This window comes from Hemicordylus capensis, chromosome 3, assembly GCF_027244095.1.
Source record: "Hemicordylus capensis ecotype Gifberg chromosome 3, rHemCap1.1.pri, whole genome shotgun sequence".
Classification (NCBI taxonomy): domain Eukaryota; kingdom Metazoa; phylum Chordata; class Lepidosauria; order Squamata; family Cordylidae; genus Hemicordylus; species Hemicordylus capensis.
Window position 1 is genome coordinate 30808131 of NC_069659.1, and position 121896 is coordinate 30930026.

At 42.4% G+C, this 121896-nt stretch overlaps 1 protein-coding gene and 1 long non-coding RNA gene across 4 annotated transcripts; both read right to left on the minus strand.

The window, feature by feature from the left end:
• Positions 1 to 827: 827 nt before the first annotated feature.
• On the minus strand, positions 828 to 3210 carry LOC128352091 (uncharacterized). The gene is made up of 2 exons (XR_008320201.1): positions 3023 to 3210; positions 828 to 1020 (listed from the first exon to the last, which is right to left on the minus strand). It is a non-coding gene; the product is annotated as an uncharacterized LOC128352091 (long non-coding RNA).
• A 7955-nt stretch (positions 3211 to 11165) lies between these two features.
• Positions 11166 to 120488, minus strand: CWF19L2 (CWF19 like cell cycle control factor 2). 3 transcript variants are annotated; one of them, XM_053311520.1, is made up of 18 exons: positions 120340 to 120488; positions 106069 to 106179; positions 104838 to 104945; positions 102859 to 102972; positions 99855 to 99974; positions 97141 to 97225; positions 92865 to 92980; positions 91103 to 91755; positions 82141 to 82237; positions 80459 to 80551; positions 57789 to 57914; positions 53729 to 53866; positions 40165 to 40377; positions 32936 to 33052; positions 21607 to 21624; positions 19930 to 20010; positions 12415 to 12516; positions 11166 to 11791 (listed from the first exon to the last, which is right to left on the minus strand). In XM_053311520.1, the coding sequence occupies exons 1-18, from the start codon at positions 120421 to 120423 to the stop codon at positions 11651 to 11653; spliced, it is 2517 nt and encodes an 838-aa protein (XP_053167495.1). In that variant the 5' UTR covers positions 120424 to 120488; the 3' UTR covers positions 11166 to 11650. The 3 variants fall into 3 exon arrangements, with proteins under 3 accessions (XP_053167495.1, XP_053167494.1, XP_053167496.1); XM_053311519.1 differs by having other exon boundaries at positions 21469 to 21624; XM_053311521.1 differs by having other exon boundaries at positions 21469 to 21624; positions 120324 to 120421.
• Positions 120489 to 121896: the final 1408 nt, after the last annotated feature.

Sequence of the window (121896 nt, forward strand, 5' to 3'; positions counted from 1 at the left end):
GCTTTCCTCATAGGGATGAAAGCAGGGTCAGAGCTTTCCTCCATTTGGAGTCTTGTTAGGGTGGAGTAATCTGAAACAGCCGAATCACTCTGAAAGCAAATTGGTATGATTCAGACAGGGCTGCTTCTTATATCTGAAGCAAAACTTCGAATTGGACTGAGTTGATGTACGGAAGGTCATCTCGTCAGCACATTTTAATGCTCCCAGTCAGAAGTTCTGGAGCAGGCATCCCCAAACTGCGGCCCTCCAGACGTTGCTGAACTACAACTCCCAGCATCCCTAGACACCATTTTTTGTGGCTGCGTATGCTGGAAGTTGTGGTTCAGCAACATCTGGAGGGCCGCAGTTTGGGGATGCCTGTTCTGGAGGGTAGGTTTAAGCAGATGCCTTATGAGGAACAGGTATGCCCATGTGGAGATGGAGCAGTTGAGTCATGATTTATTATTCTGTACTTTTTATCGAGATTCTCGTACATCTTCTAGCTCCTTTATTAAGAAAATTTCCAGGCCATTCAGATGAGTTTTTTGTTTACTTTCTTCTTGCTGACCATGATTCTGACGTTACATAAGATTGATTGATTAAGTGCCGTCAAGTCAGTGTCGACTCTTAGCGACCTCATAGATAGATTCTCTCCAGGATGATCTGTCTTCAACTTGGCCTTTAAGGCAGGGCCAGTGCTACCATTAGGCCAACTAGGCAGCCACCTAGGGAACAGACCTCAGAAGGGCACAGAGTGTAGAGTGTCAATGTGTTAAGAGTGTGAGAAACCAGAATAATGAGTAGAAATATGGGTGGGGGAACCAGTTCATTGTCTTCAACACTAACAATACTGTTAAACTTTTATTAATTATAAATAAAAAATCTACTGAAGATGTACTTAAGGCCTGCAAGAATCTGGAAAAATCATTGATGTATAATGGAAACAAAAATATTGATGCTGAAGATCTGTGTTGTGAACTTATAGCAATAGCTCGAAGACTTCCAAAGTCTGTGCCGCCACAAGGAGTACTTCTCTTCATACTACAACAAAAACAAAATATAGGTGTATTCTCAGATTTCAATAGTTACATTCCCTCTCAAACCAAGTACATATCAAGCATGTTTTTCAATACAGACAGCATTCCTTACACGACATTGAGCTCAGACAGTTGGAAAAGTCTTTTCCAAACTAACTTAACAAAGATAGCTTTTCAAACTAACTTGGCTGTTTAACCCTTAACTTTTAGCTGCTTCATTCTTCTTCCCTGGAGATTGCCTAATCCTCAGCCAGACATAATGCAACATACTCAGCTCAGCATTTTCTTTCACAGGGACATCCACCTGCCCAAAGTCAACCTTGTGTTTCAGCCCTGCTCAGTGTTGCATGGGCTGCATCAGTAGCATTTAGTACTTAGTATGTGTGTCTGCAACAGTTGCTTCCCCAGAAGGAACACTCTGTGCCAAGTGCCAGTTGCCCTGGGACCGCAGAAGTAAAGGGAAGTCATCAGCAAGAGGAACAAGGGCTCCTGGGAGGTTGTGTCCTCTGCCACTGATGAAAAGCACTGACAAGAAGACCAACATGGCTCCAACAATCAATGGTCAGAGATGGTTGCAGGTGGAGAAAGCTTGCTTCCCCCTTCTTGCTGGAAAGAAGTTCCCTAGGGACCACAGGAATGAATAAAGTACCCTCTGGTCTCTTGGCCAGATAACTAAGGACTGCTGGGGTGGGGGAAAAGCCCTGCTGGACAAGAGCAAGGCCCATCCAGTCCTTGTCTGGCCCATTCAGGCATCCTGCCTTGCATAGTGGCCAACCAGGTGCATCTAGGAAGCCCATAAGTGGGGAAAAGAGGTCTACTCCCCCCACCCACTGGTGTTCTCTAGCACCTGGTGTTCAGGGGCATGTGGGGAGGGGATTCTGCTATTTATCTGTTCAAAGTCACTGTGAGGTACATCCAGTCAAGAGACTCTTCAAAACAAAGCAATGTATTGCATCTTTCATCTCACCCTAAATAAAATAATTGCTTTGAATACTCTACCATTTGGCAATATGTGACTGATCAAATCACTAAGTACATAATGGGAAGGTTGTAGACAATAAGATGGTAGGCAGTATAAATACTCAGTATGAAGTAAACAATCTCATACTTCCGCCTTCAAAAATGTTGGAATCCGAGTCCATGGCCTTGACCTTAAACTCAGCAAATGGCAAATGCCCTGAGCTTTCCTGCTGGTCTGCAGATGTGGCCATTCCTGAGGGGAGGCTAAGGAGGCAATGAATGCCTGAAAAGGATGTTGTACCCAAAAAAACCCCAACCCCAAAATTGGCCCCAGTGGCCTAAAATATACTGGCAGACATCCTCACTAAATTACTCCTGAGTAGTCCTATTGAAATTATATTCCTTTAGAGTCCTCTCCTGAGTATTATTGTTGAGTAACTTAGTCTGGATGTCAGCCTCTAAGTCTTTGATGCCCTTCATAGCCCTAAAATCCACTCAAAGGGAATGAGTGAAAGGAAAAGAAGTGCATTATAGTAAGACGTGAGTGCATCACCTGGATTCAAATGTTGATTTCCTCCTAATGACTGAGCATACACAATAGCGATCTGCAATCATTGTTAGCCAGGTGTGTGTGTGTGTGTGTGTGCACAACAGCAGTGTGATTTGTACAGGGTTGTGCTGTCACGGGAGCCACACACAGAGCTGGGAAATTATTTTTTAATGTATATCCCAACTTTTTGCCAACAGCCCCTAAGTGGCTAGCAATCAAACATATTAAAATACAGTAAAAAGTATATGCATATAATTGAAGTTTGGATAACAGATATTCCAAATGTGGCTATTCAATGATTCAGTCCTAGTTAAGTTAAGAGGAGCAAAAGACACTTATCAATGTAATGTCTATAAAATATGATGGGTGTTATATAGGGCTCAAGCACGTGCGTGCACGCACACACACACACACACTGCCCTCCAATCCTTCCTTATATATTAACTTTGAACAGTTAGTTTCTAATGGGAAAAGAGAACATTTGCTTTTCACATACAATTCAGCAGCCAGTTACATCCAGGGTCAAGGACTATTTATTTATTCAGGTGCTGGGTGACCAACTGGGTGTCCTATTTCTGTTTCAGTACTGTCCAAAACATTGCTCCCTTGAGAAATGAAAGATCCAAAAGGAAAAGCTAAAGATCAGAAAGCTCTTGAAACAACAATCAAGAAAACAGGAAGCTTGTTGCAAAATGAAAATTAAAGCAACCCATATCTCATGGGTCTGCTTGTTCTTAAGTCTTCTCTTCTCTCTGCAAAAATCAAAGCAAAAAAAAAACAGTGTTTAAAGAGAGTGGGGAGACCAACATTTGCTTCCATAGTAGGGCCTTTTATGCAATGTAGGCCCTGATGCGTTGCTCTTTCACAATCAGCTGTAAGTAAGGATGGGCATGAAACGTTTCATGCACATCCATGGTGGTGGAAAGCAGCTAGGGATGCACATGAATTGTTTTGGGGCCTCTAATTTGAGGTGCTGAAACAATTTGAGTCCCCCTGGCCAAAATGTTTTGGCAGGGAGAAAGCGGGTGGCCGCGTTAAATGGAAGGAGGCAAGTGTTACCTTCCCCTCCAGTGCTTCCCCACTGCCAACTGCAGCACTGTCACTTCCAAATGGTCGCGCCGTCTCTGCAGATAAGCCATGCCACACCACGGGCTTCCTGCACGGGAACAGGAAGTTCCCTATTCCCAGCATCCTGCGGGCATCGTTGTCACATAAATGGCATCCACAAATGTGCAGACACCATTTACGTGATGGTGTCCGCAGCTCATCTGCAGAGACAGCACAGCCATTTGGAAGCGACATCATTGCAGTGGGTGGCAGAGGAGCAGGTAAGAGCTGCCTCCCTCCATTTAATGTGCCCGCTTGCCCTCAGCTGCACGTTTTGGCCGAGGGAACTCAAATTGTTTCAGCACCTCAAATTAGAGGCACCCAAACAGTTCGTGCAGATCCCTAGCTGCAAGTAGAATTAAAAGTCGTTCTATGCAACTACTGTTTAAACATAGAGCTATATTATCCAGCACTGTGTCCAGACCCCAACCTGAAAGTGGATGACTCAGAGGATGAGGGAGAGCCAGTCGCAACAGAGAGACTCACTTCCGATATCTAATCCCCAGCACCATCGGAGCTAGAGCCATCAGAGCCTGCTTCTCCCATAGCAGTTTCAGATGGCCCACAAGATCTAGTACCGTGTAGGGGGCAGTCAGCCCCTTCCATGGAACCAACTTCACCCCAAGAGAGAAAGGCAGCGCTGAGCCCAGGCTGAGTTTCAACAGGAGAGGCAGAGCATATTGTAGATTGTCATGCAGTGCCTAGGAGAAGGCAGTAGGGGGCATGGGGTCATGGGGGCAAGTTACCTAGGTAACCAGAGCCCAATTCAGACATTATGCTGCAGTTCATACAGATATCTGTACACTCGTACATATGCTTGTGTAAATAACTGTACTGGTGTTCATTTAAAAAGTGAACCTGGAAACAGCCCCTTCAAATGCATAGTACAGATAGGAAGTGCACTTCTGTACCCGCATTCAGCATAACATGTGGATGACTGTACCTGTGTATATTGTACACTTGTTCAAACTATATCTCGAAGGGAGATTTCATAAACTTCCAGTGGAACAGCTCCTTTGTCCCTGTAATAGGGGTGTGCACAAAACCAGTTCAAGCCCAGTTCAGTTCAAGTCCAGACCGGACTCGAACCAAACCGGGCATGTTCGGTATTGTGCCCCCCAAACATCCTCCTGGCTCCTGGTCGGTGGTAGCAGCCATGCAGGGTGGGGGGGGAGTCTCTACCATCTCCCCCTCCCCCCGCCGACCTTCTCCCACTGCAAAAAGGGCCAGTTCAGATCATTGGGCATGCACAGTGGCCTCCAAAATGGACACTACTGGAGGATGGGACAGAATGGCCCCAAAATGAGTTGTACTGGCCCTTTTTAGAGTGGGAGAAGGCTGGTGGGGGGAGGAGGAGATGGCAGAGACACCCCCTCACAGCTGCCACTGAGAGAGAGAGAGAGAGAGAGAGTGCACCCCCAAACTGGCTCTGAGCCAGCTTGGGTCAAGCCAGCTTGACCTCGAGCCGGTGTGCACATCCCTACCCTGTGGTGCTGGCCAAATGGAAGATATTATACACTATGTCTTTTACTGTCCCTTCTATGATGTGATTAGGGGAAAAACATTGAGACAAATCATGGATGAAATCAAGGGCTCGGATATGAAATGTCTGATTTGCCTTCTTGCAAATGCAATCCCATATGTTATCTACCAAGTTGCCACATTTGCCTTGGTTTGCTTTAAACCAACGCAGAAAGAAATTAACATCCATTATGCTTTGTTCCAAACTGTAGTGCTGGTCTCAGCTTAACTAATACGGTATCATTATTTGCTGGATTTCATTGCATACTGGGTTTTGTTTTTAACTTTTTAAAATGTTATTTATCATTTATTTATTTATCATATTTTTATACCACCTGATATGTACATCTCTAGGTGGTGTACAGAATTTTAAATTATGTTTCTGAAGCTGTTGATGAGTGAGAGAAGCTAGAAGAAGAAAGACAGAAAAGAGTGACTAAGAAGAAGAGTGGAAGAAAGCTACCCCCCCCCAAAAAAAGCCGAGAAGATGTGAAGACTTGAGACCTACCTCATGAGACAGTTCCTGTACTGGATCCAGAGCAGCAGAGATCAGCGGTTAGAGTTTGCACAACCTTGGCCCTCCTGCAGCTGCACAACCTTGGCCCTCCTGCAGCTATTGGGCTACAACTCCCATCATCTCAGACTACTTGACACTGTGGCTAGGGATTATGTCCATTGTAGTCAAAACACAGCTGGAGAGCCAAGGTTGTGCAGCCTTGGTTTTAAGTTTTCATGCCTGACTGAAGCTATGGGGGAGTTTTGTGGGACTGTGGGAAGGGGAAGCTCCGAAAGTGGGAGAAACTGAGTATTATATACAAAAGAATATTTGTGTAACCGTCACTGTTAGTTTTGTTGATGTAGTACTAGCTGGGCCGGGCACAGAGCATCTGTGCCTCTAGTTCTCCCCCTTCCTTTCCCCGCTCCCTCTTGGTTTTCCCTCTGTTCACAGTCACCACCACCCCCGCCACCGCCGTTTTCATTCCCCGCCCGCCTGCCCACTGACACTTTCTCCCCCTCGCCCACCCACCGCCGCCGCCGCCACCACCACCACCACCACTGCCCCCCCCCGCCCGCCACCACTTGTTTTATCCTCACTTGCTGTGTGGATAAAAATAAGCATGAACACTGCTCTGAGCTCCTTGGAGGAAAAGCGGGATATAAATGTATTTTAAAAAATGTACTGCTTCCTGATTTATATGACTGGGGAATTTGTGAAGAATTGCTTCTTAATCCACTTCTAATCCCTGTAGTCAGAGGTTAATTATTGGGCATTCTTGCCTCAACAGAAACAGATAAATTAAGAAGCAATTCATTACTACTGCACCAACCACTACAATGAATAGGAAATGGAAGCATAAACTGCAAGGATGAAACTTTTAATTAAAGGCACAGAGGCCCATAAAAACCTCAGGACTGGTCTATACTGGACAGGTCGGCAACTGCATTTTATTTTTAAAAAATCCACAAATCAGGTTGGGGGAGGGGCACACAAGAGGGTAAAATAGAAGACATTGAAATGGGAACAATTTGGCAAAAACGTTAGCTGGTTTCTTTAAAAAAAAATTGAACGAACAAAACATGTGAATTACAGAGCAAAGGGCTAGTTTGGAATAAAAGCTTAGCTCTGTAAGTGATACAGAGATTATTATTTTCAAAATGTGGGGATCAGGCATACTGCTATACTCAAACAACTCAGAATAATTTAAGGAGTACAGTCATCCCTTGCCAACCGTGGGTTTCCCAATCACGGATTTGAATATCCGTGACTGGGAAATTGTGGCAAGTCTTGCCAACTGCAACCTAAGTATCTGTGTTTGGGCGTGATTTTTTGGAAATTTGGGGGGTTGGGGGGGTCATTTCCAGGGCTTAGGGGGTCATTTCCAGGGCTCAGGGGGCAGTTTTTTCTATTTTTAACTTTTTTTCAGTCTTGATGAGACCACGATTCCCCTAACCCCGTTTCCCATTGGTTTTAATGCCTTGTCAACCACGAATTCACCTAGCATGAGGTTTTCCAGGAAGTGAACCTTTGTGGTTGGCAAGGGGTGACTTTATAACTATAACCAGGGGCTATTTTCTCTCTCATTTTCCTTATTGGATGCTTAGAAGGTATAGTGGAAGTTCAAAACCAGGTTGGGGTGGGGGTACTTTTGGACCAGCATGAAGCTGAATAAAGTGATCCAGATAGGACTGAAGATGTAATAACTGATGGTCCTGGTTATTCTAGATGGTGTGCAGCTTGTTCTGGGTGGAGCTGCACTTCCCCTACTCATCTTTTATCAGTTTTGCTGGTTACTAATCTATTTTGTTTCCATTGAAACATGCTGGATCTTGCCCTTTAAGATTTTAAACGGCCTGAAGCCAAGGCCTTTCAAGAATTGCTTCCTCCCCCTTAAAAACTGAAATTAAATTCAGGTTATATCTGTATTTACCTGAAAAGAAGAGGACTCTGAATTTAAGATGACCCCTCAATTTCTATCATCCAAGAACTTGAAAAAAACCTAGACTTGGATTCAAATAAATATAGTAGATAGGGTCTCCATTTATTCCATAGAAATGCATTATTGGTTTGAACACCATTGAAACAGCAAAAAATCTCAATGTAGAAATTCCATCCACTGCTCTCCAGCCCGGAGGCAAGAAATGCCACCGACAAATACATACTGACACCACATACAGGGAAAGGCATTCTCTCTCTGGAGCACACAACATCCAAAGCAGCTTCATCTGACTCATCCTAATATTTGATGAAGGGCTGCAAGTATTTTTGGCATGTTTCAGACACCAAGTGTTAGAAGAATTAGTATGCATTGTACTCTGTGCAGATTACATATGACAAGATGCACAGGTATTGGCTGCATCGCCAAAGAACTGATTACATACAGTGTATAATGAGCTACCAACCAAAGTCCATGGAACTACTGCGAACTTAAGACTGAGTGCCTATCTGCACAGAGACCACGGCTCAGTGATCAAGCACATGATTCTCAGGTGTCCAGTTCAATACCTAGTATTTCCAGTTTAAAGGAACCTCAGATAGCAGGGCTGGGGAAGATCCCGCTATCAAAGACAGGCCCAAAGATTTAGGAGCCAGATTGCTTGCTGTTCCCATGGAAGAATCATCATTCACCCCTAGCAACACCCTCCGCATGAGGGAGTTAGACTTGTTACCCACCTCTGGCAATGCTTCACAGGGGTGTATGCAATCCCTGCCTTGCTTGGTGATGTTATATCTTGCTTGTTCTTCTGGTCGTATCTATCTGGCTTTGGTGAGTGATGGAGCATCACAACCAGGAGGAATGAGCAAGCAAGGTGAGGCCGGTTGCTCTTTCCTCCTCCTGGTCGTATGGATCCATGATTTGCTTGGATCAGACAGACACAGTGAGGAGGAGGAGGAGGAGGAGGAGGAGGAGGAGGAGAAGCAAGCAAGCAAGCAAGGCACAGACAGGTGGCTCCCTCCTTCTGCTGGTTGTGTCTGTCTGGCTCGGATCAAGGCAACGGATCAAGGCAACCAGATGGAGCAATCTGTCCCCATTTTGCTTGCTCACTCTTGACTGCCAGTTCCTTGCCTGGCTCACACTTAAATTTCCAGGTGCCATGTCAAGCTGATGCCTGGGAATTGTCAAGCCTGACCTAAGATCCTAGAGACTGCTTTCAAAGGACTCAGCTTCATGGTCTGACTTCAGTATTCGGCAGCTTCATACATTCCTTGAAAGCCTTTAACAGAGGGCCTTGACAGATGGCATCAAGTCTAAGCATGAGGCCTGCCAAGTGTAAGTTGGAATGGATCTGAACAATTTTGCCTGCATAATGTACTGCAAATTGGTCACAGTGGGCTGCGTATGGCTGCACTTGGCTTTCTTTCATCCAATAAACCTCTACTCCCCGAAACAGTTCTGCAAGAGGACACTGAGCAGACACAATGGTGGAGGAGAAATATAACTTTTTTGCTGTTGTCACTGTCATGGTGTAGGTTCTGACATGACCTCTAGCCTGTGTCCAGTCTGATTCGTTACAAGATTTCTACCATTCATAATCTAGCCATTGGCTTGCCTGATGGCTAACAATACAATGACTCAGTAGCTAATAATCCCTGCTAAGTGGGCAAAGAAGCACTTTTTAAAATGGTACCTAAATATAAGGCACCTCTTATATTGAGCAGGGGGAGAGCATCTACTGCTGGGGCGTGTGTGTGTCTGTGTCTGTGTGTATATAGATTGTGAGCCCTTTGGAGACAAGGAACAATCTTATTCTTTTTTTCTTTTCTTTTAAAAAATGTAAACTGCTTTGAGCACTTTATGTTGAAAATGGCGGGGGGGGGAACCAATCACTTTTCCTCTGTTAAATGGCAGAACTAAAGACCCTGAACAAGTTTAACTTGGGCAGGAGATAGAGCCATAGCTCAGTGGTAGTGCATCTGCTTTCATGTGGAAGATCTAAGGTTCACTCCCTGGCATCTCCAGGTGTGTCTTGGGAAAGACTCCTGCCTGAAACCTTGGAGAGTCACTGCCAGTCAGTGTAGACAATACTGAGCTCTCTCTACCTAATTCCTCACTCTTCTAGATGTCTAGATGAAGCACATGGTTTGTTTGCTTTGTGTTGTTTTTTACATTTTATATCTCGGTCTTCGTCCAAGGAGCCCAGAGCGGTGTACTACATACTTAAGTTTCTCCTCACAACAACCCTGTGAAGTAGATTAGGCTGAGAGAGAAGTGACTGGCCCAGAATCACCCAGCGAGTATCATGGCTGAATGAAGATTTGAACTCGGGTCTCCCCAGTCCTAGTCCTGCACTCTAACCACTACACCACGCTGGCTGTTTGAAGCAGCTAGAGCTCATGTACAGGTGAAACTCGGAAAATTAGAATATCGTGCAAAAGTCCATTAATTTCAGTAATGCAAATTAAAAGGTGAAACTGATATATGAGACAGACGCATTACATGCAAAGCGAGATAAGTCAAGCCTTAATTTGTTATAATTGTGATGATCATGGCGTACAGCTCATGAAAACCCCAAATCCACAATCCCAGAAAATTAGAATATTACATGGAACCAAGAAGACAAGGATTGTAGAATAGAACAATATCGGACCTCTGAAAAGTATACAGTGTACTGTGCTTGATTGGCCAGCAAACTCGCCTGACCTGACCCCATAGAGAATCTATGGGGCATTGCCAAGAGAAGGATGAGAGACATGAGACCAAACAATGCAGAATTGCTGAAGGCCGCTAATGAAGCATCCTGGTCTTCCATAATACCTCATCAGTGCCACAGGCTGATAGCATCCATGCCATGCCGCATTGAGGCAGTAATTGCTGCAAAAGGGGCCCAAACCAAGTACTGAATACATATGCATGCTTATACTTTTGCACGATATTCTAATTTTCCGAGTTTCACCTGTAATATGTGGCTGGCTCCATTCTGAAATCTTTACAGTGACTAAATAAAAAGAAAAACATAAAAGGAACCAGATAGGTTTTGAGCATCCCCTTTTCACAAAGCAGTTTAGAATTTTGCCTAATTAATCTTATACAGGAGAACCCCATTATCCGTGGGGGATTCCGTTCCATGGGTGGGGGGATGGATAGTGAAACCGGGGATAACTGAGCATTACGGCAATGGAAATCGGGGGAGTTAGGTTCCTGAGGCAGCAGGGCAAAAGGGCTGGCAAAAATGGGGTGAAGGGTCTGAGGAAAATGGGGTGAAAAATGGCCTGGAAGTGGGGGAAATTGGGGGGGAGGGGAATGCTCTATCATGCTGTGTCCCCAGCTGTCCAGCAATATCCCTTTTTTTTTTAAAGCATTTTTTTTCTTATTTCACAAAACCAGGCCAGAAAAAGGCTCCCTTACTCAAAAGGGAAGTCCGCAATTAACAAGGTTCTCCTATATTCCTATTTTTGTATAGCATTTAGTCAGGTTACAAAATATGTTTTCCCTTTTATGTTTAAATGCCAGTAAATCTATTTTGTTTTTAATTGCAATACTATGCCTCGGACAGAATGTTCCAAGAAAGAGTTGTACTTTCAACAGGATTTTATTTGAAAGGGTTTTTTTTAAAAAAATGTACACCTTAAGCAGCAAATCTAAGACATTACAAATAAAGAAATAACATGGTGCTGAATTTAAAAACACACCTCACTGAACTAGAATCTCGCAAGACAGAATAGCATTTTACAGAATAGACAAATACAGGAAAATGAATGGAAGAGGTACAAAATAGACTTCTGTACATTCCTCATTAAACAGATTTAAAAGTTAATCTTCATCAAGCATTTAAGTCCACATGGTACCACTGAAATTAATGTGTCTTTCAATACCCAAGTTTCTCATGATGAATTGCCTCCCTTTAGATATAATTTTGCCTCTTAATGGTGTTTACTAGGAATGTTGAAAACACCCAGATTTTCTTTTAACACCAATTCTTCTCTAAAAGGGAATTTTGTATGTCTTGACGGCCCACTGGCACTCGAACTACTGCATGTCACAGCAGGTTACAGTCTTCATTCTTTACTTTTGGTGAAATCAAAGGCTTTCCAGCTCTGGGCAAACTGCAATACCTTCCTCCTCTGGTCTTCAAAGTTTTCTTGGAGGCCTTTTCTCCAGAGCCGAGGCTCCAAGTCCAGCATGCCACCAATTATTTCCTTTAAAAGCAGGACAAGCACAGAAGAATATTACTGCTCTTCATTAACCTGGAAATCCCCCACACCTGTCCAAAACAAAGACTGCAAAGGTGTGTGTGTGGGGGGTAATCATTCTAGCTTTGCATTTTAAGAACAGGTGACTCACCCACTTGAGTACAACAGGAAAACGTACTATGCAAACTACCTCTCTTAAGGGCTGTGTGGGAACATTGAGAGCAAGATACATACACACACACACAGCTACCCACTAAATCCTAGATTTTACTGGGGGTGGGGAGGACATGAGCAATTGGATTAATTCCTAAATCTATCACTGAATCTCTTTAGACTCACAATATTGATTCTGCTAAAACAATTAGTTTCAAGCAAACATTTATCATGACTCCTGCTTTGCATGCTGAACTCCCAGCATCATGCAGAATGGATTAACTCTGCTGCTCAGCCCTTCAGATTAAAAAAAAAAAAAACTTTACTCATGTTGTTAGTTTGTTCTAAAGCATGCAAAAATAAAACTGGCATGCCTATCTCCATTCTGCAATAAAAGGCAAACATAAATTAGCATAGCTCATGGGAAACATCTCATCCGCTGGCTTCTCTGAACAGGAGCTGTATATTTCAATTACCTTGCCAAAATAAAAAGGGAACTTGTGTTGATCTTCAACGACATGAGCAAAGCCTCCTTGCAAACCAAAGTCCACAGCAAAGTAGGGTAAGCCTTTTGGAACCTGGACACGCATGCCAAGGAAAGGAACTCTGTATTAATTATATGCTTCAAAGAAACACATTTAAGGTCCACTCTCCAAAATACTTGAGACTAAATTAGTTATTTGGATCAAGGGTTCCCAACCTGTGGACCCCCAGATGTTGCTGAACTACAACTCCCAGCATCCCCCAGTGACAATAAATTGTAACTGGGAATGATGGGAGTCGTAGTTCAGCAACATCTGGAGGACCACAAGTTGGGAACTCCTGATTTAGATGCTTAGCCTGCCCCAGCCCAGAAGCTTGGGGGAAATAATGCAAAAGTCAAAAGGCCTGTTCAGACCATATTTAGTCTGCTGGCCCTTGCACACAAAATACAGATGTGTGCTGTAAGTGTGCATGTCCATTACCCCTTGGCACATTTCCCTAATATGTGGGGGGGGGGCCAGGGGGGTGTCAGATCAGCAGTTAGTAGTACTTGCAGTGTGTGCAGAGAAGCATTCAGACAAACCACCCCGTTCACATGGTTAAGGAATGGTGGCCCAGCATATTGGGAGGGAGAAAGGTCATGCACACTCATGGCATATGCAGAACCTTGTTGAGTGTGCAAGGGCCAGCAGATGAAGGATCATCCGAAGTGGCCTAACAACAACATGATTTCAACCTGAGTCTCAGAGGCCAGCAACACAAAGAGATGTTACCACAGTTCCAAAAGGGGCTCTGACTCAAGTCTGTGGTGGGAGGGAGTGGGATTCCTGAAGTGGCTCAGTTTGGAAGCAGCTCTTGAGAAGACAAGGCTCAGACCAGAGGAGATTTACTACCCAGGATTTTGTGAACAGGAGCTTGCAAACAGATATGAAAGGAGTTTGTGTGGAGTTTAGTGGAGAAGTGTGAGGGGAGGCAAACAAGTGGTCCCCCTTTAATACAAAGGAGACACCCAGGAGAAAGTGAGTACCTCCCCACTTTTGTAATTTTCTTGGAGAACAGTGCTTAAAACCTTTAATTAGCAGGCAACTGCAGCTAAGAACTATCTTTCAAGTAAACAAGCTCTATATATTCTAAAATATCCAATAAAAAGTTTTGAAAGTAGAATGCCAGCAGGGAAGAGGGTGCTTCCCATTATATTGCATGGAATGTTGTATGTATGACTATCTGCCTGAGGAGCAGAAGTCATGGGTGTTCGATCAGTGCAAAGAGCTCCTGACTCTCAGGGAACAAGTGTTTCCTCCAAGCCAAGGTGGCTGACCTGTAGAAGCTCAGGGAGGCAGAGAGGTATGTGGATGAGACCCTTAGGGATGCGACAGAGGCATCCCACTCCCAGGCTGACAGCTCTTCTGCTGTCATGAAGTTCTCAGGGAAGGAGGACATCAGTCTGAGGAAGAGGGGAATGCTCCCTTAGAAGGAACCCCTTCCTTGGGTGAAGCACCAATATCCTCTCACATAGAGGATACTCCTATGCGGGTTGGGGGCCTCCTAGTAGTGACCGATTCGATTGTTAGGAGGATAGAGAGATGGGTTTGTAACCCGTGTGTAGACCACACAGTGACTTGCCTGCTTGGTGCAAAGGTTGCACACATCACAAAGTATCTAGACAGGCTTTAGGCAGTGCTGGGGAGGAGCCAGCTCTTGTGGTGCACTTCAGCACCAACGATGTAAATGCAGTCAGGAAGTTCGGGAAGCCAAATTTAGGCTGCTAGGTAGCATATTGAAGTCTAGGACCCCCAAGGTAGTGTTCTCTGAAGTGCTACCTGTTCCACATGCAGGGCCAATGAGACAGGGGGAGCTGAGTGTAGGTAAGATGGTGGTGATGGGAGGAGGGGTTTAGATTTGTTAGGCTCTGGTTAACATTTGGGGGCACGCAAAGCCTGTACAAAAGGGATGGGCTCCACTTGAACCAAGACGGAACCAGACTACTGGCGCTTAAAATAAAAAAGGTTGCAGAGAGACTTTTAAAATGATGCCTGCAGGATTGCCAAAAGGAACTGGGTGATAAATAGTTCAGCAAGCAAAATCCCCTAAGGTGTGAGGGTGTGAACTTTTCAGATAAACCAGAAGGAGACAGAATAGAACCAGAAGTAGAGCAGACAGAAAGACATGACCAACTGGTCAAAAAAGTCAAATGGCAGGAAAAGAGAGAGCACACGCCCACGCCAGGTAAAAGATTCGGCATATAGGTATTTATATACGAATGCCAGAAGCCTCTGAGCCAAGATGGGCGAGCAGGAGTCCTTGGTTGCTAATGAAAACAAGGATATAACGGGCATAAAGGAAACGTGGTGAAATGGTGACAGGGAGGTGGGGGATAGGGGGTGGAGGGATAGAATATTAAAGAAGAGATAGAACCCAACAAGCTAGAAAACCTAGAAGGACCGGAGTCCTCCACAGAATCATTATGGGTGACAATACAAGGACTGAAAAGAAATGTGTTACTACACAAGAAAAGCTCCACTGGATCAGGCCCAGCTGGACCAGGCCCAAGGCCCATCATCCTGTTTCACACAGTGGCCCACCAGATGCCTCAAAGAAGCCCACAGGCAAGAGGTGAGGACATGTCCTCTCTCCTGCTGTTGCTCCCCTGCAACTGGTATTTAGAGGCATCTTGTCTCTGAGGCTGGAAGTGGCTGACAGCCATCAGACTAGTAGCCACAGATAGACCTGTCCTCCATGAATTTGTCGAAGCCCCTCTTAAAGCCATCCAAGCTAGTGGCTATCATCACATCTCCTGGCAAAGAATTCCATAGATTAATTATGCGCTGTGTGAAAGATTAATTATGCGCTTGTCAGTCCTAAATTTCCTGGCCTTCAGTTTTATGGGATGATCCTAGTATTGTGAAAGAGGGAGAAAAATTTCTCTCTGTTGCTGTGCACCAAAGGTCACCTGGGCTATAACACTGTCCACTCTCTCTACTCCATGCATAATTTTATACACTTCTATAAGGTCTTCCCATAGAAGCCTCTTTTCCAAATTAAAAAGCCCCAGATGCTGTAGCCAGTTTCTTAATTGGTGAGCAGCCGCCAATAATGTCTCTTTCATACCCTTGCTGAGTTTGTCAGTGTTTGTCTTATGTGGTTTAGATGGTGGCACCAAGCCCCCCAAAAAGGATCAGATACAGCTGTAGAGGCCCCTAACATAAGAGAAAACAGCTGGCAGGACTGATGTTCCTTAAAGTTTATAGATATTCCCCATGTGTTTTGATTAAGAAATTTGTCTCAAGGGAATTTTGGAATCATAGGAAAAGCTCAATACAATGCAAGCTTTTAAAAAAACTTTCTTTTTTGTATTGAGCTGCTTCTCAGATTCCCTTGAGAAAGATTATATAATTGAAAGACACTGGGATCTTTTCTAAATTTTTGCACCAATCTTCTTGACTGTTTTCTTGAATTTGGTTTAGAGGATTCAACAAAAAAGGTAGTTCCAAAAGGCTAAACCTTTGCTATAGTTTGGACATCAAAATGACTTCCCACTTGATGTGAACACCTAAAGTACACAAGGCAAATATATGTCCCTAAACCCTCAAGGACACAAACCAAGGAAGCCTAAATGGTTGGAGTCTCCCTAGCACATGCCCATAGAGTGAAGAGAGATGTGTATCTACACTTCACATTGTGCATGTTTATCCTTGGAAATACCACTGTAAAACTGGAATATCCACAGAACAAACAATAGCCATGCAACGTGTGATACGGCCGAGAAATGTGTTCTGTATTTTCTTTAGTGTCACTCAGCTGGGGGGGGAGGGGCGGAATCAGGCTCTCTGTGAAAAGTTACCATCATCATGCAAGGAAGTTCATGGAACCCTTTAAGGAAGATGAAATTAAAAGTAAACAGTATATAGGGAATGGGGCCGTAGCCCAATAGTAGAGCATTCACTTTGCATTCAGAAGGCTGCAGGTTCAATCCTTGTTATCTCCAGGTAGGGCTGGGAAAGATACCTTGAACAGTTGCTGTCGGTCAGTGTAGACAAAACTGGGCTAGATGGACTCAATATAAGGCAGCTTCCTATCCGTGTTCTTATGTTGTCCAAGCTATGCTCCATATCAAAACCACAGTTTTGCCTTAACTGACACAGGAAACAGGTGCAAACATCACACTACCTTTAATCCATTATGCCTAGGACATGTTTCCAAACTGAATTCAGCAATACCTCTAAGCATTGTGTCCCTGATGAGGTGCAATTGAGGAACATGTGTCTATATTTCAGAGGCATAATAGTTAAGGAATACGCCTAGACTGCTAAGTTAGCGAAGCATGTTAACAATCCCATCCTGATTTATTGTGTGCGTTCAAACTTGCATTTAAAATTTGCTCTGCCAAAAATCATTTTAGTGCCATACTCCCATAACCAATTTAGTGCTATAGATTCAAGAGCAGGGAAATGGAAATACCAAACAGGGGAAAGGGGGAACACAAATTATGTTATGTTAGAAGCACTTAGCCCTGAAATTTAGTTTTGCAGCTATAAAATTAAATGATGCTTTGGTGCGTTGGTTCTGATTGCTTTGAAACACATAGAAATAATGTTCTTTGCTAACATTTCCTTATGCTTTATGACTTAAGTATATGCAAACAAAGTTAAATAAGCCATAGTTAAACACACCCGGTTTGTTCTACAGCAGAAAGCTAAAAGAAAAAAGGTAAAAATGAAAAAATGTTTTGAGGAGGAGAGCACATTAAGAGTGGAAATCTATGCACTAGAGAGCTAGTATGAGCTAGTGTGAACAGAAGAACAGCCCTGCTGGATCAGGCCCAAGGCCCATCTAGTCCAGCATCCTGTATCACACAGTGGCCCACCAGAAAGCACCCATGGATCTAGGCTTTTTTGTCTCCTCTCAGAGCTGAGTAGGCAGACCCCATCATTCGCTAGACAGTGAAAACAAAATCTAAGAGAAAAATGATTTGGGGGGGTACTGAAACAGCATCTGCCTGGAATAAAGATCTTCACCAACCAACAATAAGGAGTGAGAACCAGATAAACAGTAAATACAGTTCCCAGCAGCCCTTATCTCCATAGCAGACCCTGTTTGGATGTGATCTAGAAATGAGGGAATGCCAACAGGTCTAAGCGCTTTCCCACCCCCCTCTCCACCACCATAGCTCTTGTGCAGAGCACAAACTATCTTTGCTGGCTAAACCGAAGACTGCCTGGACTGCAAGCAAAGGCTCCCCCTCACCCAAGCAGCTGAGGTTCTCATATGTGCCCCATATGAGCACATATTAAGTGCCCATGTTAAGTGCAGGCTTTAGACATTTTCATACCTGAGCTAAACCCTGACCAGTTTTGCCCTAGTGGCAGATACCAGTGCCAATGGCTGACATGGAACATAGGTAGCTGCCATAGACCGAGTCAGACCATTGGTCCATCCAACTCAGTATTGTTTGCACAGACTGGCAGCAGCTTCTCCAAGGTGGCAGGCAGGAATCTCTCTCAGCCCTATCTGGAGATGCCAGGGAGCCTTCTGGAACCTTGAAACCTTCTGCATGCAAGCAGGCAGGTGCTCTTCCCAGAGCAGCCCCACCCCATGAGGGGAATCTCTTCCAGTGCTCACACATAAAGGCTGTCCACACAAGCAGCCCTACGCAGGCTTGAGCAGCCTACCTGGGTCGAGCTGCAGGTATGAAGCGCCAGGATTGAGTCCGATCCCGGCACTGCCTCCTTGGGTAGCCCGGGGTTTTTAATTGGCCTTTTACCTGGGTAAAAAGATGCAGGCACTCCCTTTCCCCCCTAGGTCCGGGATCATGTATATGCTTGGATCACAAGCAGCCTGTGCAGACAGAGTCAGGAGCACCTGGTTCTGGCCTGAGGGGAAACCCCTCAACTCCCCCGCACGGTAAATTTAGGGATGTCTGGAGGCCAGGCTGGCATTTTCCCAGCCTCCAGATCTCCACACTGCCCAGAGCAGCGTGGATTGTGTGGGCATGCAAGCCGCGTGCCCCACACATGGATTGGAATCATTGGGGGGAGGTAAACTCAATCTTGCCTCCCCCCCGCCTGCCCGCCGAAAATGGTTGCGAGAATGAACTTAAGAGTCTCCCATTCACATGCAAACCAGGGCAGACCCTGTTTAGCAAAGGGGACAATTCATGCTTGCCACCACAAGACCAGCTCTCCCACTATGCTGTGCAGCCAGAGAGAAACAACCGTGGGTTCCAAGTACACTCCCAGCCTTTAACACTTTCCTAGCAAACAATATAATCCCTGGACACTACTGCTACGTTTCAGTTAATAAAGGCAGAAAGCATTCCTCTTCAGTGGTGCAGAGCAAACGCACAGTCTGGAGCAAAAGCTCCATCCTCAGAAGAAGCGACTTAACGAACAGTGCTCAAGGTTTGACTGCTGCACTAGAGAGACAGATGGGGAAGCCATTTTCACTCCCTGCCCCGCAAATCCTCTTTTCGCATTTAGGAATATGGCTGTGAGGCGACCCTTGTGGACATATCCCTAGATGCTTTCGTGGGGAGGGGAAAGAAGTGAAAAATCGCTTCCCCCTTCCTAGTGTTGCAAGGCAAACCTCATATACTGCTTGTCAAGGCAACTATGACTAGGAGCATAGGGAGCTGCCTTATACCGAGTCAGACCATTGGTCCATCTAGCTCAGTTCTGTCTACTCCGATGGGTGGTGGCTCTCCAGGCTTTTCCAGCAAGCCTTTCCCAGTTCCATCTGGAGAGGCCCAGGGTTGAATGTGTGACCTTCGGCATGCAAAGCACATGCTCCACCACTGAGCTACAGTCATTCCTTCCAAGTCCAGAGCTCTTGCTCCACTATATCGGCTCTTATTGTAAGGCTGTGCAGCATAGGAGGAAAGCTGGCCTGGTGGTAAAAGTAAAGTGTGCTGTTGAGTTGGTGTCGACTCCTGGCGCCCACAGAGCCCTGTGGCTGTCTTTGGTAGAATGCAGGAGGGGTTTTCCATTGCCATCTCCCACGCAGTATGAGATGATGCCTTTCAACATCTTCCGATATCCGATACAGGTGTTTCCCATAGTCTGGGAAACATACCAGCGGGGATTCGAAGCGGCAACCTCTGGCTTGCTAATCAAGTCATTTCCCCACTGCGCCATTAGGTGGCTTAGAATTGTCCCCTTTGCTAAGCAGGGTCCCCCCTCCCCAGGTTTGCAAGGCTGTGCAGCATGTTCAGCCACTACCTTTATAAAAGGTTTTCCCCATCAAACAAACTCCCACCCACCTGAGTTGGCTCACTAGCATCAAATTTGTATTCCTTTTTATTTATAGAGCTCCAATATATCTTACTGATACCAGTTGCACTGCAACTGAATTCCAATCTAATATCTTCTCATCAACTATATTGAATTATCTTTTCCCAGCTTACTGTCCTGTCTTTTAAAATCTCATTCATGGCTCAAAAAAAAAAAAAAAAAACCACCACTCGCATGTACAAAACCTGCTTTGTGCTACAGGGAACAAACTCCAATACGTACAGACTTGCGAACATCTTTTGAAGACAGATCAATCAGCTTCTTATTCATGGACCATTCTTCATCAGACTCCATTATAGCTTTCTGGAAAATTATTGCAACAGTGTATGAAACAGTCTTGGAGTGGCACTAGACGCTATAAAATAGAGCTTCATTTGTAATAAAAAGCTGATCAGAAGGAAGACTATGCAATTTCAATAATGCATATTAATTTCATAATGTAAGAAATTACCTTGGAGACATTGCTACAATTTGTAGAATTCAATTTACATAAATTAAAGCACATTGAAGACTTATTTCATACTAATTTTATTCAGTAGCTTTCACTTTTTATTTTGATAGTTTCAGAACTGCAGTCAAGCCTGACACAACTTACCTTGAAGCGAGAACTTCCGGTTTACAGAATTAAAAAGCCACAGACCCTTAAGAGCTCCAAGAATTCATTAAGCTCCATTAGCCTTTCCCTCCCTTTTTGGCACACATACAACACACGCCATTGTGGCCAGAACCTAAGGGGTATACTCATGGGTCAAATGAGCTGTAACCCAAAATTTGGCTCACTGTGCCATGTGTCCATTTTCATTGTGAAGTGAAATTTCCTGTATCTATCCTTTGGATTTCAGGCACTGCTACTACTAAATTATGTTAACATAAACTACGTTCCCATAAGGCTCAAACATTCATAATCCACACAAGCTCCTACAATATTCTGTTGTGATGAGACACTGAGGGCTGTTTGTATATCACTGCTATCCTACACGGTTCTCTACAGGCAGTGAGATTATGAGGGGCTCTGAGTTGCATGCCTCCTTTCCAATCTGACCCCCACTCCCGCTACACACCTTTCTCATTTTGCCTCACTGCCTGTAAAAGTGAACACAGAAGGGCCAAGAGAAATCATGTGTTAAAATAAACGAGAGCTCGCCCATTCAAGTGTTCCCCTTGAAGTATGGGGAAGCAAGGAGGAGAGCAGGACTTGTGGTAACAAGCATGAACTGCCTCCTTTGCTAAGCAGGGTCTGCTCCGGTTTGCACCTGGATGGGTGTTGTCTGTTGTAAGATCTTCCCCTTAGGGGATGTTGGCCGTTGTTCAGTGGAAGTGAATCTGCATGGAGATGATAAGATACCATGGGAGCCCTCTCCTACTGCTCAGAAAGGATTCCTGCAGTTTCTTACCTTCTCAAAAATGGCAGTGGAAATGAGACCTCTGGTGAGGAGATCTGGGTGTCCTGCGTGCCAAGAGGACTGAGTACACTCACCAGTGGTCAGCTGGCAAGTGGATTTGTAGTTGCCTCCTCCCAGCCCTACCTGGAGATGCCAGAGATTGAACCTGGGACCTTCTGCATACAAAGCAGATGCTCTACCACCGATGCTCTACAGCCCCATCCCCACTTTAACACTTTTACTGGGAAGAAGGAAGGTAAGCTAATGTGAGAAATAAACTTGCTTCATGTCTGGCGTTTCATACACATTTCCCACTTTTGTGGCGGGAAAAACGCTCTTAGAAAATGAACAGAACTCGAAAACTTCATTAATCAATAACCTTGAAGTAGATGGGAGCCATATCCCCCACTTCCTTTGGGAGAGGAATGCATTCATACACCATGTGATATCGCTTCTTGATGCTTAAGTTTGTTTCAAGAAAGACACAATCCAGCTCTTGAGCTTCAAACATCTTTACCAAGGTTTTTCTGAATATCTGCAACAGAGGGAAGGGAGAGAGCCAAATTAACTATGGCTTCCAAAACATAAAATAAACTACATAATGATAATGAAGCTGCATCCATTTCTGCTATCACTGAGAAGCCTTCTATTTGCATAGGCTAATGTCACATTACATTCGATGTAACACATAATGAGCTCGGCACTGGAACATGATGAGTCATTTTAAATATTTATCCCGGTGTCAGATGTTGTCTTGTCTGTCAAATGAAAGGTATCCTGAACTTTCGAAAATCTGAGGGGACCATAAATGGAGGCAGCAGCAATAGGGGGTCTCAGAGTCCATTTTCCCATAAGTTTATACCTTGTCTTGTATTGACTCCAAAGAGCACCCTTCCTTCCAATTACACGATTTATCAAAAAGTGACATTTTCATCAGGCGTGATTGACCTTTAAGTCAGATACTAATATTCCCTTAAAGAAAAGCAATCTTAGCTCTTTCATCTCCATTGTGCAGAGGTTTACCTGACCTGTTACTGTAACAGACTTGACCTGTGGTCACACTCGCCCATTCTCCTCTATAGGATAGAATGTCACAATTGATTACAGAGGAGATCGGTTTATCTCTGGAGTGGCGCCTGGAAGCTGGCTGTTTTAAGACAAACAGATAGGCTGGAAATCACAGTCTAGATTCTCAATAAAATGAGAGATGATGTCGGTATCCTAACTTGAAATGCTGTGATGGGATCTGGTAGAGGGGAGGGAGGCGCCAAAGAGCTTCCTGATCACCTTTGAATGCTATCACATCGCAAATCACATGTTGGAAGCATCTCAAGTCACTAACCATTTGCAAATCATTAGACCCATGGCTTAAAGAGATCACCATTTTATTTTATACCCCATAAGCATCATCAGACTAGTACAGTTAGGGCACGTATTACACTAGGAGCTAACTGCCATGTTAACAGTTCAATACAAAGTTCAATATGTCTGTTTTATAAACACTGGCAATTCCCTACACTAATTCCTATATAACAAAGCAGTACACTCGGATTTCCCAAGCAAATCAAGGCATTTGACAGTGATTGCCTAATTGTAGAAGGTGACCCTTGTCTTAATAGGCCTAACAATTAAGTCCAAAACTCCCACAGGATTGGGAGTAACATGGTTATCCTAGTACCTTGGTTATCCATAGCCCTGCTAACAGGCCAAAGAAGCACCATTCAAAGTGGTGATTCTCTTCATATTAAGCAGGGGGAGAGTAACTGGTCATATTCATCCTCAACACAGCATCCTCCTGTGGCTGTTGCCGGTGTCTACCTAGAGTGTGAGCCCTTTGGGGGCAGGGGACCATTTTCTATGTAAACTGCTTTGCAAACTTTTTGTTGGAAAGTGGTTTATAAATAGCAGCTGTAATACTACCACCACCTTCGGGCAGCATCAAAAGACACACAGCATATCAGGGCATATGGGTCATGCTGGTGCAGCAATACTTTATTTTTTATTTTTTATATTTCTGTAATGTCCAAAACTTATTTGTCTGGGCAAATTACAATTAAAATAATTTAAACATTAAAATAAATTGAAAGTAATAAAACTATAAATCTAATTAACAGTCTGGGTGAATAAATATGTCTTCAGTGCCTTTTAAAAAGTTGCCGGAGATGGGGAGGCTCTTATTTCAACAGAGTAAAAACGGTAAAGTTCTGCCCTTGAGTTGGTGTCGACTCCTGGCAACCACAGAGCTGTGTGGTTTTCTTTGATAGTATATAGGAGGAGTTTACCACTGCTGCCTCCTGCACAGTGTGAAATGATGCCTTTCAGCACCTTCCTATATCGCTGCTGCCCGATATAGGTGTTTCCCATATTCTTGGAAACATACCAGCGGGAATTCGAACCAGCAACCTCTTGCTTGCTAGGCAAGTCATCTCCCCACGAGCGCATTCCAAAGCTCAGGGGCAGCAACGGAAAAGGCCCATCCCCGAGAAACTGCCAGACAGGTTGGCAGCAACCACAGACGAACCGCTCCAGATGATCAATGGGCGGTCATGGGGCTCACGTGAAGAATGTGTTCTTTTAAATGCCCAGGGCCTAAGCTTTTTAGCTCTAGTAATGAAAGTCAAGGAGAAACGTGAAAAAATGGGACTATGACTAAATGTAAAGAAGACTAAACTGATGACAGTGAGCAACCATCCTCAGAATTGATAATCAAGAGACTAAAGTGGTGGATGGCTTCTGCCTTTTAGGATCAATCATCAACAGTGAAGGATCCAGCAGTCAAGAAATACGGCTCAGACTAGCACTTGGTAGGGTTGCAATGAAGGCTTTGGAAAGGATATTTAGATGCCGTGATGTGTCTATACCTACAAAGATTAGAATTGTCCAGGCAATGGTTTTTCCCATGACCCTCTATAGATGGGAAAGCTGGAATCTGAAGACGACAGACAGAAAAAGTAGTGACGCTGTTGGATGGATTCAATTACGACAACAATGAATGCACCACTGAGAGTCCTTAAAGGCCAAGTTGAAGGCACATCATCCTGGAGAGAATCTATGTGGTCACTAAGAGTGGACACCGACTTGACAGCACTTATATGATTTTTAAGGCTATATAGGTAATAACCAGCACCTTCTATTTTGCCCGGAAACCTATCGGCAACAAGTGTAGCTCTTTCAACATAGGATAAATATGGTCTCTCCTAGATGACCCAGAGACCAACCTGGCCGCCACATTCTGTACTAACTACAGTTTCCAGACTACATTCTATATTACAGAATCCTTGTATGTCTGTGAGTCTGTCACTTAACACTCCATCAAAGAAGGTCTCACATTTATCACCAGGGTACTAGTAAGAGCATTTGGTTTTCACAAGATCATTTAGAGGGTGAGACTTTACAGCTAAATAGGTGAATCTCCAAGGTTCTATCAAACAAGCAAAGTTTCTAACAGCCTAAGGTCCAAACTACACATGGCATTAAATGCACTGGTGACCATAGGAACATAGGAAACTGCCATATACTGAGTCAGATCATTGGTCTATCTAGCTCAGTATTGTCTACACAGACTGGTAGTGGCTTCTCCAAGGTTGCAGGCAGGAATCTCTCTCAGCCCTATCTTGCAGAAGCCGGGGAGGGAACCTGAAACCTTCTGCTCTTCCCAAAGTGGCTCCATCCCCTGAGGGGAATATCTTACAGTGCTCACACTTCTAATCTCCCATTCATATGCAACCAGGGTGGATCCTCCTTAACTAAGGGGACAAGTCATGCTTGCTACTATAAGACCAGGTCTCCTCTCCTTAATCATTTCAGGATTGACTGTACTCGTGAGTAGCAGCTGCACAGGGGTGAAATTTGGACTGGGGCTACAGCGTCAAACCCTTTGTGTTTATTTAACTGCATTTACTGATCGAGTATTTAATCATTTGCCTCGGTGCACTTTCCCTGATGAAAATGTAGAACACTTTCCCTAAGCAGGCACTGAAGTGCCACTAAAAGGCACTTAGCTGCTTTAGAGGGGCGATGATTTTCATCATGAAGGTCAAAGGTTTTTTAAACCTATCTGAATACTCTGGTCCCAATCTAAACTGCACCCCCATGTTGCTGCTACTCATGAGTACACACAGGCTTGTCACTACATGCTAACGTGCTTAACATCACGTGTTGCTTTGCCTACATAGCCAAACCACAGAAACATTTTCAAAAACAGAATGTTGTTTCCTATGGCACAAGACAGTGAAAGAGAGCTGGTCTTGTGGTAACAAGCATAAACTGTCCCCTTTGCTAAGCAGGGACTGCCCTGGTTTGCATTTGAATGGGAGTCTCCATGTGAGTGCTCTCTGCTGTAAGATATTCCCTTAGTGGATGGGGTTGCAGCTCAGTGAAAGAGCATCCATTCCATGCAAAAGGTTCTAGGTTCAGTTCCCACCAGTTCCTGGTAGGGCTGGGAAAGACTCCCAGCTTTGAGAGCTGCTGCAAGTCAGCATAGATAGTATTGAGCTAGGTGAACCAATGGCCTGACTTGGTATAAGGCAGCTCCTCATGTTCCTATGGTCCCCTTTCATAAGGATCCCTGTTAGAGTGTTGGATCATATCGAATGTATGTACTTAAGTTTGGGAACCAGGGATAGACTGGGACTTCTGTTGGTGTATCGATCGCCCCACTGTTCAACAGAGTCCCTAACTGAGCTGATGAACTTGGTCTTGGGCTTGGTGTTGGAGTCCCCCAGGCAAGTGATGCAGGGGGACTTCAATGTTCATTTTGGGACCAATTTGTCCGGGGCGGCTCAAGAGTTCATGGTGGCCATGACAACTAGGCCTATCCCAAGTGGTCTCAGAACTGATACACATTGCTGATCACACACCTGATTTGGTCTTTCACTCTTATCAGCATGATGTTTTGTGGGTGGGGACTCCTGAGCTTTCCCCATTGTCATGGACGGACCATCATCTGATTAAGATTGGACTCACAATCACTTCCCATCTTCACAGGATCCCATCTATTAGGATGGTCCGCCCAAGAAGGTTATTGATCCAATAGGATTTCAAGAAGCCTTGGAGGGATCTGGCAATTTTCAAAAAACACTTGAAAACCCATCTTTTCGCCCAGGCTTTCTCAGCTTCCTAAATTTTTAGGTTTTAATTTCTGGTTTATTTTTAAATTGTTAAATTGTTTTTTGTTTTTGTTTTTTACTTGTTTTATGCTATTGTTAACTGCCCAGAGATAAAAGTTTGGGGTGTTGTACAAATTTGACGCATAAATAAATAATAAAAATAAATTTAGTGTTGGCTCTGCCGGTGATCCTGTTGATGCCCTGGTGGAGAATTGGAACAACAAACTCACCCAGGCAATAGATATGATTGCACCTAAGCATCCTCTCCGACCCGGTTCAAAACTGGCCCCTTGGTATATGAAGAACTATGAGGGCTTAAGCGGCGAGGTAGAAGACTGGAGCGCAAGTGGAAAAAGACTCTGCTTGAATCCGACAGATTGCATCATAGAGCTCATTTGAAGACCTATGCTCAGGCAATGTGTGCGGCAAAGAAGCAATTCTTTTTTGCCCATATTGCATCTGCAAGCTCACTTCTGGCGGAGTTGTTCAGGGTTGTGAGAGGGCTAATATGTGCCCCTCCTCCCTTGAATCCAAATCTGGAACCATTGATTACCCACTGTCATGTGTTTAACGAATTCTTTGTGGGGGAAATCTCTCGTATTCAGGCCCACTTAGACTCCATATCCACAATTGCTTCAGTATCTGATGTGGAGGTGTCCAGCAACTTCTCTTATGCGATTAGGCTGGATCAGTTCCAGTTTGTGACTCCTAAGGATATGGACAAGCTGATTGGAACAGCCTGTCCAGTTACCACCGGTTTGTTTGGTGGCAACTCAGAGGCGGGCCTTCTCTGTAGCTGCTCCAAGGCTTTGGAATGCACTCCCAGCAGAAATTCACAATCTTAATTCCTTACTGGACTTCAAGAGAGCCCTTAAAACCCATCTGTTTGGCTTGGCCTTTCAGGGTTTTTAATTAGTTTTAATTGTTTTAATGCTAACCTGGTTTTCAGGGTTTTAATTGTTCTGATAGCTTAATTGTTTTTTAAGATGTTTTTAATTTATTCTATTTTAATTTAATCTATTTTAACAGTTAATTGATTTTAATAGTTTTGTTTTAATGTAAACTGCCCTGAGCCTTTTTGGAAGGGTGGTATAAAAATTGAATGAATGAATGAATAAATAAATAAATAAATAAATAAATAAGCAAGCAAGCAGCGGGACATGCTTGAAAGAACAGGGGCTGAGGGAGCAACTTTTATAGCACTTGAAAAATCAAGATTGCAAAAATTCTTTGGAAATGATATAAAGACAGACCCCATGAAACTTCTGCCTCAGACTTTGCTTTACAGCTCATGCTTTGCCCTGTAATAAAAACACATCTATCTGCCTCAAGATCACTACAAAGCCAAGCAAACGCTGTGAAGGCAGGCGAAGAGTTGTCAACAAAACTACTGGCATCAGGATGTCCAAGTAGCATTGACATTTAAATGCAAATTAAATTGAAACAACCCCCTGGCCAGCATCTTCAAGAATCACACACCAGTAAGCAGAACTATTCATTATGCTGTTCTAGTTGCAGAGACCAAGAATTAATTCAACAGCTGACACATTACTGCCTGTCACTTCCACTAGCTCCCATTCTGCCAATGGTATTTTAGAAGCTTTCAAGCCAAATTAAAATGGATAAATGCTCTTTTGCCACTTATTTTGCCCTAGTAGCTGCCAAAAGTAAGAGCTTCAAGAATGGTCCACACATTTGAACTATAGGCAACCTACATGTTTGTCAAGTGACTGGGATTTATTTAGACCAACTAGAAATTGAAATGCAAATATGTAATTAACTTGCCAAACATTCTTCAAAAGTACTAAAGCATGACTTAATTTTATAACATGACATACTGTAAGACCCCAGTGCTTTCTTTCAGTTAGGTAAAACACACTCAGCAGGACTGTGGTGCCACCATCTTAAATTTTCCTAAATGCAGTTTGGGGCCAGCATGCATGGGCCAAGCACTGTCAGGGACACATCACAGGCCTCTCACTTGATCCTAAGTCAGGGTTCTCAAATGTGGCTGCCTATATGGCCATTATAACTGAGGATTATGGGAGTTGAAGTCCAACAGCATCTGGGCCCACATTTGAGAACCCCTGTCCTAAGCAACACAATGCACTCCCATTTTAAGATGTTGTCTAAGCTTATGTCAAAACAGGGTATGCAAAAATATTTTTTGGATCGCTTGAGCAGGGATTCTCAACGTTGGGTCCCCAAATGTTATTGGGCTTCAACTCCCATAATCCTCAACCAAAGGCCACTGGGGGTTGGGGATTATGGGAGTTGAAGTCCAATAACATCTGGGGAACCCAACACTGAGAATCTGTGCTCTAGAGCATGTCTCCCACCACCACCAATCATTTGACCACTGAATCAATGAAAACTGAAAAGCCAGGCAACAAATGAAACCGCATGGCCCTTAACCTGAGTCTGAAAGAGGTTTGTTTAACAATATCTTCCAACCTATTATGAAAAGGGTGCAACAAAAGAGAGCACATAACATAAAAGCAAAAAACAGACTGTATTAGTCTGTGATCAACACAAAACTTGTTTTTTAAAACTCTGACAGAAGCAGAATAGAAATCTTGCTAGCTATTTATTTAGTCAGATTTGTATGCCACCTTTCATTAAAATAATCTCAATGTGGTTTACAATATATTTATAGCAGGACAAAAAATAATTGAAATAGTACTAATATTAAATTTCAATATTAAAAATATCAATCTATTAAAGTTAAAAGACATTATAAAAGTTGTGTATAGAGATGATGGCTCAGCTATGAAATAAGGAACTTCACCTGTGTTTCAGTGGTGGTAACCTTGAGTTTAATCTTACCCATAATTTTTAATCCTAGAGTTGTAACCAAAGAGCAATGAAACATGGCTGAACCATACACTTTTATATCTTTCAGCCTGAAATAATTAGTGGCAACATTCCCAAATTTATGGCTGCCTGCTTTCATACTGCCTTTTCCATTTTCTTCTCAGCACAATGCTGTAATTTCTGGTGTAAAAGCCACTTTAGAGGTTATTTTAATTTGTTCAGTAAAAAAAATTAACCCCCCCTATTGAAACTTCTCAACCATCTCAAAAACCAAAGTAGAAATCTGGATTAGTTCTGACACCATAAAATCAGAAGAGCCCTACTGGATTAGACCAATAGCTTATGCAGTCCAGCATCCTGTTTCCTATAGTGGCCAACCAGATGTGTCTAGGAAGCCTGCAATCAGGAGAGGAAGGTATAAAACCTTTCCTGTCGTTGCTCCCCGCAACTGGTATTCAGAGGCATTAATCATTACTAGCAGCCATTGACAGACTTGCCCTCCACAAATTTGTCTAATCTCCTTTTAAAGCCATCTAAACCAAATGACTAAACTAATGCCAATGGGTATAGCAACCAGGCTCAGCATGTATAATGAAGATACTGAAGTGGTGTATAGCTTCTGCCTTTTAGGATCGACCATCAACAGTGAAGGATCCAGCAGTCAAGAAATACGCTGCAGACTAGCACTTGGTAGGGTTGCAATGAAGGCTTTGGAAAGGATATTTAGATGCCATGATGTGTCTATACCTACAAAGATTAGAATTGTTCGGAAAAGGGTTTTTCCTGTGACACTCTACAGATGGGAAAGCTGGACTTTGAAGAAGAAAGATAGAAAAAGTATTAACACTTTTGAACCTGGGTGCTGGAGAAGACTTTTGAGGATACCATGGACAGCTAGGAAAACAATCAAATGGATCATAGAACAAATCAAACCAAAATTTTCACTTGAAGCACAAATGACCAGGCTCAAACTATCATACTTTGGACACATTATGCAAAGACCCAGCTCCCTTGAGAAGTCCAGAATGCTGGGAAAAGTTGAAGTAAAGAGAAGAGGACAACCAGCAGCAAGGTCGATTGACTCGATTACGAAAACAATGAATGCACCACTGAGAGACCTTAAAAGTCAAGTTAAGAACATAAGCCTACAGGCAGGAGTTGAGGACATGCCCTCTCTCCTGCTGTTACTCCCCTGCAACTGGTACTCAGAGGCATCCTGCCTCTGAGGCTGGAGGTGGCCTATAGCTCTCCAACTAGTAGCCATTGATAGACCTCTCCTCCATGAAATTATCCAAACCCCTCTTAAAGCCATCCAGGTTGGATGTCACATCTTGTGGCAGAGAATTCCACAAGTTGATTATGCACTGTGTGAAAAAGTATTTCCGTTTGTTGAAGTTCAAGACAGATCATCCTGGAGAGAATCTATCTATCTATGTGATTGCTAAGAGTCAACAATGACACTTAATGAATCAAAACCGAAGGCTACGGCCATATCTTGTGTTAGGTGATGGCCATTAGCTTAGCTGGCTGTAAAAGTCAAAGCTCCAACCCCAGATCATTTTGGTTGACCACCTCAGATCAAATAAGGTTTGCCTCAAAAATCCCTAAGTATAGCATCCTCTCACTACTTGTAAATAGCTGCTTGCCTCATCTACTACTACAAATTTTTATATACCGCTCTTCAACCAAAGTTCTCAAAGCGTTTTACATAGAAATATAAACAATACATAAATACATCATTTCCTGTAGCGAATACCCAGTTCTGACATTAACTTTAAAAAGTGGTTCAATAACCGGTTCAGTTATGCGTCATGCAGAATAAGATCAAATGTGGAATGTAATTCTATCAAATGATTAACCATTTTTCTCAAGCTAAATAGGTATTTTTAAAAACTGCTTATTTTTGAATGTTAGTTTTGCAGGCTCTGGTGGGGGAGCGGGGGACACCTTCTAATCAGGTTTTGAGGGTTGGGTTCAGGTTGGACTCTACTTCCTGAGTTGATCACTTTTTAAGCCTTCTTCTATGTTCCATTAATCTTAATTGATATAATGAAGCTACTATTCACAACCAAAGTCTATGGATCTGTGGTGCATAAAGATGAAACTAGAACCAACTCCTATACATCGTGCCCTAACATGTTAAAAGGAAAAGACACCTCCCTAGAATTTGGTGTGCAAGAGAGAATGTTCAAAGAAAACAAATATGAAAGAGCTCTGAACATTTTCTAAGTGATTATAAAGGCTTTACTTGCATTTTAGTTATTTAGTGGGTGCATAATTGCCCAATCTACTCTGGAGATTTGCTCTTTGCAGCATAGTTTTTGCAGACTTTCCCAGGCATATTTAATAACACTTTCCCATTATAAAAACAAGTATTTCCTCTCATTTCCCAGAGTTTATGCTATATTTAGCTGCTCGCTGAACTTCAGTTGCCTCTACATAAGACCAAATCCTAGAAGGCTCTTGGCATGGATTACTTATAGCTGACTCCATTAATCCTCCCAAATAAACATCATCCTCATATGTAAACCATTCCTATACTGAGTTCAATAAGAATAATATCTTGCTTGACAACTGTATCTTCTACAAATTATAATTAAACAAGCGATCACTGTTGTGGCCCGTTTGCCCAAGCCAAAGGATTTAAATTCTGAAGTGTTTAAAATGTAGTATCATCCACATATTAGTTTCCAGAAGCCTAAAAATACCGAATCAAAGCTTTCTTAGATGAAGAATACTTTAACTCTGTTTAATTTTAATCTGAAATAAATAAAACAAAAACAAAAACAAACATTATTTGTAAACTGCCCCATAACAAGTTGTTCTCTAGGTGGCTCACAACAACACAACAATAAAAAACATTCAATTAAAACACATCACAAAACAAATTACAATATATAACAGAAAATATAAAATACAGTACCAAAGTTATTTCACTTAAAACGTTATCTGTGCAGTAGCAAAGCAATGCTTCCATCAGAAACAATGGAAGTAGCTCTGTGCAACTACCCAGATGGTGTTTTCAATCATTGCACAACTGCCCTGTTGCACAACACCGCCAGGGCTGACTTTCATATAGTGTAGCAGCCTCAGTAGGCCCCTAACACCAGTATACTGCTGTGTGGAATGTCAACCAGTGTTCCCTCTAAGGCATGCGCTCACACATTTTTTGATGTTCGCTCAGTTAATTTTCGATCCCACTCAGGTTTAATCAGGAAGGCTCCATTCTGAATGCATGTGTGCACACAATGCCTTGATACTGCCGCCCAGAACAAAATTGATTCTGCACACAGGTGGAAAAAAAATTAGAGAGAATACTGATGTCAACCTGTGAACATAACTTCGATATCAGGAGTAGGCAACCCTGGCTCTCCAGCTGCTGCTGAACTACAACTCCCATCATCCCCAGCCACAATTTATTGTGGCTGGGGGTGATGGGAGTTGTTAACAACAGCTGGAGAGCCAAGGTTGCCTACTCCTGTTGTATACCATGGATGCCTGCAGAATAGAGTGGTTACCAACCTGGGGGCTGCCTGTTCTGTCTCCATTAGAGGGGATGAGGGTCATGCCTATGTATAAACATACATACAGGGCACATTCCAACCAAAGGTCAAGCACTTTAAGTCCAAGTGATTTCAATGGAAAAGTTAAACAGCTGCTTTTAAAAGTCCCCCATTGAAATCAATGGGGCTTAACATGGGCTGGGTTGCATTTCACAGCATTTACGAATACAACCAATATTTCATATACTGCTTTTCAACCAAAGTTCCCAAAGCGTGTTACATACATTAAAAAAGTAATGTAAGATAGCAGCAACAGCCACTGGAGGGATGCTGTGCTGGGGATGGTTTTAGATTTTATTATAAAGGCAGTTAAGTCCAGAGATACTAACATGGCCCACATCAAATCTGAAATTTTGCCCACCTGAATTTCCTCCCAGATGTCTTCATCGAGAAGAGTAGCTGCAGTATAGTGCTGCATCGGAGCTATCAGGCAATGGCCTTCAGTCAGAGACTGGTAGTTTGGCAATGATAAGTATACCTAAAGAGAAGGGGGGAAATACACAAGGTTTCATCTTCTCGTTGCACTGTTCATTTTTAACATAACTGATGCCAATTTCATTTAATTGATTAATTAATGGAGTGGTTTCTTAATTCCCCAACACCCCTCTCTGAAAACAAGGTAGGGTCAAATTAGATGCGACCATCTGAAGAGACCATGGCAGACCAAGTATCTTTCAGAAGGGTCTGCCCCAATCACAGAGAAAGCAGAAACTGGGATGGGGCCACAGTTTGGTGGCAGAGCATCTGTTTTGCACGCAGAAGGCCCCAGGATCAATCCCTAACATCTCCAGGTAGGGCGGGGAAAGACTCCTGCCTGAAACCTTGGAGAGTCACTGCCAGTCAGGGTAGATAATATTGAGTCTGACTCAGTATAAGACAGCTTTCTCTGTTGTTGCAGAGTCTATGCAGTTCTAAGAGCTAAAGAATAGCATAGGCAAGACTGCCTTCCCTTGGCCACCCACAGCCAGCCCTTCCCATAACCCTTCTCCTATCATCACTTTCCAGCTAAGCTCCAAAACTGGAAGCAAGCCTGGTGAGAAGGAAAATATATCAGGGGGTGAGATGTGTGGAGGGAACAGATCAGCGACAATTTAGCACTCTTTGTCTGTATGCTCCTAGAATTGGACAATCTTAAGAGAGGAGAACTGGTCTTCTGGTAGCAAGCATGACTTGTCCCCTTGGCTAAGCAGGGTCCACCCTGGTTGCATATGAAAGGGAGACTTGATGTGTGAGCACTGTAAGATATTCCCGTTAGGGGATGGAGCCACTCTGGGAAGAGCAGAAGGTTCCAAGTTCCCTCCTTGGCATCTCCAAGATAGGGCTGAGAGAGATTCCTGCCTGCAACCTTGGAGAAGTCTGTGTAGACAATCCTGATCGAGATGGACCTATGGTCTGACTCAGTATATCACAGCTTCCTATTGTTCCTAACCTAAGCCCCACTATGGTCTGTTGTCATCATGTCTACTAGTGTGATTGATTAAGTGCCTTCAAGTCGGTGTAGACTCTTAGAGACCACATAGATAGATTCTCTCCAGAATGATTTGTCTTCAATTTGTCCTTTTTGCTCTCTCATTCCTTGCTGTCATAATCAAGTCCATCCTAGTCTTAGTTAAATTAGTTCTTGCAGTTGTGAGAAGTTTCAATTTATTAAATGGGAGGAAAAATAATATCTAGATTTGCTTGACAGTAACTGTAACTTTGAATAATTATGCTACATACGTTTCATATCATTAGAAGACTACACAGCTTGGAAATTTTTATTTACTTTATAGTTTTTGAAAAACACATCAATATCAACTGCAAGCCCGTTCCTTAGCCCTGGGCCCACCCCACCCCTCCTTCCCTGGTGTTTGAGTTGTAAGGCCTCATAATTCCAATGGATGAATAGATCTTCCCCATGTCGAAACATGTATATTCATCTGGTCTACTTCAACCTTGCTTTCATCTGCAAATTCTGAAAATGATAGCCAGAATTTAAGACAACTCATTGTTGATTGTGTTTTGGTGCTTCAGCTTTAACTTCGTTGACAGCATTTTACTCATCTATCTCTCTCAAAAATTTCTGTTGTAGCAATTACAGTCTGACACACACACACACACACACACACACACACACACTTGAAACATATTTTATTCTACAGTCAGTCGAGGGCCTTTTTAATCTATATAAATGCTATGTCAGATATTTCCAGAGAGGAGCAACCTAATGGGTTTTATTGCATAATGAGAACACCAGAAGTGCTACACTTAGAGCTGCAATTTCATGCAAACCTGATTCAGCCTAGGCTTTATAGTTGCAAAATAATTCAAGGAAATCCTCCTAGGAGCAGTTAGACTTGCCTTTGTATGTAGTTATACTATGCAGTCATAACACTTAAAAATTATAGGCCCAGGTAACCGTTTTCTGTCAGTGTGTGCACACAAAAATCACTGAGGAGTCTGGAACCTGCCTCCCCAAGATTTTCTGCCTTTATTAATGTGCCTCCACACAAAGAGAGCTGAAAACTCTTCTTTTTTAAACAGGTGTTGGGAGCTAAAGTTATCTGTGTTCAAAGGGTGAAAGCAACTGTGCTTAATCTTACTTCTTCATGGCCTCATGTCATGTTCTGTTATACCTTCACTGCTCTTTACAGAACTACACCTCTTCTCCTCTAAGTTCACCACTTCTTACTAAGAATTCCAAGTTCCCCTAAATTAAAATATTGTTGATCAGAATAAAAACACAATGAAAAATGAACAAATATGCATATTTAGTGACACAGTCTCATCATTCAATTGAAGCACTATATATTGGGGGGGGGGATTTGGGGCAGTTGGTTTTTATTGTGGGGGGCAGAGTTCAATCTCACCACACTGACTACAAATATTATTTATTTATAACATTTATAAACCGCCCCCTCCAGAGGCTCTAGGCAGTGTACAACTTTTTAAAAAGACATGAAACCCACAATTCAAACACAGTGCTAAAAACACTATAAAAACAATTCAAAAATAGTCTGTAACAGCAGTGGTTCCCAGACTGGGGGCCCCCAGATGTTACTGAAGTACAACTCCCATCTTCCCAAGCTAACGTGTATTGTCGCTGTGGAGGATGGGAGTTGCAGTTCAGCAACATCCGGAGTACCACCAGTTAGAAACCCCTGTGTTACACGATACCATCCAACCATATAAAGAACCCAACAATCTTATACCGTCATCCCTCGCCAACTGTTACAGTTCCATTCTGGCAAAACCTCGCCATTCTCAGGAGATCGGAGAGGATGAAGAGAGGAGGGGGCTAGATCCTGTCAGCTCCCTGACCTCTCCTGACGAACAACAGCCGTCTCACCCTGCCTGCGCATTCCTATCTTGGCTGAGGTGGTTTGTTTTTGCAGCCCCAGACCTTCTGAAGGAGCGGCTTGGGGCAGCGTGATTGCTGCCCTATTCCACCTGTGCCTTCTATCTGAGTGCTTGACTTGCTCCACCTGTCCCCAAGGATCAGAGATCTCTCATGAGAGGAGAGATTTCTGGAGTCCTTGGCAGCATATATTGAAGGGAGGCACGCTGGCGGCATAGCTGGCGGGCCGCCTGTAGGCGGCCTCCGTAGCAGGCCACCAATGGGGGCCGGCCTTTGGTGTGGGACTGGGGTCTGGGGGGCAGTTATAAGATGGGGTTGGAGGTCTGGGTTGAATGTTGTTAGTCCTTCCTTTTTATTGGGTTGTGCCAGGCCTTTTGTTGTCATGTGTTTGGGCCTTAGAGAGTGCCTTCTTTAGTATAAACCCCATCGCTCGTTGAGGTCATCTGGAGAGGTCCGTCTCCAGTTACCACCGGTACGTCTGGTGACGACTCAGAATTAGGCCTATTTTGTAGCTGCTCCTGGTCTATGGAATGCACTCCTGGCAGATATCCGCAGTTTAGGCTCGCTGTTGGCCTTTAAGAGAGGCCTAAAAACTTATTTGTTTGGCCTGGCCTTCCAAGGCTTGTAAACTGTTGTGGTTTTCTAAAAGTATTTTAATTGGTTTTAAATGGTTTTAATTGTTTTTGAATTGTTTTTATATTGTTTTGAGCACCAAGTTTTCAATTGTGTGTTTTTATGTCTTTTAGAAATTGTTGTACACCACCCAGAGCCTCTGGATGGGGCAGTTTATAAATGTAAGAAATAATAAAAAATAATAATAATTGGCAAATTCACCGTTGGCGAGGCATTAAATCTATGGGAAATGGGGTTAGGGGAACCACAACTGCAAAAAGACCTAAAAAGAAAGAAAAATACAAAAACATTGCTAAAAAAAAATCACAAAAAAATATTGTTATATCGCCAAGAGTCACCAAGAGGAATGAGCATATTAGCATAGGAAGCTGCCATATACTCAGTCAGACCATAGGTCCATCTCGCTCAGTATTGTCTACACAGACTGGCAGTGGCTTCTCCAAGGTTGCAGGCAGGAATCTCTCTCAGCCCTATCTTGGAGATGCCAGGGATGAAACTTGGAACCTAGATGCTCTTCCCAGAGCGGCTCCATCCCCCAAGGGGAATAACTTACAGTGCTCACACATCAAGTCTCCCATTCATATGCAATCAGGGTGGACCCTGCTTAGCTAAGGGGACATATCATGCTTACTACCACAAGACCAGCTCTCCTCTCCAGATCAAATCTCTGGAAAAATTTTGAACCCCCGCCAAAATCACTCAAAGGCATTTTAAATTGGCAAGGGACAGCAAGGGTCACCAAGAGGGATGAGCAGACTGAACCTCTGAACCCTCCAAAATTGTTGGAACCTGCCCCAACTAAAAAAAATAACCCCTCACCAACTACAGATACTCGGGTCACGGTGGGCAAGACCTGTCAAAAACTCGTATTCACATCTACTGAACACCACAGTTTGTAAAACCATGGTTGGCAAAGGATGACTGTATACAGCTGCACCTGATTATCTGCGGGGGTTCCGTTCCCACATATTAACATGGGTAATGAAACCATGAGTCTATGGGATCATGGGGGTTCAGTTCCCAAGTGCCAAAAAAAGAGCAAAAAGCCAAATGAACGTGCCCTACTGGGCCAATGAAGTACCCTACCGTGCTTTGCGCGCCTTTGGGAGTCCAAGGATGCTCCCCGCCCCAAGTACCAGAAATTCCTTGAAAAATTATGTTGTTTTTTTTAAAAAATTAAACAAATGAGCCATAAAATGGCTCCTGCGCTCAAAATGGCGACCGGAAATAACCTCTGAGGTCATTTCCAGCCACCCCCAACCCACAGATACGTGGAGATTGGGAAAAGGAACTGGTCTGCTTGAACCTTGAAGAATTTATAGTACCCAGAAGGTTGGCATTAAGACTTGGGGAGATGCCGCCTTTTGTTGTAAGTACATTTGTATACATAATATATATGTCTATAAAACAAGGTCCACACACTAATAAGGTAGTGATTTGTACATATTTGAGGGACTTACCAGGTAAGCAGGTAAAAAGTACATACATTTGTAAAAAAAATTTTAAAAGGCACCTGCCCAAACACAACCCTGTGAGTTTATGGGACCTATCATATGCTGAAGGAATAGAGATGAATACTAGATAAGCTCATATCATTGACTGCAGAGGGAACTTGCAGTTTCCTGTTGAACACCAAAGACAATAACTCCTGCTTTTGCTGCTCCTTCTTGTTGCAGGGGGTGGTGGAGGGAGAGGGGAATGTCCAATCACATCTATACTAAAACTCTGTATGTCTCCATGGTTTCCTATGGGCAGCTCTCATGACTGCCCAAGAAGAGAGGGGAAAAAGCAGGGTGGAACTATGGAAACTGAGCACATGGTGGGAGTCTAGCAATTAAGCCTATGATCCTACTCAGATTCCATCCCTAGTTTTCCATCCCCAGGTTCACATCCTACTCAGATTCCGTCCCCAGTTTTGAAACGAGGTAGGAAGAAAAATCATCCTACCCAGCTGGAGCGTAGCTCATGATCGAACTCTCAGCCTCCGACCTTTTCACCGACAAGAAATTAAAGATTGGGAGCACGCACAGCTCTTGAATTAGGATCGAAGGCTTCTTCTACCCTAATACAGCCCAAGAAAATGAAAATGATGCCAGGTTTGGGGAGAGTAAATTGGAAGTTGTTGGACAACTCCCAACTCCCATGAGCCCCTGGTGGCGCAGTGGTAAAACTGCCGCCCTGTAACCAGAAGGTTACAAGTTCGATCCTGACCAGGGGCTCAAGGTTGACTCAGCCTTCCATCCTTCCGAGGTCGGTAAAATGAGTACCCAGAATGTTGGGGGCAATATGCTAAAAATCATTGTAAACCGCTTAGAGAGCTCCGGCTATAGAGCGGTATATAAATGTAAGTGCTATTGCTATTGCTATCATCCCCAGCCACAGTTGCCAATAGTTAGGAATTTCAGTCCAACAATAGCTCTAGGGCCAAAGTTGTGCATCCCAGCTGAAGAGTGTTATTTGGTTGAGAGATAGGATAAAATTGTTGGAATAAAATTAAGACAGGAAGAATCTTCTATTTTTTAGCCTACTTTCAAGTAAGCTTACTGGTGGGGGGGGCAGTTTGAGTCAGTGAGAGTGTTTCCCTATCAATTTCATAATGGCTGGACCAATATGAACCAAATTGGCTGTGCTTGTAGGAACACATAGGGAATACCTCAACAGCAGAGTTTGTGGTGATGTCATCCACCCCAATTCAAGATGTTGGATATGTGAATATTTGAGGCACAAGTGGGAATCAATTTGGACCAAATTTGGTACAGTTGTTAGGGACACCTCAAAGGCAGAGTTTATGATGATGTCATCTACCCCAAAGCAAGAAACAGATGTGTGAATGTTTGAGGCGCAAGTGGGCTAACTTGTGCACCACCTAACTGATATGAACTAATTTTGCTACCAGTGTAGGGACACATAGGGATGGCTCAAGGGCATAGTCTGTAATAATGTCATCCACCCCAATTCAAGATGGCAGGCATGTGAACGTTTAAGGCTCAAGTGGGCTAACTTGCGGCAATTATCCATTAAGATTATAGTGAAAGGAAAGTAAACAGATTACTTCTTACCAGAACAACTTGCTTATATTGTTGCCATTACAAATACATTGAACTGAATGACTGTGGTGGGTCAGGCAAGAGAGCTCAAGTATTTACATATGTTCTCTTCAACTAGCCCAGCTTCTATTTAGAAGAAAAAACTACTATCCATAATCTTGCTCTATATCTGAATGACTTTGCTTTGTTTTTGTGAACCTTCTTTGATTTTACAGCTTCCAATTTCAACTTCTCTTTGACCCCTTTTTTCTTATTACTGAACTCTTCTTTGGCCTCCTGATTATTTACCCAACTTACGCAAGCTAAATATTCAGCTCTTGTGTATCTTACTGCAAGGTCATCTGCAAATCTGAAGTACTGAGGAAGATTAACTTGATCTTTCAAGGCAGAGTCATATCATTTTCATCTCACCCTTGAGGAAGTAGCTCTTTCCTCTTAATTGGAAGGGCTAGGAACATTCAAAGACAGTAACTCATGTCATAAAAAGCCATTTTATTTTAATCTCATAAAACTCTGGAATGGAAAGCAGCTCCTGTCTATTTCCTCCCATGTCAAAACAAGCAGCTTTCTTACCTTGTTACCAATTGCAATAATCAGGTGTTTTGGAAGTTCAGGACTACCGAAGCAGTGAGGACATTTCTCCATGCATGCAGCAAACTTTCGATGCTCATGAATTGCCTGTTTCCTCTGCCTTTCCTCCTCTTCTCCACTATGCTCACCCTTTGCTGCCTTGGAAACAAACATGTCGTCCAAAGTGTAGTACTCTCGGTCGGTTTTGTCTGAAAACTGAAGTAAAAGGAAGATTTAGGCTATGCCGTGCAGTGGTTATAATGCAGGACTAGGTTCTGGGAGATGAGATTTCAGATCGTTGCCTAGCCATAAAGTTTATTGGATAACCCTGAGCAAGTCACAGAATCTCAGCCTACTAATTTAGCATTGTTCAATGACAAAATTAATGACAAAATTAACAATAAATGTTTTACTTTTTAATCTTGTTGTAAACCGCCCAGAGACGTGGGTTTTGGGCGGTATAAAAATATGTTAAATAAAATAAATTAAATGGGATAGCACACATACAATGGCTTGAGTTCCTTCAAGGAGGGAAGGAATATAAATGCTATTCATATCAACAAGGAAAAAAAATATTAAAATGAAGTGGCACTTAAATGTATCTTATCTGCTACACATAAGCAAGAGTTTCTTAACACCAAATTAAGATGAGAGTATCTTAATTGCTATACATTAATATTTAGCATCAAATTACAAGGTGCCGCACAACCTGTAGAGGGCATGAGCCCTGCAGAGAAATCTTACAATCTGTTGCATATGTACGTGGGAGTGGGATCACAAGCTGGAAAATGATTAGAGGAGGATGGGGAAGGAGAGAATCAGACTGCAATGTCAGCTAAATGGTTCAGGAAATGTTTTGGAAAAGAAAGAAGGTCCTAAGGTGGGAAACATGAAAGGAAAACACTGGCAAAGAGAGAAAGAGGAAGCCAATTCAAAGCATACAGGGCATCACTACAAGAGAAACAGACAAAAAGAAGAAGTCAGCAAAAGGAAATAACCATAGACTAGCAGAATGTGCAGGATGGAGGGCAGAAGAATAAAGGCAGATTAAAGAGGAACAACAATCTGGGAAAGAGGTCCTCAAAAGGGCCTTGTGGTTGGTGAATTCACAGTAGATGAGCCATTGAAATCAAGGCAAACAGGGAGTTAGGGGAATTATGGCCACAAAAAGACTGTAAAATACAGTTAAAATAGGAAAAAAAATCACCTGAGCCCCATAAATCACCCCGAGCCCCATAAATCACCCCCCGAGCCCTGGCAATTGCAAAAAAAACCCAAATTGCCCCCAAATCTCGGCAAACCATGGATACTCAGGTCATTGTTGGCAAAACCTGCCACAACTTCCCAGCTGTGGATACTTAAAATGGTGATTGGGAAACCCACGGTTGGCAAGAGATGATTGTATAAGATCCAATTCTGGCATCCAAAAACCCCTCTAGTCAATGTACCCCAGTAGGCACGGGGAGGCATCCACATGGAGAACATTACACATGGAAAATACTACCCATGGATATAGCCACAGAGCCCTGGCTGCAGTTGTGATGGCATGTTTTGAAGCTGCCAAAATCATGGCAATCAATTTCAGGCAGTCATTGGCAGCTGAATTCAGTGAGCAACCTGGGTTGTATAACATGGGTTGTTCACCATATAAATATGCCCAGGAACAGTCACATGGAGAAGACAGTGGCTGAAATCCTGACTAATGAAGTCAGGGTCTACTGAGTAGATGTTAGTAGAGTCTACTGAGATGTATTGAGGATCCTCACACAATTCCGCCTGTCCTCTTGCACAAGAGTGCTAAAACCTCCAAGCACTGCCCACACTCCCTAAGTGCTCCGTAAGAGCAAAAACATGTCACCAACCCTCAAGGACACATTTCTGCTATTACTGGGTACTTTTGGAGCATGACCAGCACTCAGAAGTATTAGCATTCTTTCCCAGCAGTGTAAGTAAAAGAGGGAGAGTTGTGCAAGGGTGCCTAATGCATCCCTGCAGAACCTAATGCACACTCTCCATTAATCAGGACATCAGCCTGTGAATGTCTAAATCAGCCTGAACAAAGGAGGAAAAAAGTCAGGAAGTGAGAGAGAGAAAACAAGAAGATGGGTTTAAAAGCACTCTCTGCTACTGGACAGGACAGACAGAATAATTAAGGCTACAATAAATGAGGAAAGAAGGTTTGGAGGAGAGCAAAACCAGCAACCTTGACCAATGTAGAGTTCACTCCCTAGATCTTATTCCAGCAAAAATGAGAGGAACAGAAAATGAAGAAGGGAGGATTGTGATATGTAACCAAGCTTTGACTTTTTGCTCTAGCCATATTTGCCTGAAAAAGTTAAGTATCAACACTTTTACACATCTCCCACCAAGATCCCCAAAAGGTATTCCATTGAGCTTATTCAGAAGGAAACTGTCAAAATCGTATGACAGAAGAGTGATGTGTTGCAATCTGTGATATAATTCAAGATCTCTGACACATTTTCATGTGGTTTCCATAGAAACCCCATAGATGCTGCTTAGAAAGCCCTTTTTTATTGAAAACAGGACAATACAAGCTCCTTTAAAGGAGGAGATTTCACATCTTCCTTACGTCATGCACTGCATCACTTATGAAACGAGTCCACTACATACAGAGTCAGACTCAATCCCTCTGTTGCTTCTCTGGGGTACCCTAAAGTTGGCATTTGCCCATGTCCAGACTACAGTTAGTCCCCTACTAACTGAGCACAGAGGCACCTTTCCAAGTGGTGATTCTCTTTATTTAGCAGGTGGACAGCAACTTCAGTCCTCCAGCTATTGTTGTACTACATCTCCCATCACCCATCACTACTGGCCAATGTGGCTGGGGATGATGAGAGTTGTAGTCCAACAGCAGGTAGAAAGTACAAGTTGTGCAGTCCTGGGCTAGGAACACAGATAATAATAGGAGGAGAAGGAAGGCAGTCACGCTGTATGTGAGGGGAAGTCGCCTGGGAGCCGGAAGTGAGGGTGGGCTGGGCGCGTCGGCGCATCCTCCCTGGCGGAGCTCCTCTCAGTGGCTGCTGGCGGCGGCTCAGGATGGGGGAGCCGCCGGGCGGAGAGGCGCCGGAGGCCGGCTCGGTGCTGTGCCGGCTTCTCGTTCGGGTTTACCATTGGCATCAGCAGTTACCTTTTAAAACGTGAGTCCCTCGGCAACAGGATCTTCCCTTCGCAGAACCACGCACGCGCCCACCCCGTCCTGGAGGCTGCATTGCAGAGGGACAAGGGGCGGCAGGGAGGTATCCTGCCGCCCCAATTACTACAATAAATACGAGCTCTGGAGGGGGGAAAGCGGCGGGAGGGGTAAGTAAACCCTCCCTGCCCTTAAAGCTACCCCCTCCACCCGAACCGAACCGGCCAGGTCCAGACCGGTCCGGAGGCCTTTACAATGGCCTCCGGACCGGTCCGGACCCATCCCTACTTGTTAGCTCCAGCTGCCAGGTTTTGAAAGTAACAGTAAGACTGTCAAGGGTAATTGACAGTGCTATGAGGCCCGATTTCAACCATACGGTGGTAAGAACATAAGAACAGCCCTGCTGGATCAGGCCCAAGGCCCATCTAGTCCAGCATCCTGTTTCACACAGTGGCCCACCAGATGTCGCTGGAAGCCCACAGGCAGGAGTTGAGGGCATGCCCTCTCTCCTGTTGTTACTCCCCTGCAACTGGTACTCAGAGGCATCCTGAGTCATACACAAAGCACCGATTTGTGTAGGCACTCTATGCAGCCATCTTGCTTAAATGCTTTGACACCTGTGCCAATATGCAACATTAGCACACCACTGGCTTGACCACCAGCAGTGGAGATCACTGGCATGCTAACACTACATGCATATGGACAAGCACACATGCTAAAAGCATTTAAATGAGATGGCAACTGTGTGGAACATTTCCATGGGTGGCTTGCCTGTAGCCATAGTCCTCTTTAAATTAGGCCCAAGAGGCTCTTTGGGTTTGGAAAAGAAAGAAAGCCATTTCAGTGGAAATATGCATTTCCTCTCTGCAATGATGGGACAAAAACAAAAGGGGCAATTATCAGCACTATTATCCCTTACCCCAAAGCTGTCTCCTCCATAGCATTACTTCCCCCTCCCACAGCACCCATCCACACACCACTCTACCTAACCCTAACCATTATCGTCATTACCACTGTCATTTGCTGAGGGATTTGCACAAAGGAAAAATACAGTTGGGATGCCTTTGGAAGAACTCCATGTTTAAATCTATAGTTGCATGAAAAGCTGGTGACTGAAAGCTCGCAGTGATTGCGACGCTTGTGGTAAGATAATTTGATGGGAGCCATATAGCCACTTTTCCCTCCAGAGTAGATAAGTAGCTTTTTCTCATATGAAAAGAGGGGTTGGGGGAGTGATTGTGAACAGCACTTTGATTCCACTCAAGCTCCTCGAACAATACTTGTGCTTCCTCTCTATATGTAAAAACAAGCCTCTAAGGATGTCACTCAGGCTTGTATGCTCTTCAGTATTCACAGTAGCTTTGCAAACAATCCTGTAGGGAAATGAATGAGAGTCAAACATTCCAGTGAGAAAAGTTACTTTCAAGAGCAACAATGAAGAGAGAACAAGTTTACACTTCATTGCACTGGGTAGTTCTACCTTATTCACTGGAGTTTACTTTGAGACATCTTTCCATTCCAACTTAACACTGAAAAGCAGATTGAGATCTGTTGGCGAAGTGATGGCCATTGTGAAGACAGTCAACAAGAGACTCAGAAACTAACAGTGAAGGACTTACTGTAGTCAATTACAGATTTCAGCCGTTATCATTGTTTTCTGATGTAGAAGTTGCCACCACCAAAAAGACATGCTACTGTTAAAACTGAAGAGGGCTTCATCACCTCTTTGGCAATGAGAACCACTCCTGTACACAGCAAACACAGGTCCAGTGGCAAACGAGATGATGTCCTGTCACTTCTTTGAATTACTTGTTGGGTCATTAAGAAAATGGAAGTCATTTGGCCAGTACATCACTGAACTGGAAGGAAACCCAGAATCCTCCATTTTAACTCCACACTGAAGGCTGGACCATCTACTACTCGCCAGCCTCTCCCATAAGCATCTCCACAATTTCTTCTTTCCAGAGCACATGTAAATACTAGATGCTGTACATAAAATGAAATAAGACAAAGGCGCCAAAGTTGGGGTGGGGGCAGATGTGTGAAATTAGTTAAGTGCCAGAGTGAAGGGGCCAATGTTTTCTCTTACATTTAGCAGGGAGAGAGAAATTGTCCCAAATCCAACCCCAGTACTGCATCACTCCAGTGCTTATTGTTTCCACTGTGGGCCCTTTGGGGACAGGGGACCATCTTATTTATTACCTACTTATTTTTCTGCATAAATTGCTTGGAACACTTTTGTTGAAAAGCAGCATATAATTCTTCGTAGTGGTAGTTTTTATCAGGCACTTAAATGAAGCCACAGAAGGCACTAAGTGGATTCCACACAGTGCCACAAGCAGAGATGTGGGGCACTATTGGATAGCAGGCTCAGGCATACACAATTATGGCAACCTTTATTTCCTCCAATTTTCACAGCTGAAGATAATGGCTTTTAGGAAAATGGCAACAGAATAGTTATGCAGCTACTATAAATTAGTCTGCCAATGAAAGATGATGATGATCCTAGAGGAAATCATCAACACATAGATGAGGAAGAAAAACCAATATGTAAAATTGGAAATACTAGGGGTTTTGGCTCAAAGTAGACAAAGATATCTCCAATTTTAGAGGAGAAAAGTCAAACACCCCTATTACATAAAATCCTGTAACAACATATGCTTGCGTATTTGCCTCTATTTATTACCAGAGTTTTATAACTAGTTTTCCATTCATCGTCTTTCGTCAGTTGATGCATTTCTTCCTTGCATTCAACCCACTGAACTTTCGTTTTTCCAGTAATAACACAAACGCAATCGTAATTCAAGATGCACCTTATATATGAATGCAAGAAGAGTTACTGCTGCTCTGAAAATCTGCCAGAAAGGAAAAAAGGTGTATAGATTGTATAAACTGGATCAGTGCGATTTTAAATTGCCATGGCAACACTGACATCATCCATTTTAAGTAGCAGCATTTATATTTCAGGAATGTTATGCTCCAAATATATGACAGGAAACTGACAAAATAGAACACCACAAGTATTTGTGAACACAAAAGGCTGAATGGACTGCGAAAATGTAAAGAATATTGTAGACGCACGTAGGGTGTCTAGCCTGCTATTAATGCAAACTGCTAAGAAGATGGGAGCCTTTTCTTCTGGTCTTAATTAATACTGCATTGACAAGGATCCATTATGCAAATTTACTTCTTATCATTTGAATCCAAGTCGGACGATTGACACCTAAGTTTGCCAACTAATTCAAAGATAAATTTGAATGTCTTGCTAACAGTCTTTGCTGATGCAAATAATACTGAACTATTAATCAGTTTATTGAACTGATACTATTTAATTGATGATACAGGGCTGGATTCAAAGAACTTTGAATGGAAGGAGAGTAGCTGCTGGTGCCATTCAAAAAAATGCACTTGCTCAAGAGCTGGTGCCCTGCTACAGTAAGTTGGTTCTAGAGCAGAAGGTAGGTTCTAGAGCACATTTTCTCGTGTAAGCAGATCAGCATCTTTGGGTTTAGTCTCACCTAATAATAATAGCAATAGGACTAACAGCAATCTGAGTCATCGGTGCAATATCTAGTCTCCACCCAACCTAAGGATTGGACTACCGTTGGCTTCTCCCTTCAGCTGAAAGGGTGAAGCCAACAGCAAAGGGAAAAGCTGAAGGGAGAAGCCAACAGCATTCCAACCCTTAGGTTGGGTGGAGACTAACAGTTGGATTCTTCCATATATAACATTTGGATTTTTTTTAAAAAAATGTTCTGATATATTGCTGAATCCAAACACGGTTTTGTTTTCTTTCACTAGTCTGGTGGCTGCAGGCCATCTCCAGCCTCAGAGGCAAGATGGTTCTAAATACCAGTTGTAGGGGAGCAACAGCAAGAGAGAGAACATGTCCTCATCCACCTCTTGATTGTGGGAATCTGGTGGGCTACTGTGTGAAACAGGATGCTGGGCTGGATGGGCTTCGGGCCTGATCCAGCAGGGCTTATGTTCTTATGTTTGCTAAGTGTCAGACATAGCTGGGCAGGACAATCGTGGCGTACACAGATTCCAATCCCAGCTTTTGAACAAGGCAGAAGGAAAAAAACATCCTACCCAGCTGATGCTTCAACAGGCAATCACACTCCCTGCCTGCTATCTTGATTTTTAGTTGCACATAACCAAAAATCAGGAGCATGCACAGTTCCCGAAGCTGCGTAAGATACTTGTCCTACCCAGTTAATGGTCATGTGAACAAGCCTACTAAAAATCTCTCCAGGGTACAAGAGTTGAAGGTTTGTGACAGAAGGAGTGGACTTATTTTTAAAAGGTGGAGAAGCCATGCCCTGGGGCATATTTGGTAGCAACATCATGGTGAAGGGAAGTTCTAAGCAATGCCTCACATCTTGTCTAGACTGTCCCCTGAAATGCAAATCCAGCTCTTCCAAGGGAAGACAAGGGCTGAAATGGAAGAGGCATCTCTCGAAGCCGAGTGAAGAAGGGAAAGAAACTAGTGCAAAGAGTGTGGGGTGTGTATGTGTGTGTATCTTTGTGCACATGCACAGAATGCTCCCTCTCATAACAGGGAATGCTCCCTGCCTTAACAGTGAAATGAATTGATACTTTGCTAGTTCTTATACTAGAGACAATTATACAGTTCCCCAATTCCATCCCATTTGGTTTCCTATTTAACTCCTCTTCCCAATAGTACCTGGCTTTGAATTTTCCGAGTGCATCAAGACCTGCTCTTCTAAAAATCTAATCTCTTTGTTTTGCTACTCTTGCTCCTTCCTTTTCTTAGAATCTATTGTTTTATTATTGCTGTATTCTAAGGTGCCATCCATCTTCTCAAATTCTGTTTCTATTGACCATAAGGCAGATAGAAAACCATGTGTTTGGCAGCCTTGCAAAGAAGTACACTCTAGTTGACTTCCATGCTGAAAGGAAAGACACAGAGGTTGATCTCAGCATAAATTTGCTTCAAGTTCAAAATTGTAAAAAAACAAAACAAAAAAAACAACCGCATATTAAACCTCAGTAGACATCCAACCTCTATTGTATTGCATAGGGACATGAATGTACTATGCACTTACAGTGTTAGGGATCAAAGAGACCCCACAAAATAGTGTTGTAATACTGTAAGCATATTATATGTCTGTAGATGCTTAGACCAGAACCTGTTCCGTGTCTTGTGGTGAAAGACAATAGAGGCTGAACACACAATAGCTTCATTCTATTAGTAATGCCTGCATCACTGTAGAGAGACATATACCCTGTCCTGCCTTGATTTTTTTAAACCTTCCCATAAACAATAGTAAATAAGATGCTGATTTTTAGCCTACTTTCCAGTAGGCTTATGAGATCACCCGGCATTCTGTGTGCCCGTCCGTCCATCTATGTGTTTGTGTTCCCCACTATCAACTTCGCAATATCTGCACCAATATGAATCAAGTCAGATACAGTTGTAAGGATACATAGGGACACCTCAACAGCATAGTTTGTGATGATGCCATCCACCCCAATTCAAGATGGCAGATGCGTAAACTTTTGAGGTGCAAGCAGGCTAAATTGTGAACTGCCTAACCAATTTGAACCAAATGTGGTACAGCTGTAGGGACACATAGGAACGTCCCAAAGGCATAGTTTGCGATGATGTCATCCACCTCAATTCAAGATGGCAGACATGTGAACATTCGAGGCACAACTGAGCTAACTTGTGAACTGCCCAATCAATTTGGACCAAATTTAGTCCAGTTGTAGCATAGTGGAAGGAAAGCAGGCAGATTAGTTCTTACTAGTACAACTTGTTTACTGTTTACCTCCAATGACTGCTGCTAGTGTCTTATGTTTCTTTTTAGATTGTGAGCCCTGTGGGGAGAGGGATCTATCTTATTTCTCTATGTAAACCACTTTGGAAACTTCTGTTGAAAAGCGGTATATAAGTATTTGTTGTTGTTTACTGTGAAGTCAGTGTCATGCTTAACGCCACCCCCAGGTTTTTGAAGCGTTTGGGTAATTCAGGGTACTTGTTATCCCAATACCAGATTGAAACAATACATTTGTAGTCTCTTTGGAGTTCTACATACCCCTAAACTGTTTGCAGACATGCCTGAGAAGTGTGATCAGTTATTCCATTAGGAATCTAGGAAATATCTTATGGGTTCAGCCTCTATCCCCCTTTCTAACAAAGCATTAAGTTCTAGTCTAAGCATCTATGGACAAAAAGCATGCTTACAGTACTTCAAGGGCATTTTGTGGGGTCTCTTTGACCCTTAACACCACAAGTGCATAGTTCTTTCCATTAACATGGAATCCAACAGGGGTTGTTGATATCTCAATACCCATATTAACAAAAAGGGCACTTTTAGACAATATTACAATGTGTGGTGAATGAAGCACCACGGGGCACTGAACCTCATTAAGTTTGATTTTGGCCTGGAAGATGGAGTTGCAGAACACTGATTACAAAGTTTTATTACTTCTTTCCTTCTCAAATGGGGTGCAGTCAATGCCGCTTTCCACTGAGGGTTAAGAATACTCCACAGGATATATTCTTGCTTCTTTTGCAATGTGTGCTATAGGCAGTCCACATTAGAAATTACACTTCAGTATTTTTGTAGGGACTTATTCCCTTGATTTAAAATAATACAGAAACAGCAAAGCCAGTGTTTCACTTTAAAAGATGAATGGAAGTCCTCTGCAGTATTGAAGTGCCACTTTTCGCATACGCTAGGCAGAGTATCATTTTTAGGCTTTCAGCAATTTCAGGAAGATGACATTCATTTCAACGGGTATATTTTTCATTTCTCTCACAAATGAGAGCATGAAAGAGAAAGTCATTATTTGGGTGTCGATTCTGTGCACTTCATTAACAAAACTGACAAAATGGCATTCGCTTCTGTTCTTACTGCAAATATTTAAAATTACTACCTTTCAGTTTTAAGAAGTTTGCCTACAGACTTCACACATATCTGCAAAATATTAATGCATTGCAACGGTTCATTATCATTATATGCACACTGGAATCCAGTGATGTAATAAATGGCATAAAGGACTTGGAGTGGGGAAACCTGGGTGAAACCCCTGCTTAACCATGAAGCTCAAGCCAAGACGACCTTGGGTCAGTCACCACCTTTCACCTCAACCTACCTCATGGGACTGTTGCAAGAATAAAATGAGGGTCTTTTAAGTGTTTTTTAAAAAGGTCAAAATTTGAGTATTTATCTTTCAAAGCTCCTGTCACATATAAATACAGGAGGGCCTCAATATCCATGGATTTGCGTGTCCGCCATTGGGTAAAAGACACCCGACCTCAGCATATGTGAGTGTGGGGGAAGAGGGGAAAAACACATCGACCTTGTGTATCCGCATGTCAGGGGGTGGCTGAAAATGACTGCAGAAGTCACTTCTGGCCACCATTTTGTATTCTGCAGCCACAAAAATAGCTCTTTTATTAAAGAAGAAAAACCCTGGCAATTTTCGGCCAATTTAGGGGCATTCTAGGGGGACTTGGGGGGAGCAGCAAAACATGGTAAGGAGCTTCCCACCCCCACCCCACATTTGTCCTCAAAATTTGGCCAGTTTTTGGCAATTTTTGACAATTTCCCAGACAACCAGGAACCTAACACCCACGATCCCATAGCCCCCAGTGCCTCGATATTCGCGGATTCTGTATCTGTGTTTGCAGCCAGGAATGGAACCCTTGTGAATATCGAGCTCTTCCTGTACTAGAAAGTCAAATGTGAAGTTATTCACCTGTTCATAAATGCCAAAATTGATATTTGAGCCACCTTATGGTACTGCTTCATTCTGAGCAAAGTGGAAGGACTTCATTTTTCTTTCTTGCCAAGAATAAACATATCAGAATCTACCAGCCAATGTTCCCCTTTTCTCCCTGCTTAAAACCTTCAAGACCTAGCCACATGTTACACATACATGTGTGAAACTAAACCCCAATGCCTCTGCCTTCTTTAAAGCAAACATTAAGGAGGAGAGCCGGTCTTGTGGTATTGAGCATAAATTGTCCTTTTTGCTAAGCAGGGCCCACCTTGGTTTGAATTTGGATGTGTGACTACATGTGAGAGCCGTAAGATATCCATGCCCAGATCTAGCACTTCTGTCTTTCACAATTCCAGTTTGTTAGGCTTAATTAAAAAAAAAAAAAAGGCTAACAAACGTCTATTCTATCAATCAGAGGCAGGAATATATGATGTATCTATGGAGTTTAGACAACAAAAAGGAAAGCAGGTATGATTTTAAGCTTATTTTATGCTTTAATGGTACATTACAATAAAAACAAAAGGAGTGTATTTTAAAGAGAAGGAAATCCAGGCCTTGGCAAATTTTCTTTGGCTCTAGGAACAGCCCCAAAAATGGAGGAGCCAGACTGCCTTCTGCTCCATGAGGGCTGGAAGACTCATTGCTCATCCCCAGCAATGCCTTCCACTATATGCGGGCAGATTCTTGCTTGTTCCTTCCTCCTACTGGTTACATGACTCCACTGGTTGCTTGAGCCAGATGGTCTCAAGCCAGGAAGAGGAGGGAGCAACACATCTTGCTTGCTCATTTCTCCTTCTGGTTGCATCTATCCATTGCCTGACTGGGGTAGCATGCTTAAATTTTCAGGTGCCACGGTGAGCTGGCACCAGGGAATTTTCAAGTCTTGCAATAATCTATAACATCTTGAATTTGCATCAACTATTCCTACAAACTATTCTTCCAATTTTCAAGGTTCCAACATACAGTTAACCTTTTCTACCATAATTTTTCTGCTAACTGAACCCCTGTGCATTACAGGATTCTGAGGTCTTGTGGTAGCAAGCATGAATTGTTCCCTTTGCTAAGCAAGGTCTGCCCTGGTTGCATTTGAATGGGAGACTACATATGAGCTCTGTAAGATATTCCCCTTAGGGGATGAAGCTGCTCTGGGAAGGGCATCTGAATGCAGAAGGTTCCAAGTTCCCACCTTGGCATCTCCAAGATAGGGCTGAGAGAGATTCCTGCCTGCAACCTTGGATAAGCTGCTGCCAGTCTGTGTAGACAATACTGAGCTAGATGGACCAATGGTCTGACTTGGTATATGACAGGTTCCTATGAGGCACACTTCAGGGCACACAATCAGTTCACACAAGTTTCTGACCAGATCTGCTGGGCTCACTGTTGCCTGGGGAGAAGAGCTACTCTTGTGGTAGCAAGCATGAATTATCCCATTTGCTAAGCAGGGTCCATCTTGGTTTGCATTGGGATGGGTGACTACATGTAAGCACTGTAAGATATTCCCCTTTGAGGATGGGGCCGTAGCTCAGTGGTAGAGCATCTGCTTGCATACAGATGGTCCCAGTTTCTCTCCCTGGCATCTCCAGGTGGGTCTGGGAGAGACTCCTGCCTGAAACATTGGAGAGCCACTGTCACTCAGTGTGGACAATACTGAGCTAAAAGGACCAATGGTCTGACTCGGTATAACTCTATATTCCTATGCCTTATGTATACTCAGACTGCACCACTGAATGAGTGTACACCAAAGACCGCCATACGGCTGTGCACTACACTGAAAGATCAGCAGCAGTGGGCAAAATGCCTTTCAAAGCAATTGATCCACCATTACTGATCTTTTCATCAAAGAGCCCCTGGATTTCATGGGGTGCCGTTTGAATACCACCACTACAGCCAAATTAACAATGAACACATTTGCTGTTAAGGACTATGGTCATGCAACAAAATAAATAGTAAATTTGAATCACTCATTAACAAAAGGGAGGGAGAAATTCATATGCATCGACATACAAGTGAAATACCCTCATTCATAAAACACCTATATTTGATATAGTAGACAGAGACAATTATTTCTCCCTCTCCCATAATAATAAAGAACCAGGGGTCAGCCCATGAAACTGATTGCCAAGAAATCTAGGACCAACAAATGGAAGCGCTTTTTCCACACAACACATAATCAACTTGTGGAATTCTCTGCCACAAGATGTGGTGACAGCCAACAACCTGGATGGCTTTAAGAGGGGCTTGGATAACTTCATGGAGGAGAGATCTATCAATGGCAACGAGTCTGAGGGCTATAGGCCACCTCCAGCCTCTGAGGCAGGATGCCTCTGAATACCAGTTGCAGGGGAGTAACAACAGGAGAGCGGGCATGCCCTTAACTCCTGCCTGTAGCTTCCAGCAGCATCTGATGGGCCACTGTGTAAAACAGGATGCTGGACTAGATGGGCCTTGGGCCTGATCCAGCAGGGCTGCTCTTATGTTCTTATGAATAAACTGAACTGCTTACCTATTTTTTCTTCTTCAATTAGCCTTAAAATGTTCACATTTTATGCCTTACAACTCCTTAAACACCAAACAGCTCCCCGCCCCCGAAAGTAAGGTCCACCCCACCAACTGGAAATAGTATTTCAGTTTTAATATAAATTCAGACCCAGCAGGACTTACCTTTGATGCCATTCTCATGAAAAGCTTATTTTGATCCTCTGCTGTTCGCATCTTTTCATTTCTGACCAAATCCTTCAGGCTCAGATTATCATCATCCTGAAAATACCGGACTCTTTCCTTATCCATATGAGTAGCAATCTTAAAATGAATAGTAAGTAAATGAATATTAATTTGGCAAGACTGCCAACTGTTTTAAAAAGAATCCTATCTAAAAACTTTATAAAGCAGGCCATCCCAAACCAGAGTCTGAATCTGAGAGAACGCCTGCTTTCTACAAAGTAGCTCCAGACTGAGAGAATTTGTGGTTATGACCTGATTTCTCATTAAATGCCCTTAACACAATGGGCATTTGCAAAAGACTATTCAAAATTATTGGAGAAGGTACTTTAAAAGGCAGGTACTTTTGAAGCCTGTGAGAACAGCACCTGGTAAAAAATTCTGCAAAATAGACAACTAGTATAGCATAAATCTTATTGCTTCAATAGCAATTATACGATCACAGTGCTCAAATAGTATAAATCTTATTGCTCCAGATAAGAGACAAAAGGAAGAGGAAAAAATAGACATCTTCATCAGGCCTGCTGTTAAATTTGTTGACAAAGATGCTCTCCTATCACCATGAACGTGAAAGAAAAGCATCCTGTCAAAGGACAGAAATGGAGAGTAGGCAAAAAACACCATAATTACAGCTGCTGCTAGGATCACCTGGGAGCAATCCATTTCTGACGGTAAACAAACACACCCGCCACCATATTCAGAAGAATAAGAACATATATTTGTAAAGTCAATGGCCAGCATCCAGAGCAGCAGACCATTAGTGCTGCTAATATCCAGCAGCACATATTAGCCCCTGCACTGGTGTATGCAGTGTCCAAAGCATGAGCACTTTTGCACAAGAGCGCAAATAGTTTCTGGAGCTCGCCCGTGGTCCAGAACTGTTTGCTTGGTTTATTTATTTTATTTATTTGCATTTATATACCACCCTATATACAGTAACATCTCAGAGCGATTTACAATTTAAACAAACAGCAACTAAAACTTAAAAATCATATAAAACTGACTAAAATTGCAATTAAAATATCATAAACTAAAAGCCTGATGAAACAGGTGTTTTCAAAAGTTGTTTAAAAACAGGAGATAGGGAGACTCTGGTTTCACTTGGGAGTGTGTTCCAAATGAACACACAACCCTAGAGGACTGGTTTTGGGTCGCCAACAAGCAAGCCAGTGGCAGCGGCAACCGGACCTCCACCGATGATCTTAATAGGTGGTAGTATTCATGAAGAAGGTGGCGCTCTCTTAAATACCCTGGGCCCAAGCCATTCAGGGCTTTATGGGTAATAACCACCACTTTGTATTTTGCCTGGAAACTTTGCAGCCAGTGTAGTTCATTTAAAACAGGAGTAATGTGGTCTCTACAGGTGGCCCTGGACACCAACCTGGCTGCCGCATTCTGCACCAGTTGCAGTTTCCAAACTACATATAAAGGCAGCCCAATGTAGAGTGCATTGCAGTAGTCAAGCCTGGATGCTAACAATATATGCACCACTGTTTTAAGGTTGTTTGTCTCAAGAACTGGTCGTAGGTGGCATATCAGCCAAAGCTAATAAGCTGGCCACAGCTTATCCTGAAATACAGTCATCCCTCGCCAACTGCGGGTTACCCAATTTCAGATTTGAGTATCCCCTACTGGGAAATGTGACCAGTCTCACTAACCATGACCCGAGTATCTGTGATTTGGTGAGATTTTTTGGAAATTTTGGGGATTGGGGGGGCCATTTCCGGGGGTCAGGGGGCCATTTTTTCTATTTTTACTGTATTTTGCGGTCCCTTCGCAACCACGATTCCCCTAAACCACTGTTTTCAATTCATTCCTATTGCTTGTAACCGTGAATTTGCCAAACGCAATGTTTTCCAGGAATGGAACCCTTTCGGTTGCTGAAGGATGGAGCTGGCCACTGCTTAAACCTGAGATATCATGGGGAGGATTGGGTCTAGAAATACTTCCAAGCGATGTACCTGATATTTCAGGAGGGGGGCTTGTAACCCCGTCCAGAACAAGCAGATCTAAACCACTTCGAGTGCCTCCATCTTGTTTGGATTCAACTTCAGTTTGTTATCCCTCACCCAACCCATTACTGATTCCAAGCAAGCCTTTAGAGAACTTAAGCCATTTTCTGACCAAGCTGATACAGAGAAATAGATCTGGGTGTTATCAGCATATTGATAGGAACCTGTACCAAATCTCCCGATGATCTCTCCCAGTTGTTGCATTTAGATGTTAAAAAGCACTGGAGATTTAATTGAGCCCTGTGGGACTCCATATAATAGCTCTTGCTTTGTAGAGCAACAATCTTCAAGTGACACTATAACAATCAAAGGCGCAGGCATACAAAATCTCTCCTCCAGCTGTGATGAGTCCCAGGTAGGCTGCTACCATCCACTTTTTACATGGGATTATTCTGCGAGAGTAAAGTCATCCCTATAGTACGGCTTGAGCAATCTTAGGCCTTCAAGAGCATGTGACTAGGGTAGGACCCAATAAGGAGTGACACTCTTTAACAAAAACAAGGATTTATTAATCATTAGATAAGGAAAACTATAGGGGCATAAACAATTGCTGCTTTCAGTAAAGTAAAACCCTTCCCCAGAAACTACAAGAACCATGCAGTCAGATCCAAGCACTTAAACAGAAATAAATTCCCAATGCATCTAGCTAAACTGGTCCCTACCCTTCCTACTTACTTCCATGTAAAGAACTCTCAGTTGATTTCCAGCCCAAGGCTGTTAGTCTCCCTTTTTCCTAAAGTAGTTGATGATTAGACCTCATTCAGAGGCCACCAGGGAAGAACTGAACTCTAACATACCGCTCCCCTCCTACTCTATAGGCTGTTGTCCAGTAAACCCTACCCCTCACTCTAGATTGAGCCACAGGGATTGGATTCTCTTGGACTTTCTTCCTTATTTGGAGAAGCCTACCCTCCAAGCAGTTACACTGAAGCCTAGTCCTCCCTCAAGCCAGATTATCACTACAGCACCATCTGGAATCTACAGGTGGCCTGCCATCAGATGCACCGATGGCACAACGTTGGTTTTTCAAGCAATAAGTGGCTGCAGTAGTCCTTCGTCTCCAACCAACAGACAAGAGGGGAGAGGCCACAGACAAGGACAAGAGAGACCAACAAACGGCAGGAAAGAGTCTGTGTTGTAAACAGACCTTATCATTTTCTTGATGTTCCAGCAGGTGAGATAACAAACAGAAACTGAAAACAAAGCTCCTCCAACCTTGCTTCCAGTCGTTCCCTCCTCTTTATTAGGGTAGAAACACACTGCTGAGGGTCTAAAAGAGCGCTTCTTTTATTTGAGCTCCTGTGCAAAAGCGCCCATGCTTCAGAAAGAGCGCACAACCGTGCAGAAACGAACACTGTGTGTCACTGAATGGCAGTGGTGCCAGCAGCATGCTGCTCTGGATGTTAGCCAGTGTTTTAGAATTCAGCCTGTTTCCACCACCCCACAGGCTTAGATATCAAATAGAGCCTTAAGTAATTTATAAATCATTCCCAAAGCTATTGCCTTCTATTTCATGGCATTCTAGAAGTAGCCTAGTAGCTACCTTACACAGTATTTAGGAGTACATACACGGAACATTTAGGAACGCTATTCTAATAATATCTGAAATAAGAGTTTACTAGACGACTCCACACAGAGCATCTGTGCGCTCTTTGGGGCCGGCAGTTACCTCTTCCCCCTCACCTTCTGCCCCAGTCTCCACTTCCAGGCCCCGCCACCTCTCCTCCCCACCACCACTTCTGCCCCCCTTCTCCCCCCCGCTGGGCCTTGCCTCCACGGCTGGGCCGGGCCTGCCGCTACCTCTGGCCTCTGCGGCCAGGACTGCCGCTGCCATGGCGACCAATCCTCCTGGGTGCACCTCAGCCAATCAGGCCCGTCCGCCGCCCAGCCTATCAGCTGGGCACTGGGATGCACATTCCAAGGCACACCAAGGAGAATTATATATATAGATAATATAGACAGAGTGGGGGGGGCGGGGGAGACACACGTACCTGTGGTCTTTTCCTTCTTCCTCCTTTTGGCTCCAGAGGTACTCCTGAAGTACTAACAGGCCATGCTCTACCAGTCTTATCAGTTCTGACAAGGATCACATCATGGTCTTCTTGGAAGCCTGATGTCTGTATCAAAGTTCAGAAATACAGCAGAGAACATAATAATAAGGGGAACATTACATCAGATGTAATATGTTTTATAAAAAGTCAGTAACTGCTATTCCAAAAGTGGTGCCTAAAACGATAATAGAAATAAGCTATCCTATTGAAATTGTTCAATGAGGGAATTGCGGAATAAAAGGTACTCCAGTAGTCATATCATATCATCCCCATACTAAGGACTAGGTAACCCGAGTCCAACACATATAGCATCCTTCAGATAGGCCCTGGCCTTCCATAAATACACCGAAGGAAACAGAATACTAACCGTGACTCCCATATAAATCATCACTTGAAATGGTTTCAAGTGGAACGGCAATCACAGTTATAAAACTTGATTAGCATTAACTGTCAGTGCAGATGTATATTCAAAACCATGATTAACACTGACAAAGGAAAGGAAGGGGGAATTTGTTCTGGAGAGGGAGGAGAGAAGAAGCATGCATCTCCAGGGCAGGCTTCTAGCTTTGCAAACCATGGTTTGCCAAGGATTACTACTACTCACGAGCAGCCAAGACCAGGCTAGGGCAGCTAAACCCAGGCTTGGCTGCCCATAGGAACCCGCAGAAGCCGACCTGCTCCTGGCGGTGCCTTGGCAGCAAGCCCACCTCTTCGATGAGGTTAAGGAAGTGAGCGCTCCCTTAGCATTGCTTCCTTGACTGTATGTCAGCACTGGCTGCTTTAAGCTGGTGCTGACACACTGATGGGTGCCTGTCCATCGCTGGGGGGATCCCCACAATACACTGCACATTCACTGGGAGTTCACTGGGATTTCTGGGGGCATCGTTCTGACCCCTGCACAGAACGCATCGTTCTGACCCCTGCACAGAACGCATCGTTCTGACCCCTGCACAGAACGCATCGTTCTGACCCCTGCACTTCCACGCCGCAGGCATACAGCGCTGCTTCTCTGAGAGTGGATTTTGCACTCCCAACAGGAGAACCCGGTCATCTGGGGGGAAGGTAAGTTTACCAAGCCTTCCCCACCGCCTACCAACTGCCCAGTCAAGAGAACAACCTCTACATCTGCACCAGTCCCCGTCATGAGATGTCAAGTGTGAAAAGGCTAAGTTACAGAAAGAGATGCTAAGAGAGAGAGAGAGAGAGCAGAATATACACTTCTTGCTTAGTAATTAGAAAGCAAAAGCTCATTTTATGTTAATTGATTAAATTAGCTCTAATAAAGGGAATGTCATCAAAATGGGGCATATTAAAACAGGCTTTGTCAAGTTTGATAAACACCTATATAAATCTCAATCCAAAGCCATTTTCAGACAAACAATGTGTCTGCCTCACATCTGCTCTCCTTACCAATAATGACAGCTTATCCCTGAAAGCTCTGAGAGAGTAAGAAGGTTCTGCAGATATGAAAGCATCAGGGCTCTAAGGGCTTAATTATATTCTTCAGGAAAGCCTACACAGAAATAATGGATAAAGGGGTAAAGAAGAAAAGTAGGGGAGGATTCCACAGATCCAGATCTACATTCTTTCCTTGTTACATTTTAATCATCAATGATCTTGTACCTCCTTCACTCAGAAGGCTAAGCAGAGATTTTACCTTGGCAAAAATATCTTTATACATCATACTTTCCCCTGCAATCAAGGATCCTAAGCTATCCTCTGAGCCTTTTCCAATAACTAGGACATCTTAAAGAATGTTTCTGCAAACTTTTGAACCCAATAAACTAATCACCATCACCATCTGAAGGAAAAGAAAAATAATATACCAAGTCAAGGGTGGAGGGGGTGAGGAATAATGTTTCTTTACAATGGTAGGTTATTCACATGAAACTCACTTAATGAAGGGCGATAAAATCTAAGTAACCAGGTTGCTATCAGATGTAAACATTTGATGCTTGCAACTAAGAATATGCAGTGCTTTCCAGTCCCTGCTTAATTTCCTTCTTAAGCCTGCTCGTAACAAACATAACGTCTTTATGTTTAGGTAACAAACAAGCATCTTTATTCCCCTGGAAATTTACCCCTGGAAATTCACTACTTGGAAGGCTCCACCAGTGCCAGATTTAGGCACAAACTAAGTAAGCTGCAGGTTAGGGCCTCACATTATGAGAGGCCTCTAAATGTAAACAAAAATGAAATTTCAAGTTTGACATAATAGGTTGAAAAATAAAGGAGAAAGGAAATGTTTTAAATTTTACATGCTATGCAAATACACATAGTGCAGGCTGCATTGTATCTCCAATTTAGTGATGCTGAACTGTGTAACTGCTCTTGCGTTTCTGTACATTAAACATTTTCTGTACATTAAACAATGCCAAGAAAGGAATCATAATGTTTTGGGGGTTCCCCCCCCCATGTAAGGGTGTTTTAATGCAAATAGGCTTAATGTAAGGTTACTGTTTTTATTAGATTATTAGGTTTTCTTGCATCCTTGCCAAGTGTGTGCCAAATATATACAGTATACCATATATACCCAAACAGAAGACGGCTCTGAATGTAAGGCAATGCCTTAAAAGAGAGGTTAAATACAGGTTATACCTGTATTTACCCAAAAGAAAGAGGACTCTAAGATGACTGGGGTGGGGACCTCGTCTTAGATTTGGGTAAATATGGTGCATGCATCATCTTTAGTATTTCTGTTTTCATTCTCCTTTTTGATAGAATTTTTTTAAAAAACTGCTATGGGGCCTTTTAAGCTTGAAATAGCTTAGGGCCTCAGCATGTCATAATCTGGGTCCGGGCTCCACTATTCAAAGGCAAATGAACAGCCAAGCAGGAAAGGTCATGCTCCTCCACTGAGTCCAAGGTTTGCAAATCTCAGCCACAAAGGATCCCTCGTCAGCCAGAGAGTGAAACTTTGGTGTAAAGTGGGCTACTAGGGATTCTGGTTGCATTTAACCATATTTTATGTTGGTACACATGAATGTGAAACCATAATTAACATCAAGAAAGTTGCGGTCTGATGGGAAGGATAATTATTTTTATTATTATTTTATTATTTATTTAATACATATATATACACCGCCCCAAACCAAAGTCTTGGGGTGGTTCACAACTATAAAACAACAATACAAATAAATAAAACATTAAAATCAATTAAAACTCCAAAAGGCACTTAGAACAAAATCAGTTTACAATGTTTAAATTACAAAAGTTAAAAGTCCTGGTTAAAAAGATGAGTCTTCAAAGATCTTTTTAAAATCGCTAGAGATGGGGAGAGTCTTGTGTCAATGGGAAGCACATTTCAAAGTCCCGGAGCGACAAATGAGAAGGCCCTGAGTGGCCACCAAATGACTTGAAGGTAGCCACAGACGGGCCTCCCCTGACGAACACAGTGGACGATGGAGATCATGCAGAAGAAGACGCTCTCTTAAATACCGTGGGCCTACGCTGTTTAGGGCTTTATAGGTTATAACCAGCACTTTGTATTTTGCCCGGAAACCTATTGGCAGCCAGTGTAACTCCTGCAATATAGGAGTAATATGGTCTCTTCAAGATGAGCCGGAGAACAACCTGGCTGTCGTGTTCTGTACTAATTGTAGTTTCTGGACTACGTACAAATGCAGCCCCACATAGAGCGCATTGCAGTAATCAAATCTGGAGGTTACCAGCAGATGTACTACTGTTCTGAGGTCATGAATCTCAAGAAATGGATGCAGCTGGCATATCAACTGAAACTGATAAAAAGCGCTTCTGGCCACTGCCTCAACCTGAGAAACCAGGGAAAGGTGTGAATCCAGAAGCACTCCCAAATTGCGTACCTGTTCCTTCTGAGGAATTGCATACCTGTTCCTTCCATCTAGAACAGGCAGATCAATATCATTTCCTGAGCAACGACCCCACACAACAAGTACCTCCGTCTTGTCTCAATTCAGTCTCAGTTTGTTATCCCTCATCCAGCCCATTACTGCCTCCAGGCAGGCATTCAGGGAAGATATGCCTTCTCCTGATGATGTTGACATGGAGAAATAGATTTGGGTGTCATCAGCGTACTGATAATACTCAGCACTGAATCCTCAGGTGATCTCTCCCAGCAGTTTCATGTAGATGTTTAAAAAGCATTGGAGATAATATGGAGCCCTAAGGGATCCCATATAAAAGCTCAAGTTTTGAAGCGCAACAGTCTCCAATCGACACCATCTGGAATCTGCCCGAGAGATAGGAGCAGAACCAGTGCAAAGCAGTGCCTCCTACCCCCAACTCCCTCAGACACTCCAGAAGGATACTATGGTCGATAGTATCGAAAGCTGCCGAGAAAGCCAAAAAGACCAACAGAGTCACACTTCCTCTGCTCTGTCAAGTCCTAATTGAAGATCATCCATCAGGCCAACCAAGGCAGTCTCCACCCTGTAGCCCACCTGAAAACCAGTTTGAAATGGGTCTAGATAATCAGTTTCTTCCAAGACCGCCAGGAGCTGGGAGGCCACCATTTTCTCAATCCTGAAAGAAGAGATCACTCCCAAAACTGGCTTCTGATTTGCAAGTCACAGTTTGCAGAGATCTCGTGTTACATCAGCACCTGCCCAAACAAATCTAGAATAGCGGACCATTTCAAATAAACATTTAGTCTAAATAAGGGCTGCAGTTCAAAACAAATACTTTCTGGCTCTGTCTTGCATTCTCTAACAATGGAATAGATTGTCACAGCTTCGGTCATCCATATTAATTGTGTGTTGTCCACATCAGTGCTAGCTTATGTAAACAGAGTATCTGATTACTCAAATAACTGATTTATTCAAGTTTTGTGTATATCCCCCTCGGGTCAACTGAATTATTGAGACTGTATGGGAGAGCCTCTCTCACCAATTAATGCACTACTTAAAACCCAGGAAGACAAAATCCAGAGTCTCAAAGGATAGTATGTTGAGACGAACAGAATCCCGGGGAGTTATTTTTGTAGACTCCAGAGAGGAAGACTGTTCCATAATTTAACAGGAGAAAATGAAAGAGTCCTCCCACAATGCACACAGTTTAATTTGAAGAGCAGCCAGTTGACACTGAGCATCTAAGCAAAGGGAGCTGACAGCAAAATGATAACTTGAGGTCATCAACTATTAAACTGGAACTGCTTCTCAATACTTAACAGCTAGAGTAAATGATAAAAATTGCAAGAGTCCCTATATCATAAGGATAAGAGAATAACGATACTCAGAATGAAAGAGACATTCATTTTAAAACATACTGAGTTAATGAGCAGATGCATATTGTATGAATTCAAGATAATGCAAGGATAAACCACAGATTTCCACCACGTGAAATTATATTAATCCAGGCATGGTATCACAAAGGAATTATAAATTATACCTAATGTTTAGATGAAGAAATTAACAGATATTCTTAAGAACTGCATCATCAGAAATAGCACTCACTACTTCCATTCATAGATTTAGGTAAAAGATGTAAAAAGGCAATTTAAAATGAGTGGTTTTTCAATTGCACTGAACTTCCCATGTGAGTGGATCCTCTGGACCCCGGAGATGCTCTCCGGTTGATTAGACAACTTCATGTCTATATTCAGATAATGGCAGGCAAGAGGACTGCATATAGTAGTCAGCTGAGTTGTGGCAAGGCAGTTTACACATATCCAAACCCAGTATTAATCTTATACAGTTTAATAGATATTGCCGCAATAGCACCTCTGCCATCACAAGCTACTTTTCACTTCTTATGAATGACAAGATTTGAAGCAAACATGGTTCAGTGTTAAAACATCATTGTGAATGCTCTATCCCAAACAGCTGGAATCTCTTGAGATAAAATACAGCCACTGAAACTAAATAACCCATCCAAGAAGAGGGGAGAGGAGGAGATGACTCTACAGAACAAGGTTTTAACCCTTTTATAGACCAATAAATTTCATTGCCTCTTTCATTTCTTCCCTAACATTAATAGTTGGTTGCAGCTGCTCAATATACATGGCCTCTTTAATCTTACGCTTTCCTGTATTTCCTTCTGTAGCTGATAAACAAACAAAAATTTTTGTTTGCACAGCTCCTCCTTTATATTTTTCCTTCATATGGAAAGAGGGCAACACAGATGAAGGAAAAATATAACAGAGGAGTTGTGCAACTCCTTTTTGGTTATACAAGGAAATACAGGAAAGCGTAAGATTAAAGAGGCCATGTGTGCAACCAACTGTATGTATACAGCTGCAACCAACTATTCATGTTAGGGAAGAAATGAAAGAGGCAATGAAATTTGACAATGATATTTTAACACTGAAATGCGTTTGCTCAGTTTGTAAAATCTTTGTTTTACCTACGCTTTAAAGAGGTCTTAAAATCATGTCTGGAGTAAGGTAGAATGTGTATATCATCACTACTATATCATCTTCTTATGAATTACGATTTCACAGTAAAGTAGAATAAATTTTTAGGCTACATGTTTATTTTAATTTTAAAATATTTCTATCCCAAACTGCCAAACATGGCCTAAAGGTGGCTTACAAAATCCATAAAACAGCAGCGTAACCAACCATCCAATCAGCTAAAGGCAGTAAACAAGAATCTCTCTCTCTAGATAGAGAGTGTGTGTGTGTGTGATGACTGACAGAATCAAGGCCTAAAATCTAAATGATACAGGGAAATGGGAACAGTTGCTACCCACATAGAGAATTTCACTGGCCTCAGCTGTCATCAGCTAAGCATTCTTTAAAGTATGCACATATTACAAAACCGTGTAATTAATTGAAAGATCACTCCAGATGCATTGGCTGAAAGCCAAATATCTTCATCTGAGAAATATAGCTTAATTACTCATCTTAAACAGTGTAATTATTTTCATGAAAATGTTTTCCTTACGTTTTGGAGACCATTGACTAATGAACCTTAGAACACCAATTACACATACTGTTATACTGATGAGCTTCTTTGATAATGACTTTTCACAATTTCAACATTCCTAATTGTATCATACTGTTTCGGGGACATACAAATTTATGCGTAATTAATGTATACTTTAGATTTTGAATATGGGCTGCAAATGTTGATTTTACAGCTCTCTCATCTTTGTATAGGGTGTGCCTCTTGAGATGAAGGCAAAAGCTGATGATGTCTTTTGGATAATGAACTAACTTGGGGTTGAATGTTTCAATTCCCAAGTTTAATGGAGCACTCTGAGGCATGAGGAACATGCTAATTTTTGAAGGCATGCCCCGTCTTCCACTGTTGTTCCCCAGCAATTGTAAATCAAAGACATACTGCCTCTGAGACTGGAGATAGCATATAAAGCCATTATAATGTTGATAAATGTTTTCCAATTTCACTTTGATTAAACAACTACTAGCAAACTGCATGAATAGGTTTACTCATAAAAATCTAAAATGAGGATGATACGACTGACAAATTTAAACAAAAGTGGATTTTATGTATTCAGTATTGGAAAATCATGGTGCAGGACTGTGTACACAATTGCAAATTATTCTCAATGAAATAAAGTGTGTGTATATATATATATATATATATATATATATATATATATATATATATATATAATACAGAGACAGAGACAGTTTTCAGATTCAAATTTACTAGGATTCAAAGTTTACTATATACTAGCTGGGCCGGGCACAGAGCATCTGCACCTCTAGTGTCTCCCCCGCCTGCCACCCGGCATTTTCTTCGCCACCCGCCTCTACCAGTTTCTCCCCCACTGTGCCGCCATTTTGTTTCCTGCCTCATCTGCAAGCCTGCCCACTGTCACTGCCACTTTCCTCTCCCCCTGCCAGCAACCTGCTTGCTCGCACACATGGCATTAGCTGCAGGTACACCATAGATAGATAGATAGATAGATAGATAGATAGATAGATAGAAGGTAATTATTCAATAAAATGAATGTTTGAATTGAAATCCTACAAATTTAAAGCTGTTCTTTTAGTTCCCTTTTGGAAGCACATTAATAAAAAATTCCATTGCACATGTTTCTTTTCTTCAACTTTTCCTTTAAGTGTAATCTACTCAAAATGACTTTATCTGGTCAACGTTGGGCCTCACCTCAAATTATGATATATTCAACAAAATGATTAAGCAAGATATACTTAAGAATTTATTAGAAATATTTTTTCTGTATATATGTTGTTTTATGTTAGACAGTCGATGTTTATAATTATAAAAAATAAGAGCTGACATACTAAAGAACAATACGCAAAGTAGTCTCATTGAAATTTGGTTCATTAGCAGCAGCAAACTTCCTCAGGAAGTAATAGGGAAAGCAGCATTTTCAGTTAACTTCTAAAAATCACTAAAGAGAGAATCAGGAGGATGGACCAAAGAAGGGAATTCCAGAGGCAAGGAACCATAATCAAAAAGACCTTGTCTTTTGTGGGCATACACTGCACCTTAGATGTTGGGGGCACTCTGAGCAAGGCCTCAAAAGAAGGCGATATTTCATATGACACAGAGGCCTGAAGTTCTAATGATTTGTTCAGGATTCTTAGGTAGATATTAGGAATTATTAGGACAGAAAAAGTATTGATGCTTTTGAACTTTGGTGCTGGAGAAGACTTTTGAGAATACTATGGACAGCCAGGAAAACAAACAAATGGATTATAGAACAAATCAATCCAGAATTTTCACTTGAGGCACAAATGACCAGGCTCAAACTATCATACTTCAGACACATTACGCAAAAACCCAGCTCCCTTGAGAAGTCCATAATCCTGGGAAAAGTTGAAGGAAAGAGAAGAAGAGGACGACCAGCAGCAAGGTGGATGGACTCAATTATGACAGCAATGAATACACCACTGAGAGACCTTAAAGGCCAAGTTGAAGACAGATCATCCTGGAGAGAATCTATGTGGTCGCTAAGAGTCGACACCGACTTAATCAATCAATTAGGAATTGACTGGAAGTGCAGAAAACTTAGTTGCTCCCTGCCTCAAAGGGAGCAGCTGAACAAAGGAATCATCTAAAAAATAATTTGCAACTGGGCCAGAGATTGAGCTACTAATACATTTGACAAACTTCTCAAGGATATTTCTTGTATTTGCAGATTTATTCATGAAAAAGATTCAAGATTTGTCACCTATTAAGAAAACCTCTGGTAAAGTTTGCTCACTAACATTCTACAATGAAGACAACAGCACAGAGCATCTGTGTAAAACACCTGAATAAAAGCCTTTCATTTTATAATGGTACTAGTTACCTGTAGAATGCCTTTTCGCTTTCTTGTGATGTTTTCACCTAGAAACTGTCTGGCAGGCATACAGCTTCATAAAACAATTTATAATTCTTAACTTTATATCTATGAGAAGTCACTTGTCAAATTGCATATTTTGCCTTCCTTATTATGATTGTTGTTATAGTGGCAGACACAGCTAATTTACCATTCTATTTAAACCATGTTTTCTTCCTCTATGCCTCTACATTATTATTAACCTTGTTCGATTTAGGGTATATATTTAACCAAAGTCTCTATTGTGCTGTTTAGATTAAATATGTGTACCTTTGTAAGATGCTTAACTTTTTAATGGTTCCTGTCATTTCCTCTCAACCAGAAAAGAATATTGAACATAAACATAAACCACAAAAATTACTGCATTACTTAGACTAGACCAGAACCTGTGCTTCACTCAACTGTAGTAAATGCCTCTCCCATTGTTAGTTCCTACCATAGCTCAAAGGAAATCATTGGTTGTGTCTAGAAAATTAAATGTCCACTTAATGTTCTAAGGTGACACTGTCCCCAGCAACATGAATATAAATGAATAAACACCCATTATTATGTTTGCTGCATTTGTAGCTTCTAAAAGTAGAAGAGGCCAATGGCTCAACGTGGTCCAGAGGACACATTAAGGCTGGTGTGATGTAACGGGGCTGATTCTCTCAAGCATACATAAAAAGATCAGGAGTATGCGGTAGAAATGTATGCTCCCTCCATCAACAGTTTCTTCTGCCCCTCCCTCTGGAGGGGGAACCCCAGAACCCAGACTATAGGCTAACTGACACGTAACACAGAATTGAGGTTACCCCAGCCCAAGATATGGAAGAAGCCTGAAGCTGGTGTTACACAATCACATATCTTGGTTTGTTGGAAGTAGCAGAGTTTAAGCCTGAGGTATGCTGACCGTCTGGGCCTTCCAGACTCCCCTGTACCACCTCACAGCCATTGGTCCCAATGTCAAAGGGAGCGGGCTCACCCCAAACCAACCAGAGATTAATTAAAAGCATAGGTTCAGACATAATGCACAACTTGGTGGCAGCAGCATTTGGTTTGGCAAATCAGCTTAAAATCTTGGTTACACACCTTGGTTTGAGGTCCAGAGTAAGCCTCAGGTTCTGGTCTTGGTATGGATTCAGTGTTAGAAGTGAGAATTCTAAATGAGCCCCTGGTGGCGCAGTGGTAAAACTGCTGCCCTGTAACCAGAAGGTTACAAGTTCGATCCTGACCAGGGGCTCAAGGTTGACTCAGCCTTCCATCCTTCCGAGGTCGGTAAAATAAGTACCCAGAATGTTGGGGGGCAATATGCTAAATCATTGTAAACCTCTTAGAGAGCTTCCAGCTATAGAGCGGTATATAAATGTAAGTGCTATTGCCAAAGCACTACTCTTAGCACCGCAGTAACCTCTTCTGGCCACTAGAGGCATGATGAGATGTTATTAATCCTATCATCATCACCACCACCACCATCAAGGAAATGAAAACTAAGCATACAAAGAAAAATACATGAAAACAAGAAAAGAATAAACCTGACAAATATAAAACATATGTTGCTAATAAAGAAAAGAATTTAAGAGCTAGTTCTACAAAATGTAAGGCTAGGATTTGTATGATGCAGGCGCAATTTGATTGAGAGAGAAAGATTTATTAAGTTGGACACAAATTATAAGGTTCTCCTTTTTTTAGTGGATGGGAAGCAAATATTTGCTGAAGGCAGAGGTTCTACAAAGCTACACTGCAAACTGCAAAAAGGAGAAACATGAAACTGACTATAGAGGGTGCATTGTTTGTGCCCAGACTTGAGTCCAGCCTGATGTCAGTTAAATATGCGACAGAGAATGGTTATGAGGTGAAATTCAGAGCAAAACACTGTTTTATCACAGATAAAGGTGAGCTATTTATGAAAGGGACTTTGCAAGAAAGTGGCCCATTTGAAGTGGATTGTAGAAATGAAGATGACAAAATTGCAAATAAATGTTCAAATTAAAAATGTGTGAATCTCTGGCAAAGAAGAATGGGACACAGAGATCTCCATAAAATACTTCAACTGGAGAAGGAGAATCTAGCCAGAGGCCAAAATATAAATCACTGTAATGTAGAGTCCAAGTATACATACTGTTGGAGTGTAAGGGTGAAGGGAACTAAACCCAACCTTCCTCAACACAGAGTAAGAGAGAGAGAGCAGCTCATATACAATGATATTTGTGCACCCATGCAGATCAATTGATCAGGAGGAAACAAGCATTTGTTAATTTTCATGGATGATTATTCAAGATATACATTTACTTATTTGATTAGTGAAAAAAACTTGAAAAACTGAAGGAATATGTTGAAAGAGTTTACAATAAGTTTGGAAGGAAGTCTCAAATTCTGAGATCAGACAATGGAGGGGAATATACCGGAAATTAGATAACAGGATATCTGAAAAAGGAGAGCATTGAACATCAAATGACAATGCCGTATACTCCTGAACAAAATGACGTTGCACAAAGAGAGAATCAGAATTTAATAGAAATGGCCAGATGTATGTTGCTGGATGCAGGGTTAAACAGTAAGTTTTGGGGAGAGGCAATTATGACTGCTACTTATTTACAAATTGCCTACTAAAGTTATAAATACAATACCATTTGAACTATGGCACGGAAACAAGCCTAATATGGGGCATATTCAAATTTTTTGTTCAAACAGATATGCCTATGTGCCAAAGTCTAAAAGAACCAAATTCAACTGCAAGTGTGAGGAAGGGGTATTAGTTGGCTATGCACCAGGATGTAAAGAGTACAGAATACTTGATCTTGCCACAGAAATTGTAAAAATGTGTAATGTGGTGTATTTTGATGAAACAGAAAAGCCAAATGCTGATGAAGTTGCAGATATTAAACTGGACTTTCAGATACAGAAGGAGCTGGAACAAGAAAAATCAGAAAAAGGAGTTGATGTAATTATTATGCCAACAGACTATCCAGAGCAAAATGAACACATTAAGGCTCAGTCAGAGACAAGGTGCTCAACAAGAACCAATGAAGGTATTCCAGCAAAAAGACTCTCATATATGACTAGAGAAGAAAATATGCAAGAGCTGAGTACATGGGAGGATATTGATAAAATGCCAGCTGATCAATCTTGCAACTGGAGAAAAGCTGCAGAAGAAGAGATCCAATCTCTACATAAGAATAATACCTTGATACAGAGCTGCCTACAAGAAGAAAGACTGTAGGGCAGAGGCGTAACTAGGGAAAACGGCGCCTGGGGCAAGCACTGAAATGGCGCCCCCCCACCGGGCCTCCCCGCCGCCCCCCCAACATACTACATTATACTTAGGTTTTTCCTCACAAGCGCCCGCCGCCGCTGCTGCGCCAGGCCACTGACTGGCCGCCAGGTGCCAGCAAAGCAAGGGGGGGCGCAGGCGGCGCGGAAGGGACCGCTCGTGGGGAAGGGGACACCAACGCGCTCCCTTGACTGCTGCAGCGCTGCTGCACTGAGCAGGAAACATTTGTATTAACAAAAAATTAAAAATTAAAAAAAAATTGGTCATGGCGGCGCCCCCCACGTGACCAGAAAAGATGGCGCCCGGGGCACGTGCCCCCCCTGCCCCCCCTATAGTTACACCTCAGGGTGCAAACGGGTTTTCAAAGAAGCACGATGCAGAAGGAAATGTCCAAAGATACACAGCAAGACTAGTAACTAAAGGATATTCTCAGAAATATAGTGAGGATTATGATGAAACATTTGCCCCCATAGTAAAACACTCTTTTATAAGAATGCTGTTTTGCACTGCAGCAGTGAGGAATGTGAACATAAGACCATTGAGATGTCAAAACTGCATTTTTACATAGTGAAGTTAAGGGCATTTACATGGAGCAACCACCAGGGTTTGAGGAATCTGGTAAGGAGAGACTTGTTTGTAAGCTCAAAAAGCACATTTATGGTTTAAAGCAAGCAGCAAGAGCCTGGAATACAAAATTAAATCAATTGCTAGTTAAACAAGGGTTTATTCTAGGAAAAGCTGACTCTTGCCTTTATTCAAAGTTTAGAAACTATAGATGAACATATACAAACATATGTAGATGATTTGATTGTTGTGAAAACAAAGAAGATAGTGATGAAATTGTACAGCACTTAAAGAAATAGCAGTAAAACAATTGGGGAACATTTCCTATTATTTTGGAATGCAAACAGAAAGAGAACAAGATGAGGGTTATCTTCTTAATTGGAAGCAAAAGATAAAAGACCGTTTAGAATGCCTGGGTCTTACAGATGCCAAGGAAGTCAGCACTCCAATGGAAGTTTACTTCTTGAAGCAAGATGCAAACAGCAAACTTCTTCCAGACAATGGGCAATATAGGAAAGCAATTCATAAGCTTCTATATATTCCCACAGTAACAAGACCAGATATCACTGTAGCTGTGGGAATTTTAAGCTGGAAAATGAGCACACTCACCAAAAATGACTGGATTGCAGTTAAAAGACTGGGTAGGTACCTAAAAGGTATACTTCATTTAAAACTTACATTGACGGTAAGTAGTAATCATAATAGTAATCCTGCAACCTAGTTATGTGGATGTGGAACTGTTTGAGGACAAAGTTGTGTTTCACAAATGGAGAAAACAAAATCCAGAACAAAGCATATTGAGACCAAATACCATTATGTTCAAGACGTAGAAGAGTCTTATGAAGTTAAAATACTGTCCAACAGAGAACATGATAGCAGATGTGCTCACAAAGCCATTGCCAAGAGGTCATTTTCTTGAGTTGCGAGAGATTGTGGGAGTTGTTTATTGGTGTTCGAGCAATGAGAAGTGTTAGAAGTGAGAATTATAAAGCACTAGTATTTGTAAGCCCGTTTTAATAACGGGCTCTAGTGGGGGGTGGGTGCTGCTTTTGGCCTCACCTTGGGCTGCCAGCGGGCCCAGTCCCCGTCGCAGCCGCCACCAGCGTGGCCAGTCTTCTTAAAGAATTTTCAGCCCGTTAGATTAACGGGCGCTAGGAGGGAAACGGGCCGCCTTCCCTGCTCCGTATTGCTGCTGGGAAACCGAGTGCTGCCGGGCTAAGTCGGGTGTCTGCCTTTGAGCCACTCTCGCCCGCTCCCTTCTCCTTGCGGCCCGGCCCGGCCCAGCCAGGCCTGCTGACTCGCCTCTGCGGTCGGCCCCGCAACCACCAACTGTGGCCACCGCTGCCCTGGGCCCCACTCGCCGCCGCCATCACTTCCCCGTCCAGCATCGCTTCCCCGGCGCCGCCATCGCTTCCCCGGCCGGCTTCCCCTCGCCGCTTCCCGTGACCCAACATGGCCGCCCGCACATGCTCAGAACTGCCGAGAAAGACACAGGCGGCACAGGATCACGCTCAAGCCTTTTATTATAGAGGATTGCTCTTAGCACTGCAGTAACCTCTTCTGACCACTAGAGGCATGATGAGATGTTAATAGGTCTGTCTTGAAAGAAAAATTGTGCCGTCGAGTCGGTGTCGACTCCTGGCAACCACAGAGCCATGTGGTTTTCCTGGTAGAATACAGGAGTGGTTTGCCATTGCCTTCCTCCCATGCCATATGAGATGATGCCTTCACATTGTCAATGAAATGAGCATCCACCTCCAGCACCTTCCTATATCCCTGCTGCCTGATATAGGTCACTACAAATATATATTTACTAAGCACAGTCCAGGAAGCACACTGGCATGGATTCAAACTAACAGCCTCTTGCTCCCTAGGCAAGCTGCTTCCTCACTGTACTACCGAAGCTGATAGGTCTGTCTTAGAGTCAAAAGCATTCAGTTGCTGAAGGCTAGTGCCTGTTGTTCTAGGCATATTGTTCTATGTCTCTCTCAGTATGTGATGTTTCAGTTTCTTAATAAATCGTTGTTTGTTTTTTTAACTCAACCTAGTATCACCAGATAATCTCTTGGGCTGAACTTCTTTACCACCAGAGCATACTCTGCTGTATTTCTCCAAACACCCCTCAACATTCAGTTACTGCCTTTGCAAGTATGTTCCACATTAGGTGTGAACCTGCCCAAAGTTATCAGCTGCCAGGGATTGGGAAACTCTGCCTTACATACCTCCACATGGCCCTATTAAAAATGTATCTTCATGTGCATTTTAACTATAGGGCACTCTGAGAGCCCCATTGACTGAAAAGCAGGATATAGATTAATAAACGCCATCCCTCCTACTTTAACCATGTAAGGAATGTGTTGGCAACAATGTTAACTGCAGTTAAGCTAACTAGGGCTTGAAGTTACTTAATTCTGTCTGTACCACTCTGAAGCAGCATAAAATGACCTACTGTTCTTTAAGTCATTTCCAATCCTGAAGGTAATTTTCAGATACCATTATGTACACTAGAATGCAAAAAGAGAAAAGGATAGGTTTTTCCCCCTATAATCTTTTTATACATACCCACAATTTTACAAAAGTACTGTCAATGGCATAATAAATTCCCTAATCCTCTTAACATCCCAGAGTGAATACTTTCTCAATCGGCTATTGATTCTATTGAGCATTCATATTTCCAAATATACCCAAATATTTTTAATGAATAGGCATGAATAAAAGCTAAAAAATAAAAATTCTGTTCAGGATTCTATTTTCTGGAAAAGCTTTATTTTTGACTTGCATTCAATTAATTCCCTTCTTATGACTTCTATGTCATTATTAAAGAGATGTCTGAAGTTATCACACTGGAGTCAAGAGATTCGTTTTTGTTACTTGCATACCAATTTTAAAAATAGGAAAGATGGCACTACTTAAAACTATAATACATAGAATTTTTACTATCCAATTATAAAAGAATTGTGAATTAACCACCAATTTTCACATTAAAATTCTGGAGTTTCTTGGAAGAAAAGGTAACAGTCAAAATCTACTTTAAGATGGATTTATTTAACTGCCATGATCAACACTTTCCCCCCTTAAAATTATATATAACCAATCAAAACTTTTATCACTGCTTATAAACTTATACAAAAGAATCAAAAATGGCCAAGAGAAGCAACTGCAACCCTAGTTACTGACTGTTAACCTACAATCACCTGCCCTTTAGCTAATTATTCTACAAAACTTTGCATGTTGCAAAACTTCAATATATGTGCCTTTTTGAGAATGTGAAAACTAATTAGTTCACCATAAACAAAAGACGAACTTTAGTATTTTAGTTTTTGATTGCCTATACATTATATTTAGATGCTGCAAAATAGCAGCTTCTACAAGTACACAAGTGTGCTCTCAATTTTCTCTGTCACCAATTAAAATTTGCCCCATTAACATTGACTTTCTGCAATCAATCAACTAAGCTTCACTTCATTAATCTATCAGTTCAACTGATTAAAACTTACAGCCTCACTGTCTAAATATGCCCTCATGTTACCTTCATCCTGATTTGCAGCCTGGTAACCTCCAACACTGTAAACAAGAATAATTTCAGTATATTCTATTTCTTCACACAGATGAATCTACTTTCTATGAGAAAGGGGACCATATCAAGGTTGTTGGTTTTTTGTCAGTCAATGCTGGCACACTAAAGAGGATGCATAGGCTAGAGCACACTGACATCTATCATCATATGCATAGAGGAGATAGCTATTTTAACAACTCCATGTAAACTTAGCTGGCAGTAGAAAATAACTGATCCTATCAAGACGAACCATTCCATAAGCCCTTGTCCTGGGTCCAGTGGACTATCAAATGTGCTAAAACCTAGGTGCCATGACTGCAACACCACACAGATCACGTTATCACACTTGTCCATTTCAGCCACTAACGGTAAGTCAGCCCTCATCTACATTCCTGAAATATGGTCACGACACATCGAAATTCAACTGCAACTGATATGTATCAGAGCACAATGGGCTGACAGATATGCATCAGAGCACAATCCTTTGCTCAGGATGCTGCTACAAATGTGCTGACACAAACTCTCTGTGCATCACTACACTGTCGACAGATTACCATCAGGACCTGTCAAGGACTTGAGGGCTAAACCATGGCCTGGGACTGGGACTTAGCCTAGTGAGCTATGTAGGTCAGGGTTCAATCAGATCTCAGAGGCCTGTTCAGGACCAGAAAGGAACAGCATTATTCAACATCAGCTCCTGTAATCGACTAATAGTAGGAAACCTACAGATTTCTCTATCATATTTTTATACTGCCTGATACGTACATCTCCATGCGGTGTACAAACTTCAACACAGATTAAAATACACAAAACAATAAAAACAGCAGCATAAAACAGACACACAATAAAAACAGTAGCATAAAACAAATTATTAAATTAATTCTGATTAAAAGCTTGTGAGAACAGGCGAGTCTTAAGGGTCTACCTGAAAACAGAAGAGGAGGTGCTCTTATTTCAGCAGGGAGCATATTCCAAAGCCCTGGGGCAGCCACAGAGAAAGCCTGGTCCCAGGTGGTCGCCACCAAACAAGATTGGCTGTGCCTGATATAACTAACTGCACCTTGCCTAACCAACAGAGCAGTTCCTGCTGTAGTTCGGAGCTTGCTGCTCTGTGCCAGCTTTCCCAGCCCCAGTTCCCTCACCTGACCCTGAGGACCCCATCCTGTAGAACACAAACTCTTGGTCTAGATTCAGATATGGCCATCTACAGCACTGGCCTGGCTCTGGAAGGATCAGAGACCCACATGACTTCGGTTTCTGCATCTACAACATTTGGCAGTGATCTTCACTATTTTTCTAGTGGGGGCCACTGTAGCAAAAAACCTTCCGTGTGAGAGCCACTTGCCACTGTGCTGCCCTCTGCACAGTGCTGTGCTTTTCTCAGTGCTGGGAAGACCCTTTAAGAGAGATGGAACCCAATCTTAAGAGTTCTAGGAAAAAAGAACTCCTGGGACAGGCCTGCTCAACTTAGCCTCCCCGCCCCCAGCTGTTTTTGGACCACAACTCCCACAATCCCCAGCCACAGTGGCCAATAGCAAGGGATTATTTATTTATTTCTATGCCGCCCAAAACTCTGGGCGGTTTACAATTAAAAACATCTAAAACATGTAATCCATTAAATGTTTATTAAATTAAATGTTAAACATTAAATCAATTAAATTTTTAATGTAAATTAAATTAAAATCGTTAAAAAGATTAAAAACATTTAAAACCCAGTATTAAAATTATTTAAAACTATAAATCTAATTAAAAGCCTGGGTGAATAAGTGTGTCTTCAGTGCCTTTTAAAACGTTGCCAGAGATGGGGAGGCTCTTATTTCAACAGGGAGAGCATTCCAAAGTCCAGGGGCTGCAATGGAGAAAGCCCGTTCCCGAGTAGCCATAGACCAACATCTGCAGGAGGGCCGAAGGTGAGCAGCCCTGTCCTAGGTCTACGCTTCCCAGGAATCCATGCATGGCTTCCAAGATGGTGCAGGGGTTCTAGAGGACACCGTTTCCCTAAAAGGTGCCTCCCCCCAGCACTGAGTAAAGGCCAGGGGGACTGTGGAGAGTATTCAGCTTGGACAAAGCTTCACACAGGCCCAAAACAGTTAGTTGATGGGAGCCTCCATTGGCCCCAATGCCTTACCATGAATAACACTGGTAAGCCATACCACTTTAGCCATCTTTGCTAGCAAGTCAGATATTTTATTAAAACGAATCTGAAATAATAGATTTGTTACAAGTCATACCAGTTCTGCACAAAAGGCATTTCTGGTCAATATTTTGTGACTTTATGAACATTTTATGTATGTATGTATGTATGTATTTAGATTTATATGTCACCCTACTCCCATAGGACTCAGGGCGTCTTACAAGCAATAATTTTGTGACAGGATCAGCAAACTAAAGGTCTGTGACAGCTTATCATAACGTCTTATAATATCAATAAGAAGTAGTTCACATTAGAAGTCGGCATGAAAAATGCACATTCCAAGAAGGGCCAAGAATAAAGCATGCCAGCAATCCACCAATCTGGCCCCATAAACGTCTTGAGAAAGCAGCAGGATAATTATCAGTTCGTGTCCTCGTTAATTAAAACTGGCATCAGCTAACAATAAGACGACACAACACTAGAGCAGTACTGCAAACAAAATTTGAGGGAAGATGAATGGTAATGCAAAAGCAATTTGCGAGAAGATGCAGAATGCCTGATTGCACAATAAATTGGATTTTCAATGGATTCCATCACACACACTATATACATACTGATAAGGAAGTTAGTAAGAGTTGGGAATTCAAGACAGAAATGATGACAGATGCCTCGTTGAAAATAACAGCAACTCTCTGAACACACCAAACAATAAAATTCACTACATAATATCAAAGTGCCCTTTAAGATCAATAGTTGACTACTACTGTAGTTCTAAAAGGGGCATTTTTTCAGAGTTGGAGATTACAAAAAAGGGCCTATTCTGCTCATTGTACCAAGAGCAGAGTTTAACATGCACCTGGGCATAATTAGATAACGCAGATTCTACATCTATCCACATTATTTCAGATTCTGCATATTTTCACAGTGAAATAGCATCAATCCAGATTCTAGACCACTGGATGGATATAGACTGTTTTAATTTAGTACAAGAGGTATTTGGGACTCCTTCAATTCTACAATTCACGGCATGTGAACACAAGCTGCCACAAATTAAATGGTGTTCATTAGGCCCATCCATGGATCTTCAGAAAAACATCTAAAGAGATTTGTTAGTATTTAGTTTTCAGAGGAAACATTGGGAGGAAAGGCAGCTTCTTCTGAGGAGGACATATGTCCTTCAACACTCAATTATCTTCAGAACCGAGGTGGTTTAAGAATGGATTTTCCATCCTCTCATCCTCTCTTTCCATGAAATGGGGATTGTGAGGCCAATTTATACCAATGTGGTGTAGTGGTTAGAGTGTTGGGCTAGGACTACAGAAACCTGAATTAAAATTCCCCCTCAGACATGAAACTTGCTGGGTATGCCTCTGGGCCAATCACTTAATTCTCAACCTAACCCACATCACAGGGTTGCTTTGAGGATAAACATTATCATGTACATCACTCTAGGCCCCTTGGAGGAAGGGCAGGATATAAACTGTAAAAATAGAATATATTCAGTAGAATCATCCTCAGCTGTACCTTTTTAGGCTGCAAGTGGGGATGGTGGGGAAGGCTACACATTTGAATACTCCTCCATGGGTTGAGCGGATGCAGGCAGTGTGAACTCCTTCCATTTAGAAAGCCAGCAAGTCAGGGACAAGAGTCCAGCTTTCTTCCCATTTTCCCTATTTGCACAAAAGCGTTTTTCTAAGAACACATTCAAGGAAGCAACTGACCCTAGTCAACCACCAATAATCCAGAAAAAGCTTTATTACATGATTAAGCTGAATACATGAACTAATCCCAAGTTCAGAACCAGAGATGTTAGTATAAAAAAATGGACATGGGTCCAAGAACATAAACCTGTATAAGTGCCATAAATCTCTAGGAATCAGAGAGTATCTATGTAGGTACCAGTAGTCAAGAAGAGGTACTACTTCAATTGGGACAGACATATCTAGTTAATCACATTTTTATTAGTTCACCCAAGTGCTGTCCATCCAGCTTTTCCTACACACATTTCTAGATGCCCCTTCAGAGTTCATAGAACTTAAACATTCTCTCCTTATTAACACAAAATAAATTGGGGAATGGGGAGAAAATGTTTGGTTTAAAATAATCTGATAATTAGGTGCGCTTATGCAGATTTACATCATGCCTTCCAACAACAAATTGTTCGTACTTTCACTCACATAACCTGGGCAGGGATTTCTGCATAAATATTATACTGCCAGCCCCACTGGATACAGGCAGAAGTCCGGCTTCCTTGAAAGCAAAATAAATCTTTTCTAACCTTACTGCTCAGAGGTAGAAATACTGCAATTAGGATGATGATTTATGGTTACTAGTCTACACAAAATTTAGGTATGAGACAGAAACACCAGATATCAACATAGTTAGGAGATGTGAATGCAGGAAAACTAATAAAGGTGTCCTGGATTGCCAATTATTTTTTCCCCAAACATCTTGTTACTGACTTCCTGTTTACCCATGGCCGTATCTTCAGCACAGTTTGCTCGCAGTATTTACGCTTCTTAGAAGATTCCAGAGGTTTATAATGCTCACACAAACACATTAACAAAGACAGCTGAAACATACCGACGTACCTTATCAACAGGGTGAAGTATTTTAAAGTTTAATTAACAAACAATTCCTGAAATAAACCAACGCCCAAGATAGCTCAAGTTACAAAATTTTTGATTAAAAGAAACATAGATGGAGCAACAAAAAAGGCAAATGTAAATGTTTAAAATGTGGCTGCATGACAAACAGTGCCTGCTCCTAAAGGATAAAATATAGGTTAGACACAGACTCTAGCAGGGCTGTGTAATGAGCTGACACTCCTGCCTTAGCAATCAGTTGACACCATGATGTAAATTAAAGAGGCAGGCTGCCATCTGTATAACGAGGCAGCATGGTGTAGTGGTTAGAGTGCTGGACTAGGACCGGGGAGACCCGAGTTCAAATCCCCATTCAGTCATGATACTAGCTGGGTGATTCTGGGCCAGTCACTTCTCTCTCAGCCTAACCTACTTCACAGGGTTGTTGTGAGGAGAAACTTAAGTATGTAGTACACTGCTCTGAGCTCCTTGGAGGAAGAGCGGGATATAAAATGTAAAATAATAATAACAATAATAATACTCTAGTCTTCTGACAGGAATCAGTCAGTCAGACACTGCCAGTGTTGTGTAATGGTTAGAGTGTTGGACTAAAACACTTGTTGATTAATAGGTGACAATATCTGTCTGATGACTGCCCCCGTGTATATGGGCCCATATATAGACTCCAAGCGATGTTGTCAAACTCCAGGCACTCCTGAATGACACCAGTTATCTGGGTCCATTTCAGTCTGGCTTAAGAGCTGGGTTTGCTGTAGAGACTGCTTTGGTCGCCTTGATGGATAACCTATGCTGGAAGGAGGACAGAGGGAGAACAACCCTGCTATATGTGACTGCACGTGCCAACATTCATTCTTTTTCACTTCTCTTCCTCCCCATCTCTGTATACATTTAGATTGCAAGCTCCTCACAGCTGGGACCTCTCAGAGTTATGCTGTCATTGCACCATTATATTGGTCATAGTAGCACTAAGACTCCTGAACACAGTAGAAGTGGAGCACACATGCTGATCGTGTCATCCAAACATGCCATAATTTGAAGTATTTGCTGTCCTGAACTGCATCTGAAAGAGTTTTCACAGATTCCCTTCACAGGATAATGTTAGAGCAGGCAGCATGAGTCCTAATTATTTTGTAGGTACTTCCCTGCAAGTGTTAACAACTATATTTTTAAATCTACGTATTTCAGAACGTCCGAGCTCCAGGTGTTGCACATCCGTCACGACTGCTTTTGTGTCAGCATCAAGAATAATAATGTTTGTTTCCTTACCTCCCTCTCAGACTCCCTTGCAGGAATTTGGGCTCCGCTCTCTTTTCGTTTACGTGCTTTGTCAAGCTGGACCTGGAGCTTTGCCGCTAAATCCTTTGAAGAAGAAAAATAATTTAGTTGAATTTGCTTTTTTCCCAGCAGCAGCATTAAATTAAAGTCAGGTTAATGTTTTAAAACATATTCCACATTTCAAAAGTCGCCCTATAAACTTCTAGGCCAAGTTCAGGCAAACATCCAAGCCATTTAGATTATGATGAATGAGCTTCAGTGAATATTGGGCTTGCGTGCTTCCCTCTATGTCAAGGCTGCTCAACTGCAGCCCTCCTGCAGATGTTGGCCTACAACTCCCATAATCCCTGGCTATTGGCCACTGTGACAGGGGATTATGGGAGTTGTAGTCCAAAAACAGATGAGGGGGCCTATGTTGAGCAGGCCTGCTCTTTATGCATAAGGGGGAAAGATTAAATACATCCACTTTAAGTCTGAATAAACCAGCATTTGCCCATTACGTCCAAACTCAAGAAATCATGGCTTATTCTATTCATAGTTAGTTAACAAGCCAGGATCTGAAAACATGGTTTGAAGATGTGCACTCTTCTGGGAACTGCAGTTTATTCAAAAATCAAGTGGAAGCTTTCAGTCTCCTCTCATTGTATGCCAAGCAGGAGAGGGGAAGTGTACAGCCTGTGTCTTCTTCATGATAATCTAAACCATGGTTCAGATGACTATCCAAATCAAGACACAGGATCAATACATTTTAAAAAAAAAAAAACTTAAGGTGCTGTGTGTACTGAAGTCAAATCAGTCTAAAGCAGAGGTGGGCAAACTTGGCCCTCCAGCTGTTGTTGAGGCTGAGGATAATGGGAGTTGTAGTTCAACAACAATTGGAGGGCCATAAACATATCCCTGCTTCTCCCTTGTTGGTGCTGTGGTGTTGCTGGGGGCTCCCCAATTAATATGATGTGGAGTTGTAGTGTAATAGCTCCCTTTTGACAAGATGTGATTGACTGCATCAACCTAGTTCTGAATTCCAATTTTAAATTTTATGACAGAACAATCCTCCTTGGTTATTTACCACATGTCTGGAACCTCTCCTGGGGTAACACATCATGGCTCTCCCGTGCACTACCTGTCGCCAAGCATATTATTTTACAGTGTTGGAAAGATCATTTCAGCCCCTCAGTTTATCAGTGGATAGAAGACCTCTCTAATCTGGCAACGTTTGAACTGACAACTTACCGTTGTATGCTGAAAGAGAACACCCATACCAGGATTTGGAAGGACTACTTAGCATTATTTGCATAATTTCATCTGTTTATTTCAAATCAATAACTTGATTTAATCCCTTCCTCATCCCCTTCTTCTCCCTGCTTTTCTGTTTGTTTGGGGGGGTATTCCTCAAATCCTCACCTTTTTGTTATAATTACTTTGTTAGAACATGAAAATAATTGAATAAAACTGTTAATTAGGGGTAGAAACAAACTGCAGAGATGGGCAGTTTGATGGGCAGAGATGGGCTAATCCTCTAAAGGGATTAGAGGGGCATTTTGGTAAATGGTCTTATTTGATGGTTCTAAGGCTCCCAAACACTCTTGAACAATGATTCATCTTTGGATTAAAGCAATGCAAGTTAAAGCATATACCAGTAAATTAAACACTTTTAGTACACTTGCTGCACATACCTTGTTTCCCATCAATTCTGCTTTCACAATCTTGGCTCCAAGTCTGTTCATTTCCTCTTCACTAAGAATACAAGGACTCTCACCCTCTGAATTAGAGCTGGTCAAACACACACAAGGCATTCAACATTAGCACCACAGGAAAAAGGAAAAGTATAATGAATATATGCACTACTATTAGTGCAAAGTTGGGGACGGGGACTAGGTAAGCTCTTACGAAGTGCTAATTTATTTTCAGTTGATGTTTCTAAACAGTGTTTAAGTGACTTTATTTTTAATCACTTATAATGGTTTCATATAGGTTTTGATTTTTCAGACTGCAGTTAAAGTGGTCTCCACTGGTCACAAACATTATAGGATCAATTTCAGAACCAATAATGTTCACAGAAACTCATTCACAGGCAAAATGCAGCTTACTTTCACCCAAAGTATTCCTTTTAAATATGAACCCAGTAAAGATGAACACCATGCCCACCGGTAGTTTATTTTGGGATTCTTTGATGAGGAAAGAGAATAAACTTTGCTTTTAAAAAAAATCTACTTGATCCATGAGAACAGCACAGACCCACACTCAAACGAAATGACTGGTTCTCCAGTCAAGTTAGGTTTTCTACAAGAGTAGAAAGAACTGCCTCTCAGGAAATAAGGCACCATGTATGCTGATGGAAGAACAATAACATTCGGCAAGTTAAGAGAAATGGCACTCTTGATAGTTCAGTGGCCATTATAGCCTTCGAGATGAAATGAAAAATCTGCTCCCTTATCAAAGACATCACATTTTAAGGGACTGGGAGCCTATCACAGGATCCTGCACTCCTCCTCTGCTCTCATGTGTAGATGTTCACACATTCAGCTCTCCTTAACCATAGTTAAGAAAAGATTATATAGCACCACTGTTAACAGAGGTAAACACTAACTATGGTTAACACTGGTGCTGGCCCTTAACCATGGTTAAAGCAGGGCAGGAGAGACATGGGAAAGGAAGGGTTGAAGGAAGGAAACATGCAAATCTTGTATCTAAGTTAAAGGATGAGCAGCATTACACCAGAACCAATGTAAGGACCCATCCAGACTCTGGCCTGGAAGAGACCTTCTTGCAAGAGGAGCAAGCCAGCTGAGAATCATGGCCCCAATGAAAGCCTTTTGGGTCCAAAAGACCCTGAGCAGCCAGAGCTTGTTGCTGCTGAAGCTCTGCTGTGCCCCCCCCCCACACCCCACAACCTCCTCCCTTGAACTAAGAACCTTCTCTAAAACCTCCTCCATCACCCCTAGGTCCTCAAAAGCAGAGGCGACATTGTGCCAGGGTTAAACTCCAGCACCAGAGGCAAAATGCTCACCTGGCTCTCTGAAATGTTTTATGCTACTTATTTGCTTTTTAATTTTTTACAGAATGTAAGTTGCCCTTAAGGTGGATAAATTTTGTGCGGTGGCTATTAACACCAGACAAGAGCAGATTAAAGCTGTGCATTAGATTATTTTTTATGTAGTGATATCTTAGGTGATTTTAGGATATTAGAATTAGAACTGGATCTTATTAAGTTATTGGGATATTGGCCCCAAAGGTGGTGGTTACTGCGTATTTAAAATGTTATTCACTATGGTTGTCTGCACGTTTGTCATCCGGTCAGTGACCGTAATAATAAAGTCTTCCATCTGACCACTCGGGGCCTCCCTCATAAGAACACAAGACCAGCCCTGCTGGATCAGGCACAAGGCCCATCTAGTCCAGCATCCTGTTTCACACAGTGGCCCACCAGATGCCTCTGGGGAGCCCACAGGCAAGAGGTATGTGCATGCCCTCTCTCCTGCGGCTGCTCCCCTGCAACTGATATTGAGAGGCATCGTGCCTCTGAGGCTGGAGATGGCCCACAGCCACCAGACTAACAGTGATTGATAGATCTGTCCTCCACGAATCTATCCAAGTACCTTTTAAAGCCATCCAAGCTAGTGACCATCACCACATCCCATGGCAAGGAATTCCATAGATTGATTATGAGCTGAGTGAAAAAGTTCTTGTCGGCCCTATATTTCTCAACCTTCAGTTTCATGGGGTGACCTCTGGTTCTAGAGTTGTGAGAGAGGGAGAAAAATTTCTCCCTTTCTACCCTGTCCACTCCATGCATAATTTTATACACTTCAATCTTGTCTCCCCTTAGTCACCTCTTTTCCAAGGTAAAGAGCCCCAGATGCTGTAGCTTGGCCTCATAAAGAAGGTGCTCCAGGCCCCTGATCATTTCAGCTGCCTCTTCTGCACCTTTTCCAGTTCTACAATATCCTTCTTAAGACACGGCGACCAAAGTTGTACAGATACGGTGACCAAAGCTCCTGTGTCCTCCTGGTGGACACACTTGGGAGGAAGAGGAGGCCAACTCAGGTGTCTGCTTTGAATCGAGGCCCGCCATGTTCTAAGAAATGGCAGGGCTCTGGGCTCCGGGCTCCTTCATAACCCTGCCATTTGCAGCCAGCCTTTACTGATTCAACAGTTCATGGAGTGAGCTCTTGACTAGAGCTTCCTTCCTCACTAGACTAAGATATGGCCACCAGCCAATATCTTCCCAAGCTAATGGGAAGGAGGCTTACCTAGTTACTGTTGGAATATAGCTAACGCCAAAGGGGGTATTATAGCAGGTCACTATCTGCTAAATTAGCATGTGTAGACCTCTGTAGCTTCTTCCTAATGCGTTTGTTGTTTCATAATTCCTGTAGACAGAAGTAGAATACCATACGACAGTCTACACGAGTTAGTAGATGATCTAAGCTGGTCTTATGGTAGCCAGCATGAATTATCCCTTTGGGTCTGCCCTGGTTTGCATTTGAATGGGAGACTAAATGGGCTGGATGAGCGAGAATAAACTGAAGCTGAATCCAGATAAGACGGAGGTACTTATTGTGCGGGGTCAGAACTCCAGAGACCATTTTGACCTACCTGTTCAAGATGGGGTCACACTTCCCCAAAAGGAACAGGTTAGCAGTCTGGGAGTACTTCTGGATCCACACCTCCTCCTGGTTTCTCAGGTTGAGGCGGTGGCCAGGGGTGCTTTCTATCAGCTTCGGCTGATACACCAGCTGCGTCCGTTTCTTGAGATCAATGATCTCAAAACAGTGGTATATTTGTTGGTAACCTCCAGACTGGACCTCTGTAATGTGCTCTGCATGGGGCTGCCTTTGTACGTAGTCCAGAAACTTCAGTTGGTTCAGAATGCGGCAGCCAGGTTAGTCTCTGGGTCATCTCGGAGAGACCACATTACACCCTGGCTGATGGAGCTACACTGGCTGACTATTTTTAAAAAACATCTTGAAGACTCATCTCTTCACCCAAGCTTTTATAGCTTTTTAAATTTGGAGGTTTTAATTTTATACTGTTTTTAAATTGTTAAACTGTTTTAACCTTTTATATTTGTTTTAATTGTTTTTATGTCATTGTTAACTGCCCAGAGATGAAAGTTTGGGTGGTATATAAGTTAAATAATAAATAAAATAAAATAAAATAAAATAAAGAGATATTCCTCTTAGGTGATGGGGCTGCTCGGGGAAGAGCACCTGCATGCTTGCATACAGAAGTTCCCAAGTTCCCTCCCTGGCATCCCTGGAGAAGCCACTGCCAGTCTGTTTAGACAATAGTGAGCTAGAAGGACCAAGGGTCTGACTTGGTAGAAGGCAGTTTCCTTTGTTCCTACAGCTATTTAATCCATTCACATTTTCATAAGAGAAAATAGCACATAAAATTAGGATGCATCTGTAATCGGACCTCAACATTAAATTCTACTGAAACTAGATGCCTTGCAGATAAAGGGAAAAATGCTAAGTGTGCTCCTGAGCCCTCTTGTGTTAAGTACTCCAATCAGCAGAGCTCACAGCAGCAGCATTGCCCATTAAATCAAGGAGACGGCAATGCTTGAAATGACATTGGCATCTAAAATATAGGATATTTACTATTGTTAGGGCACTATAACTTTAATAGGAACATAGGAAGCTACCATATACTGAGTCAGACTACAGGTCTAGCTCTGTATTGTCTACCCCAGTGTTTCTCAACCTTTTTGGAGTCAAGGACCGGTAAATTCTTCCTGCAGAGTTTCAAGGACCGCTACATTCTTCATGTGCAGTTTCCCAGACCAGCAGTTAGTAAAGAGGTTTCAAGTTTATCTATTAGTACTATACTACAGGCATGCACAATTCAAATGACCTGGGGGACCAAAACTGACTGTGACTTGGCTTATGGGGGCCAAGGTCAATTTTTAGAGTGCTGATGATTACAGTAACACTTAATATCAATCAATTAATTAAATCAAATTAAAGTGAAATTAATTAAAATGAATTTAATCAAAATTTAACTTTTGAAGTTCTGGCCAAGATTAATTTAAATTAAAATAAAATAAATTGAATTAAAAATTCTAATAAAATAAATACAATGCAATCTGTACAAAATACATAACAATAAAATGCATTGTTCTTCCTTTCCACCTCTGCCAAATCATCACACTTAACACAGAGCACTTCTAAGGAAAAAGATTAGAGAAGTTTTTCTCTTAATTTTTGATAAGAAGATTATACTTTGATCCTTCACCACACAGGCTTTTATAAAAACGAAAGAGAGAAGCAAGAGAGGGAAAGAATAGGGCAGGCTTGGCTTGACACAGAGGGATAGAAAAAGGAAAAGGAGATGGAGCAGGCTTGAAGGGAGAGAGGGAGAGAAAGAGAAATAGCTAGAAAAGAAAGAGATGGAAAGAGAATAGGGAGGTTTGGCTTGAGGGAGAGAGAGAAAGCTGCTCAGATCTTGCAGAAGGAGCTAGGTAAAGAGGCATAGAAAAAGCAAAATTAGGCAGGAGCCTGGGTAGGCAACAAGGGAATTGACAGGCCTAGGAAAGGATGTTTAGCTGAGGGAGCAGTTGAGGAAGGAAGGGTAAAGAAGGCTAGAGAGAAAATGGGTAGATAAGAGAGGTGCATGTGGCAGGGGACTGCAGAGAGACTGGAGTTAACTTATTCATTTGAAATAACAGATTTAATCTTAGGATGCAGACATCTACATTTTCTACAGACAATGCTACATTTTCCTGAGATTTAGCATTCTTGTGAGTTCACCCTCATGAGGTAAAATAAAACGTTGCCACATGTAGAGATTTGTGGGTCCCCCACAAGACATATTAACTTTTGAATATGGAATGTGATTGTGGCACCACCAAATCACCTTATCATTGAAAATGACAGTTAAAAGTCATATTTTGATGACTTCACTACAGCATGTTTTCTTGATAGGACTGGGCAGGAGTGAAATCGATTTAAATGCTATTTATAAAAGCCATTTATACCTTGCCCTGACGAGTTAACACCCTCACCCCACCTGCGAACCTCTGTGTAGTTTTAAAAAAATCTTCTAATTCCAGCCGCTTGCCGCTTTACTTGCCGCTTGTCTTCCCTTGCCGCGAACCTCCGTGCATATATATTTTTAAATTCCGATGCTGAGGGGATGGCTGGGGATGGCTGCTGGGTGTGGGATGAGCCAGTGGTCCTTCTACCTGCCCGCCCCACCCATGCCTGCTTTGAACCTCTGTGCTTAAAAAATTCCTGACATTCCAGCCACCGCGCGGCCGAGGGGACGACTATGGGGGGGGGTGAGCCCATGGTCCTTCCACCCACACACACCCCGGCGGCGGCGGAGGAGGATCCCAGAGCGACGCCGTGGCCTGCCATCCCGCCCGGCGTCGCTTCCCAACTGTGAGGGGTCCCCTGCACGTGTCCCTCACAGTTGGGAAGCGACGCCGGGCGGGATGGCAGGCCACGGCGTCGCTCTGGGATCCTCCGCTGCCGGGGTGTGTGTGGGTGGAAGGACCATGGGCTCACACCCCCCCCCAGCCGTCCCCTCGGCCGCGCGGTGGCTGGAATGTCAGGAATTTTTTAAGCACAGAGGTTCAAAGCAGGCATGGGTGGGGCGGGCGGGTAGAAGGACCATTGGCTCATCCCCCACCCAGCAGCCATCCCCTCAGCATCGGAATTTAAAAATATATATGCACGGAGGTTCGCGGCAAGGGAAGACAAGCGGCAAGTAAAGCGGCAAGCAGCTGGAATTAGAAGATTTTTTTAAAACTACACAGAGGTTCGCAGGTGGGGTGAGGGTGTTAACTCGTCAGGGCAAGGACCGGCACTCAAGTTGCCGCGGACCGGCACCGGTCCGCGGACCGCCGGTTGAGAAACACTGGTCTACCCAGACTGGCAATGGCTTCTCCGAGGTTGCAGGCAGGAAACTCTCTCAGCCCGAAACAGGTGCCCTCATACTAGGGAATTGGAACATTCCCCTTCTCGTAATCAGGTTAGTAAGCCTGTATGTCATTTATGCAATGCTCCTGCATAGGAATAGGGAGGGAAGACGCGACCAAGAGGTTCACACAGATGAGACAGTAAATCTCTTCTGGAAAAGTTTGTATGGTTATGTGCAAAAAGACAAGAGTATCTCTTCTAAACAGCAATGGGACAAATTATGGAAACAGACATTGGAAATTATGGAAATAGACAAATTATGGAAATAGACGTAACCCCCCCCCTCCCCGATTACCTGATGTGCCTTGTAATCCCCCACCCCCGAGTTACAGTACTACCTGCATATACTACATAACCTTGTGGGTTTCCAAATCCTTGTGTGTAAATCTTTGTAGATATATCATGTACAAACAACCACTTTGTATATAATTGTGCTCTGGCAACGTACTGTATGCTTTGGTAGTTTGTTGGTTCAATAAATTAAAAAATCTTGTCCTATCAAAAAAATAAATAAATCTTGTCCTATCTTGGAGCAGCCAGGGAGGGTACCTGAAACTCTCTGCTTTTCCCAGAGTGGCTCCATCCCCTGAGGGGAATATCTTACAGTGCTCACACATCAAGTCTCCCATTCATATGCAACCAGGGCCAACCCTGCTTAGCTAAGGGGACAAGTCATGTTTGCTGCCACAAGACCAGCTCTCCAGCAATCCGCTCTAGCAGGCATGCTTACTGCTCTTAGCAACGTAAGCAAGCCTCTTTGCAATAATTCAATTAAATTATTACAGAATGTATTGCTACATCAAATTTGGATTTATATGACAGCATTTTATGTTGTATCTGCATGCATAAACATACTAAGCTCATGTCTTTTTATTAATTATTATTGTAGAACTTCATATTATACACAAAGATGAAAGAAGCTCTAAAAAGGAAGTCACTACGGGGCTAATTAAGGCTTCCAAATATTTCATTAAAAATTAACACAACTGAATAAATATTTGTCTCTCCGCTTCATGATAAAGAAAGGGTAGTTGGTCAATATGACAAAGTACATGGATTGTGCAAACACATTTTTAGCAGGTCTAAGACTCCGCTGTAATCTCTTCAGGGATCACTTTCGAAAGTCTGTCCTTTTCAATTCCAATTTAACCATATTGGCCCTAGTTAATGGCACTTTAATTGCAGTATGAAGCAAATCAAGCCCCACCACAGTGGCTTTTGTTTTTAATCACACATCTTATTTCAACTATAAAATAACCCCCTCCTCATCTTAGCCTCAAAATGGAAGCTCAGAATACAGAAGGGTCTGCTGGTTAGAATTTCAAAATTATGTCTCTGAAAAAATATACAAGGTCAATACACTTTAGATTCACACCATTTCTGCAATTATCTCAAGGTCAGACACAAGCTTCCCACACACATTAGCAGAAGGGCACTCAATTCACATTCATCCCATTCTCAAGATTTGCTTCCCTTACAGACAGTGCCACAAGGGGACTGCAAATATTACTTCATAGCCGGGAGAATGTGGTTGGTTGAATGAATCCACCCTTCAGTCCTACTCTACCTGAATGTGCATCATCAATGCAGCACAAAAGTATTTCAAGCCTTACAAGCATTTCAGGGAAGTGGTATCATCAACTTTCCATCTATGCAATGCCATTCACCCTGAAGAATCAGAAACACTTTGCTGCACAATAAAGTACATCCCCTTCTTGGGCAAAATGAAATGAGCTAAAAAAGAACCCTGTTTAGCAGTACACAGCAACACTTATTGCCATTCAGGCTGAAAAGTGGAGCACATTGTCTGCATCCAAATGAAACCAACATAGAAAATGAAAGAAGGTGCTACTAGGCTCCACAGGTTTAGACAAAAGTTACTTTTTTATTCCACAAGTTGGGTTTCATGCAAGTTTAAGGAACAGAAACCAAGGCAACAAGGAAGACTAGCAATATAATCATTTTAAATCAAATTATTAGCGGTCCTAGTCTTAGGACCGGAAAGTCCTGAGTTCGAATCCACATTCAACCATGAAATTCACTGGGTGACTCTAGGCCAGTCACGTATCTCTCAGCCTAACCTACCTCACAGGGTTGTTGTGAGGATAAAAATAAGTATGTAGTGCTGAGCTCCTCGTAGGAAGAGCGGGATATAAATGTAAACAATAAATAAACAAATAAGCCTACTAAAACCCTTTACCAATTAGTAAGCTTATTTGTTTATTTATTTAATGTTTGTTTGTTTTATTTAATTGTAAATTGTTTTAAAGTTTTAATTTCTGTTTTAATTTGTTCATGCTGCTGTAAACCGCCCAGAGATGGAGGTTTGGGGTGGTGTACAAATGTAATAAATAAAATACCACTAAGTACAGAGAGGCCCCATACATTAGGACCCAGAGAGAAAGGTTTCTAAATCAATAGGTATTTATTTTTGAAATGACTTGAGCCCCAACAGGAGCACCATTGTCATATTTATTATTATTTATTATTATTTATTAATATTATATTATTGTTATTATTGTTGTTATTATTATTTATAAAATAGGGATTGATTAGCTTTCTCATAAGTTGCACATTAGCTTGGGTGAAGGTAGAAAGCCAGTTGCAAAAGAATGAAGAAATCAACATCCTAAGTAGTATACTAAAAGCTAAATCCCTCAGGCATGCATACATAACCAAGACCTTCCCCCAAAATAAAATTCTTCTATACCCAAAGTGTGTGGATTTACTGTCTGAAAGCTCCTTTTTTTCCAAGCCATCTCCTGCAATCTCTTCCTCTTTCTCCCCACTGGTAACAGCCACTTCCATTTTGAATGCTTTTTCATTTAGGTTTGCTTTTCCATCTCCATCTTGTGGTTGTATTTTGAGCCATGTTGGGATAACTTCCGTATCATCACCAGGTTTTCTGAAACCATGACTCACAGGAGCAGGAGTCACTAATTTGGACGAAGAACTCTGCAGCCTGCTTTCTTGTTCCCCATCTTCATTAGGTTTCAAAAACGTAGCTTTCAAAGGGCTCCAAAAAGGTTTCTCATAATTGCTTCTTTGATAGGAGCCCTTTGCAGTTCCATAAGAAAAGTCTTTTGTTGAAGATTCCTTATTATGATGCCTTGGCACTTTCTCTCCTGTTGGTTTGTCTCTCTTGCGGCTTCTCCATTCTGGGGAATACTCTTTATACCTTTCTTTAGCTTGTTCTTTATATGCACCCTTTTCTACATCACTTTCCTCTTGCTTCTCTTTTCCCTTCCTCACACTGCATTCGGTTTTGGAATATTTATGTTTTTGCCAGCTTCTGCAATCGGATTCTTTTGGGGCTGCAGCTCTCTCAGCCTCTTCTAACCTTGAATGAAATATCTCCACTGACTACAAAAAAAGAAAAGAAAAGCACAAGGCATTTTATTTTTAAGTAGCTAATGAGAAAATGTCATAGTGTCCACATAGATGCGTTTCCTCTATTGGCTGGTTCACATGTCAATATGTAACATTTGCAATCATAAACATATTTATCCAAAAGCCCCACTGATTTTTAACAGGAGATATTCCAAAAGAAAGCTCCACTAATTTATTGATTTCTCATCTTCTGGGGATATTGCGTTACTCTTGGCCAAATGCAAAAACTGTCTCCATTGAAACATAGTACGCAGTACCCAGACTAATTTAGTTATGACCAGGTTCCATTTTAATTAAAGAGATTTAACTTAGACATCATGACTAACGTCTCATTGATTTCAATGATGCTTAGGCATAACTGTTTCCAGAATAATACATTTTTGTGATGCTATGGGGTCCTTTAAGCTTGACATAGTTAAGGCAGAGATAGACAACCTTAGCTCTCCTGCCGTCGTAGAACTACAACTCCAAATTTATTGTGACAGGGGATGATGGGAGCTGTAGTTCAACAACAGCTGGTGAACCGGGGTTGCCTACTCCTGGTTTAGGGCCTCAGCATATCATAATCTGGCCCTGCCTTCCTGTTTATAACATCCCACACCCACCAACAAATGGCAAGCCAATATTCTGATTGGGCTATCTTGCACTGCCTCAGTTACTATATGCACACTGTTGAACTGGAAACAAATCTTCCCCAATATAAACAGTATGCTAGCAAAAATCTGTGTGTATTATTACTTTTAAATATAAGGGGCAGAGATCCAGACTGAGTCTCATTAAAATTGATGGGACTTAAGTTAATAATGATGAACTTGTCTGGTTAGTGCAACAGTGCTTAGTCATAACTAACTTAGTTATGGCTGGGATCTTGCCCAGCTTAATGTCTGTGACTCCTATCCTGGATTACTATTAGATTAATTATTCATCTACCTACTGGAACCATTATATAAATCAAGACCAGACCTCATTAGATATGTTCTACTTAAGATAAGTTTACTTTTGGGGTTTTCTTGGGGAGCAACATTTTTCCATAGTATTGTACCAATGTTATGCTAAGGACTATATTCTCCTTACAATCTTACCCCATATCTTTCAGCTACAATTTCTTCCAAATTCCTTTTCTCTCTCTCAGACTGTTCCTTCATTCTTTGGTAGGATTTCTTCAGCCAGCTTAAGCCACCATCTTCTACTAGTGTGGCTACAAAAAGATTAAATGCAATATTTACATACTACAAACTCAATCATAAACCTCTTACTATTTGCATATGTGGTGCGTCATGCACAGAACATATGTTAGCTCAGCCAGAAATATACTGAACACTAGCACAGTTCTCCAGTTTGAGCTCATGTTCTTACACTTATTTGGAAACACATCCCACCTCTCTTTCCTTTAAAAAACAGTTACTCCTATCTTGGATGTCTGAAATAGAAATTAACAGATTCTCCCAGCTTCATGCCCATCATTATTCTAGCATATTTACTGAACAAACCTAAAAAGGCTGCCATTCAGCATCTGCTGAGAAGAAAATCAGGAAGTTATAAAAAGCTAAAGGGATTGAAGAAATGAAAGTCACCAGCATGGAAACCTGTGTTCATAAAAGACATCCAAAGGTCAGTTCACACTGCATATTTTTAGTTGCACATTGCAAGGACCTTTCAAAATGAATCTTTTTGCACAGCTATTCCTGTCTTCCTGACCCCCACCCCAACGTAGAAGTCAACCCCATGTAGAAGCCACTTCGGCCAATAATCAGGCTGCATTCCATCACATTCCCCTGAATACAGACTTCACAGATATCCAGGAGAACGACTGAATGCCACAATATGATCTTCTCACATTAATACATCATTCAGTTGTGAAAGATCTAATAAACAGAGCATGCATACAGTCTAGGGGGAAATCTGGCATGCCCATGGAAGTCAATGAGACAAGTGAACAGTTAAACCCTACTGACTTCAATGGGACTTTAAAATAATACCTGGATTTCGGTCAATAAGCTGTAAAATCTGAACTCTTTCTACCAATACAATAACGGCTGCTTTGAAACAACACAAAACCCATCCCAATGCAAGTCTTCCCTGCATAGTTTTGATTTTAGTTTATGTGCTTCAACAATCTGACAACTTTTTAAAAGTCTCTGAAGACTTTTTTTTTCACCCAAGCTTTTTAACTGGACTGTGGTTTTAAATTGTTTTAAGGTTTTCCTTTTTTTAATCTGTTTTACGTTGTTATAAACCATTCAGAGACGGAAGTCTGAGGTGGTCTACAGATTTGGAAAACAAACACAATTGATACAAAGCACCAGTCATACAAATAAAGCATTTAGGGTTGAGCTAGATGTGATGCTTATCACAGGACTGCTCCTGAAAACTGTAGCCACCCATGGCAGTCAACAGAGAAGGGGCAAGGAAACTTGCATTATGATGTCTTAACACCAGTAAAGATAAGGCCCTGGGGGCGGTGGTGTTCCTTGAACCAGAGCTTCCAGGAGCCAGATCATAACTCCTGCACCACCAGCACCACTCGATGGTGGTCAGGCTTGTCAAGGAAGCACTCTGTTTCTTTGACAAGCCTGACAGATTAGGCTGTGGATTTGAGCGTGCTGTTTAAGCTGCAATACCAGCCTTCCCAAATATTAGAAAGATAGAAGCTCACCAGGCAGGCCATTGGTCCATCTAGCTCAGTATTGTCTACACTGACTGACAGTAGCTCTTTAAGGTTTGGCAGGAGTCTTGCCCAGCCCTACCTGGAGATGCCAGGGATTGGACCTGGGACCTTCTGCATGCAAAGCAGGTGCTCTGCCACTTGGCTATAGTCCCATCCCAAGGCGGCTATGCTATCAGGCCACAAGTCTATCAAGCCTGACCTCAGAGTTTAGTTCCCAGTGTGAGGACTCTGATTATACTCCTTCTCTCTTGGATCTTGATCACCCTTGAGTTTGATGCTTCCTTTCTTACATTTTTATACTGTTTTTCCACCCAAAGGGTACACAAAGTGCTGCACAAGAAGTACAGTTTAACCCAACATGTTTTAAAAGTATCCTGATACAAGAGCAGCCAGAGAAAGCACTAACATTACAGCAGCGGACTAAAAACCAGCTCAATATCTGGAGAAACACCTGTCTATAAAGAAAAATGTTTTTACTTCTTGGAGAAAGGCTGCTGGACAGAGAGCTTTCTGGGTCTCAATAACCTTAGGAGTTTCATAACCATGGTGCCACCACCAAGAAGGTTCTGTCCCAGGTCACCACGAATCAAACTTCTGACAGTGGCAGAGACCCACACTCCCAGCCACATTGATTTCAATGTTTGGACAGATTCATATGAGGGGAGGTGGTCCTTCTAATAGTCTGATCCGATACAGTTTAGGGCATTAAAGGGCACCTTGAAATGACCTCAGAAATTAAATGGGAGCCAATGAAGATGGTATTGTTAATGATAGTAACAACAACAACAACAAATTTAGCCACCCCATAACCAATTGTTCTCTGGGCAGCTTACAACAGTAAGTAGTAAGTTCTCCTGGTACAGGAAGAGAACTGCTCAGTCCGAGCCCCAACCTCTCAACATTTTGGACTAGCTGTAGTTTCCAAATACTTTTCACAGGCAGCCCCACATAGATCACGTTACAATAGTTGTCTGAGTGTAACTAGGGCATGGGTGATAGTGGCCAGATCTGCTCCTGCCTCTGGCCCCTTAGATGTTCTACCTAGTTCTGATTATGCAGCTGCTTCCACCCTCTCAGATCCTCATCTTTCTTCTCTGGATGCAACTTTGCCTGTTTTAGGCCATGCCCCCATCTCTACCTCCCCTGTCCTGACATCCAGGAGTAGACCCTTGCTGAAGTCTGCTTAAGCATTATAAGGAGAGGACAGGGAGGAACTCAACATGGGGCTGCCGTTTGCTGCTTCAGTTTTGTGACGAGTGCAACTTCTAGTTCCAACCTTCAAGATTCTCAAGTTGTGTGTTGCACTGCATAGCATAGCAAGGAAGAGCCATTGGTGAGACGCACAGCACTATACTTCGGAATATGGAGAGATGGGTAAACTGGGATTTATACTTTCTTTTTTTCATTGGGTAATACATTGATTACCATAGATTAGAGATGTGCAGCACATTCCGTGGGCAGAATGTTCCACCTCAAAACAAGCCATTCAGAGCATTCAGAGCTCAAAACAGAACACCCTTAAAAAGCAGGGCCTGTTTTTGAGCTCAGAGATGAATTACTTGTTCCGAGGCGGAATGTCCCAACCCATTCCAAGCACCATTTTTAAACCCAAAACGGCACTCTTCTGGCCTCTGTGCACATGTGACAGCCATTTGCATGGTCCGTACCACCACGGCAATGGCCATCATGGATGCACAGAGGCCAAAAGAGCACAATTTTGGATTCTAAAGTGGTGCCCACGCATGCACAGAGGCCAGAAGTATGCCATTTTAAAATCCAAAATGGCACTTGGAACGTTCCGTTCGGAACAAGGTCATTTTGTCGGAACAACTGGCTCACCTAGTTATTCCAGTGGAATGGTCTGCAGATTTTGCATTCCGTTCCAAACTCGAAATGGAACGCAAAATTCATTTCATGCACACCTCTACAATGGGCTACACATGAGGCCTCTAAAACCAGTTCTTGGTCATTCTAAAGGAACCCAGGAGACTCATAAATTCTTTATGGCAATCCCTACCATCAAACACAATGGACTTGGTACAATTTTATAAATGGGAGGTTGACTCAGCCTTCCATCCTTCCGAGGTCGGTAAAATGAGTACCTAGAATGTTGGGGGGCAATATGCTAAATCATTGTAAACCGCTTAGAGAGCTTCCAGCTATAGAGCGGTATATAAATGTAAGTGCTATTGCTATTGCTATTGCTATATGATACAGTGAAAAGTATATTTTTTATCTTCACTCACCACAAATAGAGAAAATAACCTGAGAGGAAAAAATGAAGTGGAAAAGGTTACATAAATAATATCCTTCACCAACAGCATCCTTAATGCACTTCATTTAAAATGGGATTCACAGAGTTCAGTGGCTGAATATTTTAAAGCTGCAATTTGTGTAATGGAATGAAAGGGACCAAATGAGATGACAACAGTTCATCATGTCCTGGAACAATCAGGTCCTTTTTTAATTAGTTCACAATGGAGAATTCCTTTGTAGGAAGTGAAGGTCAAGCCACTCAAGATTTTTTAAATAAAAGTTTAAAATATTCTGCAAAGCGATGTGCTACGATTTTAATCCTGAGATTGTACCAGAACTTGCATGCAAATATTAATTTAGTTTTACTTTAGCATTAATGAGAAGCTGTGGGGAACTGAGCAAGATGCACTGTAACTTTTACAGAAAAATGTTACCTTTTGTTGAAATATCCTCTTCTGATGGCAAACCTGTGCCTCCGTCTTTCCAGTAGGGATTGAGCTCTCTTTTAGAAAGCACGGACTGACGGAAAGGAAAAGAAAGGCCAACTGTTAGATATATGCAAGTTGCCTTCTGATATTAGCTAAACATTTAAACATTCTGTAGGAATATCAAAACTAACCATTTTTTTTAAACTTGGTGCTTCAGTTTTTAAAAATAAATGCTCAGAAAAGGAGAGTTTGTGTTTTGGATTGATTCCCCAAATCTGTATTGCATTCAATAAAATTATCATAGCTCCTACCAGAGCCAGAAGAGGAGTGGGGAGTTCACTGGGGTAAATCCTTGACTGTAAGGGATTCAAAGTAGGCTGCTACCATCCACTTTATTTTAAAGTGGGACAAACCACTCTTTGCACATAAGATTCGGCGGGGGGGGAGGGGTGATAAGTGGCAAAACCTTCCCTAGAATGGCTGAGCAGTCCTAGGCCTCCAAAGGCGTGTGACTAAGACAGACCCAAAATAAAGAGTAGCACATTCAACAAGGGTTTATTATTAGATTAAAAGAAAAAGATATGCAATATAAATGTATATAAATATATTAAATAAAAAATAAATAAAAATAAATATGAACAATTGCCTTTTCACAAAGCAGATTGTAAGAAAGAGTTTTTATTAACCTGGCAACTCATATTCAAGCAATACAATAAAGGGAAATAACTTCCCTCATGCGTCTAACTGAACTGGTCCTATCTTATTACTCACAGGCAGGGATCTTGGCCTCCCATTTCCCCAGCAGCTTCTCACCCAGCTGCTTCCTCAGGGCACTCCTGGGATAGAACAACTAAGAAGAAAGTTTTCTTTGCTCCTGCTGGTGGCTGTGAGTGTGGTTCCCGCCCAGTCCTCTGGATTGGTCCTTCTGTTTTGATTTTCCCGGGCTTTCCCCCTTATTAGGAAAGGCTCACCTTCCCAGCAGTTGCTCTAAGTGAGGTCTCCCTCAAAGCTTTCCCTCACTACAAAAATCCATTGGATTGTAGAGGTGTGCACGGAACTGCGGAGCTGGGTCCGGCACTGGGGTGGGGGTTCCTTTAAGGGCGGGGGGAGGGTTTACTTACCCCTCCCGCCGCTTTCCCCCCTCCGGCGCACGTATTTTAGTCAGTAATTGGGGCGGCAGGATACCTCCCTGCTGCCCCTTCCCCCGCTCGGCTGCAAAAGGCTTCAGGAAGTCTTTTGCGCGTGTGCACATCGCGAGCGCGCTTCACATCTCCGTGCTTCACATCTCCGCGCAAAAGGTTCCCTGAAGCCTTTTGCAGCCAAGCGGGGGAAGGGGCGGCAGGGAGGTATCGTGCCGCCCCAATTACTGACTAAAATACGTGCGCCGGAGGGGGGAAAGCGGCGGGAGGGGTAAGTAAACCCTCCCCCCGCCCTTAAAGGAACCCCCACCCCAATCTGCCCAAACCCTGAACCGCCCATGTCTGGACCGGTCCAGAGGCCTGTAGAATGGCCTCCGGACCGGACCATGCACATCACTATTGGATTGCTTCTCAGTCCTGAACAACAGGTAAACAAATCTGTGACATACTGCACCTATCTTAAAATTAGATAGGTGCATATCAGAAAACTCTTTTCCAGTGTTTCTATCACTCCAAAAATTACATAGATGCTGGATCTTAGCCACTAGTAATGAGAAGTCAACTTACACAAAGCAAGCAAATAATTTGTGTTCTGTAGATAACTGGAGCACCAACTGAGATTTTTTCTTATAAAGTGAATGGTTGATTGTGGAAGTTGCCTATTAAAAGCTTGAGAATGCATCAGGCATATAGCAAGCAGAGATGCAACTCACAGCAAGTTTTGCAGTGTCCCTGGAGGGCTTTTTATTTAAAAACATGCCCAGGCCAGGTTCCAAAAGCTATTTTAAAGGTAAAGTTGTGCTGTCGAATCGGTGTCAACTCCTGGCAACTACAGAGCCATGTGGTTTTAAATATGCCCTAAATGGGTGATTTATTCATTTTTCAAAAACTTTTTTCCTTAAAACAGCAGGCCCCCTTAGGCCATCACCACAAGTTATTTTTAAAGTTCAATTTGGAGCATAAAAGATAATGGATTATGGCAGAGCAGCAGCCCATATATTCTGAAAGTCACCTCACCAACTGCACATCTTCTATTTCTACCTCACCTAATACTACAGAACACAACAGATCAGAGTGTGTCCCCTTTACAAGATTGATGTCTCAACTAAGTGGCAGGGCTTGAGATAGTCTTCAGGGCCTGTGCTGTGACACAGAGCTCAGTTCTGCTCTGAAGGTCTTCCAGAACAAGTTGTCTGTTGCCTGTGAGTTATCCACAGCCCCAATATCCCGATGATTTCCTATCGTTGTTTCTCTTTTTTTCAACTTGCGACTGCTTCACACCCAACTACCCCCAGGTTTACTACCAAACTTGGCTACAGGTTATCACTGCCTGTCAGCAATTTTGAAGGACTTCCGTCAGTCTGCACAGGATTCACCCTCTTCCCCAGCTGGAATCAACCAGAGAAGACATTGCTTGACACTGAAGCAGCCAGCAATGGCTCTCAAAGTGGGTCTAACCTTAGCAACAGATGGCTGCTGGTTAAAGAAATCCCCATTTTGGTTTAGGCCGCTAAAAAGCACAATAAGTTTGCACAATTATTAGTTTCTCACAAAACTGTATTCATTAATAGCCAAACCAACCTGCTCGTTTGCTTGGGCTTTCTGTTGTTCCAATAACTTTTCCATCTGCTTTTCAGCCTTCAGTGATGCTGAAGACAAAGTTTTCACGGACATAAAATCTAGAGTCATCCATTCATCCCTCTGTAAATAAAACAAGCATTTCCCTCAAATTTTTTTTAAAGCACAAATTCAGCAAGGGTAAAGGCATCAGAACTCCCTCGTAGAACAAGAACCTATCTGAAACAGATTTTCAAGAGCAAAAAGCCAACTTGCAACAATATTAAGAACAGATCCGGTGAAGGGTTGTTGTCTTTTTTAAGAAACACATTAAAAATTAGAATTTTGATTAAAAGCTCATTTATGACCATTCACAAGGGATTAAGCTGGTCTTGAGGTAATATGAGTTGCCCCTTTGCTAAGCAGGATTAGCCTTAGCTTGCATTTGGATGGGTAACTACATGTGAGCCTTGTCTGCTGGAATATATTCCCCTTCGTGGATGAGGCCATAGCTCAGCAGTAGAGCATATGGTATGCATGCAAAAGGTCCCAGGCTCACTTCCAGGCATTTTCAGGTAGGGTTAGGGAAGACTCCAAACTTGCCTGAAACCTTGGAGAGCCACTGTTAGTCAGTGCAGACAGTACTGAACTAGATGGACCAATGGCCTGACTAGATGGACCAATGGTCTGAGGAACATAGTAAAGCAGCATCCTATGTTCCTATGTGTGTATATGAACATAAGAACAATGTTGTATCTATCATTCAATATGTACATTTTAAATGAGGTATTTTAAGTAAGCATAGCAGAATACACGGGGAAACATGAGGACGCATGCAAATCACATAAAGGTGAAGAATATAAATTTTTCATCCCCTTCATTAGGGTCTCATATTTTCCAAATCATTCCTTCAGGAGAATTTACATACCTCCTTGACCTATGAGTGCTGAAAAAATGATGGTTCTCTGCACACGGTTTCAGTATCTGTTGCATCCAATTTGGCAAACTCATCGCCCATCATGGGTCACAGGTGCACTGCACAGCTCTTATAACATCAAGCTATTCCAACTGTGCCCAAATATCAGATGGACTGTTAAGTAGTCCAATTAGTACACACATTTATTTGTGCCTTCTTTTGGAAGCACTAAATTATATCTACAGCATCAGGGGCCAGGTTGAAGGCCTTTCAAGAAAAACAATTTCAAGTGCCCAGGATAAAAACAAAATAAATGGGTGGACCCTGCCAGCTACACAATATCATCAGCTCCATGGGATAAACAAAAGAACACTTTCCTGACACAAAGGATGATAATAAGTAAGCAGATGTGTGTATGCGCACTCTCCCCACGTGCCAGGAGGCTGGTATAAGCAAAATACCTCTTCCCTGGTGCCTAGAGGGGCACCAGGGAAGCAGAATGCATGCCATCCCTCAGGGTAACATGGTCAGGATGATGGCTTATAAGCAACATTCACTACAACACTCTTAAGAATGGGAATACTACTACTACAGATATTTATATACCACTCTTCAAACAAAGTTTTCAAAGTGGTTTACATATAAAAACAAATAATATATAGATAAGATGGTGCCCTGTCCCCAAAGGGCTCACAATCTAAAAATAAACATAAGGCAGATACCAGCAACAGCAACTGGAGGGATGCTGTGCTGAGGTTGGATAGGGCCAGTTCCTCTGGGCATTCCTATATTATTACCATGATGTGCGAATCACTTTTCCATGAATTTCATCCCATGCTGCTGAAGTCACATTTGGAAACTGGTGTCACATGAGTGCAGCTTATTGCAGACAAGTCCTTTCCATCTAATTTTATTTACTTATCTTTAAATTTAGGTACCACCTTTCATAAAAAGCATATCCCAAGGCAGCAGGCAGGAAGATCATACAAAATGACTATAGCAAATCAGCTCCAAAAAACTATCATTAAGAACAAGAAAAATTAGCTCTGCCCAAATTGTTGCACATAGGATCTCAATCTCAGCTTCCAAACTGGATAAACGATATGTTCCCATGCTTATTATAATGCTCAAGAAAAGATAAACATCTCAGACGCATGCATTATCTTCTCACTGTTTTTAAGTCAACAGAAAGGCTATTTCTTTCCTAAGACTCGAATTGGTTTTCTGCTGCTCAATGACAGAAAACTCCACTTGGATAGGAAAAACAGCACAATATCTCGAGTAGAAAAATACATATTCTAAGAAATGTGTACAGAATTATCCTATTTCCAAATAGTCAAGCAACATATGGGGAGATGGAAGGAACTCACTGAATTCCTGAAATGCACTATACAAACTAATTATGGAGTATTGCCTCATTGTGAATTTGCAGACTAACAAGTTCTTGGGCAAAGCACCAAGTGATGCTCTGCCATGCCTGAAGTTGATTGTGTAGATGTAAAAACACATCTTACAGACTGCCTGTAGTAGTGACTATTTACAGATCAAGAATGACCAACCACTAGAACCATGTACATTCCTATAAATTAAGCAGAACTTAACTGGAAGTAGAAATGTCTTGAAAATAAAGGACAACCATTACACATGAATCTTTAACTCAGGTGTTCCCAACCTGTAGTACTCCAGATGTTGGTGAACTACCACTCCCATCAGCCCCAGCTACAATTTATTGCAGCTGGGAATGATAGGAACCGTAGTTCACCAACATCTGGAGTACCAAACATTGGGAACAGTGTTCCCTCTAATGGGGATTGCCAGATGTTGTTGACTACAACTCCCAGAATCCTCAGCTGCAATGGCTTTTGCTTGGGGATTATGGGAGCTGTAGTCAACAACATCTGGAAATCCCTGTTAGAGTGACCACTAGTTTGGAACTCCTGATTTAACTCATGCCTCTGAGGAAGACAGGGGAACAGGCCCAGTCACATAGACTCCACCTCCACATGGTGCTTTTAAGCAAAGAAAAAGACATCAGGAGAACAGATCCTGGATCTCCCATGTCACATCTAATTGGGTTTTGAGCATTTTGGAATATTAAGCAGTGGCATTTACCTGAACCACAGCAAGACTTTCTTCAGGGTCTAGTTGTTCCTTCTTCACCTTCCAAGCCTTTTCTGTGCTAGAACTCTGTGAAACAGGAGCCTCCACCCATTCCTCTGAAGAATCCTAAGAACACAAGGTTTTTCTCATCATAAACTTACTTTGTGTTAGAGGACTGAAATGGCCTTATGGTTTTAAAGACCAGCTGTTTAAACCAGCAGTCCTCAAATGTTGCTCAACTTTGCATAAACCACCATGAGACACAAGTTTTTTGGCAGTATAGAAATGTGCCAGATAAATAATACAACTCTCATCCTGCCCAGTCTCAAAGGCCATTGTGGCTGAGGGTGGTGGGAGTTGTAGTCCATTCCCAACTGGGGACCAGTTAGATTCTCAAGTTTGAGAACAGCTGGTTTACACCATTTCACAATTTTTTAAATAAAAGCAATACTGTCTTTTCGTCATCCACATGAGCATAAATTGGAACACTGTCAGTGAACTACTTTTGTCATAAGGCAGAAGCATAAAAAGGGACACCTCTAGCTATTTTATAATAGCAGCAGCGTTTGGTGGGGGGCGGGGGCACAACTAAGAGTCCTTTACACATACTTAGAGGAAAACATATTCAGATTAAAAGTATTCAAGTTAAGCAGGGATGCATGTGAGATTTACTGAAGCAATTTTCTCTTCATTCACAGAGAACATGGGACAGCATCTAGACTGGTTAGTCATTATTAAGCACCACTGAAATCGGTGAGATGAATTAGTCATGATGAAATGTAATGGGACTTAAGTTAAATGGAGCATTGGCCCTCTTTAGATGTTCACCACCACCATCCCGGCGCTCATGCTTACAGCTGCAAAAGCAGGAAGCAAGTCCCACCCAAGGCAACGGAGCTGTTTGTGTGAAGGGGGAGGTGCCGTCACTGTGACAGCCTGCACTTCCATGGGCAGTAACCTCAGGAAATCCAGGTTGCCACTCACAAAAGCCCTTGCCACCACAGTTACGGCATCTCCCCCTTCACACAAACATCTCTGTAACCATGAGACTGGCAGGAGTGAGTGAGTGACAGCTCCTGGGAGGGACTTGCTTGCCACATTTGCAGCTGTGAGCATGAGCGCTGTGGGGGTAACATCTGGAGACAGCTCATGCCATAACTAAATGAGTGTGTATGCTGTCCCCAGGGAGAAGTTTGTTGATCTGAATATTGCACCTGTCAATAACACTACATAAGAGTTGGCATCCTCACTAATCATAGGCATGCAAAGTGCCTCCACAGCATTCAGTAATACAGAGCCCCACTGTGTGGGTGAGGGAGGCGGAATGCTTTATGGGATTTTCCCTGCTCTCTCCTTCCCCTAGAAGTGCTCTTTAGCATCCCATAAGATGTCCCTGAGGGTCACACAGCCCTCGGGGACATTTTCTGGGGTGTTCCAGAGCACTTTCAGGGAAGGAGAGAGCAGCAAAAATCACACACTCCTATGCACAAAGCAGAATTCTGAATTATCATACGCTGCTGAGGCATTTTACCCAGTTAGCAGGCTTGTCAGACAACATTTCCAGAGAGGTAGCCGTATACATCTCTTGAAGCAAACACAAAAGACACAAACACCTCTAACATATTAACTGTGGCAGAAATCCATAAAAGGATGCAAACCAGCTGCAGGTTCTGCTTTCTGTTGATCCACTGAAAAAATTGCGATTGCCATCATCATTGTGTTTGCGAGACATTACGATGACAACAGAGGAAGTTCCTTTAATAACACTCATTCCTCTAATCCACTTTTCCACGCACATGCATGTGCAACTGGGAGACACTGTCAGTGTTTTTTGTTCCAAATGGATGAATTCAGAACTAAATACTAGCAATTGTACCCTGAATATGCAGAATATATGTCCTTTGGAAAGACATAACTACAATCTCAAATATCAATGGCAATAACTTTCTATCAAGTGGTGTCTTAGATCACTGAAAGAAGAAGAAACGTACAGAACCACTACCAGATGAATCGTTGTTTTTTTCAGCTTTATGCTTCTTTTCTTTTTTATGTTTTCTTGAATGCTTTCCCTTTTTCTTCTTTTTTGTAACAGAATGTTCCTATATAAAGAAAGATTTATATCAACACATCAGGCCACACGACTGGAAGCAGAAAGGTAAAAATTTTTTGCTATTTTCAAACTACAGAATCTCTTCAATAAAGTTAACAGTGTGACTTCCTCTCTCCATCACTGCTCATCCCTCTCTAGTTTGGGTTTATTTTGCATTCTGGATCGGTGTTTTAATGTCTTTATTTTATTGTACACCACACTGAGTGTCCTTGGGCAGAAAAGTGATAAACATGTTTTATAAATAAACTAGTGGGCCCGGGCGCAGAGCATCTGCGCCTCTAGCTGGACACAGCCATTCACCGCTGTCTCGGGGACTGGGGGCAGAGCTAGGCTGCTGCCGCCGGCTCCCTCCGCCTCACCCCCCCCACCATGCCACGCCTCCTCCTCCCTCCACACACCCCGAGAGTGCCGCCGCCGCGGGCGGGTGGGCGGGTGGCTGGGCCAAGAGTGCCGCCACCGCCGCGGGCCAGGCCGTGAGTGCCGCCGCAGCCTGGCCCACCGCCTTGCCTCCGCAGCTGCCCAGCCAGGCAATTCTCCTGGGTGCACCAGGACCAATCAGGCGCCCCCGCAGCCCAGCCAATCAGCTGGGCTGCCAGGACGCATTTTTCCCTGGCACACCCAGGAGAAATATATATAGAGATGATCAGAAAGTTATCTATATTCCATAACAAAAATAGAAGCTAGATTTAAGTAATCATATTATTATTGCTGTCAACCAGTTAAAGATTTGAATTCTTGTTTATAACCCGTTTGAATCTGAACCGAACCACAAGTTCTGGTTGGGGCACACCCCCTATCATACGACTGTTTTTATTTTGGAGGCCTGGTTTAACACTGATGCCAGGTGTTTTACCATGTGCTATGTTTTAGTTGATTAAGTACCTGGAATCAAATAGTTAAGCAGATATTTGAAACTTAGACTACTGTTCCCTGCTCACAGCCTTTGAAACAGGAGCAAGCTAGAAGTGTGTTTTTTAAAAATAAAAAATAAAAATGAAAATTAACACACAACTGCAGTGCCACTCTCAGTATCATGTTAATGGCACTGCAGTAGAACAACCGTTAGTATATTGCCTTCATAAGTATTTATTAGCTGGGGCTACAAGTATCACCTTTCCCAGTTCTTCCACTCGTTCATTCACATTAGGGAGCATCCATGTATCCTCCCCTCGCAAACGCTTCAGTTCTTTGCGTCGCTCTTCCTTTTCATAATCAGCTTTTGCCTAAAATGGAGAGGGGAGGAACAAAATTTAATTCCCAAAAGTGTAGGTGTACATGCAAATACTGAGTGCTTTGAGATATTCAGTTCTGGGAAAGCATATAGCATTCTGTTATTTTAGGAGTTGCTTTATTTTGTCAATGTATTAAAGGACAAGAACAATCCCCCCCCTCTCTCTCTCTCTCACACACACACACACACACACACACACACACCAGGGGCCATCCCATGAAACTGATGGCCAGGAAATTTAGGACCAACAAAAAGTAATACATTTTCATTCAGCGCATAATTAATCTATGGAATTCTCTGCCATAGGATTCTTGAGGAGTGTGAGGAGAAACATTAAAGTCCTCACACAGCAGAGTATGCTCGGCTGGTAAAAGAAGTTTAGCCCAAGAGATTACCTGGAGGCAGCAGTTAGAGTTCAAAGAACAAATAAAGATTTATTAAGAAACTAAAACATCACATACTGAGAGAGAGCCATTGAATAACATATACAAACAGGCACTAACCTTCAGCAACTACTGAATCTAATGACTCTGACCAAGATAGACCTATTAACATCTTATCATGTAAACCGCCCAGAGACTTGCATTTTGGGCAGTATACAAATATGTTAAATAAATAAATAAAATCATGACTCTAGAGGCCAGAAGAGGTTATTGTGGTGCTAAGAGCAATGCTTTTGAATTCTCACTTCTAACAATTACGTGGTAACATCCACTAGACTGGGGCGCAGACAAATTCTTGGAGGGCAGGTCTATCAATGGCTACTAGTCTGATGGCTATAGGCCACCTCCAGCCTCAGAGGCAAAATGCCTCTGAATACCAGTCACAGGGGGAGCAACATCAGGAGAGAGGGCACACCATCTCTTGCCTGTGGGCTTCCCAGAGGCATCTGGTGGGCCCATCAGTAAAACAGAATTCTGGACTAGATGTGCCTTGGACCTGAGCCAACACGGCTCTGTGTGTGTGTGTGTGTGTGTGTGTGTGTGTGTGTGTGTGTGTGTGTAGATAGATAGATAAGAATGTGAGGGTGATTTACTCATTGAAAGCTTAAATAAGACCTGAAATTGACACATATTACAAGAGGAAACAGAGGGTGTCCTCCTTGTGAGTGTATACATACCTCAGAGGGTAGCTGTGATAGTTTGCTGTAGCAAAAACACATTGCTACAGTGCATTAAAGACTAACACACTTATTGTGGCCTACACCTCTATAGGCTGGGGCCCACTTCATCAAATGCATGAAGAACAGAGTAGCATCACAAGTATGAAATATATGCAATTTTTCCTATTTTCTTTTTGTAACATAAGCAGAGTGCTATAGAGCTGATGTAGTGGAACAAGCTGGGCACCTGCTGGTTTATCAGCCCAACCGCAATGATTTTTTCGATCATCACTTCAGTCACTCAGCCAGGAATAATAAAGTGACACCACCTTTCAGAATTACCTCCTCACTCACTTTACAAAGCCTTTCATGAAGGTTAGCTATCCAATCCTATAAACCATTTAACTGGAAAATAAAGGCCTAGGATTAGGTATTAGGACTGCTATCCCAGTGCATCACCAAATCTCACAGCACTGTGAGCTCACGCAGGTCCTTGCATTTAGCACAGTAAATCAATACTACTAAGACCTTTGTCAGATGTTTAACAGCGATGGCACACACATACAGAGGATGCTAAAACAAGGGATGGAGTGGAGGGTGACAACAGGAGGTGGCAGTAGGGCAACCATGACAGAAAGGTTTTCAGAGATTTTTTTAAACCACCAAGTCCTTTCCCACCTCAAGCCACTCTCTCCACATCACAGAGACACAAAACTTTAAGATGGGTGGTAGTTACTCCAGCATAGGTTTAAGCCAGTCTGGACATCACAAACTGGACATCACAAACTGGCAGCCACGCCAAAAATCAAGCCCCATGCCACTGGCATCTCCCTGCCACCACCGCCATTTTGTATCTAGTAATACAAAACATATATGACATCACTGCAATCTGTTTCCGCACTTCACTTTCTTTCTTTACAATATTTATAGCCTGCTTTCCAATAAAAGAGTTCTCAAAAGGGGTTTGCATAGCAAAAGAAGTGAAAAGAATCTGTTCCAAAAAGATACACAATGTTAACAAAAAGACACCTTGTCACTAGATAAGATGCTATCCTCGGATGAATAGGGACAGTTAAAATCCCTCTGCTAAATATCAGATTCAAAGGTATTTAAAATCTAACTCTTTATCCAGTTAGTTTACCCCCTAAGTTGACTGGCACTCAGAAAGCAAGAACATCATGTTGCATTACTAAAAATAACCAGGGAAATGAGTATCCTGGACTGCTATTAGCATAACATCTGCTTGATCATAATCAACATTCGGTCAAAAGGCAGCCCAGATATTAATCACAGAATGCAAGTATAATAAAATAAAAGCAGCCTCCACAGTTCCGACATGTAGATGTTTACCCTGTCCAGTTTACAGCTAGAAGCAGTCTTTCAGGAACAATACTGATCTGGAAACTACAAGAACAGCAAGTGAAATAATTTGATGGAGAAAAGAAGAGACTGCAGGTGACTGTACAGTTTTGAGTAATCAGCTGGACGAATCTATCCCAGCCTTCTTATAAATTGAGCTGCAACCTTCTCCCCATGTCCCCAGGGTCATTAACCAATACGTAACTTCAGTCCAAGTTATATATATAGCATAGTGTTCTCTCTCCCACTCCCTAAACATATACTATCCTTCCCAAGTTGAGGTCTCTCATTTCAACCATCCCAACCAAAAAAAAAAAAAAGATTTTGCCTAGACTGATTTTTGTCTCAACTTTCGATTGTGACCTTTTGTTCTGTTTGCCTAATACAACTGCACATCACTTACAGACATCAATCTTTTTCTCCCTTCTGTATTCCTAATTAAATCCTCTGCTAGTCACAGGTTTCTTTCCTGCGCTATTGAAACCAAACCTAATCACTTCACATTTCTCAACCTTCACCCTGCGCAAGCATTTTATTCTGAGCCAGAGCTCATTAGCACTGCCCAATACTAAAGAAATACCCACCAATTTCCTTTCACCCTTACAGATACATTTCTACCTTCCAGTAATTGTTACTTCATGTCATGAGACTGACTGCATTTAATTTCTATCGTTCCAAGCACGTAAAAAAGATAAATGCTTTAAGTACCTAATATTGCACACAAAAACCTCTGGAACATTTTGAAGCAGGGGTTCTCAAACTTGGGTCCCAAATATTGTTGGACTACAACTCCCATCATCCCCAGTCGCAAGGCCATTGAAGCTTGGGATGGTGGGAGTTGTAGTCGAACAATATCTGGGGACCCAAGTTTGAGGACTTCTGCTTTGAGGGGGCATACCTACCCAATAGAAGACCATATCTGGAATATGTTTGTGCATTCCAGCCCTTGAGTCATTATTTACACATCATCTTCAAGGTTCATGACAGCGGATCATCATAGAGCTTCCACCAAAAACAGGTTTTAGTCTATACTTGCAGCCTGCAGTCAGTGTAGCTTGTACCATAGAAATTCACAAGAGCTATTGAGTCCTCTCTCCTTTCTGCATGGCCAAACCCTGGATTTAGGTTCACAAACACATGAGAATATGACAGAAGCCTAAGAACTGGCTTTTATAAACATACATTCACACATTCTCCCTCCCTTCACTAAAACATGTAACTATAGAATAGGTTCTAAGTGCCTCATTAATACAAATGATGCCATTTTGCCCTTCCTTAACTCTCGCCCCCAAGGCGTATCGCGAGAGTTCCGCTGCCAAATCCTAGGCACGCATGGTCCCAAGAGAATTAAATATATAGATTCTACTTTACACATTTAACTAAAATTCCAAGAAATAACCTCCCTTCAAATTTGGTAGTCAAATTCAAGTAGTCAAATTTAATGACTACTGGCTAGGACATTGTTCAAAGCTAAATAGCTTTTTCTTCCATTAAATGTGCAATGAAATTCTAACTATTTAAGAACTTTTCTACCTTTGGAAATATGGACAGAAGTCACTCCAGCGCCAGCAAAGAAGTCCTTACAAAAAGGATTTTTAAAATGTACTAAGGATGGAAACAAAGAAACTCCTTTAAAGTTCCTTTTAAGATGTGTCTATATGAAGTTTCAAAGAACGAGAACCATTTTATCAGCTTTTGGCAGAAGACTATTTTAGTTATTAAATCCTGCACAATAGCTACAACGTATCTAAGGTGAGAAAGACATTTTTCAGCAGGTGATAACTGTATTTCTAGAGACATTGTGTTATTTCCATGAGTCCCTCTTCTACATTCTCAGGAGCTATGCCAGCCTTCACTTTTTTCACAGTCTCAGATCAAAAAAGGATAACACGTGAAAAGAAAAAACCACAAATGAAAAAACCGTGTGGAAAGAAGAAAAATGCAGTGGATAACTAATGAAACCATATACAAACTAACTCAAAATGAATTTTATGGATTCTAAGTCATAAAGAATGATGTAGAATATCAATAAACTTACTATAAATGTACTTGCTGTAAATATAAAAAACATAAATTACAAAATGAATAACTATAGACAAAATATATATAAAAGTATAAGCAATGATAATGCAAAAATTATATTAAGGCTATACATAAACATTGATGAAAATACCAGTATCCAAAGATCCATAAAAAGGTGATCCATAATAGTCCATAATAAGGTGGAAAAGTTAATCCATTGTTGGAGGAGAGTAGAAAGCAGTAAAGCCCCTCACAAATATGCCATGAATGGATGAAGGTAAACTCTTGGAGATGCAGTGATGTAAAAGGAGAAGCTGAACTTTTTGCATGGACCCAGTAGAATGAATGCCCTTCAATGATTCACTCCAGCCAAAGTATTAGTCTTGTAAAAATCTTCATGGTTCTCCCATATGTTAGATAAATAATAAGCTTTACTCCTTATTCCAAGGTTTAAGCAAGTAACATTTAGATAGGCATATTCAAATATTGCCAGAGTGTAATCAAAATAGTCCTTGAAAAGCTGTCTAGATATCAGCTATTTTCACGTACGCTTCATCACGAAGGACTATAGGTAAATGTAGGACTATCTTCAAGAAAAGAACAAAGGAAGGGGGAAATCCAACATCTAGGATTGCCAGCCATAAACATTCTAAGTGTCTGACAAAAATTCAGTTCTAGTTAGGGATGTGCAAGAACCAGTTAGGCGCTCCTTTCCTTTTTCCTTACCTGCCCCACCACTTCCCCCCTGCCAGCACTCTCCCAAAAAATGTTCTTGTGAGGCTGCAGTATACCTGCTTGCAGCCCCAGTGAATGTCACAGCAAAATGGTGGGTACATGTGCTCACAGCGTGAACGCGCATCGGCTATTTCCACTATGACATTCACTGAGGCTACAAGCAGGTATGCTGCAGCACCACACCAACATTTTTGGGGAGAGTGCTGGCGGGGGAAAGTGGTGGGGCAGGTAAGGGCACCCTCCCTGCCCCTTAAAAGGCACACACACCCGCCTCCCGGGAGTGCATGAACCAGTCCGTGTACATCCCTAATGATAATAAATAAGAGTCAGCTGCCTTTAGTTTGCTGCTTTTCTCTTTAATGCAAATAATGTGGTTAAAGAGTCTCAGGGTGCAATTCTACACACACTTACTTGGAAGCAAGTCCCATTAATCACAGAGGAAGACACTTTCATACAAACTTGCGTAAAATGAAGCAGTACATTTATCTCATGCTTTCGAATCCTACAGGCTAAGGCTCACTGCACCAAAACCAAATGCACAACATTAAGGCCTTGACAAACCACCTCAAATAGTCGTCTTTCCAATGAAATGTCAATTCAACATAAAACCTGGTCTTAGCATCGGTTTCCAAAATAAATCAGATACTGATAGAACAGGCATTTGCCCAATTCAACTTCCTATAAAAGAAAAAAGAAAAAGAAAGAGACAGGTTCTGGCACTGAAAGACACTGACAGCTCCAACAGATGTACCACTGACATCCCCTCAGGCACCACAACTGTTTTCCAAAAATATTCTGGAATCTGGAGTTCTACTAAACTAGTCTGTATTTTGATAAATCATCACAAAATAGTGGGGTGGGGGGAATTCAGTCAAACCTCTTCACTCTCCCCCGTCACAGACACAGTTGTTCTCCACCTAGCCTTGGGCATGTTATTCTAAATAGCCTTTCCCAAAAGGATAAGGACTATCAGCCTTGAAGGAACTCATAAGCAGCCAGAAGGCTGGCAGTGTCGCTTGCAATCACCCTCAATCACTGACTCAGTACCAACTTTCCACTGTATTTATGAGACATGCTGGACACCTGGGGTTACCCTGGTGGTGGGTGAAATGCGGATGAGCAAGGCGGAAAGGGCAGAGAGAAGAGAGCAAGAAGGGAGAGGGGGAACGAGCTGTAGCTATGGCTTGTTTACCACCTCTCTGCCCCACCTGCATAGGCCGCTCCTGCAGGGTACAGATTTAAGATATAATGAGCTTTAGTTTGGCATGTCCGCAACATATTAAGCAGAAACAGATCTAGAAAACTGTTGCACAAGATCTTATAGGATTCAAAGGAACATCGGAATCTGCCATATACTGAGTCAGACCATAGGTCCATCTATCTCAGTATTATCTACACAGACTGGCAGTGGCTTCTCCAAGGTTGTAAGCAGGAATCTCTCAGCCCTAGCTTGGAGATGCCAGGGAGGGAACTTAGAACCTTCTGCTCTTCCCAGAGCGGCTCCATCCCCAAAGGGGAATATCTTATAGTGCTCACACATGTAGTCTCCCATTCATATGCAACCAGGGTGGACCCTGCTTTGCTAAAGGGACAAGTCATGCTTGCTGCCACAAGACCAGCTCTCCTCTCCAATGGGACTTGCAGCAAAAACAGCATTCTTGAGTCACATCCTTTCCCTGAGTGGCGTATCACTTACTCCTTATCATGATGTTATATGTTTTTGGGACCCTCTTCACATCACTGGCAGGCATGGGAAACACACACAATATGGGGTTTTAATGACACTACACATTAGGGAGGAACATAACTCAACTTGAGGATGTCAGTTTTGACATAGTCCCCATGTTGCTGTAACAGTTCCAGCCTCAAGAATTCCTTGTTCCCTTCCCAGCCTTCAGTCCTGCCACAACGGTCATATTAAGGCCCAGTAATCTCTTCTAATTTGATTCATTCCTGCTAACTGGGCAAAGAGGCACCTTTTACCATGGTGATTCTCTTTATTTAGCAGGGGGAGATCCACCCTGGATCTTTATTTAGCAGGGGGAGATCCACTTTTAGCAGGGGGAGATCCACTCTTTATTTAGCAGGGGGAGATCCACCCTGGACCTATCCACCCCCAGCACAGTACTTCCAGTGACTGTTGCTGGTGTGTATCTTATGGTTTTTTTAAGAATGTGAGCCCTTTGGGGACAGGGAGCCATCTTATCTGTTTGTTATTTCTCTTTGCAAACCGCCCTGAGCCATTTTTTGGAAGGGCGGTATAGAAATCGAATTAATAACAATAATAACAACAATAAACGGGGATCTGATATTGACAAGTACATTTAACCAGACTTAACATCTACCTAACATTCTAGTCTAATTTCTGTTTATTTTTTTAGACACAGCAATGCAGATGTTCACGCAGGAGACCAAATGTTGATGCACTGTTCCAAAAAGAAGTTTGGGCACAAACATTTAAAAAATCTATCCAAGTGTCATGATGTTGAAAGGGAAATATGTCAACTCTATCATAATATTAAATTGGCCCTCCAGCACAAACAACTCTGAGGCTTACATACTAGCAAACAACAACAGGAGTTACTGCCAGCTGTTCCCAGAGGGATAGAAGACTTCTTCTATCAACTGTGCAAGCAAGGTTGCAATTGGCATGGGAAAGAGGCAGGAGAATGGAATACAAAGCCACACACCATGAGTGAACGAGTCAGCCAAAGTTCTCAACACTTTGAATATTGTATGAGCTCAGATTCCCTCTAGCGGCTACATAGTTTGCTTCTTGTCTCTCTCACTGAATCTGTTGCCAGCCATCACAGCAGACCCAACTGCACTCGGCATCTTATACCAGCATTTCCCAACTGGTGGGCCACAGCACATTAGTGCAAGATACTGGCTGGTGCACTGTGCAGTGCCGGCTCACTCCCAAATGGGCGCGTTTCAATCCCCCATCTTTCAAGCTGACTCGTTCCTTATGCACTGGGAAGGATGTGTTTTCCCCAGTTATGGAGTGAGTCAACTCCAGGAGGGACACAAGGGATAGATACAAATAAGAATAAAGAGGAGGGAGGGAGAGGAAATAAAGAAATAAATAAAAGCCATGCAGCAGCTTTGCTTGCTACCACAAAATAAAAAGGTGTGTCTGCCAATTTTATTTTTAATGTATGTCTGCCTTGGGATGAAAGGGGTTAGGAAACAACATTCTAAATCTTTCACTCTGCAGCATTCACGTAACACAAATGAGAGCCAGCGTGGTGTAGTGGTTAGAGTGCTAGACTAGGACCGGGAAGACCCGAGTTCAAATCCCCATTCAGCCATGACACTAGCTGGGTGACTCTGGGCCAGTCACTTCTCTCTCAGCCCAACCTACTTCACGGGGTTGTTGTGAGGAGAAACCCAAGTATGAAGTACACCACTCTGGGCTCTTTGGAGGAACAGCGGGATATAAATGTAAAATAACAACAACAACAACAACAACCTGAAGAGCACCTCAACACCATAGGGGTCACAGAAATCACCATCAGCCAATTACAAAAAGCAGCTTTACTAGGAACAGCCTATATTCTGCGACGATATCTATAACAACTGACAATAAAATTCAGCCATCCCAGGTCCTTGGGAAGGATTCGATGTCTGGATAAAACAAACCAGTCGATAACACCTGTCTGACTGTGTAAACAAGAAATAATAATAATAATAATAAATGGAAGCAGATGTACCCATAGCCCAATTCAGACATTGTATAAGTTTAGTGTACACAGGCACAGATCTGTACTCAGGTACAGCCATAATGTCTGAATAAGGCTTTTAATAAACTACTTTTAATTAATCAAGTGTAGAAGACAAGAGAATCCTACTTTGTCCCATATGCATGCAAAAAAGAAGTGGTTTCCTCAGGGGATGAAATACTAAACTTTCTCCAAACACTACAAAGAAGAACGATCTTTTCCACAGTTTTCACATGAAGGAAGTGTAGTATTTTTAAAGGGGTAATGGAGACAGAAGAACTTTGCTGTGTCTAAAAAGCTGAAGCAGGTATTATGGGAACCAACCAAAAAGAGGCACAATCCATTGGATCAGCTTCCTTTTATTGGAAAGGACAAGCTCTCACATTTCGCCTAACTCTTCAGAACACCAAGCAACCTGTGAAAATCCTAACCATTTATCTCACAAGCAAAAGCTGATCCATCCAAGGAAATCCTTCTGCCTACCTTTTACTTACTAATTACAAAACAAACACACTTGGTTTCCCTTCCCAAATCAGATACAGCTCCACTTTGGTAAAGAATATTTATAATCTAGTCAGCAAGTGGAATTACATACAAAACCTGGGCAGATATTAACGTTCACGGTACCAGCTTCTGCTAGTGAGACAAGGCTACTTTACGCCCGACAAATTTCCCACACAGATATCACTTCTGTGCCTTGACAGAGACCCTGTGCACCCCATGCAGACACCATCATATGCAATAAACTCAAGACGAGTTTGTTTTATCACATATTAAAGCTTGAAGAACATGCCAGCTGTCGGGATTTCTCAACATGTGTTCATTTGCATTGCGTACATGCAATTCCCTATGTGAAAATGAAAGCCACCTAGGAAATGTGTTCTGTGTGAAGCAGCCTTAAGAACATCAGCTTTCAACCTCAGGAAGATTTTCTTCTGGCACGGAGAGGGGGACTATCTTGCTTTCCATTTTTTAACTCAAGGGAAAAGGCAGAGAGCTCAAAATTCTGTTTCATCACCAGAAAATGATCCAACACATGACTTTTGTGTACTTGTGCTTGGAGAAAATGTCTTTGAAGCTTTCTTATGTTACCTTAAGGGTGTGGTTGCCATTTTTGCATTACTACATCCCACGCCAACCTTGTATTAGGAAATGGGAAAGTCACATGGGACAAACATATGATGCAGTTACTTCCCCCATACCAATTACTGGCATGAGAACCAACTCGTATCATACACACATCCATATAGTCTCCCCATTACCAAAATGTGGTTGCAGTTTCTGCCCGGCTGCTTCACATCACACCATTAAAGTAACACAACTCTAAGGAACCTGCAGTGTCTGGAGTTCTGGGCTTCTCTGTGCATTTTTATCACTGACTTGTTGCTGGAACTAGTTAGTTATAAGTTTATTCGGTCATTGACCAGCAAAAGCTGGAACTATTACTGGAAGAATCTTACTAGTGTTGCTAAGAGTCAAAGAATGTTAGAATTGGAAGGGACCTTGGAGGTCTTCTAGTCCAACCCCCTGGCTCAGGGCAGGGAACTGCTATAGCTTCCCTGACAGATGCCTGTCCAGCCTCTGTTTGAGCAGAAGAGAGCCTGCCACTGATGAGCCAGACTGTTCCACTGTCCAACATTCTCCCTAACATTTAGCCTAGATCTGCTCCCTTTTAATTTCAACCCATAGGTTTTCATTCTGTCCTCAGGAGCAACAGAAAAAAAGTCCATTCCTTTTTCTGTGACAGCCCTTCAGATATTTGAAGATGGCTATTGTATCTCCCCTTAATCTTCTCTTATCCAGGCTAGATAGACCCATCTGCTTCAACTGTTCCTCACAGGACTTTCCAGGCCTCTCGCCATCTTTGCTGCCCTCTTCTGAACCCATTCCAGTTAGGAATGATGGTTCAACATCATTCTTAAAATGCAGGGCCCAGAATGGGACATAGTATTCCAAGTGAAATCTGACCAAAGAACAACAGAGTGCAATGATTACTTCTCTTGATCTGGATGCTAAACCTTTCTTAATGTAGTCTAAGACTGCATTTGCATATTTTTAGTAGCTGCATCACACAGCTGGAACATGTTCGAGTTGTCATCCATAAAGACACCTAGGTCCCTTTGACATCTATTGGTGTGTAGCCAGCCCCCCCCCCTCCTGTACTTGTGCATTTGATTTTGTCTTACCCAAATGCAGGGCTTTACCTTTGTCTCTGCTGAACTTCATCTTGTTAGTTTTGTTCCAATATTAAAGCCTGTCCAGATCAGATTGATGCTTGATTCTGTCTCCTAAACTATCACACCCCACCCCCTCACTTCAGCTTTGTGTCATCAGCAAATCTGATAAGCTCTTCACCCTCCAAAACCTTTATGAAAAAGTTGAAAAGCACAGCACAGACCCCAATAGTAGTTTGGTATTAAATCCAGCTATCACTATAAGTTGAGCCAACATGAAAAGGCCAGTGTAGGCAACTCTAGTACTGTATTCAGATTACTTACTCTGCTACCTGCTAAAAAAAAAAAAAATAGAAATTGTGAGTAAAGTATCATTTTCAGTCATAAAAACCGTCCATATTTCTTTAGTCACATTTGTTTTCTCAGAAGCAAGTGTATGCTGGAAGGAAAGCAAGGACTGCTCACTGAGCAAAGAGGCACCTTTTAAAAGTGGCGATTCTCTTTATTGAGCAGGAGGAGAGCAACTGGCCTGATCCATCCGCAGCACAGCATCCCTCCAGTGGCTGTTGCTGGTGGATGTCTTATGTTGGTTATATATTTATATATATATGTAAACCACTTTGGGAACTTTTCTTGAAAAGCGGTATATAAATATTTATCCATCTCCAGGTTCTTCAAACAACAGGCAACAGCATCAAGTTTTACTTCAATTAACACTCTACCTAAAATGATTTTAAAGTCTGTCTTTGGTAATAAAATAGTAGTTGCATTCTGCTTTCCAAAAAGAGCAGATCAGAAGCCCAAATATACTTTAGTTTTTACATTTTATATTATAGTTATTATATTATGCAGCCTGAGAAAGTGATTTTTGGAACAGAAATGCTTGCTTCCAACATTTCAAACACTGCACCGCTTTGTGTTCAGAGATCAACATCATACTTGAGAACTGTTGGGAATTCTCTCTGGTAGGAGAAACTCTTTTTCATTATAGCAGAGTGCACAGAGGCACAACACAGCGGAATTTAGTTAGGCATGCGTGTATGCTAAGAGTAAAGTAACTTGCAGCCAGTTCATAGTTTCAAATCAATATAAATGGTATTTATTAAAGAACTCCATTCTAGATAGGAAAGTGAGGAGCTGGGATCTCTAATCAATCTAGCTAGCTGGATGCAGATGGATTCTGCATCTCTGCACACATGGTGCAGGGAGAGGAGCTTGCATGTTGCAAGGTAGAAGGAACAGGAAGAGAAAACGAGAGAGGAAGTGCAAAGCAGGAAGGAAGGAAGTTAGTCCCTAAGAGTAGCAATCTACATTCCAAAGGGATAGTGTCAGAGCAGTAGAGAAGGGATGACCAATGTCTTGGCCCTCTAGCCCTCTGACTCACTAGTCTGTCCTCCACTGTCTTTGAGACAAGAGAGAGCGCAAAGTCTTTCACTTCCAACAAGAACAACAAAAATAGATTAGATTTCTCTTAAAGGTAACATTCTTCAGCCTTGTTTTCATATTAGAATCAAGAGCACAGCAAAACATTTTAAAAGGATGCTTACAAATGAAATTAACAGCACAAAGCCAGGTAAGTTCTTCAAGATTAACTTTTATGTACATTGGTGAGATCTTCTGCCCATGTGGTCAGAATCAGGAGGAACAAGATTCAAACGGTACAAGATCAATTTTATCTTTTTCCATTTGGGAATTATACTGATCTTTCATGTGGTTTGTCACATGTGGGTTTGTCACAGGTGACTAATGCATTCGTGTTTATTTTGCAACACTTATTTATTTATTTATTTAGAGATTTAATCTACTGCCCAATCCACAGACTCAGGATGGTGTGCAGACAAGAACATCATCTGAGATTTAAAGAGAGAAAGAGAGAGTTAAAGGGCAAACACCTAGTGGAAAAGAAACTTCTTCAATAAGATCTTTAAGGCTGAAAGGGAGGAGGCAGACTGAATCTGGGGTGGGGTGGGGAATTCCAAAGTGAAGGGGCAGCAACAAAGAAGCCCTTCCACGGGCCCTAGTACTACGGACCTATCTGAGACTGGGGACTGAAAGAAGGGCAACCTGAAAAGATCTCACAGGATGAGACAGAACAGGCCAGGAGAGGTGGTCCTGAAGATAAGCAGGTGCTAAGCCCTGAAGGGTTTTAAAGATGAGAACCAGCACTCTGAATTGGACCCGGAAGCAAATAGGTAACCAATGCAGTGACCGCAAGAGAGGTATCACACTATCATATCTCCTAGCACCCATAAGCAGGCGGGCCGCTTACATATGCACAACAGCAAGCCATTACTGACAACAACTTACACTGCACATACATACACGTGTGCAAAAAATTACACATGGGAATCAACCAATTTTCTACACAAAGTACTTCTATGTAGGAAAGTGATCACAACAAACTGATGCTCAGGGAATAATTAAATCCCAGCAAGTCGAACTCATCTGCAGCACCATGGAAGTCAAGCTGATGTTGATGGTCAGTGTATAAATAAGAATGTATGGGGCCAAGGACTGAAAAGTGCACACATATTCCCATAAAATTGCTCCGAAAACAGACCTGTCAACTCTACATACCTATAATCCATTTATACCACTTTCAATGCCATAAGGCCAAACTCTGCTCCATTCCTCAAAGAATCCTGGGAACTGTAGTTTGACGAGGGTGCAGGGAACTCTACCAGAGAGTCTGAGCCGTACTCTTAAAAACTACACTTCCCAGAGTTCCCAGGAACAACCCCTGTGGTTTCAGAGGAATCTAGTTGTGCTTTATCATTACAGGCGAGAGCTGTCATTCTGACCCTCCTTCAAAATTATATACACCCCTCCCCTATTTCTGCGACCGTGCTTCATACCAAGCGCTGACAGATAGGGTTGAAAGGGAGCCTTACAGGGTACAGTGGGAAAGGCGAGAAAGCAACACACCCCACCGATTCTTGGGCTTTTTGGAAGGGAGGAAGGAAACAGCAGAGGGATTCCCGAAGGGGGAACAAGGGAGCTAGACTGATAGGGGATAACAAACCAGGTCCCTCCGTCACCTGCTGCAGCAGCGCCTGCCGCTGGTGGCGCTTCTCTTCTTTGCGCGCCGCCAAACTCCGCTCGCTTTCAAATCCGGACGCCATGATTATTAGGGGAAGACGGGCTTCTGCCGTAAAGCAAACGAACTTTACTTTTTCGGGTGCGCATGCGCATGCCGCTCAAAGAGGGGGGAAACCGTCCCGAAAGAGGCGTAAAAGTGAGGCGGAAGCTGCTGACATTGGCGAGCTGCGTTTCCTCGCGTCGCTCAGAAGGTTTGCGGCTGCTGCCCAGCAATCCCGTGCTGGGTTTTTCAATATGTATGTCAGTGATAAGGCTGACTGGAGGGCAAAGCACTGTTCAAAAGATGCTTCCCTGGTCTTTTTACTGAAGGACATTTCCCCTGGGGTGTTTTGGGGAAAGGGAATATTCTTTAGGAAGAGAGAAAGCGCAGGGAGCAAGCCCAGATAGCAGCTGCTGGTGGTAGTAATATATTGCTTTTCAACAAAAGTTCTCAAGGGGAAAGAGATATGTCAGATGATTCTCTGTCCCCCAAAGGGCTCACAATCTTAAACATAAAGAAGATACCAGCAACAGCCCCTGGAAGGATGCTGTGTAGGCTTGCCCAGTCCAGATGGTGGAAAAGGTAGATATCCATCCCCCCAAAAAGTGAAAAAAGAGGATGCTTTTCACACACAAAAAAGTCTCCACTTTGCATAACATGTGTATATGTGTATTGGTAGTATTTATGCATATTTAGATAAAAATTGGACAATCTGAGAATAAATACAGTTCGCCACTGTGAAGGTGATGACCAGGTGGGTATGTCTGCCCACTCTGCTGTCTGGTGCAGAGTCCTCACGGCCCATGCTTCTTAACCATAAATTCATCTCCTGGTTAGGTTTACCACATTTGGAGGCTTCTGTCTTCCTCCCCACCAGTCACCCAGCCTGCTCTCCCCAGCCAGGCCAGCAACTTCACCTCTTGGCTCAAGGTGGGGCAGCCAGCTTCTTTGCATGCTGGCATAGCAGTGCATGCACAGTCTCCCACTCGCTCACTGTTCACTATGACTACAAACATATATAGACTGCTTTTCAACAAAAGGTTTCACAGTGGTTTTCAAAGAAAAATAAATACTAAGAAGATGCTCCCCTTTCCCCAAAGGGCTCACAGCCTGAAAATAAATGCAAGGTAAAACCAGCATCAGCCACTGGAGGAATGCTGTGCTGGGGGTGGATAGGGCCAGTTGCTCTCCCCATGAAAAATAGAAGAGATTCACCACTTTAAAAGGTGCCTCTTTGCTCAGTTAGCTAAGGTAACTAGTTTTGCTACTCAGGCTAGCTGTTCAGTACTTAATTTCCATAGGTAGCTGCCTTATGCCAAGTCAAATTGTTGGTCCATCTAGCTCAGTATTATTTGCATGGACCGGCCACAGCTCTCCAGGGTTTTAGACAGAGGCAACCAATATTTCCTTTTCCCAGGAGAAGCTGGCTGTGTGGAGTACTGATTGGGAGGCCATTGTGACAATAACAAAGGCACCTCCACATCCAAAGTTTTAAGTTTTCAAAAATGTCACAGAA

Bases quoted from the DNA above. Each gene is read 5' to 3' on its own strand.
- CWF19L2 (XM_053311519.1), bottom strand. From the start codon at position 120,423: ATGGCGTCCGGATTTGAAAGCGAGCGGAGTTTGGCGGCGCGCAAAGAA. The intron at 53,867-57,788 runs GTACGTGTGTCT...ATTCATTTTAAG, and splicing joins GAAGAAGGAAAAGACCACAG to ATTGCTACTCATATGGATAA. The intron at 33,053-40,164 runs GTAAGAAAGCTG...CCTTCTCTTTAG, and splicing joins TTATTGCAATTGGTAACAAG to GTATACTTATCATTGCCAAA.